A 136,746-nucleotide genomic window follows, 5' to 3' on the forward strand; every position below is an offset into this window, starting at 1 on the left:
ATTTTCGATGGGAGACAGGTCTGGACTGCAGGCGGGCCAGGAAAGTACCCGCACCCTTTTTTTATGAAGCCACGCTGTTGTAACACTTGTCTTGCTGAAATAGGCAAGGGCGTCCATGATAACATTGCTTGGATGACAACATACTGTATGTTGCTCCAAAACCTGTATGCACCTTTCAGCATTAACTTTTTTTTATTTTTTATTTTCTTGCTTACTTATCTTAGTTTACTTTTCTAATAAAGTTGTTTTTAACCTCCCCCAGAGCAGGTTTACACTTTTTAATTACTCTTTGTTCACACAAATGTCAGTTTTGGCTTTTCGGCCCGTACTTGCAATCCACAATGTTTTTAGTTATTTCTTCACTCCGGCTTTTCAGTCGATCGTCCTCCGCTCCGCGTGTGTCCTCTGCTCTGCCTGTGTCCTCTCTCCCTCAAGGTTTCCCGCGCCGCTAATAAAGGAACAGGTGATTAGATAACTCGTTCCAGCTGAGCTCATCTACTCACCTGTCAGCTGCTTCATGGCCGATCGCTGCACACACCCCGCCCGCAGGGAACGCGTGGACCACGCCCCTGCCACACTTACCATTACAATTACAGGACACACTCTTTTTGTGGCTCTTTGACATTAGGCTACCATTTTTAAAAACAAATTATATTTCTTGAAAATATGGATGATGTCATGATCTCTTGCTCGGATCATAGTTTGTTTGCCTTTATTTAAGTTGTGATTCACTTTTGGTTCAAGTTCGGATTCAGCACCCCTGTTTTGTGTTTCTTGGTTGTCATGGGTGCTGATTGTTTTCACCTGCCTCTGATTAGTGTTTGGGACGCTCACCTGTGCCCGGGCACTAATCAGACAGTTATTTAATCCTGCCTTCTCGCCTCACGCAGTCCGGTGTTTTTGTCTACCTTCCTGCAACACGTTCCGTGGATGATTTCCTGCTTCTATGTTTTTTATTACTGCGCTAAGTTTTGCCTTAGCTCCTCATGCTATCAGCACGAGTCTCTTTTGTTTGTTCCTGTCTTTGTTTCATTTATGTGAATAAATCATTCTCCTACCTGTACACGGCCTCTAGAGTTCATGCTGCATCATTGGGAGAACAATCCGCACATAACCATGCGACCATCTCGTAACAGATGATGAAAATATGTGCACAGCAAAGTTGCCACAACCATTCATACAAAAAAATTAACCATCCATCCATCTATTTCCTACCACTTGCACCGTTCGGGGTCGCCAGGGGTTGCTGGATCCTATCTCAGCTGCATTCGTGCGAAAGGTGGGGTACACTCTGGACAAGTCGCCATCTCATCGCAGGGCTAACACAGATAGACAGACATCATCATCATTCACACTGACATTCACACACTAGGGACAATTTAGTGTTGCCAATCAACCTATCCCCAGGTGCATGTTACCATCGCTGTCAAATGTAAGCAAATGGTTACGAAAGGTAGAAAAGGTAAATTATTCACCGTGGGCTTAGAGATGCATCTCCGTAAGTCCAGATAACATCCATATGTACTTTTGCAAAAAAGTATGAATGTTGCATGTTTCAATAACACAGAAACTCCTTAATTACAACTCTTTATTTACAAATAGTAAGTTGCCTGCCACAATATTTTATGTGGTCTAACGTTTCCTTCAAAATTTTGTGACGTTCACAATATCATTTTATGTATTTCGCCGCATTATCGTATGCCCTTCATTTATGTGCCCCCCCTTCCCCCCACATCATTTTATTGGGTTCAATTTAATGTGGTCCACCACGTTTTTTTTATGTAGTCTTTTATTTGGCCTGCCACGGCATTTAAAATGGCCCGCCACGGCATTTAATGTGGCCCGTCACATCATGGAAGTGGTCCGCCACTTCCCTAAAGGTGGACTGCCACATCATTTACATGGGTCGTCACTTTATTTTATGCAATCTGCCCCATTATTTTATGTGGTCCGCTACATTATTTTATGTGGTCCGCTCTATTATTTTATGTGGTCCACCCTTCATTTATGTGGTCCGCCACGTAATTTAAGTGGCCCGCCACGTCATTTCATGTGGTTGGCAACATCAATCAAGTTGGCTCGCCACATCATTTACATGGGTTGCCACTTTATTCTATGCAGTCAGCCACTTTATTTGATGTGGCCTGCTCTATTATTTTATGTGGTCCGCTCTTCGTTTATGTGGGGCACCATGTAATTTATGTGGCCCGCCACATCATTTCATGTGGTTGGCAACGTCAATCAAGGTGGCTTGCCACTTTATTTTATGCGGTCTGCCACATCATTTTATGTAGTCCACCCTTTTTTTATGTGGTTTGCCACGTAATTTAAGTGGCCTGCCACGTCATTTCAAGTGGTTGGTAACATCAATCAAAGTGGTACGCCACATCATTTTTATGTGGCCTTCACATTGTTTAAGTGGTCCACCCCTTCCTTTGTTGTGGACTGCGAATGTGAGTGTGAATGTTGTCTGTCTATGTATGTTGGCCCTGTGATGAGATGGCGACTTGTCCAGGGTCAGGGTGTACTCTGCCTTCCGCCCAAATGCAGCAGAGATAGGCTCCAGCAGCCCCCATGATCCCAAACGGGACAAGCGGTAGGAAATAGATGGATGGATTAACAAATAATACACCAGGCAAAGCTAGTTGGCAAAAGGTATACTCACTTTCAAATGTAGAGTTGTAGAGCTTACCTAAAATATTGTTTTTTAATGTAGATGCGCATTACATCTATTCTCCATCACAGAATAAACCAGGCATATATCAATGATATATACATAATTGTGTGGAATGCTGCCCAAAACAAAGTCTAATTGTTTAAATGTTCGCGTTTTTAGGGGGGAATGTTTTACGTACATACGGATATAGTTTTGTTGTATTAGCGATTAAAATTTTGTGGTGAATGTATATATTAACTTAGCTCTAAAATCTGAATAAATTAATTGGCTGAATAAAATAAATACTACTCTGATAGTAGCTAGGAAAGCTACAATATAAGTAATTAATTATTTCAATGACATAAGTATTGTATTTTTATGCTAGTAAAATTATACGTATACAGCTCTGAAGAAAATTTGTTTTGTAGTTGTTTAAAAACTTCATATTGTAAAAAATAAGTTTAGCATAACTTGTCGGTTTTGCCTTTAAAAGGAAGTTCTGATTAAGTTTACATAGGTAATGGCAGGACAACGTATGCACAAAGTTTAAAGCTAAATACGCTGCTATTTTGACAAACCATTAAAATTACCATTTTAATGGTTGTCTAAAAAAAAAAACTACCTTATTTAAAAAAAAACCTACCTTAGTTACAATGTACAATAATTGTGTAAATGAATATCCAAATAACATCTATTTGTTCAAATATTTATAGTTTGACATTTTATTACAGTATAGAATGTAGCGAAAGCACTCATTAGGAAAATAAATCACGTTAGTTATATGTAGTAATATTTTCAGTATTGTTAAAAACTAGTGTTGGAAAAAAACATTACATATTCAATTGTTGGTAAAATGGATGTGTGTAGTGTTTCTCAACCTTTTTTCAGTGATGTACCCCCAGTTACATCACTGAAGAAAGGTTGAGAATCACTGCTCTAGACCAGTGGTTTTCAAACTTTTTTCAGTGATGTACCCCATGTGAAAATTTTTTTGATTCAAGTACCCCCTAATCAGAGCAAAGCATTTTTGGTTGAACAAAAAGAGATAAAGAAGTAAAATACAGCACTGTGTCATCAGTTTCTGATTTAATAAATTGTTTAACAGCGCAAAATATTGCTCATTTGTAGTGGTCTTTCTTGAACTATTTAGAAAAAAAGATATAGAAAAAACTAAAAACTTGTTGAAAAATTAACAAGTGATTCAATTATAAATAAAGATTTTTCACATAGAAGTAATCATCACCTTAAAGTGCCCTCTTTAGGGATTGTAATCGAGATCAATCTGGATTCATTAAAGGGGAACATTATCAGCAGACCTATGTAAGCGTCAATATATACCTTGATGGTGCAGAAAAAAGACCATCTATTTTTTTAACCGATTTCCGAACTCTAAGTGGGTGAATTTTGGCGAATTAAACGCCTTTCTGTTTATCGCGCTGGAGGCGATGACATCAGAATGTGACGTCGCCGAGGTAACACACCCACCATTTTCATTTTCAACACATTACAAACACCGAGTCTCAGCTCTGTTATTTTCCGTTTTTTTGACTATTTTTTGTAACCTTGGAGACATCATCCCTCGTCGGTGTGTTGTCGGAGGGTGTAACAACACTAACAGGGAGGGATTCAAGTTGCACCACTGGCCCGAAGATGCGAAAGTGTCTGCCGCCAGACCCCCATTGAATGTGCCAGAGTGTCTCCACATTTGACCGGCGATGCTAAGGCAGACATGGCACAGAGATGTATGGATAACCTGCAAATGCATTTGCAACGATAGTCAACGAAATCACAAAGGTGAGTTTTGTTGATGTTGACTGCCAGCTAATTGATGCTAAAATGCTACGCTAATCGATACTAACATGCTATTTACCGGCGGTGCTAAAGCATACATGGAACAGAGATGTATGGATAACCTGCAGATGCATTTGCAACTATACGTTTCCTTCCACCCACATTTAATGCGAAAAAAACACTTACCAATCGACGGATTTAAGTTGCTCCAGTGTCAAAAGATGCGAAAGTCCTGATCGTTTGGTCCGCACATTTTACCGGCGATGCTAACGCAGGTATTCGGTCATGCTATGGCTATGCATAGCGTCAATAGCTATTCGCTCAATAGCTTCAGTTTCTTCTTCAATATTTTCATACTCCAACCATCTGTTTCAATACATGCGTAATCTGTTGAATCGCTTAAGTCGCTGAAATCCCAGTTTGAATCCGAGCTAATGTCACTATATCTTGCTGTGGTATTCCCATCGTTTGTTTACATTGGCAGCACTGTGTGACGTCACAGGGAAATGGCCAGTGTCTTCGCAGAGAGCTGAAAATAAGGCACTTTAAAGCTTTATTTAGGGATATCACGAGACCGGTAAAGTTTTGAAAAAAACTTCAAAAAATACAACAAGCCACTGGGAACTGATTTTTATTGTTTTTAACCCTTTTGAAATTGTGATAATGTTCCCCTTTAACTTCATTCTAAACATTTTTTCACAAAAAAAGAAATATTTGACATCAATATTTATGGAACATGTCCAGAAAAAATCTAGCTGTCAATACTGAATATTGCATTGTTTCATTTATTTTCACAGTTCATGAACTTACAATCATATTTTGTTGAAGTATTATTCAATAAATATATTTATAAAGGATTTTTGAATTGTTGCTACTTTTAGAATATTTAAAAAAAAATCCCTCATATCCCTTGGCATACCTTCAAGTACCCCCAGGGGTACACGTATCCCCATTTGAGAACCACTGGTCTAAAGATTGTAGCTGAGATAGGCGCCAGCGCCCCCCGCGACTCCAAAAGGGAATAAGTGGTAGAAAATGGATGGATGGTCTAAAGTCCCATTAGGCTACTGTTTATTTGCCTGCATCAGTGCAGATTTGGCCGTATTTTGAAAGGTTTAGAAGTAAACATATAAGCGATCATGAAAAAAATATTTTAAATGGGATGGAATGGATCTATACACCCTTAAGAAGAATATGTTTTGAAAGCTTTAAACCGTTTATCATCTGTGGAGAGACGGAGCCGACGAACCGACAGCAGGCTAAGACAAACAGCGGTCCTGACCAAGATGGCGGCCTGGAGGCGGAGCATGCAGCAGAACGGAGAGGCGGGGCATGCCTGGAGCGACACTGCAGCCATCATAGTCAGGTGCGTAGAATAAATAATTGGAGAAAATTGGGAAGATGATGAAGAAAATGATGAAGGTAAAGAAGAAGTTGAAGTAACTCAAGAAATTGAAAAAGAAGAAGAAATACTTGGAGAAATGCAAGAAAAGGATGAAGAAGAAGTCAAACAGGACTAAGAAAAAGTTAAACACGGAGAAGTAAATCTGAGAAAGAAAATGAGTCTGATGAGGAAGAAAGAAAATGATGACGATGATGAAGAGGAGCATAGTGAGGATGAGCCGGAGCATGATGATGATGAGGAGGATGAAGAGGACAAGGAAGACAAAGACAAAGAAAGGGAGGAAGGAAAAGACAAATACAAATTCGAAGAGGATGAAAAAGCGGGAGTGCAACCACAAGACGAAGAGGTGTTAGAGGAAGAGGACAAGGTTGCCGTGGTGGAGGAAGCGTCAGAAGAAGAGAAGACAGGGGTCCGCAGCAGTTTTTTTTCTCGCTCCTTCAAAAAAAAAGGGGGGGTGGGGGGATGCTCAGTCGGACTGAAGCCCGGAGCCGACAGCGTGCGAGGACAAACAGCGGTCCAGACCAAGATGGCAGCCAGGAGGCGGAGCATGCAGCAGAACGGAGAGGCGAGGAATGCCTGGAGCGACACTGCAGCCATCAGAGTCAGGTGCGTACACGACACACCTGCTCTCAATCCCTACATATTCTGCTGCAGCATAAAAGGGGTGAGGGAGGAGCAATCGTGGCAGAAGTAGGAGAGGAACGACCCGACAACGAAGACCACGAGAGCGACGAGATCAACCCAGAGCGAGATGCCACCCCGCGGAAGACGTAGCCACCAGGCACCGAAAGGTGCGCTGCGACGAGCAGGAAGAGCCGACGCGCTAGAAATTGGCGCGACAGACGGGCAAGAAGACATGATTATTGAAATAATAAATCAGAGTCACACCTGCTATGATGCGTCTTGTATCGAGTGTCACAGCAACCCACACGATGACGGCTGGAGACCCGTAACATCATCATCAAGATATTACTGCTTACCTCAACCTCACTTCCTTCGACACACACGGATTTAGAGAAGCAAAGATTGGAGACACATCATTTCTTTACATCTGAGGGGTCCACAAATCATACATTAATCAGTGAAAAACAAAGTTGGACTCATATTTGTGCATCGGTACATAACTCTTTTGATTGAGATAACGAGTGCTGGGCTGCTGTGATCGTGACGCTAATGGGAAAAAGGATTAATTTGTGTGTAGTTGATTTCCTGCTTCAAATATTAGTCAAATTGACAATTCATGTCTGCAGTTTTTTTATGGTGTGAAATTCATATTTTTCCTCATTATTTAGCGACAGATGTCCCTGTTGTTGAGCAATATTTGCTAGCGTTTTCAAGATTCGTTATATGCTATTCAGCCTACGAGAGATGTATTCTTCTATTTTATTAATACTATTAAGGATATTTTTTTAATGGCAGCAGGGGCATCACCAGGACAGGGGGGGTTAGCCCCCAGGAGATGCACAGGATGCGAGCGAACATAGCGCACGACCACAAAACTTCACAAACGGCTAACATACAGTGGGGCAAAAAAGTATTTAGTCGGCCACCGATTGTGCAAGTTCTCCCACTTAAAATGATGACAGAGGTCTGTAATTTTCATCATAGGTACACTTCAACTGTGAGAGACAGAATGTGAAAAAGAAATCCAGGAATTCACATTGTAGGAATTTTAAAGAATTTATTTGTAAATTATTGTGGAAAATAAGTATTTGGTCAACCATTCAAAGCTCTCACTGATGGAAGGAGGTTTTGGCTCAAAATCTCACGATACATGGCCCCATTCATTCTTTCCTTAACACGGATCAATCGTCCTGTCCCCTTAGCAGAAAAACAACCCCAAAGCATGATGTTTCCACCCCCCTGCTTCACAGTAGGTCTGGTGTTCTTGGGATGCAACTCAGTATTCTTCTTACTCCAAACACGACAAGTTGAGTTTATACCAAAAAGTTATATTTTTGTTTCATCTGACCACATGACATTCTCCCAATCATCTGCTGTATCATCCATTTGCTCTCTGGAAAACTTCAGACGGGCCTGGACATGCACTGGCTTAAGCAGGGGGACACGTCTGCACTGCAGGATTTGATTCCCTGTCTGCGTAGTGTGTTACTAATGGTAACCTTTTTTACTTTGGTCCCAGCTCTCTGCAGGTCATTCACAAGGTCCCCCCGTGTGGTTCTGGGATTTTTGCTCACCATTTTCATGATCATTTTGACCCCACGGAATGAGATCTTGCGTGGAGCCCCAGATCGAGGGAGATTATCAGTGGTCTTGTATGTCTTCCATTTTCTGATAACTACTCCCAGAGTTGATTTTTTTTTTCACACCAAGCTGCTTGCCTATTGTAGATTTACTCTTCCCAGTCTGGTGCAGGTCTACAATTATTTTCCTGGTGTCCAGTTTTGGCCATAGTGGAGTTTGGAGTCTGACTGTTTGAGGCTGTGGACAGGTGTCTTTTATACAGATAACGAGTTCAAAGTGCCATTAATACAGGTAACGAGTGGAGGACAGAAGAGCTTCTCAAAGAAGAAGTTACAGGTCTGTGAGAGCCAGAGATCTTCCTTGTTTGAAGTGAACAAATACTTATTTTCCACCATGATTTACAAATAAATTCTTTAAAATCCCTACAATGTGAATTCCTGGGTTTTTCACATTCTGTAGCTCACAGTTGAAGTGTACGTATGATGAAAATTACAGACCTCTGTCATCATTTTAAGTGGGAGAACTTGCACAATCGGTGGCTGACTAAATACTTTTGTATATATATATATGTATATGTATATATCCTAGATGATACCTTTAAGTATCCTCTAGAGGATACCTTTATCCTCTAGAGGATACCTTTAAGTATCCTCTAGGATACAAGGATTTGTATCAGTAATGTAGGAATAATGAACATACCAACAATGGTAATAGAGAACCTAGCAATAATGGTAATAGACAACTTGGCAATAATGGTAAGGAAACATTGAGCACATGATAACACTTTGAGACAGAGTACAACAATAACTAAAACTAAATTAAAGACCCTCATCTCTATATTTGAACCAAACCCAATGTTTGTATAATAGTTTGAATCGATTAGTAGTTTGCCATTGAGAAATATCCAAAGCCTCTCAAGTTATGAGCCTGCACTGGTCTTATAAAAATACGTTGTAGATTAGGCAGAAATAATTTGTTAAATGCTTTTTATAAGTTTATTAATTTATTATATTTGACAAGGTCATCAAATTTGAGCAACTTTGATTGCGTAAACAGATTATGAGTATGTTCTAAATAACCAAAGTTGTGAATGAGCCGCACTGCTTTTTTCTGTAATATGATCAGAGGATGAATTGTGTTGTGGTAAGTATTCCCCCATATTTCAACACAGTATGTAAGGTATGGCAGTACCAAGGTGCAGTATAGAGTACAAAGAAGTATTCAACACAGTATGTAAGGTATGGCAGTGCCAAGGTGCAGTATAGAGTACAGAGTGCATTTTCGTTGAAGTATAGTTTTGCTTTGTTTATAATTGAGAGGCTTTTGGAGATTTTTCTTTGAATGTGTCTGACATGAAGTTTCCATGATAGTTTACTATTAATTATTATTCCCATAAATGTATTCTCATTTACAACTTCGATTTGGGTACTATCAATACTTATTTCCTGTTCAGATGTCATGTTGCATTTCCAAACATCACTATCTTAGTTTTATTTATATTCAAAGATAATTTTTTTGTGTCCATCCATTTTTCTACTATATTTAGCTCTGTGTTTACTGTATTTATGAGCTCATTATTGTCATCAATACTGTAGAATTTATTTGTGTAGTCTGCAAATAGTATAAATTTCAGTACTTTAGATGTATTAAACATATCATTAATATATACATTAAGCAGTTTGGGCCCCAACACGGACCCTTGGGGGACACCACAAGCAATGCCAAGAGTATCAGATAAAAATGGACCCATCTTTACAAACTGTACCCTTCCTGTTAAATAACTTTTTAACCGGTCACCAGCCAGCCCCGTAATTCCACATCTTTCCGTTGTATTTAGTAGAATTGAATGATTAATGGTATCAAAAGCTTTCTTTAGATCAATAAAGATACCAACTGCATATCGTTGACGCTCCAGTGCATTAGTCATTTCTTCAATAGCTTCAGTTATCGCCATTGAGGTTGTTCGTTTGGACCTAAAGCCATACTGACCCTCATTGATTATATGATGCTTCCCAAGAAAAGATTCAAGTCGAGAGTTCAATAGTGTCACTAAGATTTTTGAGAAGTGAGGCAAAAGAGAGATTGGTCGGTAATTGGTGAAATCGTGTTGTTACTTTTGAAGAATGGAATTATCTTAGCCATTTTCATTTGACTTGGAAATCGGCCAGTCTCGAATGATAGGTTACATATATAAGTTAAGGGTTTCACAATATTCAGTATAACCTTTTGAACCAATATCATGTTGATATCATGGCAGTCAGTGGAGCACTTACTTTTACACTTGCGCACAATGTTTGTCACATCCTGCTCATTTGTAGTTGAGAGGAAGAATGACAAAGAATTCTGTTCAATTGTTGATTTTGTAACTCCATTGTCTGGGATATCAACAGCCAACTTAGGACCAATATTTACAAAAAAAAAATATCGAACTTATTCACTACATTAATCCTATTACAATCTTCACTATTTTCATCAATAAAGTAATCAGGAGAAGTAAACTTTGAATATTCTTGTTTGATTGAACTATCCAAAACATTCCAAGTTCCTTTTACATTGTTTTTGTTTTCGTATTGTTTTTTGATAATATAACCATTTGTTTGATCTAATAATTTATTTTTGTACTTATTGTATCGTTGATCGACTTCTTTCGTTTTTATTTTGATGAAAAGTTTGTAGAGATTGTTTTTCATTTTGAAGGCATTAATTATGCCTTTTGTGATTCAAGGGCTATTTTTGTTTTTCCCTTTTATAAAATATTCTTTCACAGGGCAGTATTTATTACGCAAGGAAGCAAAGATGTCTAAAAAATGACAATAAGCACTCTCCACATTTAGTTCTCTGTAAACTGAAGTCCAATCCTGAACTGCTAAACTATTGTTTAGGGCACAAATTGTTTCCTCAGTTGTTATTGGTTTGAAGATGTTTGTCATAGTGTCTTTGGTTTTCTTGAGATGACAGTCATACAAAGTAAAAACAGGTAAATTGTCAGTGATATCACATATAAATAGGCCACTGGTGATTTGATTTCCCATAATGTCAGTACAAATGTTGTGGAGGATTGTGGCACTAAGTGTTGTTATTCTGCTTGCTTTGGTTATGGTTGGATATACACAAGCTGTACATTGTGGCAATGAAGTCATCTACATACTTATGCTTGGTTGACTTTAACAAATCAATATTGAAATCACCACAGATAAATATGGTTTTATGGTTCACAGAGGAAAATAGTTTAGCCATCCATTCGTTGAAAATTTGTATGCTCGAAGCAGGTGCCCGGTATACACAACTCATGAAGATATTTGCCTTTTTTTTTCATTTCTGATTTCCACTGTTAAACATTCAAATAATCCATCGACTGCTATGGTCATGTTTGTTAAAACTTTAAATGTAACAGATTTATGAATGTACAATGCAACACCCCCCCCCCCCCTTCTCTATTTTATTTATTCTGTTTATGTATCTTAATTCATAGTCATTCAGACTAAAATCAATACCTTTACCAGTAATTGCAATAATGGTAAATGGATGAGTGAATTATTTCAAGTAATCCTTGATAGCCTCAAAGTTAGTGTACATGCTTCGTCTATTGAAATGTATTATTGACAGAGTATCTTCTGATTTTACACTGTTTTCATATTGTTCACAGGTAAAATAGTTACAGTTTTTTACAATCGCAGAGAAAAAATTCTTATCAGGGCCCATCTCCATATCAGTCTCTGTTGTGGCGTTGTCTTGATACTCACACATTTCCAGTTATTTTTGATGATTTTGTAGGATCTTCTGTAACATGTCCATGTCAATAATTGGTGTGGTCTGTGTTCTTGGTGTGGGTCGCATTGAGATGATTTAAAAGTCACCAAGCTACATTGATACCAAGTACTGCATCAATGTCCACACTTATCCAAATCTACTATTTTTCCCACCACTTACACTTTTGCTTCCTCCAGCATCCCATTTAGTTTGATGAAGATCATACAGTTCGTTTGCCAGGTTTGTTGAATCTTTTCCTTGGTGAGGGTTTTCTTATGGTCTATAATCCATAGCATCCAGCAACAGAAGAATCCACACCTGTGTATCTCAGGCTGCTAATGCTAGCCGGCTTCAGTGTGCTAGCCGGCAGCACCGATCAACACAGACAGCAGAGTGTCACGGCACAGTGACACAGTGAAGCCAAAAAAGTACAAAAAAGTACAAAAAAGCAAAGAAGATGTGCCGGTTTTGCCCAAAGTGATCAGACGCGCGCAAACTCCAAACAGGAAATGACGTGAACAAGTGGAATGGATTGGATACCGCCGCACGAAAGGGGCTCTCTACCTTACGCTATGAAGTGAGGGGAAATTGGCTTGAGCCCCCCTAAAATAGTTTTAGTGACGCCCCTGGATGGCAGTAAATATCATCAAAGACGCTATAATGTGGTAATCCATCTCTAATAAAGCACTTAGCTTTCCTGCACAACAACTTAAGCTTTTAGATTCTGTTATGAAAATGGACAATACAAATACAGTAGATTGGACCAACAATCCCAATATTTATTACCAGGACTGAACATGATGTTGGTTTATTTGCAGAACCTGATCCTTGTAGCAACCACAAACTAATGTGATCTATTGTCCTTTTCTCACGTTTAGTTCTGCTCTTAAACACTACTAATGTACTGACTTGATTGCATCACAGAAAGTTTCTCGAACAAACCAAATCTTCAAACAAATATTTTACAAAATAATAGCTGCAGACACAAACAGTCCGATTGTATTCCACAAGATGATTGAAAATATTTTTAAGAGCTATTTTCTTCGACGCACTTACGACTTGATTACCTTTTATGAACGACTTATTTTGGGACTCTTTAAAAGCTATTTCCTATCTCTCTATTTGAACAACTGGAACACCCAAAAACAACAGCAATCCGACATTTTCTGCTCAAACTCTACATTTATTTTCACTTTTTTTAATGCTACGCTCAAGCTGCTTGACCATTGTATGAACTAAGCCTCAAAGAAGAAAAACGGATGTGACGTCATATGCAACCAAGCGACTGGAAATATTATGGTCACAATCATTGTTATATGAAATGTTAATACAGTATATTGTTTTGTCTAAAATATAGGCCAACATGTGATGAGCAATTAATTTCAATAAAAAGTAAAAAGTTTCAGCTCAGTGTTAAAAATTAGACAACACCAATATTAATTTGATATATTTTATCTTCGTAACGTTTATTACTTTTTCAGTCTGATGCTAAATAAAGCAAATCTGTAAAATGAGAACATTGTATGTTGCGGGTCACTAAAAAACGAGTTGCGGGCTGCAAATGCCTCAATTTGGACAATAAAGTTCCACAGATGACTGCATCTATGCTTACACAGACAGTACAAGTTGAAAGTTAGAAAAATATTTATTTCACATTGTTCACATGCCTATATATATATATATATATATATATATATATATATATATATATATATATATATATATATATATAGATATATATGTATATGTATATGTATATATTTATATATATATATACATATATATATACATAAATATATATACATATATATATATACATAAATATATACATATACATATATATGACATAAAACTGGCCCCACACAGTACACCTACACTTGACACCATCACACAGTCTACAGTACATTGTTTACATTTCATCATTGCATGTACTTTATGTGTATTGGAATGGATCTGAGAAGTCTAAAAGTACCTTAAATATTAATTTCATGCAGTCATAGTTGCACACCTGATACATGCCTTCATGAACAAAGGAGCAACAAATACCAAAACGAAGGTTTCTCCCTGTGAGTGTGGGAGTCGTTTCTTATCAGGAACTCGATGTTATGGCTCTGAGAAATGTCAATGAAGGTCTCTGGGAACGACGTGGACTGAATTTTCACATATCCCTCATACCACAATTTTCTTTTACAAAAGTGATTCCAAAGCAAGGGTCATCTGAAACATTCATTAAGTGCATGCTTTATTCGGGAATTCCCATCCCTTCACGTTGCGTTTTTTTTTTTTTAAATGTGCGACCCTGCAGAAAAGTGCTGTCAAAAGTCCAGTGCAACAACAAAAGACGTGTATAAGTAATTCTGTCACGAAACTGGCACCAAGACACCTTTTTAATTTAGTGGTTCTTACAGAAATATTTCAGAGAAGTCATTTTGAGCGCAATCACGTCTCTGAGATGCAATTCCTAGTCAAGGCTCGAGTATTTTGTTAAAGTCTTGTTGAAATCTCAAGTCTTTTCCACCCGCACTGAGCACCCTTTACCATACAGTGGTACCTCAACTTAAGAGTGTTTTGAGATAAGAGCTGTCTCTTGGCTGATTGTTATGCTTTAAGTTGCAAGCAAACATTTTAGTCACAAGCATCCCCACCATTAGTTGGCCTATCAAACAGTGAGCCCTGTTATATCTAACCAAAACATCTGGTCTTACTCGCTAGCATTAACTTAAAACTAGAGATGGACATAAGTTAGTTTTTCCAACCATGGGAAGGAAGAAAGTGAGTGTGAAGGACAGTGATGAGAAGCAGGAGTGGATTATAGTCATTAAATGATTGAAGAAACCATTGAAAACATGACTGAGCGTGTGACAAACTTTGCTAGTCGACACCATGCTAAAGATGGTAACGATGATAAAATATAATTGAAACGGTGGACATTTATCAATGCAAAATAATGGAGAAGCAGCTGGAAGGAGATAAGTCCACTCTCCAATAATAATGATGTACATTCTTGAATTTCCCTTTGTTTCTAGTGCATTCTATAGTATTGTTTTTATACAATAATTTTAAAAGTTTGTTTTTCTGGTTGAAAGGCATGTCACATGTTAAAATTATGCTGTTTAGGGGCAGGGCATTTCAATGGGAGATTTGAGAAAAGTTACTGAGATTGTAAATTGAGGAACTACTATATAATTTCATCCTGAGAACCAGTGTCTCGTTCTTCATTTACAAATGTCCACTGCGGGTGTCCGGTTGATTCTTCTTTGCAAAAGTGTGGCACAGTGAGTCCCATCTGAGAGAATATTAGTCCCCCTACACTCTGTAAAACTGTCCGGAGCATATTTTGTCAAGTTTTTGGTTGAAGAATGCGCTTTTCTCTTCTTTATTTATCTCAAGCTGCTGCGCCTCTGTTGAAGTCTTCAGACTTTATAAAGCCGTGTAGAAACCAATTCGTTCAGCATGTTTGCACAAAGAAAGCTATTGCGTTCGTCTACGTTTGACTGGCGTGAACAGTAACAAACTGCCAAGACGCTTCTTTCCAAATGCAAAGACGGCTAATGGCTTATCTTAGTTTGACACGTATCTTGCTGTCAAACATTTACCACCTTTTGGTTGGAGCTCTCTGTGGCCCACAGTGATTGTAAGCCATCAGCTTGTCAGTCAGGAGAAGGGGGAGGAGGAGAACGTCAAAGTCTTCATGAGTCAAGTATCGGATGTGTGTGGCGACTTAAGCAAAGTTCATCTATATGAACATAAATATTCACACAACACAATCGCTCACTTACATAAAAAAGAAGGAAAACGTAAGAAGTGCATAGGCTAAAGCCCTACGTTTCACTTAAATGTGCAACATCTCCATGTCAGAGTTTGCTCTTTTGGCGTTTGTTGAGTTAAACCCATCAATACGCCATTTTGTGTTTGTTGGTTTAGCAGCAACAGGGAAAAACCTGCATTGCCCTGAGTTTGGAGACCAATTAAATAAATACATAAAAAATAACAGACAGTATAATAAATTAAGTTGCTGGGATACTGTGGACCTACCTACACATCCAACGAGTAACTTTTTGAGCGTTTCCGACACAACCGACGGAACCACACCCAGTATAAAACCATCATCAGCAGCCAGTAACACAAATAGGCCACACAGCCAAAGACAAGAAATTCAGTTTCCAGTCTCTTTACTTGACTGTACCAGTTCTCGATGCTCTCCCTCCAGATAGTGTAAAACATCCCAGATAACAGAAGCGCTGTCCACACCGACAAGGGCAGGAGCGGCATGTAGTTGCCCACTATCTTCTTTCGACCCGACGTCCCCCAGCTGCTTTTGTTCATGGTGAGGATGGCAAAGTACTTGGCGGGCAACAAGCTGGTCATGTACAAGGCGGAGTAGAGCGACATGAACACCATCACCGCGTCCCTGCGCAAGATGCAGGCGTAGGCGGCCTTCACCAGCCCGATTAGCTGGATGCAGCACAGCACCCACAGGATGTCCCACAGCGTGCCCGTCCAGAACACCTGGATGATGGTGGCTGTGACGAAAAAGGGGAACACCCCGGAAACAATGGACTCGTACGTCATCCACAGGTGGTGCTTGTGCCACCACATGGCGTTGAAGAGCCACTCGCGGAAGTACGACTTGGTCCAGCGGGTTTGCTGGTTGAGCCAACGCAAGAACTGAGCGGGCGTCTCGGTGTAGCATTTGGAGTTAGCCGTGTATCTGCGGGAAGGACAGGAAAACGTTCATTTAATACGCATTTATATTTCATTTAAAAACCTATACGACTTTGTAAACTAATTCTGTCTTGCTTTTATGTTCTATACACAGCAGTCATTTAGTTTTTTTTATGGAGAATGTCAGAATCGTATAAAATTGTGTTTTACAACAAACAAGGTTTAATATTTCCTTATATGGCCAAAGAATAAAATGCTCTAACTTTATTTTTCTTGGTAAAGTTCCACTTTCTAGAGCCCATTTTTAAATCTTTTAGTCAGAATTCCAATGCCATTTGTCTCCCTTTTTTGTGTTTAGTCTTTTGTATATTACGTAATTCATCACGAAACTCAGTTAAAAAATAAAAAAAATGACACTAAATGATCCATCCATCCATCCATCCATCCATCCATCCAGCCATCCATCATCTTCCCCTTATCCGAGGTCGGGTCGCGGGGGCAGCAGCCTAAGCAGGGAAGCCCAGACTTCCCTCTCCCCAGCCACTTTGTGTAGCTCTTCCTGGGATGTATATATATATATATACATATATATATATATATATATATATATATATATAGGTGTGGGAAAAATCACAAGACTACTTCATCTCTACAGAACTGTTTCATGAGGGGTTCCCTCAATCATCTCCTGATGATTGAGAGAACCCCTCATGAAACAGTTCTGTAGAGATGAAGTAGTCTTGTGATTTTTCCCACACCTACATATTGCGCTCTACCACGGTATCGAGCACTATTCTCTGGATAATCCAATTAAGACATATATATATATATATATATATATATATATATATATATATATATATATTAGGGGTGGGCAAATTAATGCGTTAATTACGCGTTAACTCATCAATCCATTACGCCGACAATTATTTTATAGCACATTTGCGTATGTTGTTTACATGCTTTTATTTTGTTAACGCCTTTTCTTAACAAGATGGCATCTCCCGGATGTACTTCGGCGTCGAGGGGCTCTTGGTAAAGATGGAACATTTGGCGAAAATACCGGACAATTCTGGAAATTTCATGGCTGGCTTACAGTGTGGTCACTCCGGGATCACTTACAACCGCCAGAAAATTCTGAATGTGGATAGATCGGGCCGTTTTGGACTGAATGACGCGTGCTTGCTAGACCGGCTAGCTAGCATGGGAATACTTTGCTTTGCCGGCTACATCCAACGGCCTGTGAAGCAGCAGAGTATATGTGTTGTCTGTCTATTTATCAATAATGCAGACGAGGAGTGTTGGCTGAGTTCTTAACGTTTGCTTTCAGAGTGTGCATATAACAACATACAAGATGCCGTCATGGCGATACAACCTATACCGGGCTACCGCGCATGCTCGTCACTCCTGTTGCATGCTGGGTAGGGTAGTTATTTTTTTCCCTGGCTCATAACATCACAATATAGTACCATGTATATGCGTTCAGTTTATCAAAGCACCAAGCAAACAATCGGAAAATTCCCATCATATCAATTCCTAGATATGGTCATAATTATTTTAAGTGCACTACGCAGAATAAACACAACATTACTAATATTGCTACTATGGATAATTTGATCAAAAATTCCCTAAAACAGCCCACTACCTATAATATAGGTTTTTTAAACATAAGACCCTGATAAAAAAAATGTTTCTGCTGTTACCTCAGAAATTGCCTGTTCAGATGTTATGATTGTGGCTAAGAGATTTGTATGTAGATTATATTTATTTTCCATAACAAACAGGAAAACTTGAATACCCTGGCAGTGGCAATAAGCTTAAATGTTTGTATTTACATTTTTGGAGTTGATTTTCATAAAATATGCTATTTAACTGCTACTGTTTAACAAGGACTGATTTAAATTGTGTTTGCACAACAAATGTTTTGGCGCTTTTGTTCATGTGGGAGAATATTCCAATAAAGGTGCATTACACACTACTTTTGAATTTATTATTGGGCTTTGCGTATACAATGCAGTTAATCGCGATTAATCGGAGAAATAGTGCAATTAACTTCGATTAAAATGTTTAATCGTTGCCCAGCCCTAATATATATATATACATATATACATATATATTTTTTATTTTTATTATTTTTTTTTTTTTTAATCGAACAAACTGGTTATTTGTAATACCTTTTTTTATATCCAACAATGCAACAATTACAAACGGTGTATATACAAACTGGATATTTTTAGAGTAGTTTCGTTTGCCATATTTTAATTGTCCAATGTGCCCCACAAAGTCTGCCTAGCAACAAGTGGCCTCCATTAGAGCACTTCAGTGAATCTCAATTGCCTTTTAATTTTAGTAATAAAGTGTTACAATAAAGCGCTAATTATTAATCATTGTGTATTATTTATGATTTTTTACCACTGAAGACAATTAAAATAATACGTCAGATGGTGTAGTTTTAGTGGCTTACTTTGTGGCGTAGCCCATGCTCAGCATACGGTTGGTGAGATGTCTGTCGTCTCCAAAAGTGCAATGAGTCCCTAAAAACTTCTGATTGTACCAAGATTCCAGAAACGCCTGCAGGAGATCGTTCCTGTACAAGCCTAATCAGGAAGGAGGACAACAAGTGACATTTATTAGGCGTGTGTCTATCGGCAGTTGGACGGTGTGTGTAGAGAATCCTACCCAAAGGTCCACTGATGCAGGAGACGCAGTTGAAGAAGGACTGACAGGACCTTTCTATGTTGAAGGCCATCCAGTAGCGAAGGCTGCTCATGAAGCTGATGTAGGAGTCCTTCATGTTGAGGATCATCACATCTCCGCCGACTGCGCCGTACTTGGGGTTGCTCTCCAGCACCTTACACAGCTCCACCGTGGCCATGGCGTCCAATTTGGTGTCTGAGTCGCACACCTGGCCGATCACAAAGCGTCACGTGGGGTTTTTCCTTCTCAAAAAAGAACATTAAGAGAAGAAACGAGGCCTACCTGGATGTACTCCACTGTATCTCCGAGGGCTTTGAAGGCGGTGTACATCACCTCCCGCTTGCCCCCCCACTGCTGCATGATGCACACGCAGTTCTTGGTCTGGATCAGGTGCTCCACTTCGCGCCGTTGTGGGTCCTCCATTTCTAGAATATAGTCTGCCTCCACTCCTGAGCCCACAGAAGCTGTGTCCATGGTGGGATCCCAGGTGTGGTAGTTGTTGTACCACACGTAACAACCCGGGTCCCGGTCAGCAAACACCTCTCTGAACATGTCCATCATGTACATGTCGTCTTCCGAGTTCCCGTCCACCACCATGATGATGCGCAGCAGCTCGGACGGGTAGTTTAGGGCCCGGATGGAGTTGAGGCACTCTCTGAGGTAGACCGGGTCCTCCTGGTAGGCTGATATGGTGAAGCCGATGGTCTTGGTGAAAGTGCAAGGAGTCTTTCGAGCTTTCATCCCCCGCTGCTCGATGTAGGCGAAGATGCTCTGGACCAGCACGTGGAGCGACAGCAGGAGGCCGTAAATACCGAAGGAGATGATTCCGTACATGGACTTGACCAGCTGTCGGCCCTTGACGTATGCCCACACCATCACGCCCAAAACGGCCAACGCAAAGATGAAGGTGAAGACCGCTCGGAGTATCGACAGCAGCTTTTTCAGAAGAGGTTTCAGCTCCATTGTGTGACTTCACCTGAGGAACAGGTCCAAGAACATACAGAATTTATGCAAGGGAGGTGGAAGCACACCTGTTCTATGGAAAGATGTCCCATAAAGGCACTGAGTGCTTTTATGGCTCTTTAAAATGTGTTGCAATTCGAAACCGCTGTGAGTGTCACACCTAAAAGTGGATTGCAAGTTATAAATCATAGCACTTATACAATACATTATCATATCATATAGAATATATTGCTTTTATATGAGAATACAATGGAAATATACGATTTATTTTAACATCCAGTTTCTATACTGCTTGTCACGGGGGAGCTAGTGCCTGCATGATACAATGTCCATCCATCCATTATCTACCGCGTATTCCCTTTTGGGGTGACAGGGAGCGCTGGCGCCTATCTCAGCTACAATCTTTAGACCAGTGGTTCTCAAAAGGGGATACGCGTACCCCTGGGGAAACTTGAAGGGCGGAAGGATGTGTACACCCTGGACAAGTTTCCACCTCAACGCAGGGCCATGATACAATGTGATAAATACAACACATTAAGTAATCAGTAATTCAAAAAGAATACGCCAAAATTATCACTCGATATTTGAAAAAATGTAAAACAGTAGATTGAACACGTCTGTTGTGCATTACTTCGAGTATTTATTTCATGCTTAACAACTGCTCAATATGGCCACCACCGGCAGCATGGACAACGTCAAGACGATACGAGAATTCCTTCCAAATGTGCCACAGGATTTGTTGGACTCACCATTTTGAGGGTAAATAAACATTTGGTCTTCCTACAATTAAACGGCGCCCAAATAAAACTTGGCTACTTCCTATATCAAATGACAATTGATTCAATCTATTGCAATGATTTAGAACTGAATAAATGTGTGATGATGTTGGCGTATTCTTTTTGAATCAGACAGTACATTACATTTTAGTAAAAAAAAAAAACACATAAGCAGTAGTAAAAGAAGAAAAAAAATATTTATATTAGAATTTTTTGTATGGTGTATAACATTTAGTTTTCCATACACACATATGGGAGATTCTTAATCTCGATGGGACTTTCCTGGGTGTAGGATAAAACTACATATAAAAATAAATAAATCATATTAATATACATGATATAATATGTATATTTACATTATATGTTTATATAATACATACACAAATAATATATATTAAACAAAATAATCTAATATGATGTATGACATAGATATATAGTGAAACATTTATAATACATATAAAATGCGGCATGCAAATGGACTGAAATAATGTAAATGCTAAATGTACAAATTTCTAATAGAACATATTTTACAAAGTACTGAAATAATATAATATAATATAAATATCATACATATTATAACCACGTAAGTATTAAAATACTACTGAAAATGTGATAAATGTAAATGTAAAAGATATTGTCAAATTATTATAAAAAATAATGATTACTTTTGATTTACGCAAAATCGTTTTGAATTTCAAGTAAAAAAAAAAAGAAATAAAATAGAACATGTAATTAAATGGTGTATTTTGTTTAAACTGCTAATAGAATCCATAGAGAGTTTTACCTGATGCGGTGCTTGCGACGCACCCAGAGTAAAGAGTGTAGGTCCTGTGTGCTGACCTGTCGAGCAGAGCTGGTCTTTATAAGCTGCAGGTTGGCTGTGAAGCCATGTGTGTGGAAGGGATGGTGAACGAACGGCGCCCCCACTGAGTCAGCCGTGCGTCACTCCAAGTGTGCAAGGCGGTGATTCCCTTTGGCTTGAGCGGTACTTACAAATTCCTTTCCTATGTTTCTTATGTTTTGTTTTTTTTAACTCTAAAAACATCATTCTCATGTCTGGAAATAATACCAATATAGTTTACTGTTTATGTCTACTGAACTTTCACATTTTACTTCAGCCTAGCTGGCAATAACTTTCGACCCCAGCAAACATGTATTTTAACTATTATAAACGTAATCTCTATGCTTTTTAACGGTCGAATAAAATTGCGCAATAGAATCCATAATTTATCATCCAAATAAATGTCTCCCTCTAGTGGCCGCATTGTCATATTGCAAAAACGAACAGTGAAACATAAGATTTGTTTTTCCTTTCGCCTGCCGAGCAAGTCATCTTATTTTCTCCAACCACCACCGCGTCACAGCCGGACCTGACGTCAACATGATCACATCCTCTAAAACGATTTTCTATTCTTTTTTCTTTTTTTTTTACAAGCAAATCTGTGGCCCACACCCTTCCTAAACCACACGAAGCTGCTTGAGCCATCATACACCATTACAGGCACAAATGGAAGCCACCGGGCAGCTGATGTCATGGGAGGCATGGAGATGATGAGACAGTATTATATTATTTGGGAACCACTTGTGTGCTGCCTGAATGGACTTCACATATTGTATTAATGTCATATATTATTGTTATGTCATGACAACATCTGTTACAGCAGTGATTATGAAAGTGCGGTATGTGTACCACTAGTGCAGTGGTTCTTAACCTGGGTTCGATCGAACCCTAAGGGTTCGGTGAGTTAGGCTCAGGGGTTCGGCGGAGGTCCAGACACACCTGACTCCTCGTGTAAATAAAAACCTCTTGTCGTATTACGGATACGGCAACAGCAGAAGTCACACTGATTTGCAGGTGTGTAATTTGTTGTGAGTTCATGCGCTGTGTTGGTTTTGTTCTTTGAACAAGGTGATGTTCATGCACGGTTCATTTTGTGCACCAGTAAAAAAACATGGTAGCACTTTAGTATGGGGAACATATTCACCATTAATTAGTTGGTAATTAACATGCAATTTAGTAACACATTGGCTCTATTAAGTACTTATTAAAGCCTTATTCGGCATGGCCTTTTTGTATAACCCTAACCCTCTAACCCGGGCCCTAACCAAATAACTCTGAATTAAGTCTTTGTTACGCAGAATATGTTCCCCATACTAAAGTGTTACCAAAAACATATAACTTTGTCTTGAATTTGAAAAATACTAACATGTTAGTTTTCACTAAAGAAGGGTTCGGTGAATGCGCATATGAAACTGGTGGGGTTGGTACCTCCAACAATGTCAAGAACCACTGCACTAGTGGTACGCAGGCTTCATCAAGTGGCATGCTAAATGATCACTTAATGAAATATTCAAACACAGTGTTACTATTCACACTGTATCTAATGTTACAATGACCCAAAACATGTTCAAACCTCTGCCTTGTATTTAATGAATATTTAGGCCGACTGCGCAACTCTATCTAATGTTGGTCATTGTGGTGATACTTGGAGAGCATTTTTTTTTTCTGAGTTGGTACTTTAAAAGTACAGTAAAAAAAATTGAGAACCACTGTTTCAGGATTAGTTAATGAACAGTTCATCTAACATGAATAGTGTTGGAGTGGAGCCAGATTTGATGCACTTCAGTTAAATTTGCGTGACAGATCATTTACAATACTTTCTCCTTCTGTATGACTGTCAAGCCAGGGGTCTCCACAGTACAGTCCAGTGGACATCAATGGTCCTGTTTTAGCAAACTCGCAACACTTTGTAGATGTAAAATGAAAAATTATTTGGGGGGGAAAGCAAAAATGTGTTATGAGACTCAGCATAGAGCTACTTTCCAATGTGTAGTCTCATCGTGTCCAAAGTGCAGCCTGAGGGCCATAAGTGGCTTGCAGCACATTTTTAAAATACTATTATTAAAAAAAAATAAATAAATGTGAAATAGAAGTGCAAATAAGGCTAAAGTAACAGGAAAAAGTTAAAATATTGACACTAAGAACTAGGTGTAGATTCCTAAAGTAGTCTTAAGCTTGACGCTCCTCTACTATCACATTCATTCCGCTTGCTGCGGCAACAACAAAACAAAACTTCAGACGTTCTTCTTCATTTGTATGGTTTACTTGTGATCTTAATAATTCAAAACATAAAACAGTCACGATGTGGGAACAAATGAATGACAAAATAAAGAGAGTTTGTTGCAGTACTAGTTAGAAAAAGTATGAATGAGAATAAGTATGAGTGAGGTCAAAAAACTGTGTGGCTCGATTCCACCGCACCTGACAGCAATTACCCATAACACCTTGCGTCCAAAAACCCCCTTACCACCCAGATCCTTCCGCCATATATGCACTTAAAACAGTTACGTCATCAAATCATTTTGACAAATAATAATTACAATTAAAGTGAGCTTTTTATAATTACTCTAAGCATTCAATATATCAATTTTCTTATCATGCAAATAAAGTAAATAGTCCTATTTTGACTGAATAAACATAAAGCACCTTCCATAAAATGTAAATTAATTTAAACAGCATTTAGGCTCCTACACTAGGGATGTACAATGTTTTGGGTTTTTTGCCAACAAAGATAACTTTCTGCATTTCAAGAAGGATACTGATCACCAATTAATTACCAAGGTCCTGGATTCGCTCAGGATCTTTCCGTGTGGAGATTGCATGTCCTTCCCATGACTAAGTGGGTTCCGTCTGGGTACTCTGGCTACCTCCCACTGCCAAAAACATGCACCAGGGGATAGGTTGATTGGCAGCACTAAATTGGCCATAGTGTGTGAATGTGATTGTGAATGTTGTCTACCTATCTGCCCTGTAATGAGGTGGTGACCTGTCCAGGTTGTACGCCGCCTTCCACCCAATTGTAGCTGAGATAGGCTCTGAAGGGATTAAGCGGTAGACAATGGCTGGATGGATGGATGGATATCTATCATTTTTTAAATGTAAATTGAAATTTAATTTGCACACATGCACTTTCTTGCTGGGCAGTTTCTTTAACACAGGCTATACAGGCTTTTAAAACACTTTCATAGCAATGCTGGTGGTTCAGTTTAATGTGTTGAAGTGTGATGTTTGTTTTTCCTCTGCGCAGAATGTTTGCAGAACATTCGGTGTACATAGATAGCCCACAAAATGTCTTCCACTGAAACAATGAAGAAGTCTCAAACAACTGATGCCATTTTTGCTCCCAATGAGCTCAGGGAATTCTCAGGGCACTCTATTGAATGCAACTGGACTGTTTGGTTTGTTTTAGAAGACATTTCACCATTGATCCAAGTAGATTCAAGATTCAAGATTGTTTATTTTCATATGCACAGTTACACAGACAGTTTGCCGTACAATGAAAATCTTTTTTTGCTAGTCCACCCTTCAACAAGTCGCACGGTACTAAGCTAAAAAATAAAAAATAAAAATAAAAAGTATATACAAGGCACAGTAAGTAACATAATTTTATTGCACAATCTGATTGACAGTCAACAGAATAAATATGGAGGTGACCTTGGGTCACAGCAGCAGTTAAAGTGTCTTTAGTGATCAAATGTGAAAGGTGTCTACAGTGATGGTTCACAGTTCGGGGGTGGACAAGGTAGTTGTCTTTTGTTCAAAAAGACAAAAAGTAAAGACGGTGGGGTGGGAGCTAGCATTCACAAGTTAGCATTCACAAGCCTGATGGCCTGTGGGTAAAAACTGTTTGTCAGTCTCGTAGTCCTGGATTTCAGGCTCCTGTATCGTCTGCCTGATGGTAGGAGGCTGAACAGACTGTGCTGGGGATGTGTACTGTCCTTTATGATGTTGTGTCCTCTCCTGGTGGCCCTGGTAGAGTACATGTCCTGTAGTGAGGGGAAGGCTGCTCCTGATATGTACTGAGCAGTTTTAATCACTCGCTGGAGTGCCTTCCTGTCCTTAGCAGTGCAGTTTCCATACCAGACTGTGATTGAGCTGGTAAGGACACTCTCAACCGTACTTCTACAGAAGGTGCTGAGAATTTTGGGTGGCATACCAAATTTGATCAGCCTTCTTAGGAAGTAGAGTCGCTGCTGGGCTTTCTTTATTGTTTGTTGGGTGTTGTGATCCCAGGTGAGGTCCTCGCTGATGTGGGTCCCGAGGAATTCAAAGGATTTTACCCTGTCCACCGTTGTCCCCCCTATGTACAAAGGTGTGTACTGTGCACTTCTTCTCCCTGGATCAATAATCATCTCCTTTGTCTTGACTGTGTTCAAGGAGAGATTATTATCCTGATACCAGGCCACCAGTTCCGCTACCTCCCTTCTGTACGCTGCCTCAGCTCCCCTGGTAATCTGATGAGGCTTTGTCAGTTCATTGTCATAGACTTAGATTGGTCAGATCGAGTGTTGCGGCTGGTGCTAAAACCCCAAATATTATACTCTAAAACCGGTAAGATGTGCCTGGGCAAGTTTGGTTTCACCCTATTGTAGTGAGAAAAAAAACTGTTGAGATGCAATCGAGCAATCCTACTGTCAATGCCAATGATAGTCGTTAAAGTGTAATTTCCCCTCTTTGAGGTATTGTTTGGCGGAAAGATCGCTGTGGATCGACCACTAAACGCCCAAAATAGTCGGAATCCCCCACGTTAGCGTTCCATTCAGTTGTAAACAAATGGCACAAAGGAGCATCTGTGACCAGAATGTCTCTAACTCCTGTTATTTGTTGGAGGCTGAATTCCATAGTCTTTTGGGAATGATTGAAAGGACAGGGAGATAGGTGGAGTCACAGACCACCTCCTCTATTCAGGGATGTTTTTTTTAACTTTGACATAGATGGCTTCCCTTATTCCTCTTTCATACCATCCATTCTCCCTGTCCAGATCCGTACATTTTTGTTCTCAAAGGAGTGCTGTTTTCCCCAGAGGCGCAGGTAGACTGTGAAGAACTTGCGTGGCTGCGGTAGTTCAACATGCAGGAAACAGGAGAACGATGTGCAGGTAAGAGTCTTTTAACATACTCAACCAAGAGTGAAGTAATCATGCATGCAAAAGGTCCTTAACATAGTCAATCCTCGAACCCTGACGAACAGGCAAGGCAGGCATAAATAGCTGCCTGATTGACAACTGCAACCAGGTATGTCAGGCTGCCAATCAGGGACAGTTGAGGGAAACGAACACTCAGGGAGACATGCAGGAAGTGGAACAAAAAAAAGGGCGCTGACAGGAAATAAACACCAACTAAAGAAACATAGCCAGACATGACGTGACAGATCATCACATAGACAACTGAGTCTTGGCCTAAAGGGTTTGCTATGTGCGCTATGCGTGCTATGCGTGCTATGCTGTGCCATGCGTTGACTTAGTGGTTGATTAGTTTCCCCAACATATGAATCGGTGCATTCATTATTACACTGGATAGCATACACCAGATTGTTTTTGTGGATGTGGGGTGTCCGGTCTTTAGAATGCACTAGTCTCTGTCTCAGGGTGTTGCCTGGTTTGAAGTGTACTGGGATGTTGTGTTGGTTAAAAATTCTTATGAGTTACTCAGATACACCTGATATATATAGAATGACAATATGTTTGTGTCTGTTCCCCAGTTCCTCCTCATCCACTCGGTTATTGTTATTTCTGGAACTAAATGCACTTTTTACAAACGACCAGCAGGGTTACCACAGGTTTTTAAGGCTTCCCTCAAATGCCTATGCTCTTTCTCTGCGGCCTGTAAGCTGGTAGGAACATTAACACGTGTGTCGTAGGGTTCTGATAACTTCCAGTTTGTGTTCCAGTGGGTGCTGTGAGTCAAAAAGTAGGTATTGATTGGTATGTGTGGGTTTTCAGTAGACCTCTACTTCACAGTCTAAAAACGATTACTTACTCTATTTGACATACTCACGTGTGAACTTGATGTTTTTGTCCACGGAGTTAATGTGCTCAGTGAGGGCTTGCACTTCTTGGTTTTTGATTTTCATCCATGTGTCATCCACATATCTGTACCAGTGACTTGGTGCTGTTCCTTTAAAATACCTGAAAGCTCTCCTTTCCATGTCCTCCATGTAAAGGTTTGCTAACATTGGGGATACAGGTGATCCCATGGCAAAACCATGTTTTGTCGTTAAAACGTTCCAGTTGCAATCGATTGAATGCCCTGAGAATACACTGACCTGGATGAATGACAACATCCACAGATGAGCTCAGGGAAGTTTATGACACAAGTCAGGGAATAGGAGGGCTATATTAGATCACCCTAAGCCACCTAGAGCACATAGTACGGGTATTAATCGCCCCATTGGAGCATTTTTGCTTGCTAACATGCAGGCTGTTTTTTTTCTTTTATAAAAAAAACATGTATAACAAACATATGGCTCTCAAAATGAAAAACATCAAAATGACCCATCCATCCATCCATTTTCTACCGCTTGTTCCTTTCATATTTTTTTTTTTCAGTGTGCAGCCCTTAGTGGAAAATGTTTGGACAGCCCTGCAATAAACTATAACAACCTATGCAGTAAAAAGTATAACTGCTAAGGGAATGAAAATATAATCTTTACCACATGTTATAAAAAGGATACCTCTGCTGGATCTGAAAATTATGAAAATACCAGAGGCATTTGACATTTTAGTGTGAAAAACAAAAGTACTTTTATATTTAACATGATTATAAAGAGTAGCGGGCTTCATGGTGGCAGAGGGGTTAGGGCGTCTGCCTCACAATACGAAGGTCCTGAGTAGTCAGGGTTCAATCCCAGGCTCGGGATCTTTCTGTAAATACGTGGGTTCTGTTGAGCACATTTAATAATATAAATAGCAAAGCCATGTTGAATATCTTACGTAGTGACGTCATGTGTCTGCTTGCACTGAAATGGTATTGTGAGCATGCGCAGAATAAACGGTGCAGTAAGTTCCTGGACCAAAGAAAGAATGGCGGTTTGTTTATTTCCTCTCGTGAATATAAAGTGCTAGCTAACCATAGTGGTGACTGTCAAAACGTTAGACTGCTGCAGCGGGTACTCCGGCTTCCTCCCACTTCCAAAGACATGCACCTGGGGATAGGTTGATTGGCAACACTAAAAATTGGCCCTAGTGTGTGAATGTGAGTGTGAATGTTGTCTGTCTATCTGTGTTGGCCCTGCGATGAGGTTGCGACTTTTCCAGGGTCTACACCGCCTTCCACCTGATTGTAGCTGAGATAGGCGCCAGGTCGTTAGCTGCATAAAGACACCTGTCCACCCCATCCAATCAGTAAGACCCAAACATTCAGCATGGCTAAGAGCAAAGAGCTGTCCAAAGACACCAGAGACAAAATTGTACAACTCCACAAGGATGGAAAGGGCTACGGAGAAATTGCCAAGCAGCTTGGAGAAAAAAGATCCACTGTTGGAGAAATCATTAGAAATTGGAAGAAGCTAAACATGACAGTCAATCTCAATCGGAGTGGAGCCCCAGATATCACCTGGTGGGGTCTCAATGATGCTAAGAAAGGTGGGGAATCAGCCCAGGACTGCACGGCAGGACTTGGTCAATGACCTGACAAGCGCTGGGACCACTGTTTCCATGGTCACTGTTGGTAATACACTAAGACGTCAAGGTTTGAAATCATGTATGGACATGGAAGGTTCCCCTGCTTAAACCAGTACATGTTAAGGTCCGCCTTAAGTTTTCCAATGACCATTTGGATGATTCAGAGGAGTCATGGGAGAAAGTTTTGTGGACAGATGAGACCAAAATTTACCTTTTTAGTCATAATTCCAATATGTGTGTTTGGAGGAAGAAGAATGATGCGTACCATCCCAAGAACAACATCCCTACAGTGAAGCACGGGGGTGGTAGCATCATGCTTTGGGGGTGTTTTTCTGCTCATGGGACAGGACGACTGTACTGTATTAAGGAGAGGATGACTGCAGCCATGTACAGTATTGTGAGATTTTGGCCAAAAACCTCCTTCCCTCAGTCAGATCATTGAAGATGAGTTGTGACTGGATCTTCCAACATGACAATGACCCAAAGCACACACCAAGAAGTGGCTTCGTAAGAACCATATCAAGGTTCTGGAGTGGACTAGCCAGTCTCCAGACCTAAATCCAATTGAAAATCTTTGGAGGTATCTGAAAGTCTGTGTTACTCAGCGACAGCCCAGAAACCTGACTGATCTAGAGAAGATCTGTGTGGAGGAGTGGGCCAAAATCCCTCCTGCAGTCTGTGCAAACCTGGTGAAGAACAACAGGAAACGTTTGACCTCTGTAATTGCAAACAAAGGCTACTCTACCAAATATTAATGTTGGTGTTCAAATACTTATTTTCAGCTTCATCACACAAAAACATTTTTAAAAAATCATAGATTGTGATTTCTGGATTTTTCTTTTTAGGTTATCTCTCATACAGTGGACATGCACCTACTGTGAAAATTTCAGACCCCTCCATGATTTCTAAGTGGGAGAACTTGCAAAATAGCAGGGTGTGCAAATACTTATTTTCTTGACTATATATATATATATATATATATATATATATATATATATATATATATATATATATATATATATATATATATATATATATGTATATATATATATATATATATACATGTCAACTCGGAAGTGTGTTGCTCGTTCGTATACTACATCACCTAGAACAGGGGTACGGAACCTATGGCTCGCGAGCCAGATGTGGCTCTTTTGACGACTGTATCTGGCTCTCAGTGTCAGACTATATCTGACATTGCTTAACACGATAAGAAATGAATAATTTCGCTGGAAATAACAGTAATAAAAATAACGTTCAAATAATAAAGCATTGTCATGCATTTTAATCCATCCATCCGTTTCTACCGCACCTGTTCAAGGTAGCGGGTGGCTCAGCCAACCCCAGCTGTCCTTCGGGATACAGGAGTGTCGCATTATTGGAAATAAGTATTTTATTTATAATTGGCTAGCTTCACTGCGATGAGGTGGAGACTTGTCCAGGGTGTACTCTGCCTTCCGCCCGATTGTAGCTGAGATAGGCACCAGCGCCCCCCACGACCCCAAAGGGAATAAGCGGTAGAAAATGGATGGATGGATATAAAGAGTAGCTATTATTATTGTGACACATTACACCTTCTATGTGACAGAACTAAATATGAGTATATTTATTGAGGAATATATGTCATAATACTAAATATAGTGCAAACCACAACAAAGGATTTGTAGCAAAATTAGTATTCAAAACCTGCATTCTGCTTGAATTTGGTCATGAAGATTGTTATATTATTTACTGAGAAATTAAGAACAATGTAAAAAAAAATCAATTGTCAAGGTGTGTATTTTGAAAAAGCTGCAGGATGTATTTAAATAATTTATGAAAAAAGGCAAACGTGTCATGAGAATTAGCACAGTTAGTTTTCATGTGTAATGCCATGCAGTAAAAATAATACATTTTAAAGGAAAACTGAAAAGTATACAATATAAGCCACAGTAATAGCTACCAATTGTTGTAAAAATGATATCTCTGCTAAATCGAATTATATGTTTTTAAAATCCCATTGCCAGTGTAAAATGAATTAGTCATTTTATTATAAAAATTTTCTAAGTAACAGGATCATATATAACCGATTATTATTGTGACAAGTAAAGTTTCGCCAGTTTTACGCGCGCGCTCGCTCCTAATCATATTGTGAGCTGGGTGGTTGCCATGGCGACACAACGCCAACATCAGCTCGCGCGTCGCACCTCCATTGCACGCAATGTTCCCTCTAAAAAGGTCCAAAATATCCATAAGGATGGTGCAGAAGCTCGCCGAAACAATGTCCAAACAAGTTTCCCACTGTAAGTATTTCTTTCTTTGTGTTGAAAACTTGTGTAAAATTAACAATATCGTGTTGTGTTACTTGACGCGCTTTTGTCAAGTTTTTTTTTTTTTTTTTTTTTTTTTATTGCTGCAGTCAATAAAGCCGAGGTGGGGTGTCTTATCAGAGACTTTCATGTTTTGTTGGAGGACACACGGACAGTGAGTGGCTTGGACAGATGGAAAGTAAGAAGCATTCTGCACAACACCTTTGGACTCACAAACGACACCATCATGGATGCAGGTATGATGTCAGTCACTTGAACGCACGCCTTCACTATACTCATGCAAATAAAACACAACAATGCAGGTAGGTGCAGTGCAGTTTCTATGCTGTGCACTTTATATTTAATACAGAGTACCAGGGGTGTCACTAGCTTTTAAGGACAAGGGGGGCTTAGCCCCCAGGAAATGAACAGGATGTGAGCGAACGTAGCGCACGAGTACAAAACTTCACTAACGGCTAACAAAGACTTAGAAATTATTCTTTGTTATTATTATTATTATTTCAGTCGGTTAAGGAAATTAAATATATATGGAAGTCTGAATAGAAGTGAGAAACGTTTATGTATACTGTAAGAAAGAATGAAAGTCCGTCGGTCCATCCATCCATCCATTTTCTACAGCTTATTCCCTTTTTGGGGTGGCGGGGGGCGCTGGCGCCTATCTCAGCTACAATCGGGCGGAAGGCGGGGTACACCCTGGACAAGTCGCCACCTCATCGCAGAGCCAACACAGATAGACAGACAACATTCACACTCACATTCACACACTAGGGCCAATTTAGTGTTGCCAATCAACCTATCCCCAGGTGCATGTCTTTGGAGGTGGGAGGAAGCCGGAGTACCTGTAGGGAACCCACGCATTTTCGGGGAGAACATGCAAGCTCCACCTAGAAAGATCCCGAGTCTGGGATTGAACCCAGGACTGCAGGACCTTCATATTGTGAGGCAGACACAATAACCCCTCTGCCACCGTGAAGCCAGAGTCAAAGTGCAATGCTGAAACAAATAATGCAAACACTAAAATGTAACTTCCAGGGTTTGACATTAATGATGTCCTGTCGTCACGGGGACGGTAAAAAAAATGCACGGGACGATGGCTTTTAAACATTTTTTTCTTTTTTTCTTTATGTATTTATTCATTTTACATTTTACATGGGCTTCACGGTGGGAGAGGGGTTAGTGCGTCTGCCTCACAATACGAAGGTCCTGAGTAGTCAGGGTTCAATCCCGGGCTCGGGATCTTTCCGTGTGGAGTTTGCATGTCCTCCCCGTGAATGCGTGGGTTTCCTCCGGGTACTCCGGCTTCCTCCCACTTCCAAAGACATGCACCTGGGGATAGGTTGATTGGCAACACTAAATGGGCCCTAGTGTGTGAATGTGAGTGTGAATGTTGTATGTCTATCTGTGTTGGCCCTGCGATGAGGTGGCAACTTGTCCAGGGTGTACACCGCCTTCCGCCCGATTGTAGCTAAGATAGGCGCCAGCAAACCCCCGCAACCCCAAAGAGAATAAGCGGTAGAAAATGGATGTATGGATATATTTCATATTAAATGTCTTGGATTATCCTCCCTCTGAAAATCCTATGAAATGTTTAACAAGCCATCCTATAATGATACAACAGCCTTTAATGTAACAAATCAATGCAATAAAACAAATATATTTTTAATGATGTTTTTTTTTTCATTATTTTAACAATAGGCTAATGTATACTACTTTATATAGATTCTACAAGAAACACAAAACTTAAAAACTAAATTATTTACAATTGCAGACAAAAGGTTTTGTGCAGCTTGACCACAGAGTTGAGAAGGAACAAAGATCTTCAATATTTGTATGTGAAAATCACAAAGAAATCTTCTGGGGGAGGATGTCACCCCTACAGGTATTTGGTTTTCTAACTTTCAGACCCACCTAAAACAAAATTCACCAGCCACCACTGATTATGATGCATTCTCATTTTAGGCAAAACACAAGACAATACTCTCTTAACAGTATAACTGTAACCAGGAATAAGTCTTCAAGTAACAATATTCAAATACTAACTTTGTTGGGTAAAACAGACTTTGGTTTTATTCTGAATCCAGTGAATCAGATTGGTGGGTTTTTTTTGCAGATTATAAAGACTTTCAGGTGTTTATATATGTTTAAGTATTTGGCAGACACTTTTATCCAAAGCAACATACATGAAAAATAGATATAAAACAATCACTGTAAACGTGATGGTTTACGGGAAGAATGTAATAGAAAATATCAATACAAAGTGTCAAGACAGAATAAACTCTCTGCTGTTGCAGCAACAGAGATACAGTCTATTGGTCCGTAAGATATATAGATATCTAGTATATTTATACTAGATATCAACATGTATATATAACCTAATCATATTGTTTCTTCAATTTAAAAATAGCTGACCGTTTTTTTCCCCCTTCTCTGGGATTATTATTCCCAGTTTTGATCTTGGACATCTGGTCACTTATAACATATAAGAATATTCTATTACTGTACAGCAAACTTTGAACACGCCAAAACATGTCCAAAACATGTGTCCTTTATCATAGTTACACGTATGACAAAAAAAGCGCGTAAAAATCAGTGGTATTCAGTGAGATAAAATGCGCTGACAGTTCATTGCTCCTGCCAAAAGAATTGCACTGAGTGGAGTGGATCTCCACTCCAAGATGGCGGCTGTGCGTCTCATCTCGTCAGCGCCAGTAGGCAGTAGCGCGCCATACGCTACGAAGTGAAGGGAAACTGAGTGAATAATGACAGGTTATATGATTATTTATTTTAAACTCTTATTCGGGCCACTTTAAAATGAATATTTCGGCATGTATTTGTAAAAAAAGAAAATAAATAAAAATAAAATAAAATATAACGCCAAATTATTTAGGGGGGTTTAAGAATATTTTAGGGAGGCTTGAGGCGTAGTGACGCCCCTGCAGAGTACAATGGTTCAATTGCATTAGGGTTGGACATTACAACACTTGTTGGCAAGTGCCACTCGCGTATATAACCCAGAATAATTTTTTAAATGTTGTAACATTGAACTGTGCATAATTTATAAGCAATGCTTTATAAGTGTATTTAAGTTGTTTCATATAAACCAGGGGTGTCCAAACTTTTTCCACCGAGGGCCGCACAATGAAAAATCAAAGCAAGCGGGGGCCATTTTGATATGTTTTTATTTCAAAAACCAATACAATATATGTGTAAAAAATATACATTTAGGCCTCCACTAGGGCTTGATCCCAGGGACCCTAAAGGATTTTGGTCAAAAAAATATTTAATATGTGTCATTATTTTGTATTATTGTTATTCAAGGTTTAAATCTCTAGATCAACATTAGGTCTATCTGTCAATGTACCGTTTTTAAAGATTTAAGTTATATGCCCTTTTTGTCAAAGAAAACCCTGTTTTGTTGTGGGGAAAAAAACACAAAATATGCAATATAGATTCCCCCAATAGAATTTTAAAGTGGAATATTTGAAATTATAGAATAATTGGAGCCTTAAAAATGTCAACACATAACATTGATTTCAAGTTGTTATTTTTTTTTTTAGCAATGACACAAAAAAAAAAATCGCACTAAAATTATTGGGGCTCCAAAAGGGTCCTACTCATTAAAAATATATATATATTTTTTTTTTTTTACTGTTTACTTTAAACACAATTGTCTTGAGATCAACTTTAGATCAGTCAATTATAACTTTTATTGTTTTTTGTTTGTTCTTAATAGGCCCTTCTTTAGAAAAAGAAACATTATTTTTTATATGGCAAACACAAAATATGCAACATTTCCCCCAAAAAATATCTCAAAGTGGAATATTTAATGTGACATTGATTTTGATTAAAAAAAAAAATAACAGCCTGCATGGCAGCTTTGTGTTATTAGAGTAAACATTGCAACATTTTCTTGTCACATTTCACCTGTTTACTCTTTAATACCACTTTTTCTGTTCTTTCATTTTTTTAATCGTATTTTTAGAATGGCCGTTAAAAAATTACCCGAGGGACGCAAATTTAATTTATACAACAACTGATTGAACAAATAAATTAGCACTTTTTATTGGCCAGGGGTCGGCAACCCAACATGTATAAAGAGCCATATTGGACCAAAAATACAAAAAAATATATATGTCTAGAACCGCAAGTTAAAGCGCTATGTAAGTGTTATAATGAAGGCAAGTGTCTCAGAAGGTGAAATAACTCATGGAAATTAATTACTGGCTTCAAACTGCCAAAGGTAAAGATGAGTGTGTCCAAGTTAAAGAAAACGTCAGGCTCTCTTCTTCTAATGGATTTATTACAATATTTTCAAGCTGGGTAATGTTTGCTGTGGTCTGGAACAACATGGCCCACAATCAGAAATGCAGCCAATATTACATACAGATTATGTGTCATGAGACATGCAAATAGAAATCAAATTCAAAGAGAACATAATTAAAGAAAATTAAATGATCTCAAATATGTACATACAGCTAGCCTAAATAGCATGTTAGCATCATTTTTAACACTCCGCGCAAGTCAATAACATCAACAAAGCTCACCTTTGTGCATTCATGCACAGAATAAAACCTTTGGTGGACAAAATGAGACAAAGAAGGAGTGGCATAAAACACGTCTTTCTGTGGCAGCGTCGGAGAAAGTTATACATGTGAACAAACTACGAAGAGTTCAAGGATCGCCGAAATTATTAGGAGAAAACGGCGCTGGCCAAATACTCTCATCACTGAAGCATAAACACAAACATTAAAACAGTGGGCTTTTATAACAATTAGGAAGGTCTTTTTCGTGTTAGTCCTTCCACAGAAACATTATTAAAAGAAAAATTTTATTTTTTCCATTTTAGAAAAAGCTCCAAGGAGCCACTAGGGTGGTGGTAAAGAGCCGCATGCGGCTCGAGAGCCGCATGTTAGGCATTGCAGGTGAAGATGTGGAGAAAGTACTTAAATTACTACAGTATTTAAATGGTATAAAGCTGCATATCGAGGTAAAATTGAACTTGAAACATTTGAATCTCAATTCAACGTCTGTTCGGCATTGTGATGCCGGGTTCGATTCCCTCGAGGATGCGTCAAGTGAACACAGCAAAGGTAAGATATACAGAATTTATTTAACGAAAATGATCTATGAAACAAAACACTGGTCCTAATAAAAAGGCAAACCAAAGACGCTAGCAAAAAAGCTAGGACATACAACAATGAGAACTAAACTGGCACGTAGGCACATAAAAGAGCAAAACAAAACATACAGCATGAGAGCTGGAGAGAGAAAAGGGTTCAGCGTGAAAAGCTAACGAGAATATACATACGATGACAAGAGTGCAGACGTTACTCATTGCGTGAAAGCAAATTATGAACCCAGGCTGAACAAACAAAAGAGGACGGCTTATAAAGTGAAGGTGATTATCTGTAGCAGGTGTGCGGGGCGTGAGCAGCAGGTGAACCGATGAGTGACCATGGTGACAAAGCAAACAGGAAATAAGGAGTCGGAGAAATATACAAAATAGAAAAATAAATAGTGTAGATCTGAGCAGCAGATCGCAACAGTATTCCCCCCCAACAAAAGACGAATACCAGATGTCTCAAAAAACAGAAACAAAAACTTGAACCCCCTCCCCAAAACCAGAAAGTTCACAAACGAAGGGAGGGCGGAGGGAGGCCACGGTGGAGGGTCGCCAGATCGCATGTCCCCGAATCCACATCATGTGGCGGCGGGTGGAACGCCGCTGCCGAAAAAGTTTTGGCGGGCGACCTCGAAAAGGCCACATTAGTGGCCGCCTCGTAGGATGAGGTGCCCGGCGAGGCGGACGACCCGGGCACGGCCACATCCGTGGTCGACATGCAGGAGGGAGTGTCTGGCGAGGAGGACGACCTCGCAGAGGCCACGCCCGTGGTCGACGTGGTGGACGACGCCTCAGCACCGAATTCCCAGCAGGCTTGGAAGCAGCAGACGAGGGTGCGGGGACTGCAGCCAAAGCAGGCCCGAGTGCAGCTGGCGAGGATGATGCGGGTGCTGCAGCCGAAGGCGGCGTGGTAGCCGCAGGAGTCGTCGGCGTAGAAGCAGACGGCGACGTTGTCGTAGGCGTGACTGGTGTGGACTCCAGCCTCGTCGTCGGTGTCAGCTCCAGCCCCTTCGTCGGCGGTGCTTGGCGGCGTGGAGCTGGTACAGATACCTGTCGAGGTGCTGGTACCGGCAATTGTAGAGGTGCTGGAGTGGGCTCCAGCCCAGTCGTCGACGCAGGTGTATGCTCCAGCTCTGGAGCTGGTGCTGGAGTGCGCTCCAGCTTTGGAACTGGTGGTGGAGTGCGCTCCAGCTTAGGAACTGGTGCTTGCTTGAGAACCAGGCTAAAGTCAGTCTCTGGTGCAAGAACCAGACTAGAGCTTGGTGCTGGTATGTGAACCAGCCTCAGATTTGATGCTGGCTTGAGAACCAGGCTAGAGTCTAAAACTGGTGTGAGAACCAGGCTAGAAAAATGTTCTAGTGTGAAAACCAGGTGAAAATTGGATTCTGGCGTGAAAACCAGGTTAGAGTCATGTGCTGGTGTGAGAACCAGACGGAGAAGTGCAGAACACCGGTGGTGGACGTGCTGGAGGTAATGACCTCGCGAGTTTGAACACCGGTGGAGGAGGTCTACTTGGTCGTTGGGATTTGACCGGGGTAAACACAGGTGGGGGAGGTCTACAAGGCCGTTGAGACTTGGCCGGGGGAAAAACAGGTGGAGGAGGTCTACAAGGAGGAGCTAAGCGTTTAGCGAGCCGAAAAACAGGTAAAGGGGGCCTCATAGGAGGTTGCGGTTTGATAGGTCGCCTTTGTGCTGCCTCCGTAGCACAGCTATAGGCCATAGCCTCCCCCTCCAGACGGGGATCCCAGACCCATTCCCTGTGGTCAGGGACTGACCTTAAGGGAGGGTGGTGGGAGGTTTGGAGGCGGGCAGACTCCTCCCCTTTAACTTGTACACAATTAGAAGGCGAAAAAACACTATACTTGGGCGGTGAAAGAGGTTTAAACGGTGGAGTAGAAGAAAAACTAGGTGACTGAGGTTGACTAGAATAATGAGAAAAAATATCCTGATAATTATGTATTTTATCATAAATGTTATTGGTATTCGAAAAAGGTTGGGAATGAGAATTACTGTCCACAATATAAAAACCTTCTGAAGAAATGTCATCAACAGAGGCCGGTGTTGCGTCACCGGTGGGCGTTCCCCAAATGTCGTCATCGCTTGTGTCAGAAAAAGTGTCATGGCAGCTGAAGGAATGATTTGAAAAAAAACAAGCAGGATTGCCGGTAATGATGGGTGAATCCTGGACGGGGTGAAACTTGCTTTGTCCATGGGGAGGAATAAGTGGTGCTGGAATATTACCGCCGCGCGGGGGACCACTCCACTGGACCCCCCGCCTCTTCGGGGCAGCGCGAACGGCTTCGGAGGAGACTTCAGGCCCACAGCCGAGTCTTTCCTGCTCCCAAGCCATGAGCTCCAACCACAACCCTAAGTCGAAGGGTTCCTCCCTCTGGTTCGACGCGAGGGGATTCTTTTTTGCTGGGTTCATACTGTTACGTCTGCTCGGGATTGTGATGCCGGGTTCGATTCCCTCGAGGATGCGTCAAGTGAACACAGCAAAGGTAAGATATACAGAATTTATTTAACGAAAATGATCTATGAAACAAAACACTGGTGCTAATAAAAAGGCAAACCAAAGACGCTAGCAAAAAAGCTAGGACATACAACAATGAGAACTAAACTGGCACGTAGGCACATAAAAGAGCAAAACAAAACATACAGCATGAGAGCTGGAATGAGAAAAGGGTTTAGCGTGAAAAGCTAGCGAGAATATACATACGATGACAAGAGTGCAGACGTAACTCATTGCGTGAAAGCAAATTATGAACCCAGGCTGAATAAACAAAAGAGGACGGCTTATAAAGTGACGGTGATTATCTGTAGCAGGTGTGCGGGGCATGAGCAGCAGGTGAACTGATGAGTGACCATGGTGACAAAGCAAACAGGAAATAAGGAGTCGGAGAAATATACAAAATAGAAAAATAAATAGTGTAGATCTGAGCAGCAGATCGCAACAACGTCTCCTATTTCAAAAAATAAAAATCTATTTAATTGGTAGTTGCCCCCCAAAACATCACAATTTGAACATGTAGCATGCCTTTTAAAAAGCAAAACACACCTTTAGATGAATATTGTATAAAAATAAAACAATAGAATATACTACTAACAACTGCAGTACTTTTATGAAGTAATATAATAATAATGTACAGCAGTTACCTTGAAGAGTGGACTTCTACAATATCTCTTTTCAGCGGATTCTCCGTCAAACACACCATCAGCAGCTTCTACATATTTTCAAAGATAAATGTCGGCTATTTGAATATTATTTCAACATTTTTGGCTGATGTTAGACTCAGTCTGCTTCAATACGGTGCATACTAGCAGGGATACTGTACGCTCCAACTGCCAGTTAGCTATCTGCTCGGTCATGTTCTTTTATGATTTATTTCTTTAATTCAATAGATATCGTCCACTTTCTCTTTGTCATAGTGACTTTCCTCCTTCGCAAGGTGGAAAAACTACACATGCTAGCAAGTAAGACTAGATATTTTGGTCGGATTTTAAGGGGTTAGATGTGACATTTGCTTCACCAACTAATGGTGGGGATGCTTGTAACTCGAATGTTTGCTTGCAACCTAAAACATAACAATTAGCTGAGCGACAGCCCTCATGCACAGGAGTATGTAACTCATCAGGACACTGGTATTTCGATACCAATACTCATGCAGAAAATCATTCGACAATAATATCTACAGATTTTCAGATTTTGCTTTTCATTTGCTGATCATGATTTTTTTTCTCCAGAATTAGACACAAAGATATAACGGGGAGAAATGTATGTGTGAACTGTTCAACAACTAAATGAGGCAATTCCTGAAGGAACACAAATCCTGGAATATTTTTAGAATTGTTGAAGTAGAGCACACAATTCCCAAACAGGCTGAATATTTTGAAGTTGGAACAGTCTGGATCAGATAAAAAATGTGGGAACTTTGGAACTTTGAAGAATGACCCATTGATTTCAATGGGAATTTTCCCAAAAATTGGTAATTTCGGGAAAAGCGGGAATTTTTTTGAAAATGGTAAACAATTTGAATAGTCTGAATGAGGTGAAAGGATTGGTGTTTAAATTTTTCAAATCGGTCAAGAAATGTTGAAGTAGTAACATGTTGAATTGAAAAATGGTATTATTGAATTCCTGGAATTTCGGGAAAACCGGGAATTTTTCCTGTTCAAAAAACAACTTTGTTTTTTTTTTTGTCATAATTAAGAAGAATGTTTTTATGGTGGAACGGTTGAAGTGGTTTGAAAAATGTGGGAAGAGTAGTCACCAGAAAAAAGGTTGAATATAGGGCTTTGGAAAAGCAGGAATTCCCGAAAATCCTGCAATTTTTTGGAACTTAGAAAACAAGTTGTTTGACTTTACGGAATGTTGAAATATGTTGAAGGTAGAATGGTATGAATTGGTTGAAAAATGTGGAAATTGTGGAAGTTTGAAAAATGGCCAATTCATTTTAAATGGGACAAAAGTTCCGGAAAACCTGGATTTCTGGGAAAACTGTGAATTTTTGGAATTTGTCAAGGGAAAGCCCACGATTCCCGAACAGTTTCAATCGGGTGAAGAATGTAGAAGGTAGAGCGCGCCAAAATCTGGAAAAGAAGAAGTAAAGGAATAATAATAAATAGATGAATTTTGGTGTAAAAAACCATATGTGTGAATGCTCATTCACACAATCAGAATATCAAAGTGTCTAACAATATAAAACGTTTTTCTTTTTTATTACATACAGTTTTTTGACAGTCAATAGTACAAAATAGGTAAGCCTAATCTTTTTATCTCTAAAAACTTCCTGTGTCCAAAAACGTATTACATGAAAAAATCATGATCTGTTGAATCTGAGACCACAGGCAGGAAAACATGTCTTCAATTCAACCACACTCACACAGAGCGAATCCGCACGCAAAACACAAAGAACAAAATAAAGGCCTGGAAGCATGAAAAAGACAACAGGAGAAGCTGTAAAACACACGTCAGTTACACTACTAATTGTAAAATAATGAACTCCCTATTGCGACAACTACCAGTATTCTGAATGCTTCACAACCTTCCTGACTACTGATTACTGGCAGCTGTGCGTCCCACACTGGAGTAAATGGAATGTATTTAACATACAACAGGAAGCAGAAAGAAAAAATAATAGCACAGGAACTAATGAAACCAACTCAAAACGTATTTGTAAACAATACAAGAAGATATAACAATATCAACAATGTAACAATATGTACATGAAAAACATTGATTGTGTATTTGTGAAAATAAACACAGGAGAACTGGAAAATGTCATCATCATATTCGTATCGATCTGCCCCCCAACCCCAACCACCGACAAAATCTATGTGTAACGGACGCCAGCTAGTGTGGTCGTATGTTGTGTAAACATCACTTCCTGATGACTTAAGAGCTCCCCTGAACAATGAGTTAACAGGCCGGATTTTTAGCTTATTGGCTTTTTTGACTGGCAATGTACTAGTACTTATTTTCTAGACTAGGGTTATTCAACTGAGGGAATCGGGGGCCAAATCAGAGTTCAGTTCATAAAACATTTTTGCGGCAAATTCCAAAAAAGACTAGAGTGCTCCTGTTGTATAGAGGAACTTGGACCACTGTAAATACATTGAAAAATCCTTGGATTGACATTTTAACCTGGCGAGCAAACATAGAACACTGGGGTCCAAACGTGTGATTTACCTAACTGAGGCGGTCCTCAAGGAACCCTTTAACTCATCTCCTTTTTTAGCATTTACGTGTTTTTTCATAATGTCTGCTTTATGTAAATACAGCTGGCCTAGGCAATTATTTTGACTCGGGGGCCAAATTTAGAGAAAAAAATAGTGTCTGGGGGCCGGTATACCTATTTTTAGGAAAACTAATACAAAACCTCATAAAGTCTGTTTGAATGCTAAAACTGTTATGACAGACCACCTTAAAAACAGAATGGAATTGTATTTTTTGTATGAACGATAAAACCCTGAATATTGAGAACATATGAACGTCACACCCGCTCTCGATTGACATATTTTACAATCAAGCCAAATGCAACAAACACAGCGAAATATGAATGTGAAGGGTAAAAAAAACAAAAAAAATACATCTACAATCTGATATATGTGATACATCACTAAGCTTTAGAACTTTCTTGTAAAAATCTCCTTCCACGTCTGTCCCTGACACCCACATTTCAGGCTGGCCGCTCTGGAAACACTCTGTAGAAACGCTCCTCACCCACACTGCTTGGTACCTCGTCTGACCTGTTGGGACGTAGATTACCATAGTAACTAGTAGGGTTGTACGGTATATGGGTATTAGTATAGTAAAGCCATACTAATGAATCATATTCGGTACCATACTGCCTCTGAAAAGTATCGGTCCACCACACCCTAAGATATTTTGTTAAAATAAAGCCAATAATGCAATTTCTTCTGTTCTCCTTTATTTAGAAAAGTATCGAAAAGTATATTGGTATTAGGACAACAATAGTCACTATAATATCATGCAAAAGCGCAGATTCCAACCATTGAAATATGTTGTATACTTCAAGACTTATGGTAATTTTAAACATCACTGCACATCATAATGGCAGCTACACTTTCCAACTTAAAGATCTAAAAAAAATATTTGGGAACGTCCGGCGTGTCATATTGAAAAGCCTAACGGGCCGCACGTGGCCCCCGGGCCTTAATTAGCCCAGGGAAGAAATACAGTGTTGCTGTTGCTTCAGATGTAGTCAGTAGTCATTTGTTCAACTTCTTAGTTATACTCGTGGTGTTCCTCAACGTTCCATTTTCGGTCCTCTCCAAAAATCAAACGTCTATTGTGGAGGACACTGGAGCTCCAGAATATAAAAAATAAGACTAATAGTGAAAGGAGAAGTCTGGTCCACTACTCTTTACCTTTCTGGAAATGTGTTCCCCAAAACAATTTAGTTGAATATTCCTGCTCGAAACTTTTTACGTTTGTGTTTCAAATGTACAAACTTTCAATAGCAGCACAATTGAAAAAGAAATCTGTGTTGAGGGTTTTTTTTGTTGTTTTTTTTGTTGGTTTAGTTTTAATCGCTGTATGTTTATAAGCTTTGAAAACAATGTGTTGTAGATTTCTGAGTGATTTTATTACCACTAGAACACCGCATTGATTTTTTTGGGGTGGCTACTGTGGCGAGTAGATGACTTGACCTGTAAAAGCAGTTTAGCCTGTTATATAAGATGGTGCATTTCAGCACCATTGTAAGCACAGTGTTTACATAAGGATAGCGATCACTTCAAGTACAATGTTCAGGAGAATGCTCAAGGCATAATTATGCAATGGGAGCAACACTCATGGTTATAGAGTTAGGTCTCGAGTCATTCCATAGTTTGTGTGTGTGTGTGTGTGTGTGTGTGTGTGTGTGTGTGTGTGTGTGTGTGTGTGTGTGTGTGTGTGTGTGTGTGTGTGTGTGCGTGTGTGTGTGTGTGTGTGTGTGTGTGTGTGTGTGTGTGTGTGTGTGTGTGTGTGTCCCGACGGGATCACCACCTTATCGTGGTGGGGCACATTGCGTGTCTCCATGACCCCTAGAGCTATGTCGGCTGGAGTCTTGTACTCCTGGCAGGGTTACCCAAGCCGAACAGGTCGAAGGGTAGAGGCCAGACTAAGAGTGATCCCGAAAACCTCAACGGTGGAGCAGGCAGAAGATGGTAGCAGTGAGAAGCACCACAATGGCTATAAAAATGGATGAAGGCTAAGGGAGCACACCCCGACAGAAAAGCAAGCTGGTGGCGGCAAGCTTTGAGGCGGTTTCCCAAAAACCTGGATTCCGGCAGCTTCCTGCAGCTGTAAGAAGATGCCGGTCGTCTAGGGTCTCCCTTGTCACTGGAACGATCTTTTTACAATCAAGGTAGTGGCGTTGGGAAAGGCGCACCCCTCATGTCACTCTAAAAACCATCATTGCGCAGGTGTCTTCTTTACCTGAGTCTCCGACCTCAAAAGTCTGACGGCGATGGAGCATCCAGTAACGGGGGCAGGTTTGAATGAGCTGGAAGCTCTTAGCTGGAACTTTGCACGTCAGCGGCACAGGACAACGGTCGTTAGCAGCTGGGATTGAATGGCAGCTGTTTCCGGCAGACTCCTGTGCGTCTGAGCAGCCCCTATTTAGGGACCGCACTGCTCACCCCAATTGGGGAAGGCCTAGAAAAGGTTGCCTAAAGATTGCCCACTCAACACAGTACCCGGGCAGAAAACCGCACCTGCCGGGACATTCCATTACGCGGTCGAAATGCAAAGATTATACCATTTAGAATTGCAGCATGGAACATAAGGACACTCCTGGATGCCAGTCCGAACAGACCACAGCGCAGAACAGCACTTGTTGCCAGCGAGCTAAAGCGCTACAATGTGGATGTGGCAGCACTCAGTGAGACCCGATTCCTCGAGGAAGGCTCACTCAATGAAGTAGGAGAGGGTTATACATTCTTTTGGAAAGGATACCCCATGGGCGGACCACACCTTCACGGAGTTGGTTTTGCAATCAAGAACAGCCTTCTGCTCAAGCTCACAGAATCACCAGTGGGTGTCAGTGAAAGGCTCATGACTCTTCGCATTCCCCTTGCAAAATGCAGACATGTCACTTTGGTAAGTGCCTATGCACCAACTCTGCCATCCAATGATGAAGAGAAGGATTGCTTCTACCAGGCACTCGATGACATCCTCAGTCACATCCCGAGGAGTGACAAAATCATGCTGCTTGGTAATTTCAATGCAAGAGTCGGAAAGAACACGCAAAACTGGAATGGTGTGATAGGCGCCCACGGCATTGGAAAAGTCAACCCCAATGGCATGAGACTCCTTAGTCTCTGTGCGGAACACAATCTTACCATCACAAACACCATCTTCCAACAAAAGAACAAATATAAGGCATCCTGGATGCATCCCAGGTCCAAACACTGGCACCTGATTGACTTTGCAATCGTGAAGAGGGCTGACCTCAAGGACGTGCTCATTACAAGAGCTATGCGAGGGGCAGACTGCTGGACCGACCACCGCATGATTCTGACAAAGGTCAGAATGCATGTTCGGCCCCTAACACGTCACGGTGCACCTAAGAGGAAAACACTCAACTGTGCCAGACTCTCCAGCAGCGACACCCGTGACAACTTCCGTGGCTCCCTAGCTGAGAAGCTGGCAGACATTGAGCCGCTGATCACCTCAGAGTCTGGGATGGATGAGAAGTGGACCTCCCTATCCACCATCCTCTTTGACACTGCAGCCCAAGTCATTGGTTTCAAAACTAAGAAACACCAGGACTGGTTTGACCAAAATGCTTCAGAGATCTCCACCCTCCTGTACAGAATGCACAAGGCACACAGAGCCACCCTGAACAACCCACAATCCCAATTCCATAAAAAGCAAAGGCAAGCCCTTCGTTCTGAGGCCCAAACAACTCTCAGAAAAATGAAAGATGATTGGTGGATCTCAAAGGCCAATGAAATCCAGTCTCACGCTGATAGAAATGATATGCACAGTTTCTATGATGCAGTGAAAACCATCTACGGCCCCAGAAACTGCTCCCTGGCACCTGTTAAATCTGCTGATGGAACATCTTTAATCAAGGATCAGGCTATGATAGTGGAGCGGTGGGCTGAGCATTTTAACACCGTGCTCAACCAGCCCACCCCAGTGGACACAACTGTCCTTGCAGAGCTCTCTGAACATCCTAGCTTGCCAGATCTCGACCTCCCCCCAACCTTCAAAGAAATCCTGCATGCAGTCAAAACCCTGAAAAACAATAAATCCCCTGGACCTGACAGCATCCCGGCTGAACTTCTAAAGGAAGGAGGCTACCTCTGTAAACGGACACTGCATCTCTACATTTCAGAGGTGTGGAGACGAGAGTGTGTACCGCAACAGTGGAAAGATGCCAACATTGTGACCATCTACAAGAACAAAGGAGACAAATCCATCTGCTCCAATAGTAGGGGTATCTCTCTGTTGGCCATTGCTGGAAAGGTCCTTGCCAAGGTCATGCTCCGCAGACTCATCCCCGCAATATCAGAACGGGTCACCCCAGAGTCGCAGTGTGGTTTTCGGAAGGACAGGGGGACAGTTGACATGATATTTGTGACACGTCAGCTCCAAGAGAAATGCCGGGAGCAGCACAAGGACTTGTTCATTGCCTTTGTCGACCTTTCAAAGGCATTTGACACAGTAAACAGGGACCTACTGTGGCAAGTCCTGAAGATATTTGGGTGTCCACCCAAGTTTCTCACCATCCTTGCACAGTTCCATTCTGGGATGATGGCCCGAGTGGTAGTGGGAAGACACAGCTCAGATCCCTTTGGTGTGAAAACTGGAGTGAGGCAGAGCTGTCTGCTGGCTCCAGTTCTCTTCAATATTTTCCTCGTCTGTATCACAACACTGCTACGTAGGGGGATGGAGGAGCAGGCTGGAGTTACCATAGACTTCAGGCTTGATGGTACCCTTTTTAACATCAGGAGGCTACAGGCAACTACCAAGCTGACCTCAGAGACCATCATTGAGCTGCAATACGTCGATGACTGTGCCCTGGTTGCCCATACACCACAGGCTCTGCAAAACATCCTCTCGGCAGTTGTAACTGCATATACCAGAATGGGACTGACGATCAACACCCAGAAGACAGAGGTACTCTGTCAGTCTAGTGCTGACCTCCCACAAAACCCCACAATAACCCTCACAGCAGCAGGGCAACAGCTGCTCACGGTGCCCACCTTTAAATACCTGGGGAGCATAATGTCTGACACCTGCTCAATGGATGACGAGATCCAGAACCGCCTCAAGCAAGCATCAGCATCTTTTGGTCGTCTAAGGAGAAGGGTTTTTCAGAACAACAACCTCAAATTCCATACCAAAGTGCTAGTCTACAGAGCAGTATGCATCACTTCATTACTGTACGGATGTGAGGCATGGACTATCTACACCCGCCATCTGAGAAGCCTGGAGACTTTCCATGTAAGATGTCTGCAGAAGATCCTTGGCATCACATGGAAGGACAGAGTGCCGCACACAGAAGTGCTGGGGAGGGCAGGCAGCTGCAGTGTGGAGTCCATCATGACCCGACATCAACTCAGGTGGTTGGGGCATGTCATCCGAATGCCCAGCCATAGACTCCCACGCAAAATCCTCTATGGTCAGTTGCACCTAGGCCAACGCAGTGCTGGTGGGCAGAATAAGCGGTTCAAAGACCACACTGAAGAGATGCCAGATCAACCCCTCTTCACTGGAGGAACTTGCTTCCTGCCGAGACCTCTGGCGCTCCCACTCCTCACAGGGAGTGGATTATATAGAGGAACAGCGCACACAACACCGTGCAGCAAAGCGTGCGAAGAGGCATGCTCGCCGAGCCACCCCTGCTCCCCCCAGCACCTTCTTCACATGCCCGGTCTGTAACCGCATCTGTGGATCCAGGATCGGACTGCTCAAACATCAGCAGACTCACAAATAAAACAAGATGGTTATCATCGAATCGATGGACAACCACAAGCAAGTAAGTAAGGTGTGTGTGTGTGTGTGTGTGTGTGTGTGTGTGTGTGTGTGTGTGTGTGTGTGTGTGTGTGTGTGTGTGTGTGTGTGTGTGTGTGTGTGTGTGTGTGTGTGTGTGTGTGTGTGCGTGCGTGTTTATTTCATTTAAATGACCAGATGTGCAGTAAATATTTCTGTATTCTGCCTGGCAACAGGTACCGGTAAACAAAAAACAATAATATGAGCTCCTTTGTTGAACTTTTTGGGCAGCACGGTGTTAGAGGGGTTTGTGCGTCTGCCTAACAATACAAAGGTCCTGAGTAGTCCTGGGTTGAATCCTGGGCTCGGGATCTTTCTGTGTGGAGTTTGCATGTTCTCCCCGTGACTGCGTGGGTTCACTCCGGGTAATCCGGCTTCTTCCCATTTCCAAATACATGCACCTGGGGATAGGTTGATTGGAAACACCAGATGGTCCATAGTGTGTGAATTTGGGTGCATAGGAATGTTGTCTGTCTATCTGTGTTGGCCGTGCGATGAGGTGGCGACTTGTCCAGAGTGTACACCGCCTTCAGCTCGATTGTAGCTGAGATAACCACCAGCGCCCTCCGCGACCCCAGAGGGAATAAGCGGTAGAAAATGGATGGATGGATGTCAAGCTTCATGTCTGCTGGACCAGAGGTTTTCAACAGGGGGTTACAGAGGTACTGCAAGGGGGGGTTACCACATTTTTGGTTGATTAGACTTTTTAAAATGATATACATGCACACCCATGCATACATACACATAGATGTATATACACACACACACACACATATATATATATATATATATATATATATATATATATATATATATATATATATATACTGTATATACACATATATATATATAGCAATTACAAGCGCTATACTATATTCTTTGAAAATCTTAGCATTGCACAATGACAAGGTACCTCTTAGGATCAGTTTAATTTAAGCACAATTTTATAAAGGACAATTAAGGATGGGGTCCCCGCTCAAACCCCGCTATAAGTTTGGGGGTCTTTGGCCTGGAAAATGTTTAAGACCCCTACGGTAGACTACGAAAGGTTTCGATACATATTATTTCCCAACCCAACGTTTTTAATAGAAGAGTCCTGGAAGTGTGATGGCAAAAAGTTAGCCTTAATGGTGGAATTGTCAAAATTACTGGGGACAGATTGTTTTTTGTGTCTGTAGCTTTAATGTTAATAGGGTTTGTTGGTGCACGCTTTTCCTGTGTTCCATCCATCCATCCATGTTCTACCGCTTGTCCCTTACGGGTTCGCGGGGGGGAGCCTATCTCAGCTGCATTCGGGCGGAAGCCAGGATACAGCCTGGACAAGTCGACTCCTCATCACAGGGCCAACACAGATAGACAGACAACATTCACACTCACATTCACACATTAGGGCCAATTTAGTGTCGCCAATCAACCTATCCCCAGGTGCATGTCTTTGGAGGTGGGAGGAAGCCGGAGTACCCGGAGGGAGAACATGCAAACTCCTGTGTTGATTATCATTAAGTGCTGTTGTTCACTTGAACCATTTTTACCTTGTAACTCTCGCTCAACTCCATAAATATCACACACAATAAATAGTGACAATAAAGTGACTGTTTGCAATTTGCTCAAAGTTACGTCTTTAAAATCAGAAAATATACCAAGAGCACCACCTAGCTGTTGTTACAATTAGTGGTTTGAAATTGTTTACATAAAACAAGTCAATGTCTATAATTACAAATTATATTCGATTGAAATTGTTCGTCGGCTCACGAAAAAAATGGTCATATTAAGGGCTGCCTCATACACACCTACACACCCGATACGTTCATGTGCACACACACACACACACACAAAAGCAGTACCAGAGAAGCAACCAACAACAAACATAACTAATGCGTGTGGGTTTCTTGGGGCTGACGGAGGGATCGTTGGCAGAGCTCCAGGATTGATTTTAGGATGTGTGGCGAAGCCTGAAGTGGCTGGTGTATACACAGGGCCCTTAGTATGCTGTTATCTCACTATTTTGTGATATTATTTAGTGCAAACTAGCTATTTAAATACATTATTATATGTGTTTTTTATGCACATTTTGACTTATTTCATGTTGTGGGCAGGAATGCACTTTGCACATGGAACAAAGATAACATTAAATAGGGGGAGGAAATATAAATACACTTACAGAGGTACCTTAACTCATGTTCACGTCCTCAACCTTTTGCTTTGCTTTATTCGCCACAATACTATTATTTATTAACTTTGCACATATTAGTTAAGCATTTGTTTGAATTTTCAGTTAATCGTTATTTTTTACACTGAACAAGAGAGCACAAATTCATTGTGTGTTATGCATACCTGGCCAATAAATCTAATTATGAGTCTGATTTTGAGATAAGAACTGTCTCCCAACTAATTGTTATGCTTTAAAGTTACAAGCAAAAAATTGAGTTACAAACATCTCTGCCATTAGTTGTTAGCAGGATTACTATTGCAACAACACATGATCATTCGGGTAAAACGAACCTGTCTCACTGCACGGTCTAATCCCAGCTCACGTTATCAGTGGGTGAATAATCACAGTGAACCTCGTAAGATGCAACCAAAACATCGCTAGCATTAGCTTACAGCTAGAGATTGACCTAACTTTGTTTTCCAAGCATTTTAAAGAAAAGAGAGTGAATGTGAAGGACATTGCATTTTTTTTAATCAATCAATGTTTACTTATATAGCCCTAAATCACTAGTGTCTCAAAGGGCTGCACAAACCACTACGACATCCTCGGTAGGCCCACATAAGGGCAAGGAAAACTCACACCCAGTGGGACATGAGAACCTTGGAGAGGAGGAAAGCAATGGATGTCGAGCGGGTCTAACATGATACTGTGAAAGTTCAATCCATAATGGATCCAACACAGTCGCGAGAATCCAGTCCAAAGCGGATCCAACACAGCAGCGAGAGTCCCGTTCATAGCGGAGCCAGCAGGAAACCATCCCAAGCGGAGGCGGATCAGCAGCGCAGCGATGTCCCCAGCCGATACACAGGCAAGCAGTACATGGCCACCGGATCGGACCGGACCCCCTCCACAAGAGAGAGTGGGACATAGAAGAAAAAGAAAAGAAATGGCAGATCAACTGGTCTAAAAAGGGAGTCTATTTAAAGGCTAGAGTATACAAATGAGTTTTAAGGTGAGACTTAAATGCTTCTACTGAGGTGGCATCTCGAACTGTTACCGGGAGGGCATTCCAGAGTACTGGAGCCCGAACGGAAAACGCTCTATAGCCCGCAGACTTTTTTTGGGCTTTGGGAATCAGTAATAAGCCGGAGTCCTTTGAACGCAGATTTCTTGCCGGGACATATGGTACAATACAATCGGCAAGATAGGATGGAGCTAGACCGTGTAGTATTTTATACTTAAGTAGTAAAACCTTAAAGTCACATCTTAAGTGCACAGGAAGCCAGTGCAGGTTAGCCAGTACAGGCGTAATGTGATCAAAGTTTCTTGTTCTTGTCAAAAGTCTAGCAGCCGCATTTTGTACCAACTGTAATCTTTTAATGCTAGACATGGGGAGACCCGAAAATAATACGTTACAGTAATCGAGACGAGACGTAACAAACGCATGGATAATGATCTCGGCGTCTTTAGTGGACAGAATGGAGCGAATTTTAGCGATATTACGGAGATGAAAGAAGGCCGTTTTAGTAACGCTTTTAATGTGTGACTCAAAGGAGAGAGTTGGGTCGAAGATAATACCCAGATTCTTTACCGTGTCGCCTTGTTTAATTGTTTGGTTGTCAAATGTTAGAGTTGTATTATTAAATAGAGTTCGGTGTCTAGCAGGACCGATAATCAGCATTTCCGTTTTTTTGGCGTTGAGTTGCAAAAAGTTAGCGGACATCCATTGTTTAATTTCATTAAGACACGCCTCCAGCTGACTACAATCCGGCGTGTTGGTCAGCTTTAGGGGCATGTAGAGTTGGGTGTCATCAGCATAACAGTGAAAACTAACACCGTATTTGCGTATGATGTCATCTAGCGGCAGCATGTAGATGCTGAAGACTGCAGGGCCAAGGACCGAACCCTGGGGAACTCCACACGTTACCTTAACGTAGTCCGAGGTCACATTGTTATGGGAGACACACTGCATCCTATCAGTAAGATAAGAGTTAAACCAAGACAGGGCTAAGTCTGACATACCAATTCGTGTTTTGATACGTTCTAATAAAATATCATTGTTGCGATCTGCTGCTCAGATCTACACTATTTATTTTTCCATTTTGTATATTTCTCAGATTCCTTATTTCCTGTTTGCTTTGTCACCATGGTCACTCATCAGTCCACCTGCTAGTCTCGCCCCGCACACCTGCTAATAATTATCACCCTCCTATTTAAGCTCACCTTTTCTGTTCACTCATTCTCGGATCCTAATTTGCCCACGTGCATCAGTGACGACTCTCATCCTTTGTATGTATTTTCTCGCTAGTTCTCACGCTAAGCCACTTTATATTCCAGCTTTCATGCTGAATGTTTTTGTTTACTCTTTTGTGTCCTCGTACCAAGTTTTAGTTTTCCTTGTGTTTTATCCTAGCTTTCACGCTAGCGTCTTTTGTTTACCTTTTCTCTTTACACCAGTGTTTTGGTTCATAGCCTTTTTGTTATTAAATAAATACCCTTTATCTCACCTATGCTGTGTTCTGCTTCGATGCATCCACGGGAAAACCACACCGGCATTACCATGCCGAAGAAGAGTCCTCACAGTAGGATCCGAGCATCAAAATGTTTTCCCGCGTCGAAACCACGGGACGAACCCTTCGACTTAGGGCTGTGGTTGGAGCTCATGGCTTGGGAGCAGGAAAGACTCGGCTGTGGGCCTGAAGTCTCCTCCGAAGCCGTTCGCGCTGCCCCGAAGAAGCGGGGGGTCCAGTGGAGTGGTCCCCCGCGCGGCGGTAATGTTCCAGCACCACTTATTCCTCCCCATGGACACAGCAAATGTCATTGCATTCCGGATTCACCTTCCACTACCGGTAATCCAGCTTGTTTTTTTTCTAATCATTCCTTCAGCCGCCATGACACTTTTTCTGACACAAGCGATGACGACATTTGGGGAACGCCCACCGGTGACACAACACCGGCCACTGTTGTTGACATTTTTTCTGAAGATTTTTATATTGTGGACAGTAATTCTCATTTCCAACCGTTTTTGAATACCAATAACATTTATGATAAAATACATAATTATCAGAATATTTTTTCTCATTATTCTAGTCAACCTCAGTCACCTAGTTTTTCTTCTACCCCACCGTTTAAACCTCTTTCACCGCCCAAGTGTAGTGTTTTTTCGCCTTCTAATAATTGTGTACAAGTTAAAGGGGAGGAGTCTGCCCGCCTCCAAACCTCCCACCACCCTCCCTTAAAGTCAGTCCCTGACCACAGGGAACGGGTCTGGGATTCCCGTCTGGAGGGGGGGGCTATGCCCTATAGCTGTGTTGCGGAATTAGCGCAGACGCTACCTGTTCTTAAAACTGCTAAACAAAAACCTCCATGTAGGCCACCTTTACCTGTTTTTCGGCCCGCTAAACGCTTAGCTCCTCCTAGTAGACCTCCTCCACCTATTTTTCCCCCGGCCAAGTCTCAACGGCCTTGTAGACCTCCTCCACCTGTTTTTCCCCCGGCCAAGTCTCAACGGCCTTGTAGACCTCCTCCACCTGTTTTTCCCCCGGCCAAGTCTCAACGGCCTTGTAGACCTCCTCCACCTGTTTTTCCCCCGGCCAAGTCTCAACGGCCTTGTAGACCTCCTCCACCGGTGTTCGGACTCGCGAGGTCATTACCTCCAGCACGTCCTCCACCACCGGTGTTCTGCACTGCTCCCAGTCTGGTTCTCACACCAGCACATGACTCTGACCTGGTTTTCATGCCAGAATTAGACTCTCGCCTGGTTTTCACACCAGAAAATGTTTCTAGCCTGGTTCTCACGCCAGTTTCAGACTCTAAACTGGTTCTCACGCCAGCACAAACTCCAGGGCTGGAGCCCACTCCAGCACCAGTTCGTAAGCTGGAGCCCACTCCGGTACCAGCACCACGACAGGTACCGGTACCAGCTCCGCGCCGCCAAGCACCGGTACCAGCTCCGCGCCGCCAAGCACCGCCGACGACGGGGCTGGAGCCCACACCAGCGTCGACGACGGGGCTGGAGCCCACACCAGCGTCGACGACGGGGCTGGAGCCCACACCAGCGTCGACGACGGGGCTGGAACCCACACCAGCACCACCGACGACTACGCCTGCATTCACGTCGATGACAACTCCTGCGGCTTCCACTCCGCCAATGACGACTCCTGCGGCTTCCACGCCGCCAATGACGACTCCTGCGGCTACCACGCCGCCAATGACGACTCCTGCGGCTACCACGCCGCCTCCGACGCCGCCTTCGGCTGCAGCACCCGCATCATCCTCGCCAGCTGCACTCGGGCCTGCTTTGGCTGCAGTCCCCGCACCCTCGTCTGCTGCTTCTAAGCCTGCTGGGATTTCGGTGCTGAGGCGTCATCCACCACATCGACCACGGGCGTGGCCTCTGCGAGGTCATCCTCCTCGCCAGACACTCCCTCCTCCATGTCTGCCACGGATGTGGCCGTGCCCGGGTCGTCCGCCTCGCCGGGCATCCCATCCTACGAGGCGGCCTTTTCGAGGTCGCCCGCCAAAACTTTTTCGGCAGCGGCGTTCCACCCGCCGCCGCCACATGATGTGTCCTCGGTGGATTCGGGGACATGCGATCTGGCGACCCTCCACCGTTGCCTCCCTCCGCCCTCCCTTCGTTTGTGAACTTTCTGGTTTTGGGGAGGGGGTTCAAGTTTTTGTTTGTTTTTTAAGACATCTGGTATTCGTCTTTTGTTGGGGGGGAATACTGTTGCGATCTGCTGCTCAGATCTACACTATTTATTTTTCCATTTTGTATATTTCTCAGATTCCTTATTTCCTGTTTGCTTTGTCACCATGGTCACTCATCAGTCCACCTGCTAGTCTCGCCCCGCACACCTGCTAATAATTATCACCCTCCTATTTAAGCTCACCTTTTCTGTTCACTCATTCTCGGATCCTAATTTGCCCACGCGCATCAGTGACGACTCTCATCCTTCGTATCTATTTTCTCGCTAGTTCTCACGCTAAGCCACTTTATATTCCAGCTTTCATGCTGAATGTTTTTGTTTACTCTTTTGTGTCCTCGTACCAAGTTTTAGTTTTCCTTGTGTTTTATCCTAGCTTTCACGCTAGCGTCTTTTGTTTACTTTTTCTCTTTACACCAGTGTTTTGGTTCATAGCCTTTTTGTTATTAAATAAATACCCTTTATCTCACCTATGCTGTGTTCTGCTTCGACGCATCCACGGGAAAACCACACCGGCATTACCATGCCGAAGAAGAGTCCTCACAATCATGATCGACGGTATCGAAAGCAGCGCTGAGATCGACGAGCAGCAACATAGATGACGCATCAGAATCCATCGTTAGCAATAGATCATTAGTCATTTTTGCGAGGGCTGTCTCCGTGGAGTGATTTGCCCTGAAACCCGATTGAAAGGTTTCACATAGATTGCTAAGTGTTCATTTAACTGCTCCGCAACAATTTTTTCGAGGATTTTTGAAATAAAGGGAAGGTGAGACACCGGTCGGTAGTTTACCATGAGGTCAGGATCGACGTTAGGTCTTTTAAGAAGAGGATGAATAACCGCTTTTTTGAATGCTAGGGGAACAGTGCCCGAGGAGAGTGATAAGTTTATAATATTTAGCACTGATGCACCTAATAATACAAAGAGCTCCTTGATCAGTTTCCCAGGAAGAGGGTCAAGTAAACATGTTGTTTGTTTTATTCCATTTACACGTTGTAACAATTCCTCTAATGTTATTTCCTCAAAACAAGAGAAACTATTTCGGAGGGCAGTATCCGCCGTATATACAATCGTGTCAGTGTTAATAGAACCCAGTTGTAGCTGGGATGCATTGTCTTTAATCTCCTTTCTAATGACTTCAATTTTCTTACTAAAGAATTGCATAAAGTCATCAGCTGAGTGGGTTGAGCTACTGGAAGGGGTCCCTTGTTGGGTTAGCGATGCTACCGTACTAAACAAAAATTTAGGATCGATTTTATTACGGTGGATGAGATTTGAGTAATATTTAGCTTTAGCTAAGGTAAGCATGTGTTTATAAGTTATTAAATCATCACTCCATGCTTGATGGTGCACCTCAAGTTTAGTCGTGCGCCATTTGCGTTCCAGCTTTCTACATGATAATTTCTGAGCTCTAGTTTCTTCTGTAAACCACGGGGTGCGCTTTTTTGGAGCCTTTTTTAACTTTAGCGGTGCTATGTTATCAATGGTTTCGCGCAGGGCGTCGTTAAAGGCAGGAGCTCTGTACTGTAGGCAGGAGCTCTGTGCTCTTGTGTCATTCTTTTGTGTTTCCCTCTTGTTTTCATGTCTTATCATATATTTTTTTTTTGCTTTTTGGTACGGGACTCTTTGGGACTGTGTGACAAGAGGTGCCACTTTCGTGACCTCTGTGGTGCTTTTTTTGGGGACTTCTGGATCTGCCTCCTGGGAGCCTTTTGGCCATGGAGACCAGCTGCTGGGTCTCTGCCACACCGGAGTCTGTTTGGAGGGACTGGAGGAGATGCGGATGAGGGGACAGGACTGCAGAGCTGGCACTGAGCGCTGGGACGGAGAGTCTTGGCGGTGTCTTGGCTGGGTGAGCAGGTGTCGGACACCTCAGTCCCCTTGGACGTATCATCGCTCATCCATGCGGACTGGACACTGGCCGAGAGTGGAGTCGGCTGTCTTGGTTGCTTTGTTGGGTCTGCTCCTGTCTCGGGCCATGCTCCCTCCACCCTAGCGGACCATGGCGTGGAACACCGCAGAGGCCACCGCAGTGGATATGTTTCTTTTACTTTTTATTCATAGCTGTATGTAGAAGTGTCTGGTTGTATCTGCTGCTTTAATGTCTTTAATGTCCTCTGTGTTCTTTGATGTTTGATGTTTCCCTCTTACATGTGTACTATGGCTATGAGTTGTTGTTTTTTCCCTTGGCCTCAGTCTGCACCCCCTCTCCAGGGCCCAGGCTAAGACCGATTTTTATTTTATTTTATTTTAATCTTCTATTTTTTTTTCCCATCCCCCCCCCTCCCTTGTTTACCTGTATCATCTTTTTTGTAAGGGGCGCTGGAAGCCGGCAGACCCGTCAGCAATCCTGTTCTGTCTCCCTGTAATGTTTGTCTGATCTTGAATGGGATTGTGCTGAAAATTTTAATTTTCCTGAAGGAACTCTTCTGACGGAATAAATAAAGTACTATCTAATCTAATCTAATCTAATCTAAAGTTGTTAGTGAGGTTATCAATAGAGCCCACATACTTTGGGAATGGTGCCATTACCGAGGGCAGTAGGTCAGCAAGAGTTGTCGTTGTGGCAGCATTAATGTTGTGGCTGCTATAGCAGTTATTATTATTATTAGTTTGACGAACATGCATCTGAACCTCAAATTTTATAAGGTAATGATCGGACAATACTTTAGTATACGGGAGTATCGTAACTTTGGAAACGGTGATACCCCTGACAAGCACTAGGTCTATCGTATTACCGTTGCGATGCGTGGGTTCATTTATTATTTGTGTGAGACCACAGCTATCAATTATAGTCTGGAGCGCTACGCACGGTGGGTCCGATGGGGTATTCATATGGATATTAAAGTCCCCCATTATGATTATATTATCGGCGTGTGTCACTAGATCAGCAACGAACTCTGAGAATTCATTGATAAAGTCCGAATAGGGCCCTGGGGGGCAGTAGATAACAGCCAGGTGTAGAGGGAGCGGTGTGACAGACCTCATAGTAAGCACCTCAAACGATTTATATTTATTATTTATGTTAGGACTAAGGTTAAAGTTTTTGTTGTATATTAGTGCGACCCCCCCACCCCTTTTAAGCGGACGGGCAATATGCACATGTGTAAAGTTAGGAGGACATGCCTCATTTAGCGCGAAAAAGTCGTTTGGTTTAAGCCAGGTTTCGCTGAGACCGATGACGTTAAGATTGTTGTCTCTGATGATATCATTAACTAACAACGTTTGGGAGACAATGATCTTATGTTTAAAAAAACCTATATTATAGGGAGTGGGCTGTTTTAGGGAATTTTTGATCAAATTATCCGTAGTAGCAATATTAATAATGTTGTGTTTATTATGCCCAGTGCATTTAGTATAATTACGACCATATCTAGGAATTGATAGGACGGGAATTTTCCGATTGTTTGATTGTTGCTTTGATAAACTGCACGCATCATAGTTAGCCACCTCGGTAGAACATATGTCCAACTCTGAAACACTCAAAGCAGAAAAAACTTGTTCTAATTTAACTGACTCCTTAACTTGTTCTAATTTAACTGACTCCTTACCCAGACCAGTAGTCTCGCATCTTCCATTTAAATCTGGCTGCAGGATGGAGGGAAGTGGTGTTCTGTGGGGATTAGCCTTCTGCTTTGTTTTTAGCCCCGCTCGGCATCCGCGTTTCCGATCACACCGCTGGCGTCTGCTCCGTAGACGGCCCCCGCTGCTACTAGACTCCGCTGCTTCACAGGCCGCTGGATGTAGCCGCCGAATTATTCCCATGCTAGTTAGCACGTTTAGCACGCACGCGTCTATCGGTCGTAAATTAGTTTATTTGAACAGAAACAACGCACATTAATCAAAATTACTGTAAATGCGCAAGTTTTAGCTCCAAACCTAGTTTGCTGAGAAGAAGAACTCGATTAATTTCATTGAAATAAAGAAGGAAATCTCAAAAACATGACCGAGTGTTGCCAACTTGGTGTTTATAATGTGAAAGTCCAGTCCATAGGGAAGCCAACAGGGGAACCTCTTGTATGTAGACAAGTCGGCAGCGCAGAAACGTCACCGACTGATGCATAAAGGAGTGGTCCACCTTCCTTCCCAACTTGGAACAGGGAGCGCCTCTTCCGTGGAAATTGATCCATGGCCACCTGATAACCTATCCTTGTAGGAGAGGGGGGCAGAGCAGACAAGAGAAGCCTCAGATCAACTACTATAAAATGGGTCTGTTTAAAGTCTAGAGTATATAAATGAGTTTTAAGATGTGATTTAAATGCTTTTACTGAGGTAGCATCTCTAACTGTTACCGGTAGGCCATTCCAGAGTACTGGAGCCCGAATAGAAAACGCTCTTTAGCCCGCAGACGTTTTTGGGCTCTTCGAATCACTAATAAACCGGAGTCCTTAAAACGCAGATTTCTGGCTGGGACATATGATACAATACAATCAGCAAGATAGTATTTTATACATAAGTAAAAAAAACCTTAAAGTTGCATCTTAAGTGCACAGGAAGTGCAGGTGAGCCAGTATAGGCGTAATATGATCAAACTTTCTTGTCCTTGTCAAAAGTCTAGCATCCGCATTTTGTACCAACTGTAATCTTTTAATGCCAGGCATAGGGAGACCTGAAAATAAAACATTACAGTAATTGAGACGAGGCGTAAAAAATGCATGGATCATAATCACAGCGTCAGTGGTGGACAAAATGTGACAAATTTGAATGATATTACGGAGATGAAAGGAGGCTGTTGTGACTCTAACAAGACAGTAAAACTTTACCGAGTCACTTTGTACAATTGTTTTGTTGTTAAATGTTAAGGTTGTATTAATAGATAAGGGCCAGCGTCTAGCAGTACTGATAATCTACAGTTTTGTTTTCTTAGCGTTAAAGATGCAAAAAGTTGCTGGACAGCCATTGTTGGATTTGTTTCAGTCACGCCTCCAGGTGACTACAATCCAGCGTGTTGGTCAGATTGAGGGGCATGTAGAGTTGGGTGTCATCAGCATCACAGTGAAAGCTAACACCGTATTTGCGTATGATGTCACCTGGCAGCAGCATATATATCACAGGTGTCAAACTCAAGGCACTGGGGCCAGATGTGACCCGCCACTTCATTTTATTTGGCCCTCGAAAGCCTGGAAATAATATGTATCGATAAAGTGGTGGAAATTTTCTTACTAAATGTATTCTTTCTTTCTATTTTGGGAGAAAAAATATATATGTACTCCATGTAATCCCAAATGATGTTAACTTAAATATTGTTTAATTATGCAAAAATATATGATCAAACATTCAAGCCATTTTTTAAATAGAAATTAATACTAATTATATTGATTTCAAAGCAAATTATCCATCAAATAGTGCAATGTAAAAGTAGCAAAAGATTTCATGGTAAAATTGTGAAATTTGCTGTGTATTTTTCTCTAAACTAAAAAAAAAAAGTCCTTTTTTTTTACTGTGTAAAACTGTGGTGCCATTTCTGCATTTACAGTAATACACCAAAAAATCTACAGTTGTTGATTTCCGGTAAAAAAAAAAAAAAAACACCAACAAAACCTGGCTGATCAGGTGCCAACATGTTACTGTAAAATTGCACTTTTTTGTCTGTACAGTAAAAAAATAAATGTAAATTTTACAGTAAAACTAAACTGCTTTTTTTTACCATAAAAACAGCACTACTGTTTTTCCAGGTACCGTAATATACACTACATTTTGAGGTGAAATTCTTGCAACTTACCATATTTTTTTTCATTATAGTTTTTAAAAAATATACTAACAAAATGCATGAAAAAATGTGTAATAATAGTATTCACTGTTAGAAGCGGCCCTCTGGGGTAAAACATAACTGCAATGTGGCCCTCAGTGAAAACAACTTTGACACCTCTGATGTAGATGTTGAAGAGTGCATGGCCTAGAACTGAACCCTTTGGAACGCCGCATGTTACCTGAACATACTCCAAGGATACGTTGTTATGGGAGACGCACTGCATCCTGTCAGTAAGATAATGAGTTAAACCAAGAAAAGGCAAAGTCTTTTGATACGTGCTAGTAGGATGTTATGATCGACGGTATGGAAAGCAGAGCTTAGATCAAGAAGCAGCAACACGGCTGACGCATCAGCATCCATAGTTGGCAATAGATCATTAATCACTTTTGCAAGGGCTATCTCAGTAGAGAGATTTGCCCTGAAACAGGACTGAGTGGGTTCACAGAGATTGTTAGACGCTAAGTGTTCATTAGATTGGAGTAGTACCGGTATTTACTTATAGCTATGGTAAGAGCGTGGTGATAAGTTTTTAAACTATCACTCCACACTCAACACTCAAGTTTAGTTGCACGCCATTTGCGTTCCAGATTTCTACATTATAGTTTAATAGCTCTGGTTCCTTTTGTGAACCTGAATAAATGCAGTTGGCTTGTTTTGTTATCATTTTGTGTTCATTCATGTGAAATTTATTTGGTGCAATTTCCTACTAAAGAGATATTCCCATCCAAAAACTATTTTCAGGCTGTGAACTTTTCCTAGTTTTCTGTTACGCAGCAACAGTAATTGATGACATTTTTCCACACCAAAACACTAATAACCAACAATCATATTCTCGCTTGTCCTGCAGTATTCCGGACATTTGACAAAGACAACGACGGTTTTATTGGAATTGGAGAGTGGATTGACGGACTATCGATTTTTCTTCGCGGCACCTTGGACGAAAGAATAAAATGTAAGGTAAGACATAATATCTCAAAGACATACTGCTGTACAGCCCTCACATTTCAGCAGCCATTTAATTACAATGTTGTGTTGAGTATTTTTTAGTAGATAGTACATTTGTTCAACTTTCAAAGCTAAGCACAGATAACTATCCCTCCATCCATTTCCTACACCTTGTCCCTTTTGGGGTCGTGGGGGGTGCTGGAGCCTATCTCAGCTGCATTTGGGCGGAAGGCCGGGTACACCCTGGACAAGTCCCCACCTCATAACAGGGCCAACACAGATAGACAGACAACATTCACACTTACATTCACACACTAGGGCCTGTTTAGTGTTGCCAATCAACCTATCCCCAGGCGCATGTCTTTGGAGGTGGGAGGAAGCCAGAGTACCCGGAGGGAGCCCACACAGTCACGGGGAGAACATGCAAACTCAACATAGAAAGACACTGAGCCCGGGATTGAACTCAGGACTACTCAGGACCTTTGTATTGTGAGGCGCATGCACTAACCCCTGTTCCACTGTGGTGCCCACAGATAACTAAATCATCTTAAAGTTGCATTTCTATGGTCAGTCCCTCCTGGAATTCCCCATTTGCATATCACACACATTTAACAAATCCCCACAAATAATACACAGCCTTGCACCATTGTCAAACACCTGCAACATCCCTGCAAATTTTGGCCAATTGAATTTGTGTGGCATTAAAACATCAGCAATCTAAACTTATGTTTGTTTCTTGTGTAAACAAAGCAGGAACAACAACGTGTAAGAATATATTAACTCTTGATTACTCAAGCAAAACATTTATCATCCTTATAGCTCAGACCTACTTCCTTTTCCTGTCCACAATGCTAAACCTTCTAGGTCAGGGGTCGGGAACCTTTTTGGCTGAGAGAGCCATGAAATTTAGATATTGCAAAATGTATTTCCGTAAGAGCCATATAATATTTGTTCTAACAATGAATACAATGGGTGCATTTTTAAGTAAGACAAACATTTTTAGAGTATAATAAGTCTCCTATTCTTTTTAATAACATTGTTATTCTGAAGCTAACCATTCATCCATCCTTTTTCTACCGCTTATTCCCTTTGGGGTGGTGGGGGGCGCTGGTGCCTATCTCAGCTACAATCGAGCGGAAGGCGGTGTTCACCCTGGACAAGTCGCCACCTCATCGCAGTGAAGCTAGCCAATTATAAATAAAATACTTATTTCCAATAATGCGACACTCCTGTATCCCGAAGGACAGCTGGGGTTGGCTGAGCCACCCGCTACCTTGAACAGGTGCGGTAGAAACGAATGGATGGATTAAAATGCATGACAATGTTTTATTATTTGAATGTTATTTTTATTACTGTTATTTCCAGAGAAATTATTCATTACTTATCGTGTTAAGCAATGTCAGATATAGTCTGACACTGAGAGCCAGATACAGTCGTGAAAAGGGCCACATCTGGCTCGCGAGCCATAGGTTCCGTACCCCTGTTCTAGGTGATGTAGTATACGAACGAGCAACACACTTCCGAGTTGACATGTATTTATATATATATATATATATATATATATATATATATATATATATATATATATATATATATATATATATATACAGTCAAGAAAATAAGTATTTGCACACCCTGCTATTTTGCAAGTTCTCCCACTTAGAAATCATGGAGGGGTCTGAAATTTTCACGGTAGGTGCATGTCCACTGTATGAGAGATAACCTAAAAAGAAAAATCCAGAAATCACAATCTATGATTTTTTTTAAATGTTTTTGTGTGATGAAAGTGAAAATAAGTATTTGAACACCAACATTAATATTTGGTAGAGTAGCCTTTGTTTGCAATTACAGAGGTCAAATGTTTCCTGTTGTTCTTCACCTGGTTTGCACAGACTACAGGAGAGATTTTGGCCCACTCCTCCACACAGATCTTCTCTAGATCAGTCAGGTTTCTGGGCTGTCGCTGAGTAACACAGACTTTCAGCTCCCTCCAAAGATTTTCAATTGGATTTAGGTCTGGAGACTGGCTAGGCCACTCCAGAACCTGGATATGGTTCTTACGAAGCCACTTCTTGGTGTGTGCTTTGGGTCATTGTCATGTTGGAAGATCCAGCAACAACTCATCTTCAATGATCTGACTGAGGGAAGGAGGTTTTTGGCCAAAATCTCACAATACTGTACATGGCTGCAGTCATCTTCTCCTTAATACAGTACAGTCGTCCTGTCCCATGAGCAGAAAAACACCCCCAAAGCATGATGCTACCACCCCCATGCTTCACAGTAGGGATGGTGTTTTTGGGATGGTACGCATCATTCTTCTTCCTCCAAACACACATATTGGAATTATGACTAAAAAGGTCAATTTTGGTCTCATCTGTCCACAAAACTTTCTCCCATGACTCCTCTGGATCATCCAAATGGTCATTGGAAAACTTAAGACAGGCCTTAACATGTACTGGTTTAAACTGGGGAACCTTCCGTGCCATGCATGTTTTCAAACCATGACGTCTTAGTGTATTACCAACAGTGACCATGGAAACAGTGGTCCCAGCTCTTGTCAGGTCATTGACCAAGTCCTGCCGTGCAGTCCTGGGCTGATTCCCCACCTTTCTTAGCATCATTGAGACCCCACCAGGTGATATCTTGGGCTCCACTCCGATTGAGATTGACCGTCATGTTTAGCTTCTTCCATTTTCTAATGATTGCTCCAACAGTGGACCTTTTTTCTCCAAGCTGCTTGGCAATTTCTCCGTAGCCCTTTCCATCTTTGTGGAGTTGTACAATTTTGTCTCTGGTGTCTTTGGACAGCTCTTTGCTCTTAGCCATGCTGAATGTCTGGGTCTTACTGAGTGTATGGGGTGGACAGGTGTCTTTATGCAGCTAACGACCTCACACAGGTGCATCTGATTCAGGATCATACAGTGGAGTGGAGGAGGACTTTTAAAGGTGGACTAACAGGTCTTTGAGGGTCAGAATTTTAGCTGGTAGACAGGTGTTCAAATACTTATTTTCAGCTGTATCACACAAATAAATTGTTAAAAAACTATTGATTGTGATTTCTGGATTTTTCTTTTTAGGTTATCTCTCATACAGTGGACATGCACCTACTGTGAAAATTTCAGACCCCTCCATGATTTTTAAGTGGGAGAACTTGCAAAATAGCAGGGTTTTCAAATACCGGTACTTATTTATTTTCTTGACTGTGTATATATATATATATATATATATATATATATATATATATATATATATATATATATATATATATATATATATATATATATAATATTTAATCTATATTCATCCAATATAAGACAATTAAAATCATATTTTCGTTTGCAATGTTGACCTTGCAAAAAGGTAGCATTTACATGACAGAGACCTTGAAGTGTGATAATAATCTCTCATCGTTTCTCATTCACCAACAAAAGCGACCGCAACAGATTGCTCTTAACAGTTCAGAAAAGTTCTTATTGTGAGGGGATAAATGTTTTGAAACATAAATGATTGTTTAAGATGGACAAGCATTTTTTTAAGCGTAAAATAATCATGTAGAATGTCTGGAACTTGTGGAGGACAGAGCAAACAACAGTTTTTTTTTATCTGTGATTATAATTATTGATTACTATTATTAGTTACCAACTATAACAGTACAGCAATGTAACAATGAGCTCTAAGTTTGTGCTTTCACTGCCATCTAATGTCTACTTTTAAGTCTGTGTGGTATAAAACAAGTAAAACATCAATACAGTATTTGTTTGGCAAATTTGTTACCATCATGTGGTTTTTGAGGTTCAAAGGAACTGCACTATTTTTGGAATTGTGCTTATCGTTAACAATCATTATGAAAGACATCACAAAGGATGGATTACAAAAAAAATGCATTCTAAATATGAAATAAATTCAATCAAAAGTCTGCTTACAATGGAGCCAATGGGAGCCGTTCAATTCAGCCTATAGAGCCCCTAAAAACATCCAAACACATTCATTAAATTTTTATAAACATGATGTAAGTAATTATGTAATGTAGTAACGGGCACATTTATAAATAACATTTAATAATGACTTATTTTGATCATTTTGAGAATACGCTGCACATTCATTTTAAAAACACATCTCAATGTGTTTTCTTCATCACTGAATATTACTCACTGCAGACTTCATGAGAACCAACAAACACAATAAAACATCACTAACTATACAATGTCTGCTGTCATTAGGATGTTCATACATTCCCATTCAAGAGAAAAATGTCTCATAAACCTTGTGAAGAAATGGGGTGAGGGCGCGGGGGGAACAAATGCTTTTTGTATCGCTCTCGCCAGTTCTGGGTCCTAAATGTCTGTCAAAGTTTCCCAACTTGTTGGATTATATCGTCAGCCATCTACATTTCAGGTGAGAGGCATAAATTATGATGTGGAATAATCTTACAGGGAACAAGGGAAGCGATGAAACATAGGGAGACACAGAAGTGATTATTTCACCCCTTTAAATTGTCTGTCTGCATTAGCACTTATAATAACAATATCACTAATACTTAGTTAATATTCAAGTCGCACAATGTAAATGGAGTATTGTCTGCACTTTGTGATTGGTTATTTATCTGATTTTATGGGCGAAATAGTGGAGCTCCAATTGGCGCTACTGTGGGGGGACTTTTATTTACGTTTATTCAATATTTAGGATGCATTAAAAATAATCCATCCGTCATCATGACTTTCATAATGATTGCGAGCGATAGACAAAATAAAAAATAAAAAAGTACAGTTCCCCTTTAGGCCTGCAAGTTGAAGTCTTTGAATACTTAAATCATTGGCAACAAATTAATAAAATCCCAAGTTGATTCAATATTATTTAAAAAGAAATACGCCTCAAAACATTTGAACTTTCGCCACATCTTTCTGCAAAAAACTCTCGCAAATTCAGGCATTTTAGGCAGCAACAATCACAAAAAAATCCCTCATAATCCTGGAGGGAAAGTCTAGTATTGTCTCCTGAGAATATATACTGTGATGGGTTCCTTTGTGAAATGTGCATGGTGTACTCAGCTGTAACGAGACGACAAGTAGTAAAGCCTTTTTCTTCCACACCTGGTGCAGACTGCTTTCAGGTGTACGATTTGAACGGTGACCACTACATCACCAGGGAGGAGATATTACAAATGCTGAGGTATAGCCTCAGACTGCCTGGGGAAGAGGACCCTTACGACGGAATCAAAGATCTGGTGGAAATCACACTCAAGAGGATGGTGAGAAGTTTGCACACGTTACTTACTTAAGGACAAGCATCTTATTGATATTATGTCCACTCACAGGACCACGACCACGATGACAGGCTGTCCTTTGAGGATTTTGAGAGGTCAGTGAAGGAAGTCAATCATGTGCTGGAGGCTTTTGGGACGTGCCTGCCCAACACCATCGTAAGTTGATAAAAGTTTGATTTAACCGCTGCGATGTTCTTTTACGACTAATCTATTTTGTTCTTTTCCATTTCCAGAGGATTGAGGCATTTGAGCAGCGTGTATTTCAAGTTCAAGCAAAACACTGATCATACAGTACTTCATATTCATGCTTTTATTCTGTGCAACATAGTTGTTGTTTTCATGGTTTAGTTGCGATCACGTCTTTCTCTTTGTTGCGGTTGCCAACAGGGACAAACGCAAACCCTCAAAACACGTGCAATATAGGGAAAACACAATTAATTAAATCGGTAGCTCAAAATTATTGTTTTGAAAAAAGTACCTTTTTCCTCCGCCAACTTTTTTTCTTGGCATCCTTCTCATGTACAGTGCATCCGGAAAGTATTTACAGCGCTTCACGTTTTTCACATTTTGTTATGTTACAGCAGAGCTGGGTAAATATTTTGATTCGGGGGCCACATTGAGATAAAAATTGTGTCTGGGGGGGGCAAATATGTATGTGTGTATAAATGATATATGCACATTTAGCTGTAAAACTCTGATGTACAGTATTTGTATTTGGGTCCCTATTTTTCAGAGATAGTGTACCAAAATCACAATGTCCGATAGAATTCTAAAAACGTTATGACAGACCACCTCGAAAAAACGGAATGGAATTTTACAGTTTTTTACTGAATGGGTCACCCAACATGTACATCAAAATTAAGAAAGTGGGATTTACAATATTAACTACGGACAATAGAACACTGAATATTACCAACATATGAACATCGCTCCTCTTTTACTTCTCAGACAAGCTCCTGGATAGACATATTTTACAATCAAGCAAAACACGACAAAAATGTAACAAACAGCAAAATATGAATGCAAAGGGTAATAAACACCTTCAATATGATATATTATCACTTTATTGCAGACATTTGTTGTAAAAATATCTCTGTTCCAAACACATGCGTTTCAAGCTGGCTGCTCTTAAAACAAACCCCGCCCACTCTGCTTTGTTACTTGTCTGAGCTGCTGTGACGTATATTACAATAATAACTCCTTTAAAGGCCTACTGAAACCCTCTGCTACCCACCACGCAGTCTGATAGTTTATATATCAATTTTAAATTTCCCGGGACTTTTTTCTTGAAAACGTCGCGTAATGATGACGTATACGCTTGACGTCACGGGCTGTTATTAATATGAGCACTGCACACACACACAGCTAAAAGTCCTCTGCTTTAACCGCATAATTACACAGTATTTTGGACATCTGTGTTGCTGAATCTTTTGCAATTTGTTTAATTAATATTGGCGAAGTCAAAGTAGAAAGACGGAGTTGGGAAGCTTTAGCCTTTAGCCACACAAACACACGGTGATTCCTTGTTTAAAATTCCTGGAGGTGAAACTTTCTTATGGATCAGAGCGGACATGGATCCCGACTACATGTCAACCAGCAGTTTTCGGTGAGGAAATTGTGGTTAAAAAGTCGCCACTTACCAGATATCAGCTGAGCTTGCGCCTCCCGTACAGATGCCGGCGACTTCCCCGAGACACTGCACGTCAATACCCGGCCGTGGACGTACACCTCTAACTATCAGGTACTGTTAAACTCACTAAAACACTAGCAACACAATAGAAAGATAAGGGATTTTCCAGAATGTTCCTAGTGAATGTCTCTAAAAACATATGAGTCCGTCTCAATGCAACGCGATTGAAATCACGTTTTGTTTTTTGTTTTTTTCCTAGTCCTTCACAATCAATATCCTCAAACACGAATCTTTCAGCCTCGCTCAAATTAATGGGGAAATTGTCGTTTTCTCGGTCGGAATAGCTGTTTTTGTTGGAGGCTCCCATTAAAATCTATGTGACTATGTGAAGAGCCATCAACATGTGACTTCCGGTAGAGGCTGGGCTTTTTCTCCAGTTGCGAACTTTATCGTGGATGTTCTGTACTAAATCCATCCATCCATCCATTTTCTACCGCTTATTCCCTTTTTTGGGGTCGCGGGGGGCGCTGGCGCCTATCTCAGCTACAATCGGGCGGAAGGCGGGGTACACCCTGGACAAGTCGCCACGTCATCGCAGGGCCAACACAGATAGACAGACAACACTCGCACTCACATTCACACACTAGGGCCAATTTAGTGTTGCCAATCAACCTATCCCCAGGTGCATGTCTTTGGAGGTGGGAGGAAGCCGGAGTACCCGGAGGGAACCCACGCATTCACGGGGAGGACATGCAAACTCCACACAGAAAGATCCCGAGCCTGGGATTGAACCCAGTACTGCAGGACCTTCGTATTGTGAGGCAGACGCACTAACCCCTCTGCCACCGTGAAGCCCTGTACTAAATCCTTTCAGTAAAAATATGGCAATATCACGAAATGATCAAGTATGACACATAGAATGGACCTGCTATCCCCGTTTAAATAAGAAAATCTCATTTCAGGAGGCCTTTAACACTTAAAAGCGCAGATGTCAACCATTGAAATACTTTCTATAAATCAAGACTTACGGTAATTTAAAAACAACACTGCACATCATAATGGCAGCTACAGTTTTGATGTTAAAGCATATTTGCCAACCCTACCTACCGGATCAATACTTTGATGATGCACCTTTGGGAGCGATTACAGCTTCAAGTCTATTTGAATATAATGCCACAAGCTTGGCACACCTATCTTCGGGCAGTTTTGCCCATTCCTCTTTGCAGCATCTCTTAAGCTCCATTAGGTTAGATCAACATGCCCACAGCATGATACTGCCACCACCATGCTTCACTATGGTTTGGTATGGTATGGTATGGTGATTAGGGGTGCCTGGTTCCTTCCAAACGTGATGCCAGGAACTTATGCCAAATAGTTCAAAATTTGTCTCATCAGACCAGAGATTTTTTTTCTCATGGTCTGAAAGTTTTTCAGGTGCATGTTGGCAAACCTTTTACTAAGAAAATATCTGATTGTTGGATTGCTGCAGAGATGGTTGTCCTTCTGGAAGTTTCTCCTCTTTCCACACAGGAATGCGGTAGCTCTGACAGTGACCATCGGGTTCTAGGTCTCTTCCCCGACTAGATTAAAATGACTGCCGCAATGTTTAAAGACATGCTGGATGAAAACTAACGCTTCCCAACCAAGCTGATGGCGCTTGAGAGATGCTGCAAAGAGGAATGGGCGTAACTGCCCGAAGATGGGTGTGTCAAGCTTGTGGCATTGCATTCAAAAAGACTTGAGGCTGTAATTGCTGCCAAACATGCATCCAAGTATTGCGCAAAAGATGTGATTACTTATGTACGTGATTTTTATGTTTAACAGTTTGCAAAATTAAAAAAAAAAAACTTTTAACCTTGCCATCATAGGGGATAGTGTGATGAACTTATTCCATTCTGGAATAAGGCTGTAACATAACAAATATGAAAAAAGTGAAACTCTGTGGATACTTTCTGTATACACTGACCCTTTTCAGACTTGCACCATAAGTAGCTGAAAGGTCCAAGTTAAATAAATACATATTACAATAATTATATTTGTCATTAACTAAATCATTAGATTACAAAAAATAAATCAATTGTGAAATCAATCATGAAATAATTCAATCAATAATCTATTTGTAAATAATGAAGTGTAATTCTACATTAAATATATTTTCGTCTAATTCCACAATTAACTGATATATTTAAGTAAATGTTTTTATATATCTATTTATTTAATGTTGACCCATTTGACCCTTTATAGCTAACTTCTGGTTGTATCATCTTTCCGTGGATTTTCCGTATTGCATGCGTTTTGGGGGTTTGTGTGAGTTTAGGACATTGCTGTGCCATTATAAGTTATAGACCTGCCATCCTTGTAGATGTTATAGGACACTCCATCCCTACCCACATGTTGGCAAAATGCTTTAAAACAAACTGTGTATGTTTATCTTCCTTTGATGATTATATTTAAAAGAGAGGAATCTAGTGTTATTAGTGCAGGAAATAACAAAACAATCAAAGTTTAATCCATTTTTACTGCAAATGCTCATTCAAAATTGGAGAAGGCATTTTTGAAGGGTGGTTGTACATTATACACAGGAAATAATGTTCTACAAACTTTCACAAAGCCTTTTTTGCAGGGCTAAAAATCCAAAACATTGTCCCAAATACGCAAACCCCCACCCTGTTTCACTTCAAAATTTGTGAGACAATTTTTTCAACACTTTCCTGTTAACACTTATGGTCCTGTTGTATAGAGGAACTTGGACCTTGCATTAACATTTTAACCTACACTACAACACTGGGGTCCAAATTTTAATTTACACAACTTAACAATTCCTCAAGCCTCCCTTTAACTCCTTTTTGGCAGTTTTGTAATGTGACTTATAAACTAAGGTGTTGCTGTAACTTGTTTACTTCAGATGCAGTTAGTAGTCATTTGTTCAACTTCTTTAGTTATACTAGTGGTGTTTCTCAAGATTCTATTTTAGGCCCTTTTTTAATCCTCGGTTGAGCATTTCAACTGGTGGCCTGCAAGTTCCGGTCAAAACATTTGGAGAGGGCTCCTATAACTGACAAAATAAATAGACCAAAACCAAATATCTGTAATAAGCAAAATAAGACTTTCATTAAGGTAGAGGTCCAGTCCACCAGTCCTTAGCTTTCTGGATATTTTGGACCCTCAAAACAACTCAGTTGAATCAACAATTTAGCTGCTTTACAGTCTGTAAGGGTAGTTTTTACGTAGGTTCACCTCATGCTACGCAACAGTGTTTACAGGAGGAGCAAAGCGGTGTAGCGTAAACTAGTTAATTAACAAAGGAACATAATCCAGCTTTCAGAAATTGAACATGAAATCGGCGAATTGCAACAAAACTGCCTTTACAAAAAATAGTATGTCTGAATAAGAGTATGAAAAAGCAGATCTACTCCTTCTCCATATTGATCATAAAAGTGTGCACAAATATAATCTAATTAGTAAATGTGTCATCAAATAAAATAGGAAATATTTGTCGGCAAGGTAACCCGATCAAATCCTCCGACGTGGTTTCTTCTTTTTTCCCACTGGTCCAAGATAAGGAACAGACACCGCCTAAAAAAAAAGAAAACATTCGAAGATTTGTATCAAAAACTAACAAAAAAAAACAACCATTAAAATATTAGAGATGTGCAACCTGCTTCATTGTGTTCCTGATCAAGTTGACAGTCGTGTTCAGCGAGTTGTCTTCCATGTCCTCTATAGGAGTGTCTTCTAATTTTGGGCCAATGAGTGCCTCATTTTTTCCTGACATGACATCAGACAGCACATGTGACACAACATCTTCCATACTACGTTTTCTGCTCTCCAAGTTTGTTGTCCTCGGTACAAACTTGGCTGGATACATTTTCCTCGAGGTCAGTCTGTCCTCCGCAACAAGAGATTTATGTGAGCTCGACGCTGTCTTTTCTTTAGCGTCCATGATGCCGTTGGGCAGTGTCCCCATTTTGTCCTCGGTTGGTACGTGATGGTTACATCTTGACAAGGGATGTTCCTGAGGCGGGAGCGGCAGTAAAGGAAAGTCAAAATGATGTTCAAAGTTGGAACTTTCTCCTTCATTGTACCGGTCATTCAAATCATTATGTGAAGGAGGGATCTCCGGAGTGGTTTCTGTTGATGTCTTTGATGTTGACTCCTTGTTTGATGCCTCTTCCAGCTCCCTCTCTTGGACTGTAGAGTAAAACAAATAAAAGTTAAAGACAGCAATTAAAACTTCATCACAACAAGATTATAACGAATTGTCCATTTTAGAAAATAGTGTGTAAAATGGCCAGTGCACAAGGAAAGAAAAAAGACAAAAAAATATTTTAACTTTTGAGCAAACCATTGATAATATTACAAAGAAAATAAGTATCAACCTATAATTTATTATTTTATTTTTTTTATTAAATTGTAATCTTACAGGGGTAAAGTACAAAAAATCATAAAGTTGTACAAAATAAATATTGACATGTTCATGTATTCATATTTTAACAAAACATGTGTTAGTGAGGAACAAACCCATCAAAAATGCAGTTACTCACGTGTATGTAAAAACAAGTGACAGTTTAACTTGACAACCGTGATATTATTCTATTTATGAAATGGGGTTTTTCTTCTAATATTACAGTAAATTTTTTTTAAAAATCCTCACAAAATGACATTTTTCCTTGACAAAATTTAAATTCCTTTACAAGTAATTATAGTTTCATCCTAGTAAATACAATTTACAGTCAGTCGTTCCTCACCACATCACGCATTTATTATTGCGGCTTCACCACATCACAGATTTTTTGGGGACATTTACAAAGTTTTTTAAGGCATAATACAATGTTTGGTCCTAAATTTACCATAAAAATAGCTAAGTAAACTCCAAATATTAATACTAAAAGAATATTAGAGTCTTGCGGGCTCTAATAATGTAAAAAAAAATCATTTAAAAGGTTATATTTGATTTACAATTAATGATTCTTACTTTACGGAAATTCATTCATCGAGGTAATGTTTGGAACCAATTAACAGCAATAAATGAGGGACGACTGTATTGTTATATTACGACATAATGTAATATTACAGGAATAAAGTTCCATCCATCCATCTTCTTCCGCTTATCCGAGGTTGGGTCGCGGGGGCAACAGCCTAAGCAGGGAAGCCTGGACTTCCCTCTCCCCAGCCACTTTGTCCAGCTTTTCCCGGGGGATCCCGAGGCGTTCCCAGGCCAGCCGGGAGACATAGTCTTCCCAACGTGTCTTAGTTCTTTTCCTCGTGGCCTCCTACCGGTTGGACGTGCCCTAAACACCTCCCTAGGGAGGCGTTCGGGTGGCATCCTGACTAGATGCCCGAACCACCTCATCTGGCTTCTCTCGATGTGGAGGAGCAGCGGCTTTACTTTGAGCTCCTCTCGGATGGCAGAGCTTCTCACCCTATTTATAGGGAGAGCCCCGCCACCCGGCGGAGGAAACTCATTTCGGCCGCTTGTACCCGTGATCTTGTCCTTTCGGTCATGACCCAAAGCTCATGACCATAGGTGAGGATGGGAATGTATATCGACCGGTAAATTGAGAGCTTTGCCTTCCGGCTCAGCTCCTTCTTCACCACAACGGATCGATACAATGTCCGCATTACTGAAGAAGCCACACCGGTCCGCCTGTCGATATCACGAATAAAGTTGTAATTTAAAAAAAAATGATATTGCCATGGATTCAAATCCTTAATGACAGAATAAATATAAACAAAAAGGTGATTTTTCTAAGAAAAAACATTTAACAATGATTCAATACTGATACTACCCTTGGTTGATACTATCAATATTTTAATCGATCCGGCATCATGGGTAGGGGCACAGAGTCAAGCCTGGTGCGTTGTCCCCCTCCCCCTGCATAGCCTACGTGCACCGTCGATGCAGAACGCAGACCTGTGATTGGTCAGTTTTTGCCAGGGAGAGTTCTTAAACACAAGCGAGCAGACTGTGTGCTTCAAATGCACAAATTATTGTATGAAATAAAACAGTGATTAAACATTTGCATGAAAAACTGATTTTGTGAACTTAATATCTTGGTGCGCTCTGAAAAAAATTACTGTATATGTTTTTCAGTTTATTGTGTTGTTGCGTTCAGAAGCAGTCACAAAGTGAAAGTACGTCACTTTTATTACATATTTTGTGCCAACAAGTTCAATTCCGACACATATTCTTTCTCATGCACAGACTTCTTTTTCTCTCACACACATTACTCATTCTACATCAATACTCTTTCAGGCACGGAATAATTACAAACATTTGTGAACTCTGAACCTGACCACAGAGATGAACACCAGCATGTCGCTAACTAAAATAGTTATTTAAAATAAATTGGATCTCTCGTCCCATGTCCCGAAGGGCCAAATGTTGTTGCAAATAACGTCCTCAGGTCCGACACATTCAAAAGTTGCACAGTCCATTTTCAAATGTTTATAAGTAAAACGTTCATTAAAAGTAACAGGATTATTGTGAATGATTAGTTCCAGGGTAGACAAAGTTGCCAATGTTGTAGTTCAGTGGTTGTATATAGTCACCCCTCACAGGAAGGAAATACACAGTATCTAGAGCAGGGGTCACCAACGCATTGCCCGCGGCCACCAGGTAACCCGTAAGGACCAGATGAGTCGCCCGCTGGCCTGTTCTAAAAATAGCTAAAATAGCAGCACTTACCAGTGAGCTGTCTATTTTTTTAATTGTATTTATTTACTAGCAATCTGGTCTCGCTTTGCTCGACATTTTTAATTCTAAGAGAGACAAAACTCAAATAGAATTTGAAAATCCAAGAAAATATTTTAAAGACTTGGTCTTCACTTGTTTAAATACATTCATTTATTTTTTTACTTTGCTTCTTATAACTTCCAGAAAGACAATTTTAGAGAAAAAAACACAACCTTAAAAATTCTTTTAGGATTTTTAAACACATCTACCTTTTTACCTTTTAAATTCCTTACTTTTCTTTCCTGACAATTTAAATCAATGTTCAAGTATTTTTTATTTTTTTTATTGTAAAGAATAATAAATACATTTTAATTTAATTCTTCATTTTAGCTTCTGTTTTTTCGACAAAGAATATTTGTGAAATCTTTCTTCAAACTTATTATGATTAAAATTAAAAAAATATATATTCTGCCAAATCTAGAAAATCTGTAGAATCAAATTTAAATCTTATTTCAAAGTCTTTTGAATTTATTTTAAAAATTTTGTTCTGGAAAATCAAGAAGAAATAATGATTTCTCTTTGTTAGAAATATAGCTTGGTCCAATTTGTTATATATTCTAACAAAATGCAGATTGGATTTTAACCTATTTAAAACATGTCATCAAAATTCTAAAAAATAATCTTAATCAGGAAAAATTACCAATGATGTTCTATAAATTATTTTTTTAATTTTTTCAAAAAGATTCAAATTAGCTAGTTTTTCTCCTCTTTTTTTTGGGTTGAATTCTGAATTTTATAGTCAAAATTGAAGATAAACTATGTTTCAAAATTGATTTTCTTTTTCTTCCCGTTTTCTCTTCTTTTAAACTGTTCGATTAAGTGTTTTTTTTCATCAATTATTCTCTACAAAAAAACCTTCCGTAAAAGGAAGAAAAAAAAATGTACGACGGAATGACAGATATATATACATACATGTATGTATGTATGTATGTATGTATATATATATATATATATATATATATATATATATATATATATACTTATTTATTCAAAGTAAATTGAGCAAATTGGCTATTTCTGGCAATTTTTTTAAGTGTGTATCAAACTGGTAGCCCTTTTGGTTTCAAAAAGGTTGGTGACCCCTGATCTAGAGTCTGCAATTGCTCCATCTGGAGACACTGCTCCTTAGTGTTTTGAAACAGAAGTACAAGTTTGGCGCCACCGTCCACGGAATAATTATAAATCAAGCGCCATTGGGGGACATGCAAGCTACGCAACGCAATGCAAGAGTGTATACCAGCCTTCAGCCGTGACTGCCCTGGTCTGAAAGCTGTTTCTTTTTTTTCTCACATCATAAGAGGTAAAAATAAGACGATAAGTAATCAAAACAAAGGCACATTGTCTAAGACAGGGGTCACCAACCTTTTTGGAACCAAGAGCTACTTCTTGGGTATGGATTAATGCGATGGGCTACCAGTTTGATACACAATTAAATAAATTGCCAGAAATGGCCAATTTGCTCAATTTACCTTTAATAAATAAATCGATATATTTAAAAAAAAAAAATGGTATTTCTGTCTGTCATTCCGTCGTACATTTGTTTTACTTTTACGGAAGGTTTTTTGTAGAGAATGAATGATGAAAAAACAATTTAACAGTTTAAAAGAGGAGAAAACACGAAAAAAAATGTAAATTAAATTTTGAAACATAGTTTATCTTCAATTTCGACTCTTTAAAATTCAAAATTCAATCGAAAAAAATGGAGAAAAACTAGCTAACTCGAATCGAATTTTTAAAAGAATTTATGGAACATCATTAGTAATTTTTCCTGATTAAGATTCATTTTAGAATTTTGATGACATGTTTTAAATAGGTTAAAATCCAATCTGCTTTTTGTTATAATATATAACAAATTGGACCAAGCTATATTTCTAACAAAGACAAATCATTATTTCTTCTAGATTTTACATAACAAATATTTTAAAAGAAATTCAAAAGACTTTGAAATAGGATTTAAATTTGATTCTACAGATTCCACTCGTGAGATCGGCAGGCGGATCGGTGCGGCGTCTTCAGTAATGCGGACGTTGTATCGATCTGTTGTGGTGAAGAAGGAGCTGAGCCGGAAGGCAAAGCTCTCAATTTACCGGTCGATCTACGTTCCCATTCTCATCTATGGTCATGAGCTTTGGGTCATGACCGAAAGGATAAGATCACGGGTACAAGCGGCCGAAATGAGTTTCCTCCGCCGGGTGGCGGGTCTCTCCCTTAGAGATCGGGTGAGAAGCTCTGCCATCCGGGAGGAGCTCAACGCAAAGCCGCTGCTCCTCCACATCGAGAGGAGCCAGATGAGGTGGTTCGGGCATCTGGTCAGGATGCCACCTGAACGCCTCCCTAGGGAGGTGTTTAGGGCACGTCCAGCTGGTAGGAGGCCACGGGGAAGACCCAGGACACGTTGGGAAGACTATGTCTCCCAGCTGGCCTGGGAACGCCTCGGGATCCCCCGGGAAGAGCTAGACGAAGTTGCTGGAGAGAGGGAAGTCTGGGCTTCCCTGCTTAGGCTGCTGCCCCCGCGACCCGACCTCGGATAAGCGGAAGATGATGGATGGATGGATGGATGGAATCTACAGATTTTCTAGATTTGCCATAATAATTGTTTGGAATTTTAATCATAAGTTTGAAGAAATATTTCACAAATATTCATCGGAAAAACAGAAGCTAAAATGAAGAATTAAATTAAAATGTATTTATTATTCTTTACAATAAAAAATTAAAAAAATACTTGAACATTGATTTAAATTGTCAGGAAAGAAGAGGAAGGAATTTAAAAGGTAAATGTATATGTGTTTAAAAATCCTAAAATCCTTTTTAAGGTTGTATTTTTCTCTAAAATTGTCTTTCTGAAAGTTATAAGAAGCAAAGTAAAAAAAAAAAAAGAATTTATTTAAACAAGTGAAGACCAAGTCTTTAAAATGTTTTCTTGGATTTTCCAATTCTATATGAGTTTTGTCTCTATTAGAATTAAAAATGTTGAGCAAAGCGAGACCAGCTTGCGAGTAAATAAATACAATTTAAAAAATAGAGGCAGCTCACTGGTAAGTACTGCTATTTGAGCTATTTTTAGAACAGGCCAGCGGGCGACTCATCTGGTCCTTACGGGCTACCTGGTGCCCACGGGCACCGCGTTGGTGACCCCTGGTCTAAGACGATAATAAGTAACTGACAAGTTAGCTAACGTATAAAAAAAGAGACGAAAATGTTGACAAACGAAATCCAGTCATATTTAATTTCGTCTTGTAAATGTGTAGTACAAGTTTAGAGTATATCAAATCTCAGCCTTTTTACGGCGTATATTGAAAGAGGGGGTGGGAGTTGGTTATGAATGAGAGCCAATCAGATTTTTTTCCTTGCCAGATAAAGTCACCTCCAAAAACAAAATGTGTGGACATAACTTGTTCCACATGGTAATGTTAACACCTGGGAGAAAGTGACGAGGACACATTTCATTTTTACTGCTATGCCATCAACAGTCGAGTCATAAACTGTGACATTGACTAAGCTAAATCTATTATCTGCTGCCATTTCTATCCTTAATACCATAGAAAATGGCCATTTGTAATTTTTCCGACACGATTAAGGCTAATTTAAAACACATATCCTTACAAAAAACACAAATATAGTGTTTGTCGTATATGTACGGGGTTTCCCCAAAATTGCCACTATATCGGTGGCATTGGTAGTCATTGTGACATAATATATATGGCATCATGATCATTTTGATTTGCAATGATGCATATATATTCTATAAAAAGGCTAAACAAATATTTTATGTCCAGTGTCAACTCTGTTTAGGTGCGCAACCAGCCGTGGCAATACTGACAGGTGATTCAGAGGCACCATTTTTTTTTTTTTTATTTGAAATAAAACACAGGATCATTTTTATAACCTGACTCTCGCCAGATCCTTGTAGTTTGCTGAGCTCCACACAAGGATCTGGGCTTGAGGGCAATGCAAACTCCTTCAAGATAGCAAAAAAATAATGAACCGGGCGGGATTTCATAGATGTGACGTAGCGCCGAAGCTACTGTTTGATTCAAACAACAATGGCGGCACGCAGCGAGGAGTCGTGTGCTAACATTGATTCTGCTATTGCAACTGTTTTGCGACATCGATCGTCTACTGACATTGCTGCGTTGTTTCAGTAAAAGTTATCTAGCTTTTTGCTCTGTCGTTATCCAATATTTCGGCTGTTCTGTTTTGAATTTCCCGGCGTCGCTCTCATCAGCGCCACGGGTTGATTTCGATGTGAGTGGTTGAAGTAGCACGTCATTCAAAATAACAGACGAGTGGTTTATCCAATCACATACAATTATTCTTTTTACAAAGTCCCGCCTTCTGAAATACATCTTTTATTGAGAAGTCCCAGATCCTTGTGTGGAGCTCAGCGAACTACCAGGATCTGGCAAGTCAGGTTAACATTTTTATGCTATTTGAGTTGTTTTTCAAACATATTGTGGCTAATAATACTTAAATAATACACTATATATACAGTATATCAATTCATACAAAATATTAGGTAAACTTGTTTTCATCCATCCATCCATCCATCCATTCATCCATTTTTCTACCGTAGTGATCAGTTGTGGACAGACAAAGCCCCAGCAGTGCACCTTTAAAGGCCTAGTGAAACCCACTACTACCCACCAGGCAGTCTGATAGTTTATATATCTATGATGAAATATTAACATTGCAACACATGCCAGTATGGCCTTTTTAGTTTACTAAATTGCAATTTTAAATTTTCCGGGAGTTTCGTCTTGAGAACGTTGTGTAATGACGTCACGGGTTTTTAGGAAATATGAGCGCTGCACACACATACAGCTAAAAGTCGTCTGCTTTAACCGCATAATTACACAGTATTTTGGAGATCTGGGTTGCTGAATCTTTCACAATGTGTTCAATTAATATTGGAGAAGTCAAAGTAGAAAGATGGAGTTGGGAAGCTTTCGCCTTTAGCCACACAAACACACGGTGATTCCTTGTTTAAAATTCCTGGAGGTGAAACTTTACTATGAATCAGAGTGCGGTCAAGCGAACATGAATCACGACGGAATGTCAACCAGCAGGTTTCGGTGAGAAATTTGTGGTAAAAAGTCGCTTCTTACCAGAGATCAGCTGAGCTTGTGCCGTCCATAGCTGCCGTCGACTCCCCTGAGACATTGGCGTCAAGACACCCGTGGAGGACACACCTCCGACTATCAGGTTTAACTCACTAAAACACTAGCAACACAATATAAAAATAAGGGATTTCCAGAGTTATCCTAGTAAATGTGTCTAAAAACATCTGACCCAATGCAATCACGTTTTTTTTTTCTAGTCCTTCGCAATCTTTCATCCTCGCTCAAATTAATGGGGAAATTGACCTTTTCTCGGTCCGAATAGCACTTTTTGTTGGAGGCTGCATTAAAATCAATGTGAATATGTAAGGAGCCCCCACACTTGTGACGTCATCGTCTGCGACTTCCGGTAAAGGCAGGGCTTTTTTGTCAGCATCAAAAGTTGCGAACTTTATCGTGGATGTTCTCTACTAAATCCTTTCAGCAAAAATATGGCAATATCGCGAAATGATCAAGTATGGACACATAGAATGGACTTGCTATCCCCGTTTAAATAAGAAAATCTCATTTCAGTAGGCCTTTAACAAGTGTGTGCGCTCTTGGTGAGGTAATTCATATTTGTCAGGGGCCCCTCTGTAAAAATGTAATGCCCCCCCCTAAATGTTTTTTCTGTTCCACTAAATGGGCATTTTTCTCTATACTATTTTGGTGAAATCATTCTGTGACATACTGCACCTTTACTTCGAGCAGCCCACATGATGTATCTCATCCGGTCCTGCAGCTTCATCCTGGTGTCCTCCACGGTCTCATACTCAGGTACATAGCAAACATGCAGCACACCTCCGTAAAAATTCTTCTCGTCCATGTGTCGTTTGGCTGCCCTGAATGTCAGACAATTTGCAGAAGAGGTCTTATTCACGGCGGTGGATAGAATTGTGACACTCTGAATGCTACAATTTGAGCAGCTACATGATGAACCTGGCACTAGTGATCCTCTGAAACTTGACAAGGTAGACCTCCGTGAACTCCTCGGCAGGGTACTCATCCAACGGTCTGTACTCTTGCACAGTTCCGTACAGCGCACACAGCTGGATCAGCTCCGCCATGACTCCAATGGCAGGGACCCCTTGCACCATGACGTAACACGACTCTAAATTAATGGTGTACACCTGCCACATTCGAAAGAAGGTTACGGTTCACAACAATGGTCACAACATGTTATTCTTAACTTTATATTCAATAGCACTTTGTATCTCACCTTAACAGCCCGGGCTTTCCTCCCTTCTCGATATTTTGCGCGAGATATGCATACTTTCTTCTGTTCGTGGTGTTTGTATACCTCCGGAGCAACCCAACAGCTTTTACCCCGCTCCGCCATGTTTGGTTGAAACTGGTTTCCGGTTTATTGCACTTCAAAATAAGAGTCAATAAGTGCTCGCTGCGAAATAAGTGCCCAAGCGTGTCGGGGTATATATTTAGCGCCTTAAGAGCGAAATATATGCACACCCTATAGTATACAGTCTGTATGGGACGGCTTGCCAAATAATTGCCCCTGTGGATTTGCTGATATTGTCAGCCAAAAGAAAAACCGTATCATTCCAAAGTTACTGTGATATATATTGTCTTAGGCTATTAAATATGGAGAGACGGCAGGATGAAACAAATAAGATCAGTAGCAACACACACGTTGGTTTGACAATGACGCCGCCCTGCTAAAAAACTGCCCGGCGCACCTGTGGAGTGCGCATGCGCACACCCCCCATGAGTACTTAATTTGGCTGGGCACAAATTTGCCTTGACACCGGGGTTTGAGTTCAGTTATCCTACTTTGAAAGGTATTGTGGCAGGAAGTAGACTTATTCAGAGTAAAAAAAGAAAGATGTATTTTGTTTCATTCTCGAACTTAAATTATTCAAAGTAAACACAGATTTTTCTCTAAACCAGGGGGGTCCAACTCATTGTCATAGAGGGCCACATTGCAGTAATGGCTGCCTTTAGAGGGCTGCATGTAACAATGAGTATATATGATTTTCAATAATCACCTTATGATATTATTATACTATTGCATGCACCCATGCATAAAATGCCGATGGATTTGTCTTTGTTTTTTCATACAACGAGATGGATAAGCATGGAGGATAGGCAGCGCTGTGGAACAGGTGTTAGTGCATGTGCCTCACAATACGATCGTCTTGATTGATTGATTGATTGAAACTTTTATTAGTAGATTGCACAGTACAGTACATATTCCGTACAATTGACCACTAAATGGTAACACCCCAATAAGTTTTTCAACTTGTTTAAGTCAGTGTCCACGTAAATCAATTCATGGTAAAGTAGTCCTGAGTTTAATCCCGGGCTCGGGATCTTTCTGTGTGGAGTTTGCATGTTCTCCCTGTGACTGCGCGGGTTCCCTCCGGGTACTCCGGCTTCCTACCACCTCCAAAGACATGCACCTGGGGATAGGTTGATTGGCAACACTAAATTGACCCTAGTGTGTGAATGTGAGTGTGAATGTTGTCTGTCTGTGTTGGCCCTGTGATGCGGTGGTGACTTGTCCAGGGTGTACACCGCCTTCCGCCCGAAGCAGCTCAGATAGGCTCCAGCACCCCCCGTGACCCCAAAAGGGACAAGCAGTAGAAAATGGATGGATGGAAGGGATGTATAACTTGCTTTGAAACAGGGGCATCACTAGGGCTTTTAGGGGGGCTCAAGCCCCCCTAAAATATTCTTAAACCCCCCTAAATAATTTGGCGTTATATTTTATTTTATTTATATCTGTTTTTTTTTTACAAATAGATGCCAAAATATTAATTTTAAAGTGGCCCGAATAAGAGTTTAAAATAAATAATCATATAACTTGTCATTATTCACTCAGTTTCCCCTCACTTCATAGCGTATGGCGCGCTACGGCCTACTGGTGCTGACGAGACGAGATGCGCGGCCGTCATCTTGGAGTGGAGATCCACTCCACTCAGTGCAATTCTTTTGGCAGGAGCAATGAACTGTCAGCGCATTTTATCTCACTGAATACCACTGATTTTCACGCGTTTTTTGGTCATACATGTAACTATGATAAAGGACACATGTTTTAGCGTGTTCATAGTTTGTTTAACAGTAATATAATATTCTTATATGCTATAAGTGACCAGATGTCCAAGATCAAAACTGGGAATAATAATCCCAGAGAAGGAGGGGAAAACGGTCAGCTATTTTTAAATTGAAGAAACAATATGATTATGTTACATATACATGTGTATACCCTACGTAAACCAATGTATGAATATACTAGATATCTATATATCTTACGGACCAATAGACTGTATCTCTGTTGCTGCAACAGCAGAGTTTATTCTGTCTTGATAACACTTTGTATTGATATTTTCGATTACATTCTTCCCGTAAACGATCATGCTTACAGTGATTGTTTTATATGTATTTTTCATGTATGTTGCTTTGGATAAAAGTGTCTGCCAAATAGTTAAACATATATAAACACTTGAAAGTCTTTATAATCTGGTAAAACCGCCAATCTGTTTCACTGGATTCAGAATAAAACCATAGTCTGTGTTACCCAACAAAGTTAGTAATCTAATATTGTTACTTCAAGACTTATTCCTGGTTACAGTTATACTGTTAAGAGAGTATTGTCTTGTGTTTTGCCTAAAAGGAGAATGCATCATAATCAGTGGTGGCTGGTGAATTTTGTTTTAGGTGGGACTGAAAGTTAGTAAACCAAATACCTGTAGGGGGGTCATCCTCCCCCAGAAGATTTCTTTGTGATTTTCACATACAATTATTGAAGATCTTTGCTCCTTCTCAACTCTGTGGTCAAGCTGCACAAAACCTTGTGTTTGCAATTGTAAATATTTTAGTTTTTAAGTTTTGTGTTTCTTGTAGAATCTATATAAAGTAGTATACATTAGCCTATTGTTAAAATAATGAAAAAAACATGATTAAAAATATATTTGTTTTATTGCATTGATTTATTACATTAATAGCTGTTGTATTATTATAGGATGGCTTGTTAAACATTTCGTAGGATTTTCAGAGGGAGGAAAATCCAATACATTTAATATTAAATGTAAAATGAATAAATACATAAAGAGAAAAAGAAAAAAATGGTTAAAAGCCATCGTCCCGTGCATTTTATTTACCGTCCCCGGGGCGACGGGACATCATTAATGTCAAGCCCTGGAACTTACATTTTAGTGTTTGCATTATTTGTTTCAGCATTGCACTTTGAATACTGTCCCTCAGCTCTTTGACACCTTTGGCTCTTTTACAGATCAGCAGACGGACTCTAAGTCTTTCTTACAGTATACATGAACGTTTCTCACTTCTATTCAGACTTCTATATATATTTAATTTCCTTAACTGACTGAATTAATAATAATAATAACAAATAATAATTTCTAAGTTTTTGTTAGCGGTTTGTGAAGTTTTGTACTCGTGCGCTACGAACACTCACATCCAGTTCATCTCCTGGGGGCTAAGCCCCCCCTGTCCTTAAAAGCTAGTGACGCCCCTGCTTTGAAATCAAATAGATATTTAGAATTTGGGGGGCAGGGGGTAAGTCAATATAATATTTTTTGTATGATCAGCTAATATTAAAGTTTAAAAGACATGACATTTTATGCAGTACATGCAATTTTTCGATCAAAGACATTAATACATGAGGTGAGGTGCTTTATTTACGCACATTATTTTCAGGCTTTCACCGGCCACATCTGACACTTGTGCTAGACCAATGATTCAAAACTATTAAGGAAAACATTACAATTTTAAAAAGTGAGAAATCCCTGAGGTTTTTCTTTAGCGCTTAACAAGCATAATTCATATTATTGAACAGCATTGATTTAATTCAGAAAAAAAATGTTTAATGAATATATTTTTTTGAATTTATTTTTAGTTATTTAAATAAATTAACAATGTATTTTATCCTTCTTTGGTCATATATTTATGTACTGAAGAACTGTTGAATAAAAAGAGAATGAAGGAAGCATGCATGCTTTTAAACATTAAAGTTTTAATAAAGTTGGCAGACATGTTTTTGGACATGAAGAGAAGTATCAAAATTGTACAATGAGTGATCTTTTTTAATGCGTGGAGCAGTGGGATAGTGGCCGTGCGCAACCCGAGGGTCCCTGGTTCAAATCCCACCTAGTACCAACCTCGTCACGTCCGTTGTGTCCTGAGCAAGACACTTCACCCTTGCTCCTGATGGGTGCTGGTTGGCGCCTTGCATGGCAGCTCCCTCCATCAGTGTGTGAATGTGTGTGTGAATGGGTAAATGTGGAAGTAGTCTCAAAGCGCTTTGGGTACCTTGAAGGTAGAAAAGCGCTATACAAATACAACCCATTTATAATGCCAACTTTAGTCTCTATTTAGTCAATTCCAAGTAGTTTTGCCTCACATGCGACCTGTATCGGATTTATTCATGTCCGTGTGAACAGTAAAATTACAAATGTTCATATCCGACCAAGGCCTTTTTTGTAAGTGTTTATAAATCGGATCTATATGCGATGCGTCCTCAATGTGAACCAGGGGCGTCACTAGGGGCGTCACTAGATCTAATACTGTACTGGGGCACAAATAATTCATGTGAGCGTGCAAAGCGCGCAAGCAAAAACATTTTTAGCACTTATTTATCATAAAAAATACATAAATAGTGCTTTAAACTATGAAATCATATCAGATTATGTTGTATGGATCTTTGATTAACCACCTGAAATTAACTAATGCATTTGACCTACTTGTGCACTTTTTTACTCCAGACTTTTAAACTGCTACTGGTAAAAGCAAAAAGGAAGAGAAATGAATCTTTTTGAAATATATATTGCAGTAATAATCTGCAAATTTAACATCTACAAAAGTAAAACAAAATATAAAGCACCCCTATATCTCTGGGTTCTTTTATATTATTTAATTTCCATTTATGGCAATGTGGCTAATCCTATTTCAGATACACAAGACTATAAAATATACACAAAACAATAAAGCCACAGTAGTAGAATAAATGAACAACTGTTGTGTGTCCGTTCAGGGAATCATTTTCTGAGAAGTAAACTGTAACGTCTCGTTTTCAGTTTTGCAAAGTGGTCAATCACTCTGGACAGACATGGAAATATTACAGTAACTGTTATACAGTTGACCAGTGGATCCCAACTGGTGGGTCGTGACATAAAAGTGGATTGTGTGTCATTTTCAGTGAGTCACAGTCAGATGTGTGCATGAAAAAAAAAAAGTTTTGGGAGAAAAAAATCTAATTGTGCCAACAAAACTAGATATTTTTAGCCATTTTTCTAGTGGCTATTAGTGAGTATTTTAGCAAAAGGCAAACCGACTAACAAGTTGGAGGAGGACTCAGGACAGACATGGAAATATATTTTAAAAAAATCTAAATGGGGCAACAAAACCCGATATTTTCAGCCATCTTTCTGAAAACAAATACAGAAATGTTACTATTTTTTATGGAAACAAAACCAGATGCTTTAGCTGTAGCCATTTTTCTGGTGACAAAACAAGATTATTTTAGTCAAAGTCACACCGATTAACAAGACAAGTCTACTGTGCTATTTTTCTGTGAAATAAACTTGAATGATTTAAAAATTTGGCTCACAACTTGATGATAGGGAAAAATGTTTTTCTTCCTGAAGATAAACCATTTGAGAAGCACTCAACTCACACATGCTTACTCCAAATCATCATTGATGCAGAGGTCCTGAGCAGAACCAGCAGACAATAACCAACATGGTGTTTCATGTTCATTGGAAATTCCCCCGACAGCTCGTACAGCAAATGAATATGTTTGTCTTGATACAAGGAATGACGTTAGCTAACTTAGCATCAACTTAAGACAATGATGTTGCCTAGCTAGCTAGGACTTCACTTACATCTCTCATTCCTCGCTTATTCTCTGCTGCGGGCGAATAACTTTCTTAAATCCATGTAGGAGCTACAGTTTGAGTCAAATCAAAATCAAAATAATGTAATTAACAAATTGTTGTTGGCTAACGTTACCTGCCTCACGCAGTGATTCTCATCCACTCTCTTTCTCTCCCTCTCTCTTTCTCTCTCTCTCTCTCTCTCTCTCTCTCTCTCTCTCTCTCTCTCTCTCTCAACGATCCACACGTGAATAAATTACCATATTAATTAGCCATGTGCTCATTGTTTTGTGGAGTGAATACAGTAGCAATCAATTACCATACTAAGTAGTATGTGCGCTGTTGTCTATGTTATGTAGACTTAAAACTCTGAAGCGTTTTTTTTATTGGTGAAATTTTTACTGGGGCACTGCCAATCAACAGTGGGGCACGTGCCCCAGTGAAATCTGTCTGGCGACGCCCCTGACGTGGGCTGAACTTTAGAGCGTAGTTTGGATCTGTAACTAGTGTACAGTCCAAAAAACGTCTCTCCTCATATGAGCCAAATTGAACTCTGTCTCTGCATGATTCCTTGCTTCTTGTCTGTTTAATAGATGTCATGAGTGTTAGAACCTGACAAATTGACAAAAAAAAATCTGAATTGGACATCCGACCCAGCAGTGTGGACGTATTTCATTTGCTGGCAAGCTGTCTTGACAAATCTGAATCTTGGGCTGCATTCAGACTTGTCACATTTAGTCCGGTTTAAACCAACTAGTTTGCTCTGCTAATACATTTCGTTAGATAAGTGTAAAAGCATTCCAGGACCAACAGGACCAGTCTAAAAAGAGGACCGAGGCCGCATGAGAGGGGTCTCGGTCTGCCTTCCAACAGAGTTCACCCGACTGCATTTAAGTGCCAGAACACTGCAAAGGCCAACGCAATTGTAAACGGGCGATGAAATGGCAACACCCAACACAAACCTGAGTGAAAATCATCAACAAAATAAAAGTTAAACATGAGCTCAGAAGTGCAAATACATTTATACATACTTGGTGGAGATGTGTTGTTCACAGAGGAATTACGTTTTTTGAACGACTCTTTTGTCAACGATGAGATCCGATTCGTAGTTGCGAGCCGTTCATTTGCAAGTTGTTTTTTCATGCACATGCATATGTGTGTGACACCTGACAGGGGACTGGATTACAAAATGAGTCTGAGTCATTGAGTCATTTAATTCCCTGGTTTGTTTGATGAGGATATTTAATATTCAAGACTTTTATTGTCATTGTCATGGTCAAGGTAGATTTATTAATATAGCACATTTCTAAAATAGGCTACTGCCCCAAAGTGTGTGGATTAAAACAGAAAGGTAAAATAATAATAATAAAGATCAAAATCACAATGAAGACAAAACTTATTTATAAAATGCTGTTAAAATGCATAAAAATTGTGCAAAAAACAAAAACAAAAAGATAAAAAATATTAAAAATGATAAAAATCCCAATAATTGCAAAACAGTCTTTATATAAAACACTGTTAAAATGGATAAAAAGATGAAAATGTCAACACTTATGTCCAGCTCAGCTTTTGTTAAATAAGTGACTTTTAAAGATTTAAAAGTATCGAGAGATGTTGCTGCTCTGAGATTCCAGGAGAGAGCGTTCCAAAGTTCAGAATCAGAATCAGAATCAGAATCAGAATAGTTTTTATTGCCATTGTTTGAGAACAGGTTCACAAACTAGGAGTTGTTCTTGGTGCAATCGTGCAACATAGAAGACATATAAGACAGAATAGGTAATAAGATGAGCTGTAAGTGAGCTATCAGATCTTGTTCTTGTTCATGTGTCTGATGGCTGAGGGGAAACAACTGTTCAGGTGGCGGGAGGTGTGGGTCTGGATGGACCATAGTCTCCTGCCTGAGGGAAGAGGGGAGAATATTTTGTGTCCAGGGTGAGAAGAGTCAGCTGTGATCCGACCCACACGTCTCCTGGTCCTGGAGGAGAACAGGTCCTGGAGGGATGGGAGCTTGCAGCCAATCACTTTCTCAGCAGCACGTACCATGCGCTGCAGTCGATGCTTCTCCCGGACTGTGGCGCCGGGGAACCACACAGTGATGGAGGAGGTGAGGATGGACTCGATGATGGCTGAATAAAACTGCACCAGCATCTTGGTCGGCACCTTAAGTTTCCTCGGCTGCCGCAGGAAGTACATCCTCTGCTGGGCCTTCTTGATGAAGGAGCTGATGGTCGGCTCCCACTTGAGGTCTTGGGTGATGGTGGTGCCCAAGAAACGGAAGGAGTCCACAATGGAGACGGGAGTGGGAGAGTCAATCAGGGTGAGGGGGGATGGTGGGGCTGTGACTTTCCTGAAGTCCATGATCATCTCCACTGTTTTCTGGGTCTTCAGCTCCAGGTTGTTGAGGCTGCACCAGGACTCCAGCCGGTCCACCTCTCTACTGTAGGCAGACTCATCGCCATCTGAGATGACCTGCTACTGTGAAACCTCTGCATTTTCCGTCTCGATCTTGGGCATTCTAAAAAGCACTGATCAGATTACCTTAGCGGTCTGACCGGGGTGTGCAGAATAAGTATCAAGAGTACACACACCGGGTAGGGAAGTAGAATTTAGTATTTTACATTTTTGCTGTCCTAGTTTGGATTCTAGATGTATATGAAACTTGTTATTTGCGTACAGTATTAAGTCTTACTTATTTCTATATTTTTTCTGTATTGTTAAAATATTAAAAATTCTATAAAAAAATCAACATATTAATGTCGAAATTATAGTCAATATTTCAAAATAACTCCCACCAATAAAGTAGTATTTGTGTACATTTTGAGTATTCTGATCCATTTCCAATCATGTGGGTTATAACTCAATTGTAATTGTGTGAATGTATTTATTGCTATATTACATATGTATATATTTATGTTACAGATTGAGTACAGGAAGTGAATGCAGATATTACTAAAAGTTGTGAAATGAAGTAGGGCAGGACTAAATAAGCATTGCTTCTTCCTACCCCTTTTAGGATATTTTGAAGTTTGTGTGACACTAAATATGTGATCTATATTTGTGTAATTGTGTTTCTATGTTTGAAATATACAAACATATTTTAACCGCTATTAGTGATTGTTTCTTTGATTAAAAAAAGGTTACAAAAATAAAAATAAGAAGAACTGTGACGTCTTCATGGCATCGTGCACAAGGGGTGCTTCTTCCAAGATGCAGTTGGGCAATGACACAGCGTACAGGTAAGAAAACAGATTTATTTAACTAAAAAAATAGCCTAATAACAAAAACACTGGTGCGAAGGAAAAAGGCAAACAAATCTCTACTAGCGTGTGAGCTAGGGAAACAGAAGGTGGCTAAGCGCGGAAGCATTAGCAAGTAAACATGTAGAAAACAAAGAGGCTAGGCGTGAAAATTAGCGAGTACAAAACGGATTATTACCGAAGTCAGGAGTCACGAAGAGATCGAAAGGCGTGTAGCAAACTTGACGAGACCAGAACGAGTAAATGAAACAGGTCGGTTAATATAGAGTCTCTAATCAAAACCAGGTGTGCAAACAAAGGCAGGTGAACAAATCAAGTTGCCATGGTGACAAAAACAAACCAGGAAGTGCACAAACTAAGACTCGGAAGCGTCCGTGAATCAAGAAGATAAACACAAATGACTCAAAACCAAATAATGTAAGATCCGAGTGGCGGATCTTAACAAAGAACAAAGGACGAGCCAGTCTTTAGGACGGCTCTTTGAAAGTAAGGACTCCTCAAGATCCGTCTCTCTTCTAAGAGCCATAAAGCACATTTCTAACATTCGGTTTTAAAAACAGGGGTCTTGTTGATCATAACAGTTCAGTGAAATTGCTGTAAAATGTCATCTCTTTGAAGCACACCTCTGAGAAGCTTTTTGATGTCTTTAAATAATTATTAGTGCTGTCAATTGTTTATTTCTTCAATCAGATTAATCACACTTTTTTAATTTGGATTAACCATGATTAATCTTAGGTTATAAGTAATTTGCAAAATTTAAATTAACTTACTGCAATGAGGTGGCGACTTGTCCAGGGTGTACCCTGCCTTCCGCCCGATTGTAGCTGAGATAGGCGCCAGCGCCCCCCGCGACCCCGAAAGGGAATAAGCGGTAGAAAATGGATGGATGGATAAATTAACTTAAAAAGAGCCCAATATTTGTACACAAATGCAATTTGTCAGCATGTCAACCAGGAACATTTGTTTATGTTTTACTTGAAAGCACTTTATCTATTTGCTTAAAACCTGGTAACAGTGTTATCTAAAGTTCCAACTGGGGTTATTTTAGAGTCAGATTTCCAGCCATAGTCTCCTCACTCATTTTTGCACTGACATAGCAATGACATAGCACTGACATACCATGAATTGATTTACGTGGACCCCGACTTAAACACGTTGAAAAACTTATTCGGGTGTTACCATTTAGTGGTCAATTGTACGGAATATGTACTGAACTGTGCAATCTACTAATAAAAGTCTCAATCAATCAATCAAACGTGATCACTGATCTTGTAGCAGTAAAGGAGCATCTACAGTCAAAATACGATTATGTAATTACATTTCGTGTATATATGATCAATGCGATAATATTTTGTGTATTTTCATTTGAGTTAATAAATTAATTTTGACACTCCAAATAATTATAACTATATCCCCTCTTTGTTTCATTTCAGTGGGACAATTTGCTGGACAAAACTAGACAAAAGCTGGACAAATGTTGGTCCAAACCAGAGTACCAGACTCAAGTGTGAAAATTACTCTATAGTTCCCATGCAGTCCTTATTTTTCATATACTTCATTATGGTTGTAGGTAAGATGGAGCCTATCCCAGCTGACTTTGGGTGAGAGGCATGGTATGTTCCGAACTGGTCAACCGTCTATTATAGTGCACAGATAGACAAACCTATTAACTATTTCTGTCATGTTTTGTGATCATGTTTTGTTTAGTAATATTCTGTTGGGTTTTGACTACATTAGTTTCTGTTTATGCGCACCCTCGTTTGTTTTAGTTTCCATGACAACGCATTAGTTTCACCTGTACTCATTTGGACGCAAGCACCTGATTTGCTTAGGACTCACGCACCTCTGTTAATCATGTAACTATTATATAAGCTTGTAGTTGCCAGGCAGCCGGCATCGCGTCATTGTTCGTTTCATGCTCTGTTCTTGCCAAAGTAAGTCCTGCTAGTTTCATGCAATGACTCTGTTCTTTTCATGCCATGTCGAATAAGTTTTTGTTTATTCATGCCACAGTTAGCTACTTTCATGTTTCATGACCATAGTTTTGTCTAAGTTATTTTTTGTTTCCCTACGCTAAGTTTGTGTCTGCGCTTTGTGCGCGCCTTTCGTTTGTACTTTGTTAGTGTTAAAATTAAGTCATGTTTTCACCTTCACGCCATGTCCCGTCTGCCTTCCTGGGAGAAAGCAAGCCGCGACAACCCCCTCTTGACAATTTCGAGCAGGGATATTGATTCAATTAATCTGATTTGGGGGCCATATTCACAGAAAGCTTTAAGAACTCGGTTGCTGGACGTTGTCCTTTTTATGTTGTATATTCCAGGGAACCAGTGTCCTCAAAAGTAGGCATTGGATTTTGATCTATTTATTTTGTCAGATTTAAAAGTGTGCTGTGCTATTTTAGACTTATACTTAGACAAACTTTATTGATCCACAAGGAAAATTATTCAAGGTTTAAGGACCTCCTGCAAAAAACCTAGCAAGCGCTCTTAAGAATATGCTGCCGTCTTTTTTTTTTTTTAAATAAACATTCAGTCCATCAGTTGACAAGCTCAAATGATGAAAAAGAGAGGACATACAATAGAACCTTGAGGAACACCACTAGTATAGCTAAATACGTTGAAGAAATGACTACTGACTGCATCTGAAGTGAACAAGCTACAGTAACACCTTAGTTGCATGAATCACATTAAGTACCAAAAAAGATAGGGCTTATAACTGTGAACACCTCAGTTATGTAAATCACAAGTTTGGACCCTGTTGCAAACTCTGTTTGCCAGCAAGGTTGAAATGTCAATGCAAGGATCTGGCAATGTGTTTACAATGGTCCAAGTTTCTCTGTACAACAGGAGCACTCTAGTCTTTATGGGAATTTGCTTCAAAGTTGTTTTGTCTCCCACGATTTGTAGTGAACCTGCGGGCCTGTATGGTGTCATTCCCGTGCCATATTTTGCCCTCGAGCCACTAGTCCTAATTTAGAGAGTCTCTAATTAACCTGACAGAGGAAGTTTTAGAGATGTGGGAGGAAGCCAGAGTACCCAAGGAAAAGTCAAGCATAAGCCTAGGGAGAAGGTGCAAATTTCATACAGAGATGTTTCAACTGAGATTTAGGCCATCAAGCGGTTTGTCGTCCTCTGCTTTACACGAGTATAAATCTTTGTGATTCCAATATTGTGCGGAATGACGTTCACACAAAACATTTCAGCTTGTGCACATCTTTCTTCAAAGGCTCTGGCTTTTAATCTATGTAAATGACCAACTACAACAATTGTATTTAATTTCCCTAGCATTTGGGTTTACACACAACCACTAAAACATGACCCTGTAATTGCACACAAGGGAAAGCATAGCCAGCTAAACACTAGATTCGGATCTCTTCTCCATATTCAGTAATTATGGCGAGCAGCCATGAGCGTGCAACATTCTCTGCAGTTCCAACCACAGACGGCAGCGAAGATGTTTAGTTTTTGCTGTCATGATTTATTGTCTGACTGTTAATGGCATCTTTGGGGATTTTTTTTAACATGACCAATTTTCAGACATTTCATCAAAAGAAACACTTTGTGGTGCTGTTATAAAGTCTGCAAGGCTTTTTAGATACAGTATGCTATAGTCACGGTCATGCTTTCCACAGTTATGAATTATGGCACTGGCATTCTAATGAAGCCTTGCGGAAAAAAAAATTAAACTGCTGTCAGTCAATGGTAATGAGAAGTTTGGTTGACTTAATAAATAAAGAAGTTCACAAGGTCTGTGCGAGTGTGGGAAAAAGTGACAAAATGAGCAGATGTTCTCACATGATTTATTTTTACTGTCTTTTTGCACCCACATTGCCACATGACAAGGGGCATATTGTTCATATTGCATATTGCATTTAACCTAGCCTGACAACATTGTTGTTTGGATCCATCTGACATAATTGCACACTTTTGTGTACACCCCGGGTTTGTTTCTCTGAGCGCAGCCTTTCCCCCAGGACACGACTCCTTGGAGCACGCCGTCACATGTCATAGGACCCCCGGAGTCACCCTGCGGGTTAAAGGGATGAATGATTATAATAGGTGTGTCCTCAAAAGGCAGAAACTCTGTTGGGTAACCTCTCCAAACTACCTGACAGGAGTCTTTGCCCCCCTCCAGATAACCAGCGCAGATCATGTTGTCAGTGATTTGGAAAGGATATGCATTAAAGCAGACGTCATCACTCAGCAGGGGGACATCCAAGCACTGCAGTTTATGAGGGTACCTTGCTGAATAGGGAAGATGGAATATAAGTGGGCATCATTATGTTACATATTTGGCTCCTAATACTTTAACTGTTTTTTTTTAGCTGCAGTGAAACCCCCCAAATTTATTACAATGTTTGTCTATTCACATATCGCAATAGGAAGTGAAAGGCTGAAGTTGTCACTATAATAAAACAGTTTTTAAAAGTAGTGTATGACAGGCTCAAATTTGCGTTTTGTTTTTTTAAACCAAAAAATATAAAGAGAACACCACCAGCATATGTTGCCATTAAATAAATGTGTATTTTTTCACAATACCAATTTAAAAAGCCCCATTTGTTTTGATTAGTCACAGAAGGTTGGAGTCTGTGTATTTTTCTCCTTAGTTTAGTGGCCTGTTATGTTTTGCAATGCTCCGTTGCTCCCTTGGTTACATTTTCTTGTTTCTCGGTAGCTAATTAGTCACACCTGTTTTCTGTTTGTTGATTCCCGTTCTCACCTGATTCTGCCCTGAAGCACTCCCCCATTATATTCTGGTGTTTTCCCTGTCTTAGTTGCTGGTCCATTGTTCGCTACAGACGACTGTTTGTTTGTTTGGTTTGGTTGTTTGTTTCATTCTATTTACCTTTTTCTCCCTATCTTTATCCCATGCTCAACTAGCACCCAGTTTGTTATGCTGCCTTGTGTATTGAAGTAAAGAATCATCTTACCTGTACACTGCCTGAGGTCCTCCGCATCTTTGGAATCGCAAACACTTCACAGCAAGCCTACTTACGACACTTTTAATGTGGACAACACTGACATTTACTTCATAGTTCTGGACCTAAAAAGGATGTCTGCATGTAAAATCCCATGCCCCCTGTAAACAACCCCACACCCCCAAAATAGACATGGTAGTGTTTTTAAGGCCATGTCTACACTGAGCCGGATAACCCCTTGAATGAATAATTATGTAGCCTAAGCCCTGTTTCAGCCACACTAAACTATCGTTTAAAGTTCCCCTCCTCGGACAATTTTTTACACTGGTAAGTGTGCCGTGTATTTCTTGAATCTCTGGCTCTTAGCTTTGTATGGACTCATTGATTGTTTACAAAGTGAGTTCGGAGAGGAAGTGACGCCAGAATGACTGCGCCTCACACAGGAAGTGACGTCAGAAAGAACGCGCCACAGCCAGCTTCATAATAAAGCAGTTTCGTAACTCAGAGCCAATCTTTGGAAATATGGAGGCGAGTCATCCAGGCATGCCCACGTTTCTTCTTCCGTCTGTACAGACGCTTGTGGGAATCACACTTACTACCTTAAAAGAAAGCGATTGCAGCTATTTTGGATACAACACGGCAAGATAACCTTTAAATGTCCAGGTCAGCTGTGATCCTACTTACCGAAAAACTTTGTCCATTTGTCGGAGGAGAGTCAACGTGGATGTGATAAAAAAGGTAGCGTGTGCTTTGTCTTACATGGCCGTCGAGGGAAGACTAGAGAAAACGGCGAATGCTTTTGGACTGGCAAAGCAGACTGTATCAATTATTGTCCGCCATGTATGTCGCAGACTCAACGTCTAGGTTCAGAGTATATAACGTCACCAAAAATGAATGGACAATGAAGGTGAAGGGAAAAAAAAGTGAGGAGTATCCTGACCAGATATCTAGATCCCTAGATTGATTGTTGTACAATGTTCTTTGTCACATTGTTTATTTTCACGTATCCAATAAATATTTGATTAATTTATGATGGCTCAGGTGTGATTCACTACAATAGGGCCCCACAGCACACTGGATTCCAGTTAATTGAAATACCATAACACTGGATATTGCTCAGAAAAGGTAAATTTAAGAACTTGCAGGCAAAGCAACACTGGAGGTGAATATGACGCGCAATTTCCACACATGCTGACAGATGGCGGAGGTGGGGAGGGGGTCTTAAACGACCATTGTGTGTGTGTGGACAAGGATAAGGTTAGGTGGGATTTACCCTGGATAAACTTATCCGGCTTAGTGTAAACTGGGCCTAAGTCTTGTCTTTTAACGACGGGCCGTATCAGCCTGCTGATGCCACCCACAGACAACTGGAGGCAATGTCAAGGTTATGTTATTTTTTTGTCACACTTGGGTGAAGTCTTGTCTGGGTTTCGTCTGGTTTCATCTTGTCTTGTCATTTCCTGTTATATTTTGAAAGGTTTACTCCCTCTTGTTTCAGATCACTTGCTCTTCCTCCTGTTTAACTGGTCTGATGTCTCTCCTGATTGCCTGATTGTGCCCACCTGTGTTACCCTCCCTCATGTGTATAAATGTCTCGCCCTCTTGTCCTGTGCCAGGGTGTCTCATATATTTGTGTGCGTACCTCCAGCATTCCCGTCCCATAGCCATTTTTCTTGTACTTTTTTGGATCCACAGGAGTATTTAGATTTGTAAGTTTTTATTTCAGGTAAGAATTGCTCCCTAATATCACCTCGGTTGTTACACTTAGGAGTTTTTTGTTCATAGCCCCTTTTTCCCTCCATAGACGGAGCGTTTTTGAATTACCGTATTTCCTTGAATTGCCGCCGGGCGCTAATTAATTTAAAACATCTTCTCACTCCGGCACTTACCAAAGGTATGCAGTAACAATTTGAGTGTGATGTAAGCTTGACCCTTAAATCCTACTGAATAGCTCCTAATCTTCTTCTATTTATGCGATTTCAAATTACCGGTATTGAAATCAGCCTCCTCCATTTTGAAAATGATGACAGGGGAAGTGTCACTCATGACGTCACAAGTTTGACCAGGCGGTAATACTAAGCATGGGCTAATTATTTTGAGAAGCGAGTTTGACCCGGCAGTAATTCAAGGTCGGCGCATACTATAGCCCTGCGGCAATTCAAGGAAATACGGTATTGATATTTTTGTTAGTTTAGAGCTTAGGTTGGTTGCGTTTTTGATACCCTGTTTTGTTTCTCCCGTTTTGAACCCCTTCCCTTGTCCAAATAAATATATTTTTATTAAAATCCTGCATTTGTGTACAGAGTCCTGTTCTGGTCGTGACATTTTTCAGCAAAATTTGAAGGAATGATCAAATGTTTGCCAGATGCATGGTTACGTGTCGTAGCAAAACAACTCGAAGGGGTCAGCCTGCATACATTTCCAAATGATGGTAATATGAGGGAAGCATGGAACTCCCCATTTAAATTGGCTCGCACAAAATGGGACAGACCAAGCAAGATGAGTGTTATTTGCAGGAATCATTTTTATAATTCAGACTTTAAAGAGGTTTTGGTTAGAGTTTGGATTAAAAAAAAATGTAACTCACGGCTGTCTCCTACACACTCATGCGTACTATGCCCGCACAATTTTTTAACATTATCGACTGCAAACAATACTGGCTTCAATTCGGTATCATATTGGAAGTATAACTCACAGCCTTCATCACTGGGTCGAATATTCCCCCAACCAGAGACATGACACATGGTCCCATCAGTGGCACATCTTGAAGGAAGCATAACAGTGCGCACATAGTTGTTCAGAGAGGCGGGACGACTCAGCCTGATCAGCATGATATCACTGTCCTGTGTGCGGGGGTTGTAGTCAGGGTGGGGAATGAACTGGGCCGACATGACGTGCTGCTCAGTGGCCTCAGGCTCCCAGATGTCATGCTCCCCCAGCCGCACTTCGACATCCGATCTACAGTAGATGAAAGCATTTTATGGCATAATTGATCATGATTCTCATCATCTAAGAATGTTCTAAATGCTTTACTTTGTTCTGCAGTGTGCAGCAGAGAGCACCCACTCTGGTGCCAGGAGAACCCCCCCACAGGAGTTGTACTCAGTGAAGAGAGACACTTGGTAGGGTACTGAGTTTTTAGCACATTCATACCCTCCAACAATCCTGTCATCTTCCTTGAGAGAAGCTGCAGCTGAAATGGAAAGAGATATATATATATATAATGACCAGTCAATTGTATCTAGGAAGCCTATAGTTGTTATATTACAAGAGCATGCATGGATTTTTGTACAATACCTGCAACTCCAAAGAGAGCAAGAAGAACCAAAAACTTCATTTCCTCCATCTGCCTGGCCAGCAGTGTTAACATGTTCTCAACGGACAAGCGTCGCCTATTTTAATCCTCTTATCTCCTTTTTCTCAAGGTCTTGTATAGTCACACCTCTTTGCCTTAAACACTAACCATCTGCTACATTCTCCACAAGTTTTTCAATTTTTTCCCCACGGTACAAAACAACAAAATAAAACATGTACAGCCATACCTCAACTTACGAGCTAGATCGGTTCTCTTCTAACTCAAAACACTTGTATCTGAAGACTCCCTCTACAATTTAATTGGTGCTTGGCCTCCTCAAAACACCACCAATGTAGCAGAATACATGCCTTTTTAAAAAGAAAAACAAACCTTTTATATAAGAAATATTGTTTGATACAATAGAACAGGGGTCCCCAAACGTTTTGACTCGGGGGCCGCATTGGGTTAAAACAATTTGGCCGGGGGCCGGGCTGTGTATATGTATATGAGTGTGTATATGTATATTAGGGCTGCGAATCTTCGGGTGTCCCACGATTCGATTCAATATCGATTTTTGGGGTCACGATTCGATAATATATCCATTTTTTTCGATTCGATTCTCGATTCAAAAACGATATTTTTCCGATTCAAAAATGATTCTGTATTCATTCAATAGGATTTCAGCAGGATCTACCCCAGTCTGCTGACATGCAAGCAGAGTAGTAGATTTTTTTTTTAAAAGCTTTTATTATTGTAAAGGACAATGTTTTATCAACTGATTGCAATATTGTAAATTTGTTTTAACTATTAAACGAACCAAAAATATGACTTATTTTATCTTTGTGACAATATTGGACACAGTGTGTTGTCAAGCTTATGAGATGCGATGCAAGTGTAAGCCACTGTGACATTTCTTTTTTTTTTTTTTTTGTAAATGTCTAATGATGTCAATGAGGGATTTTAAATCACTGCTATGGTGAAATTATAACTAATGATACTGTTGTTGATAATCATTTTTGTTTCACTAATTTTGGTTTGTTCTGTGTCGTGTTTGTGTCTCCTCTCAATTGCTCTGTTTATTGCAGTTCTGAGTGTTGCTGGGTCAGGTTTGGTTTTGGAATTGGTTTGCATTGGTATGGTATTGCTGTGTAGTGGTTTGTTGGATTTATTTAAAAAAATAATAATAATTTAAAAAAAAACGACTATTAAAAAAGGGGAATCGATTCTGAATCGCACAACGTATTCGATTCGTATTCGAATCGTATTCGAATCGATTTTTTTCCCACACCCCTTATGTATGTATGTATGTATGTATGTATGTGTATATAAATATAGTGTATATATACACATCCATCCATTTGTCCCTTTTGGAGACAAGCAATCCTATCTCAGCTGCATTCGGGTGGAAGGCAGCGTACTCCCTGGACAAGTCGCCACCTCATCGCAGGGCCAACACAGATAGACAGACAACATTCACACTCACATTCACACACTAAGGTCAATTTAGTGTTGCCAATCAACCTATCCCCAGGTGCATGGTTTTGGCGGTGGGAGGAAGCTGGAGTACCCGGAGGGAACCCACGCAGTCACGGGGAGAACATGCAAACTCCACACAGAAAGATTCCGAGCCCGGGATTGAACTCAGGACCTTTGTATTGTGAGGCACTTGCACTAACCCCTATACATATGTTTTTTTTTTTGGTGTTATTCGCGCAATAATTGACTGAAAGAGCGTGCACTCTATCGATGATGTCACGTTTTCGTTGGGAAAATGCTTTTTTAGACAATATGACACAGAGCGTAACAAGCAGTAGAAAATGAATTAGAAAGGACAGATTTTAGAAAATATTTTTTTTAACTTCCTCCCACTTCCAAAGACATGCACCTGGGGATAGGTTGATTGGCAACACTAAAATTGGCCCTAGTGTGTGAATGTGAGTGTGAATGTTGTCTGTCTATCTGTGTTGGCCCTGCGATGAGGTGGCGACTTGTCCAGGGTGTACGCCGCCTTCCGCCCGATTGTACAGGGTGTACCCCGCCTTCCGCCCGATTGTAGCTGAGATAGGCGCCAGCGCCCCCCGCAACCCCAAAAGGGAATAAGCGGTAGAAAATGGATGGATGGATTTTTTTTTAATATTTATTTTTTTATTTATTCATTTTTTAAACTTGGCACTTCCCGCGGGCCAGATTTTGTTTACTGGCAGGCGGGATTTCGCCCGCAGGCCCTAGTTTGGGGACCCCTGAAATAGTCTAGTACTAACAACTACAGTACTTGAAAAAATAAATGTAAAAGTATTGTATAGCTTTTACCTTTGAGAGTGGACTTCTACGGTATCGCCTTCCAGTTGCTTCTCTGTAAAACACACCATCAGGAGCGTTTCTATATTTTCATGGATAAATGTCCACAATTTACATATTTTAACATCTTTGGTTGGTGTTAGACTCATTCTGCTTCAGTATGGTGCAGACTAGCAGTGATATGGTCCAATTGCTTCGCCAAGTTGGCGACACAGTCATGTTTTTGATAATTTCTTTAATACAGTGACTATCATCCACTTCTTCTTCTCAGCACTGTCCTTCACACTCGCTTTCTTCCTTCCTATGGTTGAAAAAGTTAAGTTGATCTCTAGCTATAATACCGAATGTATTTGGCGGGTATTACGGGCTTCACCGTGACATTTGCTCAACTAAATATGACGGGGATGCTTGCAACTGAAATGTTGCTTGCACCTTAAAGCATACCAATTAGTAGCAGCGCCTACTTCAAACACTCTTAGGTTGGGGTGCCACTGTATTTTCAAATCTGGAGTAGTCCAAAAAGGTCAGAAGAAGAAACATTCAAACAATGAAGCAAGTTGACCCAAAATAAAAAATAAAAAACCTTTTTTGAACATGTTTATTTGTTTTTACAGTAATAGCCAGCTCATTTGTGTGTCTGGAAACATCATGAGGCTATGTTGTAATTGCTGAAATCTGAGTCACCAGTCTGTTAGGAGTATTATTTCCTATGTGTACCATAATTCATTTTAATTGATGGTGATCAAGTCAAAATATGAATTAATGCTCAGTTCATATTGTTAGTAAGCGTTAACGTGACATACTCACTACTCATGTGAACACAGGTGCTCATCAGCAGCAGACAGGAACCCATTTAAATTTGACAGACTTGACCTATGATTAGACTCTTAAGGCTAAAATACAACACATTCCCTTCCAGCACAGGCAGGTTCTGTCCTTGTGTTGCATAAACATTCATCTCCATCTCAAATCTTCCCACAGTCACACTTCAAAGACATGTGAAATTGTTCACACCCTAAAATGGTCGAGTAATTCTGGAAACATTCAACCCCTATTGGGCACTAAATCACCTACTTAGAAGTTGAACATTTTAACCTCAGGTGACTGTGGTCTTTACAAAATCGGTTTTAACACTAACTTTTTAAAATATTTTGATCAACAATACTAAATGTATAGCTTTATTTTGTTATACTATGCATTACTTTTTGTGATTAGATTACCATTGTACTTGCACCTCATCTCCTGTCTCTGCATCCTGGGGTCACAGCAACAAAGCGAAGCCAGAACTTGACAGTCAATATGTGTTAAGCTATGTTAATTAACAAGCATATACATCTTGGCTTTGTACAATAAATGATTAAATGGAGGTGGTATTCTGGTATTTTCTCCCACATTCCAAAAACACACATGTTGGTAGATTTCAAATTGTCTATATGTGCTCTGCGAATTTCAGGGTCCCTCTCACCTGAAGTCAGCCAGTATTCATTCCATCTTACCCATGACTCCAAAGCGAAATAGAAAATGAAAGGATGGATTGAATATTGGTTTTTATTATTTTGAGCAATGGTTCTCAACCTTTTTTCAGTGATGTACCCCCTGTGAACATGTTTTTAATTCAAGTACCCCCTAATCAGAGCAATGCATTTTTTGTAGAAAAAAAAGAGATAAAGTAAAATAGAGCACTATGTCATCAGTTTCTGATTTATTAAATTCTATAACAGTGCAAAATATTGCTCATTTGTAGTGGTCTTTCTTGAACTATTCCGAAAAATAGCTAACTAAAAAGTTGTTGTAAAATAAACAAGTGATTCAATTATAAATAAAGATTTCTGGACATAGAAGTAATCATTAACTTAAAGTGCCCTCTTTGGGGATTGTGATAGAGATCCATCTGGATTCATCAACTTCATTCTAAACATTTCTTCACAAAAAAATAAATATTTAACATTAATATTTATGGACCATGTCCACAAAAAATCTAGCTGTCAACACTGAATATTGCATTGTTGCATTTATTTTCACACTATATGAACTTACATTCATATTTGGTTGAAGTATTATCAAATAAATATATTTATAAAAGATTTTTGAATTGTTGCTATTTTTAGAATATTTTTAAAACATCTCACGTACCCCTTGGCATACCTTCAAGTACCCCCAGGGTTACGCATACCCCCATTTGAGAACCACTGATTTAGAGGGTGTTGAGGGCCAATGAAGAAGGAACTAGTTGCCCCCTGAAAATGGCCACCGGTGCGCACTTTGAACTTCCCTCATCTACACCTTCACTCAAGACTCTCACTGGGCTAGAGCCTACTCTTTGCAAGGGTGTCAAACTCGTTTTCATGGAGGACCACATTGCAGTTATGGCTGCCCTCAGAGGGCCGATTGTTGCAGTGAATAATATATACATATAAATGTATAAGGATTTGATGCGTGATATTACTACACAATTGCATCTTTATATATATATATATATATATATATATATAATGTATATATTTTTATTTTTACTTTTTTTTATTCTATTTATTTTTTTTTTTTTTACCTTATACTTTAAAGCAAAATCTATCAATTTTGCAGGAAAAAACTGGCAGCTCAATACCGTAAAAAAATAGTAGTACCGGTACTTGCATTAACATGCTGTAAAAATGATTTGGTTTATAATACTATTACACAATTTCCTATGCAGCTCATTAAAATATGTTTTTTTACGTACATCGTAAAACATTTGTCGATTTTGTGAGAAAAATTTGCAGGTCAGTCACCAGAATTTCACCGAAAAAACAGTTCAATTTACCGTAATCTTCATCTTATTTATACTCTCTCTTTGTTCACAAAACATAATAAAAGGCCATACACTGAACAATTGTGTATGATCTGTAAATGCTTTGTAAAAGGGAAACTCCTAAGAAGCTGTAGTAGCTTATAAGCGAGGGGCCCAATACAGTACATGTAAGATGGTAAGGCACAACAATAATACAATTTTCACATGTTTACATCCTAAACCATTTCCTAAATCATTTCAGACTTTCACACATCCTTACAGTCTCAATTTGTACTCTGGAATTCATTTTCTGGGAGTTGGTAGTCTTACACATTGTAATTTGCCAATAATATGCATATCTATTTCAGAATGCAAACTACGATAGATGTTCAGTAATTAATGTTACAATAATGCTACTCTTGCTTTGTAAGATTGGTATTTTTTTTCATCATTTGGGGTTCATGGTGTGGTATAAGGTAGCAATAATTTGTGTTTGAAAAGTTTTTTAAATTGTTTCAAAGAAGTGGATTGTGTGGTTGGACTGTCAAGTTAATTCCAGATATTTGGGCCTTTACACGTTATACCATAGCTTTTGCCTTTGAGTTTGCAGCCTTTGCCCTTCAGCCAATATTGTCTTCTTGTGTTATGTGTATGTGAGGAAAAGGTGATAGGAATGAGCTCACAGAGCCTGTCATTCATCTTACATACCACATTATAAATCAAGCATGTTATGTCAAAAATGTTCTCGGTGAATTTCAGAAGCTTTATCCTGTAAAAGAGTGGATTAGAGGGAGCATTAAAGTCCGACAATGTTATGGCTCATATTACGTTCTTTTAAAGGATTTCTAATTTACCTACATGACTTGGATACGTGTTAAACCATATGATATTGCAGTAATTTTGATGTGGTTCAAATCAGGATCTATTCGAGATTAACCGTGCTTCAAGAGGTAAAGGGTGTCTGACTTAAAACAAGATAAATATTTTGTTAATTTTGCTGTCAGATCCTCAATGTGTTTTTTGAAACTCCAAGAGATCGTCATGGCCGGGTCGCATGGTGATGCAGGATTTTGTTCCCCCAGGATGCAAAGGACAAATTCGGGCAGGATTTGCAGGTAAAGACTTAATTTAATGGTAAAAATAACACAGAAGTGGTACAAACAGAAAACAAACCGACTGGATAAGGGGCCGAGCGCACCGGACGCTCAGGCTACACTTAGCACAGACTATGATAACTAGCTTGGGGTTAGGAGACAAGCAAACACTTATGTGATAGTCGCGTGATGCAAATAAAGAAGCCAGACTGACTGACTGGAAAAGGCAGGCTTAAATAATGTCAGGGATTACAAACAGGTGCGCGTCCGGAACACAAGTGGCAGGTGAAAATAATAAGTAACTATGGTAACCAACTCAGAGGTGCACAAACAGGAACCGAAGGAGTCCAAAACCAACAGAAAACACAAGTGACTCGAAAACCCGCGCAGCGGATCATAATAGACATAACCTCAATAAATGCCTAAAATGTTGTATGTTGCACTTTTTCAATTATCCTGTTGATCTTAATACACATATCATCCTTATTTTTTATGAGTTATATTAGAAGAAAATATTATATGATGAGTTTTACTTATATTAAGGGATAGTTTTGTTACATTTAGCCAGTTGCTGACTTTATTCAGTTCTTCATTCATCGTTGTCTGTAAATATTCCACCTTTTAATGAGAAAATAACAGATTTGTGTCATCAGCGAATATATTATCCGCAGTGTACAATGTGATGGAAAACTTGTTTTAAAATCAATTTGAAGTCAAGCAGATATTTATGTATTTATTTTGTTTAACAAAATACTTTTTTGAATGTATGATTATATAATATTTGTTGCATTATTAGATAATATCAGAGGGGGATTGCACTTTTTTTGGGAATTTTGCCCATCATTCACAATCCCTAAAAGAAAAACATGTATTTGTTTTGCATTCTAATCTGTATTAATGGCTTGTTCTAGCTGGTGCTAATAGTAGTAATTCATTTATCCTCTAAACAACTCTAAAGATGCATCCAAAAAGCCCCAAAAATATTACATTTACATCTCGTGACCTGAATATTATCCAAGTATAAGCAATATTGGTATTACAAGCGTTTACGCAGGAAAAATATTTTTAGTTGTGCCGTGTTCCGGAGAGCTAACTACCTTGTGCAGCTGCAGTTTTGACAATGGAGCTGCTGCTCATGATTTTCTATTAGCTGGTGAAAGTTAATTCTAGATCAGGGGTCTGCAACCTGCGGCTCTGGAGCCACATGCCGCTCTTTTATCCCTCTGTTGGGGCTCCAGCTAGCTTATGCTTGTCTGTGTACTGTAGTCACTACACTGTCACTTGAGGTACTGTCATGAGTCTTTCAAAGTTTAGCATCAGCCATTTATTTAGGGCCAGTGTTTTCTGGTGAGAAACTATGACACTTCCCAGCAGGCACAAGACATTGATACAACGTTGATTATACATGCATGTCCTTTAAATCTGACTATGAAACAACATTGTAAAAAAAGTTGTATTTGTAAATTCAGACAATGTTGATGCCCAATGTTGGATCCACTTTGTTGGTTGGTAAATTACCAAATTTCAATGGTCAAATCAACATCACAACCTGACATTGAATAAACGTTGTCAAAAAGCTTGCTGTTTCAACGTTGTATTTGTGTTGTAGAATATTGGTTGGGAAATGACCAAATTTCAATGTTAATATGAACTTCAGAACCCAGCATTTATTAAATGTCATCAATAAGCATGTTGTTTCAACGTTAGGGGTGAGTTGCTCAACGTCAGGACCTAATTCAACAAATTATCAATGTTGTTTTAATGACTTGTGCCTGCTGGGCTAACTTGAAGATTCAGCCTCATAGCTTCCCTTGTTGCTAACAAACAATGGTAAGTAGAAAGGGATTGAGTGTTATTGGAACTGGTTCTATGTTACAATACTTACAATGCAAACAAAGAGGGTATTTATGCAAAGGTGGGTAGTATGCTTCATGATTGAATCACATCAACACAGGACAAGTACTGAAAGCCAATCAATTACAGTCTTTGCCATGTCGCTGCAATGCAAGGTTAGACTTTTGTGTATAGGCGTAGGCCACGCTACACAAGAGGGGGAGACATAGCACGCCTTAACGCAGCAGCATAAACAAGTTTTAGATAAAATAGCACAGAAGCATGGCGATACCTAGCAAAGGAGAACCATGAAAGAAAAGGAGTTGTGTGACAACCAGTGTCAGGCATAAGGTCGTTCCAAATTAACACCGTCTATAACACACACAACTTTTACTCCAACCGGGGAATAAATGACAAGTCAATGATGTAATAACCATGTAATCCCAAAATACTCTGTTTGTAGACAAGTAGAGATACAGTCACCAACTCACGGTCAATCCCTCTATGAACATTACAGTAAGCATTTAGTTTTTCAAGTAAATTACTTAACACAAAAGATCATTAAAGGCCTACTGAAATGAGATTTTCTTATTCAAACGGGGATGGCAGGTCCATTCTATGTGTCATACTTGATCATTTCGCGATATTGCCATATTTTTGCTGAAAGGATTTAGTAGAGAACATCCACGATAAAGTTAGTAACTTTTGGTCGCTAACACAAAAGCCCTGCCTCTACTGGACGTCGCAGACGATGACGTCACATGTTAATGGCTCCTCACATCTTCACATTGTTTCTAATGGGAGCCTCCAACAAAAACAGCTATTCGGAACGAGAAAACGACAATTTCCCCATTAATTTGAGCGAGGATGAAAGATTCGTGTTTGAGGATATTGATAGCGATGAACTAGAAAAAAAAAAAAAAGGGGTTGCATTGGGACGGATTCCGATGTTTTTTAGACACATTTACTAGGATAATTCTGGGAAATACCTTATCTTTCTATTGTGTTGCTGGTGTTTTAGTGAGTTTAACAGTACCCAATAGTCGGAAGGGTGTGTCCACAGCCAGGTGTTGACGCGCAGTGTCTCAGGGAAGTTGACGGCAGCTTTATGGGCGGCACAAGCTCAGCTGATCTCTGGTAAGAAGTGAGTTTTTACCACAATTTTCTCACCGAAATCTGCTGGTTGACATTCGGTTGGGATCCATGTTTGCTGTGATCCATGGTAAAGTTTCACCTCTGTGAATTTTAAACAAGGAATCACCGTGTGTTTGTGTGGCTAAAGGCTAAAGCTTCCCAACTCCATCTTTCTACTTTGACTTCTCCAATGTTAATTGAACAAATTGCAAAGGATTCAGCAACACAGATCTCCAAAATACTGTGTAGTTATGCGGTTAAAGCAGACGACTTTTAGCTGTGTGTGTGCGCAGCACTCATATTCCATAACAGCCCGTGACGTCAAGTGTACACGTCATCATTACGTAACGTTTTCAAGAAAAAACTCCCGGGAAATTTAAAATTGCAATTTAGTAAACTAAAAAAGCCGTATTGGCATGTGTTGCAATGTTAATATTTCATCATTGATATATAAACTATCAGACTGCGTGGTGGGTAGTAGTGGGTTTCAGTAGGCTTTTAAACAAAAATCCAGCAAAGTTGGATCTTGACTAATTGTCAGGTGGTCACAGGTGGGGGTCATTTGGGAAAATATAGGGAAAAACTAGAAAATGTGGGGGGGAACAAGACAGGAACGGAACGTAACAATACCTTAATGAAAAACTGTATATGCAGCATTAACTTTAATATCTCGATCAAATAGGTTTTGTGGCTCAAAGTGGGTTTTGATCTGGTTGAATCGGGCGCAAATGGCTCTTTTAATGCAAAAGGTTGTCGACACCTGTTCTAGATCATAAATCAAGCCTTCCCCCTTGTAGGAAAAGGTTGTGGACATAAACAGAGAAGTTGGTTGTGTGACATGGAACTTACACCCCGAGATGGTGAGAAAAATCCCAAAAGTTTCTAGTTTGCGACACCTACTTTTTTTTTAACCACTCGCAAAGATTATGATTTATTCATCATCTAAATATGAAGATTTGAACATCCCATCAGTCAGCATCCCAGTGAGAGGAAACACTGTACACAAAGTGATTATTTTATTATGTGTGTTGTCTTTCATGAAGTCTGCCATGATTAGTAATGTTGTTGTTGAAGGAAAAAGCTAATAATGTTATACGTTTATAAAATTTATGCGCCGCTGTTCACTTAAAATGATCAAAATATGTAAATATCAAATGTTAATATGAATTTGGCTGTCACAAAGACTATAAAATAGGGACCCGTTACCTCCCTGCTTGGCACTCAGTATCAAGGGTTGGAATTGGGGGTTAAATCACCAAAATGATTCCCGGGCGCGGCACCGCTGCTGCCCACTGCTCCCCACTGCTTCCCTCATCTCCCAGGGGGTGAAGTAGGGGATGTTTCAAATGCAGAGGACCAATTTCACCACACCGAGTGTGTGTGTGACAATCATTGGTACTTTAACTTCAACTTTAACTACACTACATATTGTTTATACTTACAGCATTTATATAAACTGTTGATGGAGGTGTTTGGATGTTTTTAAGAGTGCTTTACAGGCGGTAGAGAGCAACTTCCAAAGGCGCCATTGTTAGCTGACTTTCATTTCAGTTTATTCACAAGTAAGAATGCATAAAAAAAGATTAACATGTGTGCATATATCAGCGGTTCTCTAATGGGGGTACGCGTACCCCTGGGGGTACTTGAAGTTATGCCAAGGGGTACGTGAGATTTTTTTTTTAAATATTCTAAAAATAGCAACAATTTAAAAATCCTTTATAAATGTATTTATTGAATAATACTTCATCAAAATATGAATGTAAGTTCATAAACTGTGGAAAGAAATGCAACAATGCAATATTCAGTGTTGACAGCTAGATTTTTTTGTTGACATGTTCCATAAATATTGATGTTAAAGATTTATTTTTTTGGGGAAGAAATGTTTAGAATTAAGTTCATGAATCCAGATGGATCTCTGTTACAATCCTCAAGGAGGGCACTTTAAGTTGATGATTACTTCTATGTGTAGAAATCTTTATTTATAATTGAATCACTTGTGTATTTTTCAACAAGTTTTTAGTTATTCTTATATCTTTTTTTCCAAATAGTTCAAGAAAGACTTCTACGAATGAGCAATATTTTGCACTGTTATACAATTTAATAAATCAGAAACTGATGACATAGTGCTGTATTTTACTTCTTTAGCTCTTTTTTTTCAACCAAAAATGCTTTGTTCTGATTAGGGGGTACTTGAATTTAAAAAATGTTCACAGTGGGTACATTGCTGAAAAAAGGTTGAGAACCACTGGCATACATCACATAAGGATTGTGAGTGAAAGGCAAAATTAAACAAAAGTGTAAAATTTTAAAGATGTATGCTGTACATGTATTTTGTTCTTGCCTATAGGAAGGGGAACTAAACCAGGTAGTAGAAAAGTTACCAAAATAAAAACTACTAACAGTCCTAAACACCACTTCATCGAGCCAACACTTTAGAAAAATAGTCATTCCTTTTTTCTTTTTTTTTTGGAGTAAGTGTCACAAAAAAGGCACAATAGGACAACACAAGAGGAAAAATACACACCCAAAAAATCTGAGTCAGATTCCAAATTTAACAAACTTCAGATCCCTTTTACAAAAAAAAAATACTTTGAAAGTCATGTCTATTTTGTTTCTTGAATGACCACATAGGGAGTTGACCGTGCAGACTGACACAACACTGAACTAATCAACAGCACTACTTGTACAAGCAATATTACTCTGTAATAAATACAAAATACATGTCCAATATGAAAGAACAGCAGCTAACCCTGATGCTGCTCCAAACTACAAAAAAACATGTCAAACTGGAAGACGTGTATAAACCACCAAATAGCTTTTTGTGGCTTTTATTAGAAAGTCACTCTCTCAATGAGCTTTTTGTTGAAAGGGGGGAAAGTATTTTTGTGTCCCACGTGATCCACAGATGCCTGTTTATTTACTCGTCTGCAAAGTGATTTGTTACCAACTGAATTAATGATAAATATAATAAGTGATAAATGAAAAACAATAACAATGATAGCAATAAAGATACAGTGGTTTGATTTCAGCATTTCTGAACTTGGAAAAACTAGGTAACCATATTTGTTTGACCATCTGGAGGCTCCTTGTTTTAGCGGTTCTGGTTCCCCTCATCCCGTTCAACTGTGCCTCCAAACAAACTGGGATACAGAAAGGAAGCAGGGTATGACTTATGCATCACCAGGCAGAGCCAAGGTTGATTATTCATATCCCTCTGGTCTGCTGGCCTTGCGGTGGAAAGTATAAGGACTAAAGTAAGGAAGTGGTTTAGGTTGTTGGGGTTCAGCTTTTTTTCCCCCTTCTTATGTGCGGTGTATTTTGTGAAGAAGAAAAAAAAAAAAAACACATCATTGAGGCGTAATGGGGGCAAGCACAGTTGGCACTGGTTTTGACTTGAAAAACAAAATTCCCAAGCTTTCCACACCCGAGAAGACAAGAATCTGAATCCCAGTCAGCACCGCAGCAAGATCAACAAACCTTTGAGGGTTCAACATGCTGCGGATTCCCACTATTTGTGTCTTTATGACACCAGTGTAGCTGGAATCCAGAAGTTCCATCACAATCCTCTCACTCAAATTGTGGATTTCAAGATGCTTACTGTGTTGCGCTCTATAGCTATGATAAATACCGGGTGAATTAAAGTACAGACTGCAGTATGTTATTAGTGCTGCGCTGTGCCACACACACAGACATGCACACATAACTACATTGTAGTTTTGCATCTTGGGTTATTCCCCCACTCCAACATTCTGTATAGTGAATAATAAACATCCGCGAATGCATATACCTCTGCTCCGGCATGCTCTTTAAACCTCCATTGGTTACTCTACACACCCAAATTGGTATTTCGTGTGGTGTGCGCATAATTACACGTTTGGTTGGTAAATCAAGAACCCTGGCAAAGCATTGCGCTCTGAAGGCTTGCCTCAAACTATAGCCTTGGAATGACTATTAATATCCCTCCAGAGACAGCAGCAAAAAGCTGCGTCTTTTGCTTCAATGAACCAAAAAGATAGAGGGGATAAATCTTTGCGAAGAAATGAAAGCTGGTATTTGTCGAGAGCATTCAATCTAATTTAAACAAAGCAGTCAGCCTGTCTAGACTCAAACTTTACTTTGTAGGTCGGGGTTTGCTGAAGTGGAGCTTTTGGTCGGAGTGCAGGCTTTTGGGGAAGTACTGGCCTGTAGTGTATTGATGTGTCTGAGATTAAAAAAGGCAATGAAGAGTCCTCCTACAAGCTCAAAAAAGGGTGTTGTTCTTTTTCAAGCGGGGGCCTGACAGCGTGTAAATGGACACAAGCCCTGACTTTTAGTGTTTCTTACTCCCCTTTCATTCTTTCTCCCCCTCACATCTGGACTATTGGCAGGGATTAGTTCCTGTGTGGTTGTGTTTGTGTATTAGCAGGGGACTCGGTTTTAGGGTTGGGCAGGTTTTGGGAGCTTACAATGCACTTCTGATCATCTCACTGTTTTGAGCATCATTGCGTTTGACCATTTCAATGACTTGAATCAACAAAAGACCTAAATACAGTGTACACACCTAAAGCAAAAGCCCATGAAATTATAAAATTCACATTTTATATAAAAAGTATATTTGGTTTGTTAGATTTTTGATTCAAATTGTATTTGGGTTTAATTCATTTTTATTGTATTTTAATTCATCAAATTTATTTAATTGATTTGTTTATTTGTTGGTTTTAATCAACCTGTCCTATCCTGTACTTGTACCTGTACTATTATTGCAATCTTTGTGTTTAACTTTTTTAAATGTTTGAAAATATGTTTCTAAAGTCCCACACAACTTCTGAGTTTGAAGTTTGTCACACATTATGTAACACCACAAGATAAACATTGCACGAGACCTCAGTGTATTGCAGTTCAGTGAGCATAAGCAAAAGATTAATATTGGCAGCGTTTAGTTTTTTGCGGCTTTTTTTACATCTACTTCAACTGCTCAGTGTCACTGTGCATGACATCATGTAACTTGTCAGCACAATGCTAAAACTCGCAGCGCTAGACTTTTTTCTTTTCTCTTTGTAGGTTTGCTTGTGGCCTTTTATTTTCAACAAAGAGAAAAATAAAAGAGCGTTGGTTTTTTTAATGTTCCTCCGTGGGTAATTTCTTTTAACACTTGTGTGACCATTTTTAAAGAATGTCATATGACAGACATCTTGTATGCACTTAAGTTTTAAACTAAAATAAGGCATGTATGTGCATCTATACTGATTGGTTTACTGTTTGTATACATTTTGGGGGAATTGTTCTTTTTTAAAAATGTTGCCTATCATTCACAATCATTATGAGAGACATGAGGACGGATTCTAAATATTAAATAAACGTAAGTAAAAGTCCTTTTACAGCAGAGCCAATAGGAGCTCCACAATTCCACCCGTAAAATCCAACAAATAACCATTCAAAAAGCGGCAACAATACTACATTTACATTTTCTGACTTGAATATTAACCATTAGTGATATTGTTACTATAAGTGTCGTGATCACTTCCCTTTTGTTTACATCATTGAGTGGTCTGCTGCTTCCTTGCTTCCTGTAAGTTTATTCTAGATCATAAATCATGCATCTCACCTGGACAGAAGAAGTCTGAACAGGTATTCTGACAAGTCGAGACATTTTGACAGCCGTTTAGCACCCTAAAATGGCCAGAACGGCACGGAAAAACGTTTGGTCCCCTAGACCTCACCCCGTTTCTTTGTGAGGATTATGTGATATTTGTCACCTTAATGGGAATATATGAACATCCCAGCAGTCTGCATCATAATGACAGCAGACAATGTACAGTAAGTGATGTTTTATTATGTTTGTTGGGTCTCATGAAGTCTGCAGCGAGTAATGATCAGTGATGAAGAAAAAAGCAAAAGCAAACGTGAGGCATTTTTTCAAATGAATGCGCCGTGTATGCTTAAAATTGGCAAAACACACAAATATTAAGTGTTATAAATGTGTCCGTTACTACATTACATATATACGTACATCATATATATAAAACCTTAATGGAGGTATTTGGATGTTTTTTTAATGGCTTTGTAGGCAGAATTGTGTGGCTCCGTTAGGCTCCATTGTAAGCAGACTTTTGATTGCATGTAATTAATATTTAGAACACTAAAGAAAAAAAACATCCATCGCCATGTCTTTCATAATGATTGTGAACGAAAAATCCAAAAACAGTGCAGTTCCCCTAGGACTCATAGCATCCAGATTTTACTAACAACTTCTCTTTATGTATATTTTGCTCCTGAAAATTAATCCGGCGGTCATGTCTCATAATATTAATTAGGTTTTGAGTAGGGCAGCATGGTGGTAGAGGGGTTAGTGAGTGTGCCTCACAATACGAAGGTCCTGAGTAGTCCTGGTTTCAATCCCGGGCTCGGGATCTTTCTGTGTGGAGTTTGCATGTCCTCCCCGTGACTGCGTGGGTTCCCTCCGGGTACTCCGGCTTCCTCCTGCTTCGGTTGGTAGAGTGGCCGTGCCAGCAACTTGAGGGTTGCAGGTTCGATTCCCGCTTGTGCCATCTTAGTTGCTGCAGTTTTGTCCTTGGGCAAGACACTTTACCCACCTGCTCCCAGTGCCACCCACATTGGTTTAAATATAACTTAGATATTGGGTGTCACTATGTAAAGCGCTTTGAGTCACTTGAGAAAAGCGCTACATAAATATACTTCACTTCACTTCACATGCACCTGGGAATAGGTTGATTGGCAACACTAAATTGGCCCTAGTGTGTGAATGTGGGTGTGAATGTTGTCTGTCTATCTGTGTTGGCCCTGTGATAAGGTGGCTATTTGTCCAGGGTGTACACCGCCTTCCGCCCGATTGCAGCTTAGATATGCACCAGCGCCCCCCGCGACCCCAAAGGGTATAAGCTGTAGAAAATGGATGGATGGAAGGTTTTGAGTAATGGGTAGATAACTAACTGTACTTGGAAGACGACCACCTTTCCATCGCCAGACTTGATCTGTCGCCCCCTCTTGTTCTGATGTCATCTACAGAATCCGTTTCCCCGCATAGACAGTGTGGATTAAGGTATGTAAAATTATTTTCATCACATAATTGCATATTTCTGTCACACTGTTGCATGATTACCTCAAAACTGGCCTTTTTTAGTATTATGAGCAAAAAAGAAATATACCTTTGATATATACGTATAGATACCATATAATAAGGTTTCTTATATTTGGTGTCTGCCTGTCATGGGTGTTTCCTGAGCTTGTTTCTACATTTTTAATATTTCTTTTTCTTTTTCTTGAAACTTGCATGCCCCTGTGTGTTTCCAGTCTTGTGTTCCCTGCTGTGAGCGTTTTGTGTTTATGATACGAATATTAAGCTCCATAATGTAGCCACTGGTGTGTCTACTCTAAACTAACCAGGAGCCACAAAATGGAGGCATCAATGGAGGCGACAAAGCTCCACTTTACACACCATTTGACCAGTCTGTCAGCTCCAAGAAGGAACCACAAAGCTCGCAAGAAAAAGTGGTAAACAGGTAATATACAAAATATTTTCCATAGGTACTGACTCAGTCTGCCTCTCCTTTCGGTTATTTAGCAAATGTTTTCAAATCCTGCAGGCAAATAACATAATTGGGGATGAAGATGCAAAGAAAAAACACATAGGGTTGGATTTACAAAGATCCAAATGCCATGCATTGAACAGGGTGTGCAAAAAAAAAAAATGTTCGTACTATTAGTGGGCCTGTTGTGTGTGATCTAACACTGTGAGTACAATTCAAAAGTGGTTCGGAATGGCTTATTTAAATGCCATTTTTTTTTGTATACTATACATAGCATCACCACAGAGACACTCTCATTCCATGTTATTGTGCTCCTACCTGTAGAGATTTGCCATGTTTTCAAACTAGCTGTTGTGTACTGGGGGAGTAGACGGCACTATGATTTTATTATATATATATATATATATATATATATATATATATATATATATATATATATATACATATTAGGGGTGGGCAAATTAATGCGTTAATTACGAGTTAATTCATCACTCTATTAATGCCGACAATTATTTTATCGCACATTTGCGTATGTTGTTTACATGCTTTTATTTTGTTAACGCCTTTTCTTAACAAGATGGCATCTCCCGGATGTACTTCGGCGTCGAGGAGCTCTTGCTAAAGATGGAACATTTGGCAAAAATACCGGACAATTCTGCAAATTTCATGGCTGGCTTACAGCGTGGTCACTCCGGGATCACTTACGACCGCCAGACAATTCTGAATGTGGATAGATCGGGCCGTTTTGGACTGAATGACGCGTGCTTGCTAGACCGGCTAGCTAGTATGGGAATACTTTGCCGGCTACATCCAGCGGCCTGTGAAGCAGCGGAGTATATGTGTTGTCTGTTTATTTATGAATAATGCAGACGAGGCGTGTTGGCTGAGTTCTTAACGTTTGCTTTCAGAGTGTGCATATCACAACATACAAGATGCTGTCATGGCGACACACAACCTATACCGGGCTACCGCGCATGCTCGTCAGTCCTGTTGCATGCTGGGTAGGGTAGTTCTTTTTTTCCCTGGCTCATAATATCACAATATAGTACCAGGTATATGATGCGTTCAGTTTATTAAAGCACTAAGCAAACAATCGGAAAATTCCCATCATATAAATTCCTAGATATGGTCTTAATTATTTTAAGTGCACTACGCAGAATAAACACAACATTATTAATATTGCTACTACAGATAATTTGATCAAAAATTCCCTAAAACAGCCCTTTACCTGTAATACAGGTTTTTTAAACATAAGATCCCTGATAAAAAAAAATGTTTCTGCTGTTACCTCAGAAATTGCCTGTTCAGATGTTATGATTGTGGCTCAGAGATTTGTATGTAGATTATATTTATTTTCCATAACAAACAGGATAACTTAAATACCCTGGCAGTGGCAATAAGCTCAAATGTTTGTATTTACATTTTTCGAGTTGATTTTCATAACTGCTACTGTTTAACAAGGACTGATTTAAATTGTGTTTGCACAACAAATGTTTTGGCGCTTTTGTTCATGTGGGAGAATATTCCAATAAAGGTGCACTACACACTACTTTTGAATTCATTATTGGGCTTTGTGTATACAATGCAGTTAATCGCTATTAATCGGGAAAATAGTGCGATTAACTTCGATTAAAATTTTTAAGCGTTGCCCAGCCCTAATATATATATATATATATATATATATATATATATATATATATATATATATATATATATAGAAACAAAACAACAATAATATAAACTAAAGAATGCAGTGTGACAAAATCCAAAAGTGTGTGTGTGTGTGGAGATTGGCTGTTTTAGTCCCGGAAGGGAAAGGCAGGCTAGAATGTCCATGATGCAAGCAAGAAGTCGGGGGCTAAGCCAGGCGTAGAAGGTCCGAATCCAAGCGGGTGGTCGAGAATCCAAAAGGGGCAGCCAGAGAACCAGAGGGGAACAGCAGGGAATCACAGGAGAAGACGAGACGCACAGCTCCTCACGTGGAATGAAAGCAGACGGCTGGAAGGACAACAAAGAAGATACGGGACAAATAAAAAACGACGGGAGAGAAACACAGAGAGAGAGAGCAAGGTTGTATAGAGCTTGATGATCGCTTATTGTATTCGAACAACTGATTACGTTCTGGCCCGGAATAGCAGATTGGGCAGGATTTTGAAGGCAGGACCTCTGATCAACTTCAGGTTCAGCCCTGCTGCACAGGTGCGCACTTGGAGGTGCAATCAGCAGAGCACAGATGAGAGGGCTTTGACACTTCTACCACTTTTTATGGGCATGTTTAGATTCATATTCCGATTCTTTATTGTCATAGCTCCTTGATTTCAAGCATAGCATCAGAGTTGTGTTTGCAGAATGAAATTGCATTGCATTTGGTATCAACAAGCAAAAATGTTTGGCTAAACAGAATGAAAACAATAGAGAGAATAATATTACAATAATGAAATGAAATACAATGAAAATAAGATAAAAACAAAAAATACTAGGTTAGTGCAAAAATGTGTGTGCAAGGAGTATGTGCAAAATATGCATGTATTGCAAACAGGGTACATGCAACAGTCCTTAAAATTGAACAAGAATGGTTGAACCAGCCATAGATAGGTAATGTTAAAGTCTGTTAGAGCCTGGGCCTCTTACAGGTGTTCAAAAGTCTGATGACGGTTGGGTAGAAGTTGTCACGAAGCCTGAACGTTCTGCATGGCAGGCTGGGATATTTTCTGTCTGAGGGTAGGAGAGCAAACTGTCTGAGGCACTGCTGCTCTCAAGCTACAAAAAGATGCTGCTGGTGAACACACTCTCGATGGTGTTTTTATAGAAGGTGGTTAGGATTGATTGGCTGAGGAATGCTCTCATTAGTCTCCGCAGCAAGTGCAGGCGCTGTTAAGCCTTTTTGACAGTGGAAGAGGTGTGCAGCGACGATGTGAGGTTATCGGTTATGTGAACCCCCAGGAACTTGACGTCAGGGACGATCTCCACAGCAGTGTCCTTTATGTTGAGCGGGGTGAGCATGGGCCATTTCCTCCTGAAGTCGATTACCAGTTATTTGGTTTTCTCCACATTCAGGACCAAGTTGTTACTGCTGCGCAAGTCAACAAAATGTTCGACCTCCTCTTTGTTGTGCTTCTCCTTGCCGTCGTGGACTAGACCCACCACTGTTGTGTCATTCGCATACTTAATGATTTGGTATGTGTTGTGCTTGTCACAAGTCATGGGTAATCAGGGCGAAAAGTAGGGGGCTGGGAACACACCCCTGCGGAGAGCCTGTGCTCAGCATAATGGTGTGTGATCTGTTTTCCCCTCTCCGTACAAATCGAGACCTGTGTGTTAAAAAGTCCAATATCCAGTTTTGCAGGGGAGTGTTCAGTCCTAATGGGCCCATTTTGTTGATCAGATGCTGTGGGATTATGATATTAAAGACTGAGCTAAAATCCACAAACAGCATCTGGACCATTGTATTCTTTTTTGTAGGTGTTCCAGGGCGAGGTATAGTGCAGCGAATATGGTGTTCTTGGTGGAATGGTTTGGGCTATGTCCAAATTTAAGTGGGTTCGGGTGACGGGGTTAAGATGGGGGTGATGTGACATTTGACCAGCATTTTTACAGCACTTCATATTTATGGGTGTGACTGCTATTAGGCGATAATCATTCAAATTTATTACTGTTGGTTTTTGAGGAACCAGGAAGATTGTTGAGGCTTTGTAGCAGAATGGTACAACAGCTTGACGCAGGGAAATGTTGAAAATGTCTGCATGGACGTATGTCAGTTGTTCTGCACACTCTTTGAGTACACAGCCTGGTATTTAGTAGGGACTGGCAGATTTACCTGGATTAATCCTTTTTAGGGTTAGCGGACCTAAGCTGATTCAAGACACAGCGCTTGTTCCTCGTGATGTGGAGTGGCCTACACGGGATGTGTTTTGTTAAGTGCCTCAAACCATCCATCCATCCATTTTCTACCGCTTATTTCCTTTTGGGGTCGCGGGGGGCGCTGGCGCCTATCTCAGCTACAATCGGGCGGAAGGCGGGGTACACCCTGGACAAGTCGCTACCTCATCGCAGAGTGCCTCAAACCGTCCAAAATAATTATTGAAGTGATTCAGAAAGGCGATGTTCTCATCACAGAATTGAGGCGAGATCTTATAGTCTGTGACACGTTTAATTCCCTGCCACAGTCTCCTACTGTTTCTGAGTTCCTGAAAATGGTCTTGGATTTTGTGTTCACCCTTTTAGCCAGTCTGACTGCTCAGTTAAGCCTGGCTCTTGTTGTTTTAAGAGCAGCTGTATCTCCACATATGTAATTGAAGTCTCTTGCTCTCAGCGGGGCTCGCAGCTTCGTCGTCATCCATGGTTTCTCATTTGCCCTTACAGTTATGCTTTTTGTTGCACGGACATCATTCGTGCATTTCCGAATTTACCCTGATACAGTCAGAGCATTCTCCTCAAAATCAACCCTCTGATGCTTGGTGGTAGCCTTCTTGAATACGGACGGACCAGTCAGTGCATTTAAAGCAGTACTCACCAGCTTTAAAGGGGAACTGCATTTTTTTTTAAATGTTGCCTATCGTTCACAATCTATATCAGAGACAAGAACACATATTTTAATTTTGTATTTATTTTAAAGATGATTAAAAAAATGCTTGGAAGATGTGGAAAATGGTAGTCACCGTTGTAGCATTCAAGGCCTCATAAACAACTTTAAAACCCTCCATCAACGTTTTATATACACACGGCAAGTCTATAAATAATGCAGTACCAGACCCGTTCATAACAATATGTAATATTTACAATATTTACCGTATTTTGGCCATTCTAATCCTTGCCAAAACTAATTATTTGCCGCATTTATTTTCGTTTCCATAGCAGCGCACGTCCGACAATTGGTGTTCATACTTCTGGATACAATACGCTTGTGTGTGTTGTAATCATTCCAGATTTGGTAACAAACAACAAAGACAACTATTTTTAAACAACCGTATCTCTTTGAATCTGAATTTATGGAGGATGAACTATAGAAATTATAAAAGCAAGCACGGAGTGAGCCGTTGAACTGGACAGAAGCCGAGAAAGTGAGCTAAAAGTGAATCTAAGCTACAAAATGTGGAACTTGAAGACAAGCCATTTCGACAGAAATGGAGTGCTTACCCATAATTAACCAGAAAAAACGTTACTGGTATGTTTAAGTTGTTGAGGACTGTTTCACTAAGTTCGTCAACTTGTATGCCCTCCCTGATCAGAGGTCTGTCACCGTACCGGAATGCCTCTCACAGAACTGCATTCTGGAACATGGAGTGGAGTGTTGGAGACATACTGATATGGGGAGAGGGCTTGGGTCAGACGTGTTGAAGTAATTATGCAGGATATGGGGGGTTGAGAAAAATACATACAACACCCTACAATCCAAAGTCAGATGGTATAGTCGAGAGGTTTAATAGGACTTTTTTGCCTCAGTTGGCCAAAATTCTCCTGTCACGTGAGGGGGTGGAACTCCTACTTGCTACAGGTAGCTTTGGCTTATAAAACCAGCATGCCCTCCAGCACCGGCTTTACTCCTTAATTCATCACTCACAGCAAAGAGGCCCAGACGCCAGTGGAGGTGGTATTGGGGCCTCTATTGCAAAGCAGTTTTGCGGAGGGGTCATTTAAGGACTTTGTTTGTTCCCTCCTCTGTCGTTTGGGCACAGCTTTTAGCCAGGCTTTGGATAACAACATTGTGACCTGCAGGAAGCGAAAGACTTCCTATGACATCAGGTTAAGGCACGACTCTCATGAAGTTGGGGATCTTGTCTGGTTGAATGACCCTAGTGAGAGCCGCCATAAACTGGTTCCACACTGGAAGGGGCTTTATGTTGTGCGACAAGGTTTTGCTCGATTGATTAATACTTTTATTAGTAGATTGCACAGTTCAGTACATGTTCCGTACAATTGACCACTAAATGATAACACCCGAGTACGTTTTTCAACTTGTTTAAGTCGGGGTCCACGTTAATCAATTCATGGTAAGGATAGATATGGCGAGATCGGGGTCACTTATCAGATCAGTTGCCCATTTGGGCAGGACCCCCTTTTGTAGATCATTCACTATGATCGATTGCGGCGATACGCTTTGCCAGTAGCATTTCCCTTGGGTGGCTCAGGTAGGGGTAGCACGGTGGCACAGGAGTTAGTGTGTGTGCCTCACAATACGAAGGTCCTGGGTTTGATCCTGGGCTTGGGATCTTTCTGTGTGGAATTTGCATGTTCTCCCTGTGACCCTCTAGGTACTCCGGCTTCCTCCTATATCCAAAGACATGCAACTGGGGATAGGTTGATTGGCAACACTAAATAGTCTCTAGTGTGTGAATGTCAGTGTGCATGTTGTCTGTCTATCTGTGTTTGACCTGTGATGAGGTGGTGACTTGTCCAAGGTTTACCCCGCCGACCGCCCAAATGCAGCTGAGATGGGCTACAGCACCCCCCGCGACTCCAAAAGAAACATGCAGTAGAAAATGGATGGTTAGATAGTTGGATGGCTCAAGTAGGGAAACAATTTCTCTTTCCCCGTGGCAGGATATGGTTGAGACGCCCACTACCCTTTCATATATGTTTCTTTCTGGGGAGGACTCACTAGCAGTGTTACGGAACCAAGTTCTGGTTCTGTTGAATCAGACTTCGCCACACAGACAGTTGTCATGCCTGGGATGTCATGGGATGTTGATAGGCCATCAAAACCCACTGTTTATTTGGAAGATTATGTGTGGGGCTGACAGGTTTGTCTTGGAAATCGCTGGTCATTCGAGTGGGTTTCATAAGTTCGTGCTCATAGACTTAGATTGGTCAGATCTAGTCCAGCGGCTGGTGCCAAAACATGTTGTGAACAATTCTTTTACGATGAAGGGATGCATGTAACAGTTTTATTAAAGGACTACTGAAACCCTCTACTACCGACAAGGCAGTCTGATATGATGAAATCTAAGATTGCAAAACATGCCAATACGGCGTGTTTAGTTTACTAAATTCCATCCATCCATTTTCTACCGCTTATTCCCTTGCGGGGTCGCGGGGGGCGCTGGCGCCTATCTCAGCTACAATCGGGCGGAAGGCAGGGTACACCCTGGACAAGTCGCCACCTCATCGCAGGTTTACTAAGTTATCATTTAAAATTTCCCGCGATGTGTCCTGTTGAAAACGTTGCGGAATGATGACGCTTATGTTGACGCGTGCTTGTGACGTTATTGGTTGGAGCGGACATTTTATCCCAGCACCACTCACGGCTAAAAGTCGTCTGCTTTAATCGCATAATTACACAGTATTTTGGACATCTGTGTTGCTGAATCTTTTGCAATTTGTTCAATTAATAATGGAGACTATAAAGAAGAATGCTGTTGGTGGAAAGCGGTGGTTTGCAGCTGCCTTTAGCAACCAAAACACAGCAAGTGTTTCTTTGTTTGTTGTGAAGCTTTAATACGGAACAGAGCGGTCAAGCGAACATGTTTCTCTACCACATGTCAACCGGCAGGTTTCGGTGAGAAAATGGTGGTAATAAGTTGGCTCTTTCCGGAGACATGAGCGGAGCTTGCGTCCTCCTGCAGTAACTGTCAAAGAGGCAGGTGTGACTTTCTTGGCTCCTCCATGGCTTCCATCAGAGACACTGGCGGTCACCACACCCCTCCGACTTTCAGGTATGACTATTTAATCTAGCTAAAACACTAGTAACACAATAAGCAGATAAGGGATTTTCCAGAATTGTCCTAGTAAATATGTCTGATAACATCTGAATCGCTCCCACTGCCCTCATCTTTTTTTTTTCTTTTTTTTTTTCGATTGCTTAACTCTAACTTTCCTCATCCACAAATCTTTCATCCTCGCTCAAATTAATGGGGAAATCATCGGTTTCTCGGTCTGTATCGCTCTTGTTGCTGGTGGCTATGAATATAAACAATGTGAAGATGTGAGGAGCCCTACAACCCGTGACGTCACGCGCACATTGTCTGCTACTTACGGTACAGGCAAGGCTTTTTTATTATCGACCAAAAGTTGCAAACTTTATCGTCGATGTTCTCTACTAAATCTTTTCAGCAAAATTATGGCAATATCGCAAAATGATCAAGTATGACACATAGAATGGACTTGCTATCCCCGTTTAAATAAGATTATCTCATTTCAGTAGGCCTTTAAATGATTGTCTTGTCTTCTCTGACGTTGAGAGTGTTGGCGCAGCATTGATGTCATCAGGGGGCGACAGTGTTGTTGTTGCTGTGGTGGGAATTCTAAAAAATAAAGGAGGTAGTACACTCATGCCAAACGAAAAGCAGTTCTGTGTTTTTTGTCCTTTCAAAGAGTATTTTGTAAATGACCCGCAGCTCAGACACTACAGTAGTATATATTCTGTGAAAAACCAAGGTCTCTAAAAATAATATTAAATGACACCAAAACATATCAATTGAATTTGTTTAAGTTAGGGGTTGGCAAGACATCGATCGCGAGCTACCAGTTGATCGCGGAGTGTGTGTCAGTTGATCACAAGCCAGGCATTAAAAAAATAGACATAAAAATGAGCAATCATCAATCTTCACCAAGACTTCACTTTCGTCAGTTGTTTGACATTCTCAGTACCCGAGGATCTTGTGAGATGACAATGGCTGCTGCGAGCTCATTATTAAGAAAAAAATCCCTGACAGGACGGACATAGAGAAACACTTTTTATTTCAACAGACTCTTGGGCCATACCTGCTGTCAAAACTCTAAAGACCGACTGCACAGTTCCTGTCTTCACCATAAAAGACCTGTTTCATCCTGCCTGTGCTAACAAAATAAGAGTCCCAGAAAGCTAGCGTAAACAAGCTAGCAAGCTACGGAGTTTGATGCCAATGGGTTTCTCCCCCACCCTCAGCGACCGCTCCCTCTCCTCGCTCGCCCACACACTCACTGACGTCACTCACCTGCTGTCAACACATTAAAGGGCCACACACACATATTCTACTCTCATAACAAAGTGTTTAAAAACGATTATGCAAGTTGGACAAATGAGATGCCAAATCCAACCACTTTCATGTGGTATTGGACAGAAAGGAGGACTTTTTTTCTCCTCCATTTGATAATGCGGACGTTATCAGCACCACTGTCTGTTTCAATCAATGCAAGTCCATCCATCCATTTTCTACCGCTTATTGCCTTTCGGGGTCGCGGGGGGCGCTGGCGCCTATCTCAGCTACAATCGGGCGGAAGGCAGGGTACACCCTGGACAAGTTGCCACCTCATCGCAGGGCCAACACAGATAGACAGACAACATTCACACTCACATTCACACACTAGGGCCAATTTAGTGTTGCCAATCAACCTATCCCCAGGTGCATGTCTTTGGATGTGGGAGGAAGCCGGAGTACCCGGAGGGAACCCACGCATTCACGGGGAGAACATGCAAACTCCACACAGAAAGATCCCGAGCCTGGATTTGAACCCAGGACTGCAGGAACTTCGTATTGTGAGGCAGACGTACTAACCCCTCTGCCACCGTGAAGCCAAGTCATCAGAATCAAATACACCAACCTATATTCTTGTCTTCATGAAAGAAAGGAATCTATATGTGTTAAACAGGCTTGTATTATCATTAAACTTAACAAAAATGTCTCTATCATAAATAAATAAATATAAATTAAAAATATGAATGAGGTAGATCTCCTCGACTTGGTCAATTGAAAAGTAGCTCGCCTGCAGAAAAAGTGTGAGCACTCCTGCCTTAAGTCGTCCAGCAGCTTTGAAATGATAAAAGGACGTTGCTGAATAAACTATGTATCTCATATTTTTTATTTCTGACCAACCAATATGTTGAAACGTACACGTAGGATGGAGGACTCTCAGTCCATCGTGTATCTTTGCAGCGCGAGCACTCCGCTCAGTCATGTTTGGAACTGTCATGTGATAAATAAAACGCGAAATTGTTTTCCCAAAACAGTGGTGTTGATAAATGACGTACCGCGCGCTAAATACTATAGTTGCATCTTCACCTCCCAGTATTATGGCCGTTTTGATAATCAGCATATCTTTTGCATATTAGAGAAGACAGAGATGCAAAATAGATTGCATGCCTTATTCAGCTCACTTAAAAGACCCAATCCACTTTTCACATGTTTAGTAGATCAGCTTTGCATGTGGTTTAATACACACAAACCTTTCATAAATCAGGCCCATGCTGTACTACGCAATATGAAATTGACTCCAGGCTTCTGTAGGTGACGTCAGCAGGCTGATGCAGGACCGCCCATATTTATTAGCTAAAAGTGGGTGTTCCAAAATGTGCTGACATTTTAAAGAAAACAAGCCTAAAATCCCTACAGTGTCATTTTAATTGTTTTAGGTCCAGAAATAAAATAGAACCGGTAGGAGGCCTCGGGGGAGACCCAGGACACGTTGGGAAGACTATGTCTCCAGATTGGCCTGGGAACGATCGGGATCCCGCGGGAAGAGCTGGACAAAGTGGTTAGGGAGAGGAAAGTCTGGGCTTCCCAGCTTAGGCTGCTGCCCCTGCGTCCAAACCTCGGATAAGTGGAAGAAGTGGATGGAAGGTCCAGAACTATGAAATAAGTGCCACGGTGTCAGCATCCGCGATGCCCTGTAATATTTACAGTACACTTATTTTTACACTTGAAAAACAGTTTAACGGATGAACATGCATCTGTTTTATGTTATTGGCAATTTATTATTGTTATTTTTTATCCAAAAAACTCGAAGCCACCCAAAGATGATGTTCAGTCTTTGAGGTTGCACTCTGTATAGAATTTCAAGTGTTGCACATTTCTCCTGTTCAAATTAAACAATATTGGATTAAGTCACTCGGCTCATTTAAGTTATTCCCATCCATCCAACCATTTTCTACCGCTTATTCGCTTTAGAGACGCGGCGGGCGCTGGTGCCTATCTCAGCTACAATCGGGCGGAAGGCGGCGTACACCCTGGACAAGTCGCCACCTCATCGCAGGGCCAACACAGATAGACAGACAACATTCACACTCACATTCACACACTAGGGTCAATTTAGTGTTGCCAATCAACCTATCCCCAGGTGCATGTCTTTGGAGGTGGGAGGAAGCCAGAGTACCCGGAGGGAACCCACGCAGTCCCTGAGATGTTAAATACCTAAATGTGCTACAACTAAACTACAACTTTCTTATAAATGAACACATTGAATTCAAGCAAAGGAAGGAAACAGACTATTTGACATGTTTTGCAACATTCTTCTGAAAACAAAAAAAAAGTGGAAAAAACAATATCATGTCAAACAGATGTATGAATGTGTGGCTAGTTGGGCTGCAGAAACCAAGAAGACTAACCATGCGGGAGGAAATGTGGTCACAGGGTTAAACTGCGATGCTGACTGCAAGGTATAGGTCTATACTTTAGGGACAGCAGCACGTTTAATTTTGATTCTCTGCCGACAACACTCCTACATTGCTCAATGCATTCCACTTGCTCTTGTTAGGGTATATTTTTACATGTCTTCCTTTTGCCTCGATTTTTAATCCTGCCACAAGGGGTTTGAATTCTGGTTTGCCTTTACTGGTTTTACGTCGCCACTTCGAAACACTAAATTAAAAAGGCAGTGCGACATTTCAAAGTGTTTTCAAATTAGGCTACAGCGAATTTCTTTATTTTGAACTCTTTTAACGACTTTTTCCCCCTGAAGATCTGGCTACACATGACAGTTTGAGTTCACCATGCAGCTGTGAGACATACCGTTCTACTGTATCTGCATATTTTGTGGATTGCACTTGGGATGTGCTGGTTTGAACTTCCACAAGATTCCAACATGCATCTTTTTGGGCATGTACTTTGACTGCCAAATGTTTCCGGAATGTAGGGTTATGTGGAAGAAGAGAAAAAGCATTCCCACGAGACCAGAAATATGCCAACCGGTTCTCAGAATAGCTTTTTTTTTTTACTTTAAAGGGGAACATTATTACCAGACCTATGTAAGCGTCAATATATACCTTGATGTTGCAGAAAAAAGACCATATGCATTGTCAGCTGCATCCGGGCGGAAGGCGGGGTACACCGTGGATAAGTCGCCACCTCATCGCAGGACCAACACAGATAGACAGACAACATTCACACTCACATTCACACACTATAGACCATTTAGTGTTGCCAATCAATTTAGTGTTGCCAATCAACCAATCCCCAGGTTCATGTTTTTAGCTTTTTTATTTTTTGTCTGGATGTTAAACATACTAGTTTTGAAATGATTGTGGACCAGGGAGACAAAAACATTTAATTCAGTGATCAAAATAAAATAAATCCAGTCTGGCGATGGAAAGGGGACGTTCCAAGAACGGTTAGTTATCGACACATTACTCAAAAATGAATTGATATTAAGGGAAATTACAGCCCGATTAATTTTCATGTGCAAAAAACTCATGCATAGAACAAAGTCAAATTTCGGTCATCTGCTTTGGGTCCTATAGGGACTTCATTCTGTGTCACTGCCGTTCATACAAAACAGAGACAGAGAACAAATGTTGTAAAAAGTTATTTTGTCCATCCATCCATCAACACCCATCCATTAATGTACTTCAGGAAAGGTTGGCGCTATACACAGTTCACTGACTATCTTTACTACATTATATTAAAACCAGAGATGTGTGTGTAAGTCATAATTTGTCCCTCTCGGTCTGTTTTGCCTTCCAGCAGCAATGGTCAAAGTGGAGTGGACAGCTGCAAAGGGGAGAGTCGGGAGCATTCTAATTATTGACAGATGCTGCGACTGTGACTTTTTCCCCTGCACGCAGAGGGAGGTTAAATTGCAAGCATGTCACCTACGTGCCCAGATGTCATTTCAAAGTCAACACACTTAGCAATTAGACGTAACCTCATGCAACAAGGCGCTCAGCCCACGCTGAGAACAACACATTGTGATTGATGGAGGCGAAAAGACGCAGATCCTCTCTTTATAGCACAGGTTGTTTTCTCCACAAACCACAATTGATGATTCATTTTTGTTTGATTCCTCTTCTGTTTTTCACTGGTGGACTTTCCCCAGGACAGAGTGATATGCATCCGTCAGACATGTTGTGGAATGGCTTAATTCCTTTACTTTATGCGTGAGTGTGCGTGGGTGGGTGTTATTGTTCTTTAAAAACAAAGAAGGACAAACTTGCGTTTACTTAAAGTCAGAAAGTATTCAACAACAAGATGAGGAGTGCAGGGAAGTTTGATTGTCATGTGGAGGAGTGAGAATGGGCGGGGCTAAGAGGTGCTTGTGGTACCGCCTCAATGTGGCCAATGACGTCACGCTGGAAGAGCGACTGGGGTGTGCAGCTTCCACGGATCAGTCAAGTCAGTTTGTTCAGAGCTGCACATCGCCACCGGACAAAGGTACTGTGTCTTTTCTTTGCTGGACACATCTAGATCAGAGGTTATTGTACTTTTTGATGCATTTGAAACTTGCAATTAGTGTAATAATTGCGAAGCATTAATTAGGCAACTGAGTTTTGTGCTTCAATTCTGTGGTAAGTTTAACTGAGGACAACATTTTTACGATACATGCAATCTGTTTTTTTAATGCAGTATGCCTTTTTTACGTTTTGGAAAGAAACTTTATTTATGTAGCATTTTCCACAGTAAAAAACAAAAAAGAAAAAGGCTACAAAATTGCCATACAAGACAGATGCTAAGAACAAACAAAATGCAAGTAAAGTGACATCAAATGGTAATAGGCCAATTAAAATTAAAATTGGTTGTGACATAGCCAATGGGTAGTCAAATGTTCATTAAAATAATATTGGTTAGGTTAGATGTTATAATTATTATTTGTGTACAAGTAGGATGTTTGACAGGACATTGCATTAACTCTTCTATGTCCAGTCCTGCTAACGCAATTTACCATTGGATTTGAGAAAGTGCACTTCAATTAATCAACTCCATTGGGGCATTTTGTAGCATTTGAGCATGACCATATAAAGAAAAATAGCTAAATCTGCATATTTTGTGGGAGAGACATAAAGCAATATGGAAAACATTGTGAAATGCAACAAAGTATCTGTCCAATTTTCTATCTGAAAGAAATGCAATTTTACTTTACACTATACGTCCGTTTGGACGGATGGGTCCATTTTTTTAATCAATCAATCAATCAATGTTTACTTATATAGCCCTAAATCACTAGTGTATCAAAGGGCTGCACAAACCACTACGACATCCTCGGTAGGCCCACATAAGGGCAAGGAAAACTCACACCCAGTGGAACATCGGTGACAATAATGACCCAGTGGGACGCCGGTGACAATGATGACTATGAGAACCTTGGAGAGGAGGAAAGCAATGGATGTCGAGCGGGTCTAACATGGTACTGTGAAAGTTCAATCCATAATGGATCCAACACAGTCGCATGAAAGTTCAATCCATAATGGATCCAACACAGTCGCGAGAGTCCAGTCCAAAGCGGATCCAACACAGCAGCGAGAGTCCCGTTCACAGCGGAGCTAGCAGGAAACCATCCCAAGCGGAGGCGGATCAGCAGCGCAGAGATGTCCCCAGCCGATACACAGGCAAGCAGTACATGGCCACCGGATCGGACCGGACCCCCTCCACAAGGGAGAGTGGGACATAGAAGGAAAAGAAAAGAAACGGCAGATCAACTGGTCTAAAAAGGGAGTCTGTTCCATTATTGTTTTAAGGAAAACAATAATGGAATGAAGCAGTTATTTTAGATTAGATTAGATAGTACTTTATTTATTCCGTCAGGAGAGTTCCTTCAGGAAAATTACAATTTTTAGCACAATCCCATTCAAGATCAAACAAACATTACAGGGAGACAGAACAGGATCGCTGACGGGTCTGCCGGCTTCCAGCACCCCTAACAAAAAAGATGAGATACAGGTAAACAAGGGTGGGGGGGGTAAGAAAAATAGAAGATTAAAATAAAATAAAAAAATCGGTCTTAGCTTGGGCCCTGGAGAGGGGGTGCAGACTGAGGCCAAGGGGAAAAAACAACTCATAGCCATAGTACACACCCCTCTTACATGTGTGTAAAAGGGAAACATCAAACATCAAAGAACACAGAGGACATTAAAGACATTGAAGCAGCAGATACAACCAGACACTTCTACATACAGCTATGAATAAAAAGTAAAAGAAACATATCCACTGTGGTGGCCTCTGCGGTGTTCCACGCCATCGTCCACTGGGGTGGAGGGAGCAGGGCCAGAGACAGGAGCAGACCCAACAAAGCAACCAAGACAGCCGATGATACGTCCAAGGAGACTGAGGTGTCCGACACCTGCTCACCCAGCCAAGACACCGCGAAGCCTCTCCATTCCAGCGCTCAGTGCTAGCTCAGCAGCCCTGTCCCCTCATCCGCATCTCCTCCAGTCCCTCCAAACCGACTCCGGTGTGGCAGACACCCAGCAGCTGGTCTCCATGGCCAAAAGGATCCCAGGAGGCAGATCCAGAAGTCCACAAAAAAAGCACCACAGAGGTCACGAAAGTGCCACCCCTTGTCACACAGTCCCAAAGAGTCCCGGACCAAAAGGTAAAAAAATGTAATAACAAATTAAAACAAGAGGGAAACACAAAAGGATGACACAAGAGCACAGAGCTCCTGCCAACAGCAGCCACTACAGCAGCGCCATCTTGGGAAAAAAAAAGAAAAAATTACGAATAAACGGTCAGATTACTGTTCAGTAATAAAAGTTGTACTGAGTGAATGTAAAAAATCCCACGTGGCCCGGCCTAAACACAGCATCAGCAGTCTTTAATAATTTACTGCACTACTACTAGCAACTGTTGTGTCTAAAATGGGATTATGGAAAATTTAGACAACGATACTTAAGTGTAACTTGAAAACCACCTCTATAGCTTTAGAGTAAAAACATGTATTCCTCCTAAAATTACAAAATTATTACCTTAATATATATATATATCAAAATATCAATACTCTGGTAGCAAGGTTTGGCTGTTATGAATTCTCATATATTATTCTCATATATTGCTACATTGTGGGAAATGTGAAGTTAGAATTAATCACATGAAATGACTTAATTCCAGCTATACTGTGTTGATGATTTACACTGTTTAAATATGGCGTCTTGATAATCACGTTGACAGGAAATATATGTTTTTGTTCTATCTCCCTAATTTAAGATAGGAGTGTCACAATGCATCTTTTTCACTTCCGATATGATGCCGAAATTGGAGCCTTGAGTATTGGCCAAGACCGATATTGATCCAATGGCTGGAATTACACAGTTATATTATTTTGTAGTTTAGAATGCTAGAAAAGGTTTTATCAAATGCAATTGGTCAAACAGAGAACAATAGTAGGTATGAACGACAGTAAACCATTTATTCTTCACTGTCTGGAATGGACGTATATTATCCTTAAAGGCCTACTGAAATGAGATTTTTTTATTTAAACGGGAATAGCAGGTCCATTCTATGTGTCATACTTGATCATTTCGCGATATTGCCAATTTTTTGCTGAAAGGATTTAGTAGAGAAAATCGACGATAAAGTTCGCCACTTTTGTACTTCCTGAAAAAGAACGCCTTTACCGGAAGTTGCAGACGATGACGTCGCAAGTGTGGGGGCTCCTCACATATTCACATTGATTTTGAAAGTAGCCTCCAACCAAAAACAGTGATTCGGACCGAGAAAACGACCATTTCCCCATTAATTTGAGTGAGGATGAAAGATTTGTGTTTAAAGATATTGATAGCAACGGACTAGAAAAAAAAAAAACGAGTTAAAAAAAAAACGCGATAGCATTGGGACGTAATCCGATGTTTTTAAACACATTTACCAGGATAATTCTGGGAAATCCTTTATATTTCTATTGTGTTGCTAGTGTTTTAGTGAGTTTAATATTACCTGATAGTCGGAGGGGTTTGTCCACGGGTGTCTTGAGGCCATGTCTCACGGGTGTCGACGGCAGCTGTACGGACGACACAAGCTCAGCTGATATCCAGTAAGTGGCAACTTTTTAACCACAATTTTCCACCGAAACCTGCTGGTTGACATTCGGTTGGGATCCATGTCTGCTTGACCGCGCTCTGATCCATAGTAAAGTTTCAGCTCCGGCAATTTTAAACAAGGAATCACCGTGTGTTTGTGTGGTTAAAGGCCAAAGCTTCCCAACTCCATCTTTCTACTGTGACTTCTCCAATATTAATTGAACAAATTGCAAAAGATTCAGCAACACAGATCTCCAAAATACTGTGTAATTATGCCGTTAAAGCAAACGACTTTTACCTGTGTGTGTGCGTAGCGCTCATACTCCCAAAAAACGCGTGACGTCCTGCGTACACGTCATCATTACATGACGTTTCCAAGACGAAACTCCCGGGAAATTTAAAATTGTAATTTAGTAAACTAAAAAAGCCGTATTGGCATGTGTTGCAATGTTAATATTTCATCATTGATATATAAACTATCAGACTGCGTGGTGGGTAGTAATGGGTTTCAGTAGGCCAAAGTGGAGTGATAATTGTGTTTTGGCGACACCATGTGGCCACAATAATTCATGAAGTTGAGCTCATGATGCATGTTACTGGCTACAATATACAGTACAGGCCAAAAGTTTGGACACACCTTCTTTTTCCATGTGTTTTCTTTATTTTTATGATTATTTACTGAAGGCATCAAAACTATGAATGAACACATGTGGAGTTATGTACTTAACAAAAAAAGCTCAAATAAATGAAAACATGTTTTATATTCTGATTTCTTCAAAATAGCCACCCTTTGCTCTGATTCCTTTTTCGCACACTCTTGACATTCTCTCGATGAGCTTCAAGAAGTAGTAACCTGAAATGGTTTCCACTTCACAGGTGTGCTTGAAGCTCATCGAGAGAATGCCAAGAGTGTGCAAAGCATTAATCAGAGCAAAGGGTGGCTATTTTGAAGAAACTAAAATATATAACATGTTTTTCAGTTATTTCACCGTTTTTGTTAAGTACATAACTCCACCAAAATGATTTTCCGAACGCGGCCACCGCTGGTGCTCACTGCTCCCCTCACCTCCCAGGGTATGGAACAAAGGGATGGGTTAAATGCAGAGGGTAATTTACCACACCTAGTGTGTGCGACTATCAGTGGAACTTTAACTTTTAACTTGAACTACATAGAAAAAACTGAGGAAAAAAGTGCTTAGTAAAATTGAAGAAGTGTAGATGGAACTACGTTACAGTAAAAAGTGAGCAGCTATCAACAGGAAATGAACAAATAGATTAATAATAGTAAACAGAGAGGATAATACACCAACAATCGTTGGTTTGTCAGCATTGTCACAGTCAGTACACGACATGTACCCTAGAAGGAGGGCAGCTTGATCCATTAATTGGTGGTGTCGACACCAAAGGTAATGTCAGTATATCAATGATACTAAAATGGTTAGATTGATATTTTTATTTTATTGAAATAATTTTTTATTGTTTTTGTTAAAGTGTACACATTCAGAGAGTAATAAGCCTTTGGACACTTGAGGACTTTGGGAGCAAAACATATTTCAACAAGTAATAGATAATAATTGTTTATTTTATTTAGTTATTGTACACTATTGACTTTGTTTTGCTCAAACATTTGTATGTAAAAAAGGAGAGTAAGGAACTTGTTCAAATAGTGTGCGGAAATTGTTAAACTGTGAATCGCACTTAAATGAAAAATACATTGAAAAAGTTAAATAATACATGTGATCGGTAAAATTAGTGGTATCAGCCGATCTCACTTATGGAGATAGCATAAATCCCTAATGTATCATCCCTATTTATAAGGTAATAGATTTGTATCAGGGATGACAAGCTCTGTTTTACTGGCTTGGTAAGAAGATTTGGGGTATCGACCATCACCATTTTAAAATAAGTAATATATTTGTTGTTGTTGTTGTTGTTGTTGGTGCAGGTCTCAGAACAATGATGGAGCTAATGAGCGTGACGCCTTTCTACGACATCAACACTTCAGAGCCCACCTTTGCGAACGGCACTTTGTACGAGGACGAGGACGAGTATGACTACAAGGACGACCACGTCGAGCTGAGGAAGTCCCTCAACATCATGTCTCTCATCGTTTACTGCCTGGCTTTTGTCCTCGGCGTGCTGGGCAACGGCGTGGTTATCTGGGTGACGGGATTTAAGATGAAGAAGACAGTCAACACGATCTGGTTCCTCAACCTTGCCGTGGCTGACTTTCTCTTCACGGCGTTCCTTCCCTTGAGCGTGACGTACACGGCTATGGATTTCCACTGGCCTTTCGGCAAGTTCATGTGCAAGTTAAACAGTACCATCAGCTTCCTCAACATGTTCGCCAGCGTCTACATCCTGATGGTGATCAGCATCGACAGGTGCGTGTCGGTGGTGTGGCCCGTTTGGGCTCAAAACTACAGAAGTGTCCAGAAGGCGTCCTGTGTGAGTCTTGGCGTTTGGATGCTGGCTCTGATTCTAAGCACTCCATACTTCATCTTCAGGGACACGGGAAACTCATATGACAATGAAAATATCATCAACTGCTTCAACAACTTTGCATTCTCGGACGACTACGTGACACCTCACGTGATCCAGCTGCGGTTCTTCCGCCATCAGGCCATGACCATGACCCGCTTCTTTCTGGGTTTTGTTGTCCCATTCACCGTAATCGTCTCCTGCTACGCTGTGATAATCCATCGTCTCCGCAGGAATCGAACCCTCGCCAGCCAATCAAGTCGACCCTTTAAGATAATCGCTGCCGTTATCGCCACTTTTTTCCTATGTTGGGCTCCCTATCATATCCTGGCTCTGATTGAGCTGGTGAATCACATATCTTCCTATGAGAGCGACATACTCGACCACGTCATCACTATTGGGGTCCCCATAGCAACCAGCCTGGCTTTTCTCAACAGCTGCCTCAATCCGCTGCTCTACGTGTTCATGGGTCAAGATTTTAAGGACAAAGTGCGTAAATCCATCCTGAAAGTACTTGAAACTGCCTTCCAGGAAGAGATGTCCCGCTCGTACACTTACACAAACTCAATGGTCACCAGTCGAAGCAAAGAAAGGTCAGTCTCTGAAGCCGAGGTGTGAAGCTGTCCATGCTCATGCTAAGGACTCCAATTGTACATAGCCAGTGAAATTGTATATGACAAAATAAACATTGTATTCTGTTCTGTTTCCATGACTATGTTTAAATGCACACAATATTCCTGTATCAACTGGAAAACATGTAAACACTTTTTCAGATGTAAGGTCATTTTACGATGAGAAAAAACAGTTGGCACATGTCTGCATTAATTTGAAACACATAAACTGGTCATATTACCAGTATTGCACATGCTCACTGCACAAGTTGCAAAGGATTGTGGGATTTGTCTGGGTCCGGTGGTAGAGTTTTACATTTTATATGATAGATATCCTTCAAAATGACCAACATTTCACTAATTAGTTCACAAAATATTTGTTCTTGTAAATGAATCTAGCCATCATTTCCCATAATATCAATTTGTTTTTCAGTAATGGGTAGACAACTAACTGTGCTTGGAATTCTCCCTTTCCAATGCCAGACTTGTTATGTCGCACCCTCTTGGTGTGACATCATCTAAAGAACTGGAGCCCATTTTACCGCAGAGAAAGTGAGGATAAAATATGTGTAAAACTATTGTTTTGATCTCTTAATTGCATGTTTTCATAACTGAAGTGGTAAACACAATGTGCAAAAAAGAAATCACCATATACATACTTCTCTGCTTTTCCATGGACACCATAGCCTGTTTCTTCATGCTTGTCAAGCATAGGAAATCTTCAGTAGAAAAGGACGCAAAATAGAATAATAGCGACTGAACTTTTTTTCATTTTGTTTTTGATCGCCGGGTCAGGTCTTCTAAGTTTTGACTCAGGTTCTAACTCAGTCTTTTTCCCTTCAATGGTATTCCTGATTTGAGTCTTGTAAAATCATTTCGTAGCTTCATAATCGTTGCTGCAAATTACACTCCTATTGCTTAGTCCGTCCTATTTTGCGCGAGTCAATTTGACAAAAGTTCTATTCTTTCCTCATTTTCCCATCGATTGGAAATGTATGCAGGCTGACCCCTTCTTTAGTTGCATTGCTACACAACCTTCAACAAAACATCTGGCGGACATATTTTATCATTCCTTCGATTTATGTTCGGAAATAATGAAGACACTACCAAAACACAAAATGCACAAAATTAAATTGTCTCCAGTCTTCTGAAGATGACGTCAGCAGGCTATTGCAGGC

General features: G+C 40.3%; 5 protein-coding genes and 1 long non-coding RNA gene across 7 annotated transcripts; 3 read left to right on the forward strand and 3 right to left on the reverse strand.

Moving 5' to 3' along the window:
• Window positions 1-13,658: 13,658 nt before the first annotated feature.
• has1 (hyaluronan synthase 1) lies at window positions 13,659-21,826 on the reverse strand. Its single transcript, XM_061914730.1, is given in 6 exon segments — window positions 13,659-15,986; window positions 15,989-16,518; window positions 18,937-19,069; window positions 19,152-19,377; window positions 19,452-20,145; window positions 21,693-21,826. Coding segments are annotated over 5 exon segments (1,593 nt in total). The 5' UTR covers window positions 20,133-20,145; window positions 21,693-21,826; the 3' UTR covers window positions 13,659-15,963.
• Window positions 21,827-31,606: 9,780 nt separating this feature from the next.
• clxn (calaxin) lies at window positions 31,607-69,906 on the forward strand. The gene is made up of 6 exons (XM_061914764.1): window positions 31,607-31,652; window positions 31,769-31,915; window positions 61,769-61,873; window positions 66,966-67,114; window positions 67,181-67,285; window positions 67,363-69,906. The coding sequence occupies exons 1-6, from the start codon at window positions 31,607-31,609 to the stop codon at window positions 67,411-67,413; spliced, it is 603 nt and encodes a 200-aa protein (XP_061770748.1). The 3' UTR covers window positions 67,414-69,906.
• A 1,351-nt stretch (window positions 69,907-71,257) lies between these two features.
• Window positions 71,258-82,205, reverse strand: rbm48 (RNA binding motif protein 48). The gene is made up of 5 exons (XM_061916038.1): window positions 81,811-82,205; window positions 81,531-81,721; window positions 81,288-81,433; window positions 72,418-72,950; window positions 71,258-72,335 (listed from the first exon to the last, which is right to left on the reverse strand). Exons 1-5 carry the CDS (start codon window positions 81,928-81,930, stop codon window positions 72,273-72,275), a joined length of 1,053 nt encoding a protein of 350 aa, XP_061772022.1. The 5' UTR covers window positions 81,931-82,205; the 3' UTR covers window positions 71,258-72,272.
• Window positions 82,206-94,481: 12,276 nt separating this feature from the next.
• Window positions 94,482-99,050, reverse strand: LOC133562138 (trypsin-3-like). The gene is made up of 5 exons (XM_061916052.1): window positions 98,912-99,050; window positions 98,648-98,807; window positions 98,310-98,572; window positions 94,804-94,940; window positions 94,482-94,722 (listed from the first exon to the last, which is right to left on the reverse strand). Exons 1-5 carry the CDS (start codon window positions 98,982-98,984, stop codon window positions 94,573-94,575), a joined length of 783 nt encoding a protein of 260 aa, XP_061772036.1. The 5' UTR covers window positions 98,985-99,050; the 3' UTR covers window positions 94,482-94,572.
• Window positions 95,998-96,644, forward strand: LOC133562141 (uncharacterized). The gene is made up of 2 exons (XR_009808845.1): window positions 95,998-96,277; window positions 96,357-96,644. It is a non-coding gene; the product is annotated as an uncharacterized LOC133562141 (long non-coding RNA).
• Window positions 99,051-128,726: 29,676 nt separating the features above from the next.
• On the forward strand, window positions 128,727-135,662 carry LOC133562136 (chemerin-like receptor 1). Of its 2 annotated transcripts, none has more exons than XM_061916047.1 (2): window positions 128,727-128,901; window positions 134,422-135,662. In XM_061916047.1, the coding sequence occupies exons 1-2, from the start codon at window positions 128,763-128,765 to the stop codon at window positions 135,573-135,575; spliced, it is 1,293 nt and encodes a 430-aa protein (XP_061772031.1). In that variant the 5' UTR covers window positions 128,727-128,762; the 3' UTR covers window positions 135,576-135,662. The 2 variants fall into 2 exon arrangements, with proteins under 2 accessions (XP_061772031.1, XP_061772033.1); XM_061916049.1 differs by having other exon boundaries at window positions 128,897-129,035.
• The last annotated feature ends 1,084 nt before the right edge of the window (window positions 135,663-136,746 follow it).

The sequence above is a fragment of the Nerophis ophidion genome, linkage group LG11 (genome assembly GCF_033978795.1).
Source record: "Nerophis ophidion isolate RoL-2023_Sa linkage group LG11, RoL_Noph_v1.0, whole genome shotgun sequence".
In the NCBI taxonomy this organism is placed as follows: Eukaryota; Metazoa; Chordata; class Actinopteri; order Syngnathiformes; family Syngnathidae; genus Nerophis; species Nerophis ophidion.

What these genes read in the sequence shown, in the direction of transcription:
- clxn (XM_061914764.1), top strand. Translation starts at nt 31,607, where the DNA reads ATGGTGCAGAAGCTCGCCGAAACAATGTCCAAACAAGTTTCCCACT. An exon ending in CGACACCATCATGGATGCAG is followed by an intron (nt 31,916 to 61,768) that starts GTATGATGTCAG and finishes CTTGTCCTGCAG; the next exon opens with TATTCCGGACATTTGACAAA. An exon ending in AAATCACACTCAAGAGGATG is followed by an intron (nt 67,115 to 67,180) that starts GTGAGAAGTTTG and finishes GTCCACTCACAG; the next exon opens with GACCACGACCACGATGACAG.
- rbm48 (XM_061916038.1), bottom strand. Translation starts at nt 81,930, where the DNA reads ATGGCGGAGCGGGGTAAAAGCTGTTGGGTTGCTCCGGAGGTATACAAA. An exon ending in GGAAAGCCCGGGCTGTTAAG is followed by an intron (nt 81,722 to 81,810) that starts GTGAGATACAAA and finishes CGAATGTGGCAG; the next exon opens with GTGTACACCATTAATTTAGA. An exon ending in TCAGGAACACAATGAAGCAG is followed by an intron (nt 72,336 to 72,417) that starts GTTGCACATCTC and finishes CTTTTTTTTTAG; the next exon opens with GCGGTGTCTGTTCCTTATCT.
- LOC133562138 (XM_061916052.1), bottom strand. Translation starts at nt 98,984, where the DNA reads ATGTTAACACTGCTGGCCAGGCAGATGGAGGAAATGAAGTTTTTGGTT. An exon ending in TCGACCCAGTGATGAAGGCT is followed by an intron (nt 94,941 to 98,309) that starts GTGAGTTATACT and finishes TTCCCTATTCAG; the next exon opens with CAAGGTACCCTCATAAACTG. An exon ending in GGGGCAAAGACTCCTGTCAG is followed by an intron (nt 94,723 to 94,803) that starts GTAGTTTGGAGA and finishes TTTAACCCGCAG; the next exon opens with GGTGACTCCGGGGGTCCTAT.
- LOC133562136 (XM_061916047.1), top strand. Translation starts at nt 128,763, where the DNA reads ATGGGCGGGGCTAAGAGGTGCTTGTGGTACCGCCTCAATGTGGCCAAT. An exon ending in CACATCGCCACCGGACAAAG is followed by an intron (nt 128,902 to 134,421) that starts GTACTGTGTCTT and finishes TTGTTGGTGCAG; the next exon opens with GTCTCAGAACAATGATGGAG.